This window comes from Oryzias latipes, chromosome 12 (genome assembly GCF_002234675.1).
Source record: "Oryzias latipes chromosome 12, ASM223467v1".
NCBI lineage: Eukaryota > Metazoa > Chordata > Actinopteri > Beloniformes > Adrianichthyidae > Oryzias > Oryzias latipes.
In genome coordinates, this window is record NC_019870.2 from 14,975,828 (window position 1) to 15,101,610 (window position 125,783).

General features: G+C 37.6%; 6 protein-coding genes and 1 long non-coding RNA gene across 9 annotated transcripts; 4 read left to right on the plus strand and 3 right to left on the minus strand.

The window, feature by feature from the left end:
* Positions 1–9,560: 9,560 nt before the first annotated feature.
* LOC101168801 (NAD(P) transhydrogenase, mitochondrial-like) lies at positions 9,561–36,861 on the minus strand. The gene is made up of 22 exons (XM_023960424.1): positions 36,785–36,861; positions 35,114–35,331; positions 31,397–31,626; positions 30,919–31,136; positions 30,363–30,450; positions 30,157–30,245; positions 29,874–30,061; positions 29,412–29,545; positions 29,126–29,317; positions 28,018–28,171; positions 26,874–27,035; positions 23,867–23,977; positions 21,539–21,684; positions 20,783–20,978; positions 19,989–20,222; positions 17,868–18,028; positions 16,903–17,082; positions 16,490–16,649; positions 13,896–13,977; positions 12,891–13,009; positions 12,089–12,204; positions 9,561–11,576 (listed from the first exon to the last, which is right to left on the minus strand). The coding sequence occupies exons 2-22, from the start codon at positions 35,265–35,267 to the stop codon at positions 11,427–11,429; spliced, it is 3,264 nt and encodes a 1,087-aa protein (XP_023816192.1). The 5' UTR covers positions 35,268–35,331; positions 36,785–36,861; the 3' UTR covers positions 9,561–11,426.
* Positions 36,862–39,343: 2,482 nt separating this feature from the next.
* Positions 39,344–45,921, plus strand: LOC101169051 (coiled-coil domain-containing protein 80). Its single transcript, XM_004074953.4, has 12 exons — positions 39,344–39,931; positions 40,020–40,108; positions 40,286–40,459; positions 40,569–40,720; positions 42,195–42,503; positions 42,605–42,836; positions 42,932–43,088; positions 43,447–43,583; positions 44,226–44,377; positions 44,874–44,977; positions 45,212–45,292; positions 45,480–45,921. Exons 1-12 carry the CDS (start codon positions 39,655–39,657, stop codon positions 45,797–45,799), a joined length of 2,184 nt encoding a protein of 727 aa, XP_004075001.2. The 5' UTR covers positions 39,344–39,654; the 3' UTR covers positions 45,800–45,921.
* A 2,415-nt stretch (positions 45,922–48,336) lies between these two features.
* fyb1 (FYN binding protein 1) lies at positions 48,337–60,787 on the plus strand. 3 transcript variants are annotated; one of them, XM_011481867.3, is made up of 19 exons: positions 48,337–48,538; positions 52,177–53,155; positions 55,627–55,750; positions 55,852–55,919; positions 56,173–56,195; positions 56,489–56,538; positions 57,024–57,144; positions 57,232–57,391; positions 57,609–57,729; positions 57,811–57,830; positions 57,920–57,995; positions 58,142–58,228; positions 58,661–58,701; positions 59,044–59,122; positions 59,224–59,323; positions 59,406–59,568; positions 59,669–59,699; positions 59,793–59,827; positions 59,900–60,787. In XM_011481867.3, exons 1-19 carry the CDS (start codon positions 48,536–48,538, stop codon positions 59,920–59,922), a joined length of 2,304 nt encoding a protein of 767 aa, XP_011480169.1. In that variant the 5' UTR covers positions 48,337–48,535; the 3' UTR covers positions 59,923–60,787. The 3 variants fall into 3 exon arrangements, with proteins under 3 accessions (XP_011480169.1, XP_004075002.2, XP_011480170.1); XM_004074954.4 differs by having other exon boundaries at positions 55,855–55,919; XM_011481868.3 differs by lacking the exon at positions 58,142–58,228.
* Positions 60,788–61,916: 1,129 nt separating this feature from the next.
* LOC101155702 lies at positions 61,917–64,210 on the plus strand. The gene is made up of 4 exons (XR_909706.3): positions 61,917–62,026; positions 62,667–62,721; positions 63,890–63,988; positions 64,121–64,210. It is a non-coding gene; the product is annotated as an uncharacterized LOC101155702 (long non-coding RNA).
* Positions 64,211–64,593: 383 nt separating this feature from the next.
* Positions 64,594–76,656, minus strand: LOC101169549 (rod cGMP-specific 3',5'-cyclic phosphodiesterase subunit beta-like). Its single transcript, XM_004074955.3, has 24 exons — positions 76,481–76,656; positions 76,125–76,382; positions 75,698–76,009; positions 74,367–74,519; positions 73,818–73,907; positions 73,587–73,727; positions 73,424–73,498; positions 73,258–73,322; positions 72,211–72,277; positions 72,079–72,126; positions 71,844–71,993; positions 71,606–71,749; positions 71,328–71,393; positions 71,047–71,196; positions 70,855–70,962; positions 70,617–70,726; positions 69,933–70,020; positions 69,742–69,842; positions 69,541–69,648; positions 69,396–69,459; positions 69,248–69,322; positions 68,924–69,007; positions 68,580–68,733; positions 64,594–66,290 (listed from the first exon to the last, which is right to left on the minus strand). Exons 2-24 carry the CDS (start codon positions 76,281–76,283, stop codon positions 66,238–66,240), a joined length of 2,565 nt encoding a protein of 854 aa, XP_004075003.2. The 5' UTR covers positions 76,284–76,382; positions 76,481–76,656; the 3' UTR covers positions 64,594–66,237.
* A 5,603-nt stretch (positions 76,657–82,259) lies between these two features.
* On the plus strand, positions 82,260–84,202 carry LOC101155944 (purpurin-like). The gene is made up of 5 exons (XM_004074824.3): positions 82,260–82,378; positions 82,681–82,810; positions 82,898–83,034; positions 83,526–83,638; positions 83,708–84,202. Exons 2-5 carry the CDS (start codon positions 82,694–82,696, stop codon positions 83,929–83,931), a joined length of 591 nt encoding a protein of 196 aa, XP_004074872.1. The 5' UTR covers positions 82,260–82,378; positions 82,681–82,693; the 3' UTR covers positions 83,932–84,202.
* A 10,382-nt stretch (positions 84,203–94,584) lies between these two features.
* On the minus strand, positions 94,585–104,425 carry LOC101156182 (keratin, type I cytoskeletal 18). The gene is made up of 10 exons (XM_011481869.3): positions 104,108–104,425; positions 102,726–102,998; positions 102,502–102,627; positions 102,135–102,217; positions 101,341–101,497; positions 99,891–100,055; positions 99,645–99,770; positions 98,717–98,934; positions 96,451–96,479; positions 94,585–95,603 (listed from the first exon to the last, which is right to left on the minus strand). The coding sequence occupies exons 2-10, from the start codon at positions 102,987–102,989 to the stop codon at positions 95,488–95,490; spliced, it is 1,284 nt and encodes a 427-aa protein (XP_011480171.1). The 5' UTR covers positions 102,990–102,998; positions 104,108–104,425; the 3' UTR covers positions 94,585–95,487.
* Between the last annotated feature and the right edge of the window lie 21,358 nt (positions 104,426–125,783).

A 125,783-nucleotide genomic window follows, 5' to 3' on the forward strand; every position in this document is an offset into this window, starting at 1 on the left:
AGCCTGTTAGCTTTTTCAGTTCTGTGCCCTAAAAAGATTGTGAGTTAATATTACATAAATAAACTGAATCAAAGGTGTACTGTAGTTGCAGCTGCATTTGAAGAACACAAGGACTAGTACACATCAAAGAATTCCCAGAAGAAAAAAAGTGTCAACCTGCAGGAAAAGTTCTTAATGTTGCAGCTTTGGTGGAGTCATGGAAAACAGGACAGAACGCTTGGTCCATAATTAAAAGAGCAAACACAAAAAGCAAGGAACTGAGAGACAGGTGCTTGTGTGCGTTTGAAACTCTAGATAAAAGGGGGGTTGTGGATTTGTGCGTGTACCGGTAAGTGTGAGTGTGTCTGAAAGCAGAGCGTTTTCAATGGGAGTCAGATTTCAGCTGGTTAAACCTCTTTTATGACAAGAGGGCCTCATCAGCAGGGTTCACAAAAGCGAGACCGACACAATGAAAGAGGGAATGAAAGCAGGCTGAGGTTTCACAGGCTAGCCAGATAAAGGAAAACATAATTTTTTTGCCCTCAACATGATCTATTCGTGTCTCACTTACATTTTGTTGGTTTAGAACCACAAAAGCAAAAACTCTTCAGTGGGCCTGATGGGCAGATTGACATCCCACTTGGGGGGGGGTTACCTGTTGTGATCGCAAAAGTAAGTTGTTGTTGGTGTGTTTGATGAACAGCAGCCGGCATCATTTGCCCTCTTCCATGAGTGTCTTTGAAGACTGTCCAGCTGCATAGAGGCACATTCAGTGATGACTGGCTCACATGAAGTGTTTGATCAGACAGTCTGAGTGGGTATCTGATGAAAATAGTAGACAGGGGAGGGACTTTGTGTTGACCTGCTGATGTTTGGCAACAACTTGGAAGCATGGTATCTCTTGGCATGCTGTATGGCGGCAGCCATACAGCTTTCATAACAGCACGTTTTTATGTTTTTACTGAATTGAGGCCATGGCTTTTTAGGATGTTTTAAAAACTTGAAGGCTTTGTAAAAACCCACTTCAATGAGAATTGTGTTTTTTAAAGTGTTGTTATAACACTTTTCTTATGATAAGTACATATATAAAGGAAATTAAGCTTAAAATGTAATTTATGATTATTTCTTTTATTAAAACTGCTGTGGGTCCGGGGAGCCTTACTGAGGGCTGTCCGGTCTCTGTATGACCGGAGTAGGAGCTTGGTTCGCATAGCCGGCAGTAAGTCAGACCTGTTCCCGGTCCACGTTGGACTCCGGCAGGGCTGCCCTTTATCACCGGTTCTGTTCATAGTTTTTATGGACAGAATTTCTAGGCCCAGCCAGGGGCCGGAAGGGATCTGGTTTGGGGACCACAGGATTTCCTCTCTGCTTTTTGCAGATGATGTTGTCCTGTTGGCTTCATCAAACCGGAGCCTCCAGCGTGCATTGGGGCGGTTTGCGGGCGAGTGTGAAGCGGCTGGGATGAGGGCTCAGCACCGCTAAATCTGAGGCCATGGTCCTTGACCGGAGAAAGGTAGTTTGCCATCTCTCGGTGGGTGGAGTGTCCTTGCCCCAGGTGGAGGAGTTTAAATACCTTGGGGTCTTGTTCACGAGTGAGGGAAGATCGGAGCGTGAGATTGACAGGCGGATCGGAGCGGCGTTCGTAGTTATGCGGTCGCTCTATCGGTCCGTCGTGGTTAAGAGAGAGCTGAGCCGAAAAGCAAAGCTCTCAAAGATCCATCCATCCATCTTCCTACACTTATCCGGGACCGGGTCACGGGGGCAGCAGTCTAAGAAGAGATGCCCAGACTTCCCTCGCCCCAGCCACTTCCTCCAGCTCCTCTGGGGGGACGCAGAGGCGTTCCCAGACCAACCGACAGACATAGTCTCTCCAACGTGTCCTGGGTCTTCCCCGGGGCCTCCGCCCAGTGGGACATGCGCGGAACACCTCTCCAGGGAGGCGTCCAGGAGGCATCCAGACTAGATGCCCGAGCCACCTCAACTGGCTCCTTTGGATGCGGAGGAGAAGCGGTTCTACTCCAAGCTCTCCGCGGGTGACCGAGCTTCTCACCCTATCTCTAAGGGAGCGTCCAGCCACCCTACGGAGGGAGCTCATTTCAGCCGCTTGTATTAGGGACCTCGTTCTTACGGTCATGACCCATAGCTCATGACCATAGGTGAGTATTGGAAGGAAGACAGACCGGTAAATTGAGAGCTTTGCTTTTCGGCTCAGCTCTCTCTTCACCACAACGGACCGGTACAGCGACCACATAACTACGGACGCTGCCCCAATCCGCCTGTCAATCTCACGCTCCGGTCTTCCCTCACTCGTGAGCAAAACCCCCAGATATTTAAACTCCTCCATCCAAACTGACATTTGGCTCAAAACTGTATTGCTAGAAAGCTCCAATATTGTTCACCATTTTTGTTGCACCGGTAATGTTAGGTTGGCAGTGTGAGGGGATGTAAGCTAGCGAGAGAGGGTGTAAACAAAGGAATGAGAAATGGATGCGATCTTACCTCGCACAGTCCCGCCCATAATTCAGAGCTGAAATTCTAATGAACTACTACCGCTCTGCAGAAATTATGTCCCAGAAAATGATACAGGTTTATTTTAGCCAAAACCGACATAATCCCAACAATAAGACCACTGGGAACACTTTTAAAATACAGCAGATCAAAAGATGATCAGAGAGAGATTTCAAGGATGTATCAGGACGTATTAATAAAATTTCAAGTTTTTTGGGAGGGATTCAAATTTATTTAAATTTATTACAAGTAATTAATGTGCTATTTTTTCCCTTACAAGAAAACATTTTAGTAAGAGCCTTAAAAATATGAAAGTGGCCGCTGTAACAAACAAGAAATTAACTAACTGGAGCTGTGCTTGTCAGTAAAGCTGTGAATTACAAACCTAGTAATGCTCACTAGAATCCTTATCATGCGTGAATTCAGAACATTTTTCCTTTAAAAGGCAGTCTTGAATGGTTAAACAGTGACTCAGGTGAACTTGATCTATTAGGGGAATAGCTGGGTATAAGCTGGCTCCACAAAAATAACAATGTTCACCATCACTGCATACAACACTCACAAGTTTTTTTTTTTGGTTTTGAGACAAGTTCAGAAAGGTGATACCTACAGAGCACTGCGATAACAATGGACAAAAGTCGTGACTACACAGATTGTTAATGTTTACAGAGAAGCTTTGAAGCTTTCTTTCAATCACGACAGTATTTGATCACAACACTTTTGCCAGACAGGACTAAATGAAAAATTATCAGAGCACACCAAGTATGAGCTTCATACAGGTGAAGATGGACTATCACCTGTGAGTCAAAAGATCCGGCCACCACTTGAACACAATTTAAAGGGGAACTCTTTAAAAAATGCTTATCAATGATGCATCAATAAACAATTTTTTTAATCAACATCTTTTTTTAAAGAGGGAAATAACTTTGACAGTTGCTAATGCAACAAGCCTCTAGTGGTAACTTGATGAACTGCTCTAGACTCCCATAAGTAGTTTCCAAAACAGCATAAATCCAAATAGTGAAGAGTTGCCACCCGGAAACATCCATTTAACAGAAAATAAAGGTGTTTCAAAAATAATTCCTAAACAAAATAAAATAAAACATTATAGAAGAAAATCTCCAGGAAATATTTCAGTCTAGAATTTGAAGGAGGATTGTTTTTCATTTGAGTTTGCACAAATCCCAAAGGATAACCAAAAGAAAAACTCGGCAGCCATCAGTTGCACAGTCATGGTGACACAGACCCATTCCACAGATCTCCTAATCTTCTACAGCTGCTGTGCGTGCAGAGGCGAAATGATGGATACGGTAGTGCACTTTTCTTCAGGCATAATTCAGTGGCTTAAGACTTTTAGCAACACTGTCCCCATCTGTTATCTAGACCTCCATTAGAGTACAGAGAAAACTTGCATTCCTTCCCACTTGAAGTGACAGAGATGCAGAGCTTATGGGTTGCAGCAGGGTTTATTTGGATCTGCGTCTGTCTGGATGAAATCGATGTAAACAGTTCGAGACATTTGCAATACAATGTTTTACTGTAATCCAAGGTTTTTTTTGTCCAGGTCTTTACCTTTTTATTTTATTTTTTCGTTGAATGGATAGCTCCAAGATTGTTCACCATTTTAGTTGCACCGCTGATGATGGGTTGGGGTTTCGAAGGGCTGTGAGCTAGTGGGAGAGCATGTAAACATATGGATGAGGGTAAGTATGGACCGACTTATTCTGCACCAACAGCATTGCCCACAACTTGGAGGTGAATTTCTGACAAACTCCTGTCTCTCTCCAGAAATGTCCAGAAAACAACACCAGTTTTTTTACTTAACCAAAAACTGCATCATTGTAAGTTAAAGATCACGGGGTACACCTCTACAATGGAGAAAAAGATGATTAGAAATGGAGATAAAATATTAATTTTAATTTTGACCTCCCAAAAGCTTCAAGGAATAACAACAAAATATTAAAAGGGAACAATGATATCATCTGGAAAAGATTAAGCACCTTTTTTTTATATAATCAGAAAGATTTTAAATTCTATTCCGGATTAAATCTGCACTCTAATGCTTCAAAAATATTTGCTGCTTTTTTTTGGGGGGGGGGGGGGGAAGAAATGTTAAAATGATCCACAACCGCCCAGTCTCAATATTCACAAAAACATTCAGATGCACCCGAGGTGTGAAGCTGCATTTGATTTGGCCAACATCTGGTAAACAAGAAGTGTCCAAACAGTGTCTATAAGAGGGCTTTGTTTCAAAATGATAATGTCGTGGAGATCTAAAGTTTTTGCCCAAAGCCATCATTCAATAACAAATGTTACCAAAAATAAAAGGGAAACGTTAAAATTTAAACACAACTGAGGATTCAGCATAATACAATCCCTATGGTGATCTGTTTATCATCTGGACTGCCTTAGTGTTTTATTTTATTTCTTTGTCATTTGAACTTACAAAATATTAAGTGAAGTGAATATAAAGGATGAGATTTTTTTTTTACTTTTACAAAAGATAAATGTTCTAAAAAAAAATGGTTGACTGATGCAGTTCCAGTTTTGAAAATGCATTTAATGAGGATATAGAATCAAGCCCCACCTTAGAACACAGTAAAAAGTTTTAGTTTTAATGTTTTTAGTGTCTTTTTCAAACAGTTTTTAAAAGTTATTTACACAACTCTTCAAATTATGTGTAAAATCCCACTGAAATACCTAAAAGATTATAATATTAAAATACAAAGTTTAAAAAATAAATGAACAAATGGTTCATATTACAATATCCCTGTTTTCTGATGGGTCAATGAAGTTTAAATCATTCACATCAGGCTGGAATTCCTTTGCAATGTTTTTTTTATTAGAAGAAAAGGTGAGATTCACAGAAAAATCTGGTCTTTATGAAAGTCACTCACTGTATTTGTTGAAATAATGTGAAACCCAGACTGTGATGCACCTTTCATTCATGGAGGCAATTCGAAGCACTTTAAGGAATGTCAAGGTTTTGCAGCATGTAGAAAAGAGGACTAAAAATAAGATCATTAGAACAGTTCATGAAATGGTTGGAGGGCATATTTGATGGCAATTGTGTTTTCTGTCTGACCTTAGTGTATGAATCTATTTTCAACCATATCAATCTTGAATTTTATTAAACCACAACATTATTTTCTATTTTCTAAAACAGAAAAAAGGATGCTGAAACTAAAGAACATCTGGCTTCACATCAGTGGTTGGTATTCACCCAGCTCTCTTGCAGTCAAGTGGGTAAAGCAAGCCCAAATCATAACACTCCCTCCACCTGCATGAATATGCTCTCTAAACAATCCAAGTTTTTTTAATTCTAGAAACAAACCAAAAAGAACAGTTTACATGTCCATATTTTTACATTTTTTATATTTATGTGGTACATTTGTCCTTTTTCACTTTTCATTGTATTTTAATTTTCTATTCATATTTTCTTGTCAACATCTACTTCCAAGACAATAACACAATAAACCTTAGCAATTGGAGAAAATGTTTTATTAGGATTCATAATTTCTCAGCATTGTACATGTATATAATTAAAGAACTGGAAAAGTTTGAACACATTCCCTTTTTAACTGTCGTTCAATAATTTTGACATGAAGAAGGTTTACCTCCATTCACTGCACTCTTGTCCCCTCTCCTCTCACCTTTCCATGACAGCCATTTAGATCCAGAGATTCAGAAGCAGCTGGACAATAAAAGCAGCTTAAAAGGACTCACTCCCACATTGTTTATGTTAACCAGGCCTGCACAGCTATCAAAAGAAGACTAAAAAGTCTGTCTGTTTGGTCACTGGCCAGACTTGTGTGTCTACATGGATTTCTGGTTGTCGTAACTGAAACAGCTTCAGTGTAGTCTGAAGTAGACATGCTGCTTGTGTGTGAGCGGATGAGACAATGTAGTCTGGGAGACCTGGTCTTGAGCTTCTCTAAACAAACGGTTGGAATGAGCAGGTTCAGCATTAGGAAAGGGAACATGTCAGGGATAAAGGCTGAAAGACTCCGGACATCTCCACCAATCACACGCAATCAGTTTACCAACAGAACAGAAACAAAATAAGACAAAGCATCCAAATCAATGTAGAAACACACACGCACATGCACACATATCTTTGGTAAGATAAAAAAAAGAAAAAAAGTAATATGGTGACCTCCTGGTTGCAGAGCACAGGATGGAAACAGGGTTCCAGGTAGCAAAGGATTCTGGGTAAGAGGGACATTTCAAAAAATCAATTTGTAATGTTTTTTGGGAACTGTCAAATAATGGTTTTCCCTGTCCATAAACGACTGTAATGTTTGTTATTCTTTCAGTTACCGAGTTAGGTAATATGTTATTTGTGCACCTTGTCTAGATTTGCATTCGACTTATAAAATTGAGTGTTCTGCAGGTGGTTAAAGTTGGGAAAATATGCACAATATGAAAGAAAATTAAAACATTTCCACAATAAATATGTGTTTGTGTATTCAATGACACTTTTAAAACTTTACGAATAAAAATTGATGTGGAAGTAAACCCACATTGGCAGATTTTGACATACCGTACAGATACACCTTCTCATTCACATGAATGCGAAGGTGTGTCCAAACTTTTGGTCTGACTGTATGTCTTTGAACTGGAGCTGGGTACTTGAAAACACAATACAAGAAATTTAAAAAGCGAATCAAATTAATGCAGAGACTTCTAATGATTTGACACTATTTTTTATTCTAGCGTTGAAGTTTTTGGCACACACTTTTGTAAAATAACACAAACAGGAACTATTTTAAAGTGAGACAAACTCCTTTCTTAATTCAAATATGCTAAAACAAAAAATCAAACCGTATTCAAGAATACAAGTATTGCAGCTGTTTGGAACAACTGCCCAGGTGAATAAGCCTATAGAATAGAATAGAATAGAATAGAATAGAATAGAATAGAATAGAATAGAACAGAACTTTATTGATCCCACAAAAGGGAAATTACCTTGTTACCATAGATCTATTAAAAACAGTAGATAGGGAATAAATAACTCTAAAAATATACCTGAAAAATTAATAAGAACAATAATTAGTGTTCAGTGTCAATGAGATGCTGTAGAGCACGTGTCAAACTCCAGGCCCGTGGGCCAAATGTGGCCCTCCATGTCATTTTATGTGGCCCGCGAGAGCAATAAAGTTTGTTATTTTTTGGAATAAAAAATAGTGTATATTTATTGATATCTAGGACTCGGACTTGAAATATGGGATTGGGCAACTATAGACTAGGACTTAAACACTGTCCATATAACCTAACCTGTCAGAATCAAATTTAAAAAAATATATGCTAGAGTAACAAGCAAACATATGTTTTCTATGCAACTGTAATTGTCACTTTGAAGAGTTATAATAAATAAATAATGAGTTATTCAACATGAAGAAGTAGTCACATTTATTTTTTATTACATGTATAAATTAGATCTGGCCCTTTGAGGACAGCCGCTATGCTGATGTGGCGCTCAGTGAAAATGAGTTTGACACCCTGCTGTAGAGTCTAATGGTTGACAGGAAGAAAGATCTGCAAAAGCGCTCCTTCCTGTAGCGAGGCGTTCAAGTCTCTGACTAAAGGAGACCCATAGTCTCATGCAGACGATTATGATGAAGAGGATTCTCCATGATGGATTCCAGTTTTTGTTTTGGCATGTCAAACATCAGTTTTGTCTCGTCAGCTCTAGGGTCCATTTTAAGTTTCTCTCAGTGGTTTAGAAAGTTTTATTGATCTTGGGCCTTCACTTTTACCTGAATTGTTTACCATTTGAACATTAAATAGGCAACAGATCTTTAGCTGCAGGTCTGCTTACAGTTCCAAGAGTCCGAATAAAAATCCAGAGAGAGACCTCTTTCTAGCCTTGAGATCCTGCTTAGTCATCTTACATTTGTTGGAAATTTTGTTTGAAATATTTTTAAGATTTTGATTAATTTTTGTAAAGTCTGACATTTATTTTTTAGTCTTGTGCTTTGTTTGTAGTAATACTTAATAGTTTTATATTCTCAATAATTAGTTTGCTTATACTTTGCCATGTTTACAGTTTTTCTATCATTTTCTCCTGGTTTCTTTTTACCTCCAACTGACAGCTTTAAAAATTAATTTCTTTTCTTATTAAGGCATTACATTTATTTTTAATTATGTGCATGTGGTATTTAAATGTATTTTTATGGGTTGTTAAGAACAAATTGCTGAAAAAAATGCCACAAATCAAATTTTGATTCAATGTTACGGTTTGTTTTTATGCTAGGGATGTTACTTAACATTCCTTAAATAACAATCAAGGATCGGTTGTTTGCTCCATTTTTTCTGCCCTTGTACATCAGATATGGAGGTTTATTGTAATCTTCACTTTTGTGACACGCTTTTCTCTGATCTCCTTAGCTTTTGTGCAGATATCTGGCCGTTTTGAGTGCTACTTGTTGCAGGATGAAACCACCCTCATATTTAGAATTCATGTAATTCCAGTGAGTATAAATCTATCAGCACACTTATCTACTATCGCTTTAGGTGCCACTCCTTTTCCAAGTACCTTCAGCTCCCGGTGAGATGATAAAAAGCAATCAAGTGTTGCTTGTAGGTGAAAATGGAACATAAAATGATCTTTACATTTCACCTATTGTGAGAGCCCTGATCCAAAACTCATGCAACCCTTTTGAGGGAAAGGCTACAATTATGGATTGTGGAATATTTTCACCTCCTACCTACATTTTTTTCATATTTCTTAAACAAACAAACCTGTAATTTCCAGACCTTGTTTTCCTTGATGGGGTTTCAGAACTCAAAACATTTCAAAATGTGTTACAGCTGAGGCTCTTTAAGCTCCTCTTCCAAAGATGTGCAGGGAGGATGAAGGATGTGTGGATGAAATTCCTCATCCAGGTAATTGCAGCAAATATTTAACTTCTTAACCGTGCCACACTAAACTGGCCCGGTAACATTAACCTCAGAGCTGCGGTAGACCTCAAGGGAAACTTTGCACATCAATGTGTTTACTATTGAGGAATTCAATTGCACCTTTCACATTAAAGAGAGAGTCATGGGGAGAAACAACACTCGGGCAAAACCCTGGTGTAAATACAGATTTATTAGGAGGAAAATGTTCCATGATAAACAAAACATTGGGGGGAAAACTAATTCACAGTACATTTCATCTTCCTAACGTGGTGCTTTTACACATTCAGCTTCAAACCCCTGTTGCTGTGAGGCCTTTAAATCAAATTAAGATAAGAATTAACACAAAGGGGGAAATGTTTTTCTATTGTCTTTACATTTGCTTTCATTATTACTTCACAAAAAAAATATTGAGTAAAACAAACTAAATCTCTGACTGCTTACTTGTCTAACTCAAAAATAATTCCGACGCAAGTTCAACTCAAAACTGAATAGACGAATTAAAATGAAGAAAAAAAAGCAAAGTGATTTGATTGGTCCTGATTTTGCAAACTTAAGAGCCGACTGGATGAGGTAAGTGGATGGAAGAACGCCGTCGGATCACACTGCAGATGCAACTAAGCTGACTGGTCGGATGGAGAAAACATATTGGTCTTTCTGGCGTGGTGGTCGCTATGGTCAATGAACCAGATATCACTATGGAAGTGTAATCCCTATCTTCTCAAAGTATTTGTAGAGCCGTCAAACATGCTACCTCATTAGCCATTGTTTCTCTAAGACATGTACAAACACAAGTTTTCACGATTATGTTGAGCTTATTATGAAAAAGCAAACCAAGTTTCAATTATAGCAATATTTGTGCAGGGGTCAAAGTTTGTTTTTGTGCACAGAAAAAGCCTGGCACAACATTTCACCTATAGGAAATGCTAAAGAAAGGAAATTAACCAACAAGTTACTGTCAAACATGTGCTGAGGATTTCTAGATAGCTGCACTTCCATTCGTACATGGTCCTATTTTACAGTGATCCTTCATTTGATTGAGGACACATACTGGAGTGGATGAGTCACATAAAAACAACAACAGAAACTTGTTTTTACCTTTAAGGCAAAAAGCTTTCATCTCACAGTCAACCACTGAGGATGGTGGACCACATCTGCTTTAAAAGTATAAAGTTGGTTCAGTTTTCAGGACAAGGGCCACAGTCATGATCTCAAAGCTCGGCTTAGTTTCTTGAAGCTCAACAGAGCTTGTTTGAATTGGTCTTTTTTTTTTTTTTTTTTTTTACTTTTGGATTTTTGCTGGACGTCAGACATCAGTGGAGGTCATAAGAACCTCCAAGCGGGGAAATAAAGCATATAGCATCACTAAGATATTGGCATTTTCTGTGCTTACAGTAAATTTGAGGTCAAACAAAACTGGAACTGAAGGAACGCTATAAAAGTTCACACTAGTTTGCTTTTTTTTGTTCATGTTAGCAAGGTAAAAACAGGGAGCTGCAATAACACTAGAGACTTAAATGAAACTCTGTAGAAACTGTTTACAGTGAAGACGGATGTGGATGCTTCGACTTAAAGTCAGTTCCTCTGGTGACTGAACGATCACTTTAACAAATCTCCAATTCATCTACTTTTCTACAACATTTTGACTGTGAAATTTAAGATATCTAACAGTCCTAATGCTTTTTACATAAATATACCATATTGAACATTGGAGCAGCACCCCACATCACAACAACCCTTCCTCACTGACCTTAAAATAAAAGAAGTTTGAAGAAGAAAACAACTGTATCTACATGCGTTGCTCCAGTGAGAAATAAATCTACAAACCTGCACAGTTTGGCTCCTACTGCACAAAACTCCTTTTATTTTTAGATCACAGGAAGGGTTCACCTGCAGCCTTTTTGTCTCGCTCATAATCTTCTAATCCGTTCACAAGTGGGCAGAAATGATGTTCACACTGGAGTAGTTTGAGGGGGGGAAAGGTTGTCTCTCTTCGGGGTGCTTTGCTCGCCGCTGACTCATCCCTCTGAGCGCTCGCCCTACTGGCTCTGAGTTTCGCGGACCTTGGCTTGCAGGGCGTCGCACGTCTTCTTGGCATCGCCGAGCAACATGGCGGTGTTGGGCTTGTAGAAAATAGGGTTGTCGACAGCCGCGTATCCAACACCCAGAGACCGTTTCATCACAATCACCTAGATGGGCGAGATTTCAGTCAAACATACAGATCAGATGAGCTCGTAATTATGAGAGAACACAAAAACGGTAACCTTTGGAAAGACTTTTTTGAGAAATAAACTGAAGCTATTTTGCCATTTAAGTTCTTGCCTTGTATACATTTAAAAGCATGTCTGTTTTCTTTATTTGGTTACATAAAGTTATTTTATCTCTTTAGAAAACAGCATGTAGAAAGAACACAACATAAATCCTCATCATCTTAGAGACCGCCAGTGGGATGCTCTGATGTTGTCATTACACATGGACACAGTTCAGAGCTGACCGGATCGGGACGCCACCTGGAGCTCTAACACTCTGCATCTGCAGAATGTGTTAACATCAGCTTGGGCCAACATGTCTGAAGGCTGCGGCGATTCTTCTAATGGATGCGCTACAGCAGGTGTGGACAGTTCAGCAGCCATAAATGCTTTCATTTGTTCTCAGCTCTTCGGGGCAGATCTTATTCTCATGCAGACTCCAGATGTCTCACCTGCTTAGCCTTCCAGACCTCCAACACCGGCATGCCAGCAATGATGGAGTTGGGGTCTTCCTGGGCGGCGGAGTTCACCGTGTCGTTGGCACCGATCACCAGAACCAGATCCGTCTCTGTTAGTGGAAACCCAGAAGTGAACCCAGAATGCCATGTTTTCTATTTTCAGAATGCGAATGGTTTGTTTTTGGTAGTTATTAAAATAGAAATAATCTTTAGTTGCAAATTAAATAAAGATTTTGGAAATAGTGTTACTTATCAATTAATGCAACCAAGTCGAATAAAAAGAACAATATTATCAAACATAAGTGGGGGAAAAAATCTGTTTTCATGGGAATATAGATAAAAAGCATACAGAAAATGTCCTGAGGGAACTCATTTTTATAAGAAGGAATAGCAAACATACGAGCTAAAAAAAATGTTAATTGAATTATAAGATTAGACAAATGTATTTGTCATCATCAAGTCTAAAAAAAAAAATGACTAAAAGTTTGGCAAAAATCATAGGCCAATAGAAAATAAAAATATAAAAACTGTTTCTTTTTCTTTTCGTCTTAATGTATTTTTATTATTATATTTGTTGAGTTAAAAGAAGGTCGAGTAGCATCTATATGTAAATCCAAAAAAAAAAAAATAGATCCAGAGAAACCGGTCTTAGGGCTGCATTTCTCTCTTCCAGTCAAATCTCACCCTCCTCTGTGCCTCCTCTCTTTGAAAAGCATCCATAAAGCAACTCACAAAAGGCCACAAAACCAATTCTAGCAGGTCAGGTCTGCAAAAGACAGAAAGCACCAAGTCTTACCGGGGAAGTCCTCATTAATCTCCTCCATTTCCAGCACAATGTCATAGGGGACGCCTGCTTCAGCCAGAAGCACGTTGAGCTGACCAGGCATGCGGCCGGCCACGGGGTGAATACCAAACCTGAGAGGCGCAAAGGCTGATTTAAGTAAATACTTGCAGCCTTTCCAAACACAAACAGGAAACAGCATAGATGTCATAGGAGTGATCAAAAAAACAGTAAGCTTGGCAGAGGAGGAGTCAATATGATTGAGTTTTTGGACAAATAGAATTGAAAGACTTTTTGCGATAATGGTCTGCTTACTCTGGGCTCCCACTGAGCTCCGCCGGTGGTTTCAGGACCTTGAGCACTTCTGTGTAAAACCATGCTTTTGTGTGCAATTGACTAGGTCATGTAATCAAGTTGAGAAATTAACACCAGCTACTCATTTGTGGTCTTTCTGTCTTTATTTACTGTTTAAACGTTATGGCCACGTGAGCGACCACCAAGTGGAGATCCGTTTTGATGTGTTTGGCAATTTGTGGAGGATGCAGAGAGCCGGGGACAACTGAACTACAGGCCTATGTCACGTGTTTACATGCACAGTAAAGAGCAACACTGCTCTAGAATGGCTGTTTTGGTGCAAACAAGATAAAGGGGACAATCACACAAAAGTTGTTAGGAGGAGGAGGACAAATCTAGAAACAGAACAGAGAAAAAAAACAAAATCTAAGCAAAGGAGTTCCCCTTTCTTTCAGTCCCCCCCTTCGTGATTTCTCTCTGGCCACCCACTTTCCTCTAATCATGCACAAATGCCTTAAGCAGCAGCAGCTGCAGCAGCCGGGATCAAAAAGCAGAGGCAGGGCAATTACACAAGTTTCCTCTGTACCTTTACCTCCCCTCCACTCTTAAGCATTGAACCACACACAACCTGTACCACCACATCTTCTCTTAAGAAAAAACTATTAACTTTCTTATTTTCCGCCTTTTTAAAAAAAATGGATGACATGTTGTTTTTTTTTATCTTACCTGACATGCTTGCCAGCATCTTTGAGCATCTTCACCAGCTCGGCTATGGGGTACTGAGCCTTTGCTGCACAGAGTCCATAACCTGAAAGAGGTTTTCAAACGATATAACTTTAATAACGATACACTTTAATAATTTTCAGCTACATCGCTGTCTTTTTCAAGCGGGACCTTTGCGTTTCAACTGAAGAGTGATCCATGCTAAATGGAAACTTAGCATTTGATGCTAACAGTTGGTGCTTTCCAACATTCAAATACTGCTCATGTGTCCAGATAACTGTCCTAATGGACAGAATGGGTATATCTGCAAACAAAATACTGATTTCTGCAGCACTTTTTGCTATGTCCTGTACTCTCTAACCATGCAGCACCACCAGCTGCTAAAACTCATCTCCTGCAGAGATTCTTTCGTAGTCAAATACTTTAAGTAAAACTGGTAACTAAAAAAAAAATCAAAAAACGTACTAAATGTCTTAAAAACGAACCGACCCAAACTAAGAGGATTCCCCATGATTGAACAAAGCAAACAAAACTGTCTCCTTTCCCGTCAGAGCTCTGTAGGGACGAACTGGTGCAGTCCTGTGGTTTCCTCATGATGTTTCACAAATTGTTAAATGATTGGTGCGCACTGAGCGAACAACTGAAGACATTACTCAGCCTAAATTAGCGTGACTAAAGGCAGAAATGGTGGAGCGCAGCCATTATCTTCAAAGAATAACTGTTGTTGGACACGTTGTACAAAGAAATTCAATCACATTAACTGCTGGTGAAATCTAACTAAACAAATTGGACAGTTGGGCCTGTGGAAGCGTTAAAACATTCAAGAGTGAGTGTCCTCACACCCACTGTGTACAGAAAACTCCAGGTTCTGGGGCTAAACAGCTGTGCAGGCTTAAGAAAAACACCCATCGCAGAGGATGATGGGTAATATGACTTCAACTTTACTTGGTGAACTTAAACGAAATATTTGTTAAATAAAGATGTCTGCCATGTTGCTGATGTATGGGACTTGATTTTATCCCACTGACACAAAAACGCATGGTTTGACCGAGTCGAAATGCTTTGTCAAATCAATCAGAAGCAGACGATCCTACATTCCGGACTCGAGTACCGGTAAGCAAATGTATAGAAAAAACAAAACAAAAAAACACTGTTGTCTGCAAATGTAAGTGAGCAAAAGACTTTCCTTTTGCTTCTCCTCCATCATATATCTTGAAAAAGTTAGTCTGCCAATATTCCCGTGAGTTTCACATGAAGAAAAACAAGTTGACCCTGCAGAGATGGTCCAGATGGAGCCGGTTTATGCAGCAAAGCCTTCACTGTTTTCACTGACGTCAATCAGACAAAGTGACAGTGACGGCTCCAATTAAGAAGGAAGGTTAAAATGGAAACAAGGGCACTTATGAGAGCCAGCCCTAAGTAACAATATTACACAATGACACACTTGTGTTTTAAGGTTCTATACTCATGATGTGGATGATACAACCTTCTATGTTTCTCATTGTATTGTATTAAGTGTGAATTTTAATTTTTACCCAAAGTTTTAGAAAATTCTTCTTTGTTTTTTAGAATAAAATTTCCCAGAAATTAGCTCTGCCTTTTTTATTTGACTTAAACCACAAGAATATCAAGTTTTAGTCTTTTATTCATCCCATTTCACTTGATTTAAAACTAAACTGTGGTGCTCTCCAAACTTGCAGAGAAATGTCTGGTATTTTATTATTCCTCTCGTCTCAGAAGGGGTTTGTTTATGGATCAATTTGGAGAAACGGCAAAGGAAAGTAGGAGTTTCCACTTCCATTATTTCAGTTCAGTTCCAACACTTCTTTTCGTTATGCAGCTCATTTCTGGTATGAGTTGAGATGTGCTGCTCTACGTTTCCCTAAACCTGACCTTTATCGGATCCTTCACTTCTTCTTGATTGCAGCACGTGACAGCCTTAGGTCTCCAATTCTTGTAAATCACAGTGGTTTCCTCTGAAGATTTTGTTTTTTGTAAACAGGCAGTCAGCACTGTGACTGGAATCACCAATTTGCAGGATTTAAGTCTGTGTTTACAAGTACCCAAGTGAGCAAAACAACAATTTTTTGCAAGTGAATGCTTGACAACAATCTGGGGTGTGGGGGGGGCTAAAGTGGAACTAGGTCACACTATCGTGAAGTTAAAGGAGCAGCAACAAAAAAAAAAATCCTGCAAGAAAAGTTAAGACCCTCAAACTTCATCTCTGAATAATTGAGTACAAGCCAACTGGAAAATGGTATTTGAGTTGTCAACATCACCCTGCATACCCTCATTTCATTCAATTTCCCCTTGACCTTCCATATAAACGGTGGAGTACATCTATTCATGTGGGACTGACGACCACACACAAACCATGCAAGAGTGAGTGTGTGTGTGTGTGTGTGTGTGTGTGTGCCACAAATCTCCAATTAGCCTGGCAAAATGATGATGTAACACGGGTCGAAAAAAGGTTAAATAAACACAACACACTTAGCTAACGCTGGAAAGAAAAGTTGACGGGAAAAGTCAAAGTGCTGTGTTTTTCCACTCACAAGCCTGAGTGGCGTGTGTGCGCCAGAATTTTCCGTGTGTTTCACCTGGAGTGATGATTATGTTCTGGGCCTCTTTAATCATGTCGACAGTCTGATCCACGTTGACCTCTGTGTGGGTCCCTGTGATCTCCATGGGCTTTCCTGTGCCGGTGGAGGATGTGCCATAACCTCCCAGGATCACGTTGGCCAGTGAACGATTCATAGCCTGAGGGAGAGGCAAAGGAAAAAAAAAAGAAGACACTCAGCATTTTTTTTTTGTTTCAGTGAAAAAGGCTTTTATCAAGTGTGTTTGCAAAAATATGACAGGGTCAGACTTCACAATCTAACTTAGATGATAGAGTCCCTCCTGGTGGTAGGGAGGGGAACAACAATCTCTCTAAATATTTCATTTACCGGTAGGTATTTGAATTGTTTCCATGTGTGTGGTTTTTTTTTAAGCCAGACTGCATTCCACTTACCACACACATGATGTACGACAGGATGGCTCCCGATGATCCAATCAGAGCCCCGACGATGGTCAGCAGATTGTTATTGAGCAGGAAGCCTTCGGCACACAGGGCCCAGCCAGAGTAGCTGTTCAGAACAGTGATGACCACCGGCATGTCAGCTCCTCCGATAGCTGCCGTCAGGGTTACACCCTGAAAAAGAGAATTTAGGGTAAGCAGAACCTTAAGTCACAGAAACATTAGAGCTCAAATTTATTCTTTCATATTCAGGAGGCAAATCAAAACGTTTCAATAATAAGGAAAAAAAAAAAAGGTTTACAATATGCTTCTAAAACTACTTTTTTGTTTTGTAACCTTGCTCCAGCTGCTGTTTCTCAAGCAACAAATGCAAAAGCATTAAAACAAAATGTCTTGACTTTTCAGGAAAAAATGTATACTTCTGCCCGTTTCTGTCTATTTTAGATTTTTCTGAATTGACACACAACTGAGATAAACGGTTTACTGTGTTTCAAAACTAAACTCCTACAATCACTTCACTTGTTCCTCTATTTGACCAAAAAGTTTGCTTAATTCTGATGTGAATTGTCGGAAAATACATTAACTATACATATTTTTTTGATGAACCAATGAATTGAATGAATAAACTTTTTAATAGGCTTAAATTATCAAATTTTTCTTTTCTTCAGAAAAGCTTTTATGTCATCTATTTGCTTACATTCTACATTCTGGTTTCATCCATCTTTTTTATAGTATTTCTCCTTTAATTAATTAAGAGAGAAAAGTATGAAAATATGAATGTCTGTCTGAGAAAAGTGTATAAAGTGTGTAGTGAGGACTTTTACAGCCTTAAAACATCTGTAATCACGCATTTCATCTATCACACATTACGTGATAAATGAGGAAAAAACTGTAGTGGATTAAGATATCTAAATCTCCATTACATTTAAAAAGACTAACAGAGTTAACTGACAGGATACCATGACAGCAGAAAGAGCAGACACAGATCCCAGACAGGTGATGCCTGTGGTGAAACTTGGATCCAGCATGTATGGAATCATTCCACCAACACTGCCTGCCATGAGGGAGGCGTTGAGGGCATGGCGCCCAGGAAGCATCAGAGGACTGCTGTTCAGAAGACCTATAAGAACATGAGAAGAAAGGTCAGGGGACTGCAGAAAGGTGACAGCAAAAGGAGTATATTTCTATGCTTGAAGATCGATTAGGACACATGTGAGCTGATGGATAACTTCAACCAAAGACATTTTTGGTTAATTTCCTGTCTCTACAAAGAGATGACCTGCTCTCCCAGCTGTATGTGGTTTGTAATAAAAACACAGATAAAGAACTCAGTACAGCAGAAATTTGGCGCCAAGGTTATCAACAATATAATGAATGCCGTTCTTTTCTTTTACAAATAACAGCACCAGCAGCCAGGTCTGTACATCAGCGTGGAAGAAGAATAAATGTTTACATCTGAGGTTAAATTGAGCACACACCACTGAGCCACAGTATTAACACATTTGACAGGTGTAATGAACAAAAGCAATCATCGCGTTACAGTACAATGTTCTGCTGGGACGTCCTAAATCATGTGATTCATACCTTGACAAGTACCATCCACATCAACCTTACTGGCTGTAAGTAGTGACGTCTGAAGGGACAGTCATGACATCAATGAAGTTTCTAAAAGCACCAACATTACCGGAAGGCAGTAATCATTGGACAACGATGTGACTCACATAAAGAATTTCTTTAATCAAGAGTAACATTTTGGTTACAATAAGTCGAATGAATGACGCCAGAACATTCACTCAACTGATTTTTTTTTAAAGAATCTATGGTTGTAAAAATTGAGGCATTTTGTAGACTGAGTGCAGCTTTCCATCCTCAGAACATGAATGTATTAGCATTAAATATAAGCAGTCATTTAGTTAAACTATCTTATGGGAAACTTTGCATTGATTCCTGGAGGTAACATTTAATTAGGCATTATAATTATAATAGTGCTCCCCCACTTTTTCATGTTTCATTATTTGCAGATTTTTTTTCAGTCACGGTTCATCACAAAAAAGATTTTTTGCTTCTGAAGGAGGCGCTGCTGGGGAGAAGGGGAAATAAAGAGTGCGTTATAAAGTATGTTACGCTACAGTCAATTGCTCTGGATAAATAAAAACTCTATGCATTGAGCAATATTCCAACGTTCTTTAATAATTTTTTACAAAGCATCAGAAATGTTTTAAAAGGGTTTTTCCTGAGTAATGATCAGTGACGGACATTCTTTGGCTGCGGGTGTGGTTCGGATTTCCGCGGGCATCTCTGGTCCCTAACCCCTGTGAATAAGGGGGGAATACTGAAAGAAACTTAACAGGCATTCATATTGAGAATGGTTGGTCCAGGCCAGACTTTTTTTCCTCCAAGTCTCTACAGTTTAAAAACTTTGGTGCAGGTATCTAAAACAAACCCTAATCCTAATAAGAGTCTGTTTGCTTGCAGGTGAATCTTGGTGCGGTTCACTACAGTTTAAATATTGATGGACTTGCCACACAAACAAAAGGGAGGAAGCAACACAGGAAATATGTGATATACACATGGTGGATCTGTAATGGAAGGAAAAAAAAAATCCCACAAGGTTTTTCTAAAAAGTACAAAAAGAGCTATAAATGATCTGATGGCACAGATCAGGAACAATGGTAAAATGCAGGTGCTTGCATTGAAGATTGCTTTTGAGATCTGCAAACAACTATATCAAGTTGTCACCAGCTCTTAAAACCTGTCAAATTGTAATTTAAGATCAAAATAAACTAATCAATCTTGACTTTTTTGGTTGTGTCCTTGTCTGAAAGCATCCTTAGAAACAAGAGAAATACAATGTTTAGCCTGAAAGCATCCATGGCACATGCACAGACCCTTAAGAAAAGACATTTTACCAATAAAACTGAGCAGGAACCTCCTGTGGCTAAAGGATCAAAGGTGTTGGTATCAGACAAGTCTGACTCACTAAGTTACTCATCAAACCAATTATATGCGCTTCAACTAAAGAGTCAAACTCAGTACAACAGTATAACATGGTGACTGTGGTGGTTTTACAACGATCTCACCTTGAAGTTTGCCGTAAGCCACCAGAGAGCCACTGAAAGTGATTCCACCGATGTAGGTTCCAAGGTAAGCAACTATTTTGGTTAGGTTGGCTGCTGGGTCAGTGGCAAAGTGGGGGTACTCAATCATATATTCCGCCACACAGGTGAGTACGGCAGCCAGCCCGACCAAGCTGTGAAAAGCAGCCACAAGCTGAGGCAGGTCAGAGATCTGGATCTTCTTAGCAATGGTCAAGCCTTCAAAAAAAACAAAACAAGAACAAGACGGTTAATGAAGTTCTCTTTTAAAGTCTCTGAGACAAATACCCTACAAATCACAAGAACACAAATTGCCAAACTCAAAGGACTGCTGGGAAATGAACATTTAAGGAAGCAGGTGTTGCTGATGAGGCCTGTTAGAAGAAATGCCATTTTTGTGTGTGTGTTTGTGTGCACACATGTTCAGCAGGAATGTTTGCAGCACTGTTCAGGAGAGAGAAAAAAAGAACATCATTATCTGTGTGGATAGTTTAGTCTGGTTTTCAGCCTTGTTACTGGAACAATTAAGATTTACATGATCAAGCCATCTTGCAACAGGGGGAGAGTGAGTAATACTGAACGCTGTCAGACCTCCTGCGTCTGGCAGGAGTTACTCATGTTGTGTTTGATGTAAACATCACAGACTGCGTTCTCCGCACACCTGCTTCTTAATTAGTCTGAGCTTGGACTTAACGCTCACATGCACAAACTCATGTACATCTGCTACAGCTACAATGAAACTGGGACTCTGAAATGAATGGTTTGATGCAAATACTTACCAGCAGTACCGCCCACAGCCATGGCTGCGCTCATCTGAGCCAGGAGCTCAGGGCTGGGCTTCAGGGCCCCCAAAGTGGCAACCAGGCCCCCAGCGACCCCAATAATACCGAGGGCGTTTCCCAGCCGGGCTGTTCTCTGATTGGAAAGGCCGGCCAAGGCACCGACACAGCACAGACCTGAGCCCAAATACATCATCTGGCAAATAAAAAAGGGACAGAGAGTGAGGAAAATGTATGGAGGGACTGCAGGATGGAAATAAAGATTTTAGTTGGAACATTCTGTACAACATCTTGACAAATAAAGGATGTGTTTAGAGGTTTTGGATGACTTTTGTCTTTATCTTCTAAACTCGTTTTTTTCCCTTTTTGGGTCACAGGGCTGCCGGCGGAGCCTAGACCGGCCACTTGTGGGCCAAGGCAGGTGATACCCTGGACAGGTCACCAGTCTGTCGCAGGAACACATCACACACCCATGGATACTCACACCTATAGACAATTTAGAGTAACCAAATAACCTATGAAGCATGTTTTTGGACAGTGCGAGGAGTTGTTGGAGTAAGTTACAGTCAGCTTAGTCAAAAAACATATCAATTCTTTCCCATGTAAACATTTAGCTCATTAAAAAACCATCCAATCAGAGTAATCTTTAAAAAAACAAACACATCAGATGAGAATTTGCAATCTGCGTAACAAGACTTTTTAGGGAACAATACTAAACATTAACAAATAAAAGACGGAGTAAACAACTTGTAGCACCTGTTCAATGTTGTATCCTGACTGCAGAGCACCAGCGTAGCCCCCGATAAAAACACCCGCCGGAAGCAGGTACAGGTAATTGTACTCAGGAGGATCCGTGGGACGCTTGAACATGTCCAGCATTCTCTGGGTCACCAAGAACCCACCTGTGAGAAAGACAACCAACACCAAACAGTTTGTACACTTAGAGTTGTAAAGTTTAAAAGTTATTTTTTAAGAGGAAAGATAATGGCAGAAAAAAAAAGGTGTTTTATGTATGCTTATTAATGAGTGCAAGATGTGGAAAGGGAAAAAAAGGGGCTGTTGAAGCGTGCAGTCAAAGCACCTGAAATAGGTCAAGCAGGTGTTGCAAAGCCAACAGCATGAAATTGTTGCCAATCTCAACAACCAGTGTCAGGAAGGTAATGAGTCTACTTTATGTCAGTGTAAATATTTCAAGAAGAAAACCTCCGAAGTGTCAAACCGGGACCAGACACGGTCTCACTGCTTTACGGGAGAAGATCACATTACTGTGTGGAAGTTTCCCTTCTGGCGTGATGGCGACCACGCACACAGACGTGCATGCAACCCCAACTTATGATGGTGAATCAGAGGCTAGCATCAGTTTCCTTCCAGTACATGTAATCCTAACTATAGAATGCCCTATTTAAAGCAATGACCAGTACATTCAGAACCATTACCGCAAACCTGTCAGAATCAATGTTTTATCAAGAGAAATGTTGGTATATTTAAACAGCATAAAAGCAGGCAGCACTACTTTTTGGATAGTTTGTTTTTATGCCAGAATACCTCATTTTTGTTTTGTTTTATTTTTCTTAAGAATACCTATTACCAGCAACTCATGGAATACAAGGCAGAGGAAGAAGTATTTTAATCATTACAGAGAAGTTATCGAGCACTAATATTAGTTTATTATTAAAGCTTCTTTATATTTTGCATGGTGCTGCGCAAACATCTGCAAAACAGTTGCTTAGAGTAGCCAAAGATACAACAACAAACACATGTAGGACAGTTCATGTGCTGATTTGTCCATCCATTAGCTTTGCTCCTTAATGTCTTTAGCAACTTCCAACCAAGCATTTAACAACGAACATGAATAAAATTACATGTTTTAATCGTCATCACAGTCACTTTCATAAAAGAATCAGGGTTTTCTTCCAAACTGTTTATGATCTTTCCTGAATGTGCACCGAGTACAAAGGTTTGCTCAAAATGTGAGTAGCCTTACTGCGAACGTAAGGACTTTCTGTAACATCCAAAACAGTTTTTATGTTTTTTTCAAAATATATATATATAATCAAGAGTTGATAACTTCATAGGCTGGTTGAGGATGTATTATAGCTAGAAATGTTAAGTTTGAACAACTACTGCTCCTTCAGTTAAATATTAGGAACAGGCAGCATCAATGAAGGTAAGAATGAGTTCTAGGTCCTTATTAGTCCAATGTTTTGAAAATAAAAATGAATTTTCCATAAAGAAAAGAACCATTAATAATGGTTTATCCACTACAGAAAGGAAATCTGGTTGACTTCAGCCTTAGATTGGTCAATATGACACTAACAGCTTTCCCATGTTTGCCAATAAATGAAAAGTAATATTACTAATTATTAGTTACTCTTGATAGGAAATAATATTAAATGTTTACTTTTAAACATGTTAATACACTATGCTGCACCACTCTGATTGTTGAATTCACTTTTTAAGCATTCCATTAGTTGCATTTTTATGTTTTGTCTTGCATTAAATCATTTCATTCAAGCATTATTCATTTGTTTCTCTTCAGTAAATATTTTTTTGTATTATAGCAGAAGACTTCAAATCACCTCTGTGCGTTGAATGCACTTTATAACTTCAGTTGCCTCGTTTATGATCTTTGTTGTTGAATCAGACAAAAAGACTGAAAGCATGAACCTACAGCTGTTAAACAAAATAATCAGTCTTTGGGGCATTTTCCCCCCAAACAAGCTGGTCCATTATGGCAGTCAACCTTCCATTTCCTTGTTTCAGAAGCTCCCCTGATGCCTAAGCGCGAGCTAAATTTAGAAGAAGTTCATGGCTGGAAGAACACAATTTCCCAGGACCATTACAGAGTGATGAGTATCGTAATGACTTAAGAAATACTTTATCATTTTAATGGGAATTATTAACAGTAATAGTGGGCTAAGATGTGTGTGGTCCAACCCAAAGTCGGTGACTCTCATCCTAGCAGATGAGTAAAACAGGGCAGCTGCTGGATCGAGCTGATGTTATTACAATCAATACAAAGCACCGCAATCATCAGAGCTCGGGTTAATTTATGATATGATAGTTGCTGCAACCGCGACTTACCCGCAATGTTGACCGAAGAGATAAATGCGGCGAGCACGGCCAGTGTCTCGGCGGTAGAAGTTGGCAAGTAGCCGCCTCCCATCAAGGACAGACCACCCACAGCGGTCAGACCTGCAGAACACTTTTATGTCAGCCCTGATTGAAGAAATTACATAATCCACAATAACAGGGCAACAACTTTGGAAAGAATGACAAGAACACTCCCAGAACTCAAAACAACAATTAAATAATCATCATTAAATTAATATTTATTAGATATGCCGTCTTAATCAAAGCATCTACAGACTTTCAGCCTACTGTAAAGTTTGGCCGGACAGATTGGAAAAATAAGAAATGAGAAGATATAGCGATACAAGTTTAAAGAAGAAAAAACAAAAGTCTGTCTGTGATTTAACTTAGATGCTAAAAGGAAACGTTGATAACATCAGTTCTGTAATGATTTACAGGCAGTAAAATGCAAAACAAAGCACAGTGAAGGCCTGCATTCACACAGACTTGTGAGCTGACAAACAGGTGTATGTGTACGAGCGTGCATGCGTGTTTATGCTGGAAGTCCACAATGCTAGATTGGACTTTTAATAAAACAGAAAAGCAAAAAAAACAAAAAAAACAAACCTTAATTTGATCTTGTTTTCTTTGCCAAAAGCCAGCTTTAAAATGGTGTGTATACATCAACGCCTATACAAGGGCTCAAATGCTGACAAACACAATTTTTCAACCTCAATATATAACTACGAGCCAATTTAAAATTTGTAGAGAAAGAATTGGGAGGAAAAATGGAAACTAATTGGAAAGATTAAGGCACAATCTCCTAGAACAATGGGTTTCTTAAACATCTTCAGACATGTGGTTTGGGGTAAAAACACCTGAAAGCGTCACATTTCAAAACTGTAATGCTTTCCATTTATGCATAACGTAGCAATTAGGATGGGATTAAAATATAGCTTATTTGAATTAAAGAGAAAGATCAACAAATTCATTAACTAAATGAAAATAATTGGTGTTTAAAGCATTTTTAGTTTTCCTTTACAGTTAAAGGTTTTGTGTATTAACTGCTCTTGGTTTTGATGAGTTGTTGGGTAAAGGACGGATGTCTGGCTGTTTGCAGTATATTAATGAAATACTGGCTAAGCTGGGTTGTTTAACTGGTCTTAACTGGTGTGCTAAATCTACCTTCTAGTTCTATTTTTTTACATTTTGCTTCTTTATTTATTTTTGTGGAGACTGGCATTTGGCATAACTACGACAGAGTTTTAGGGCCACCATAAAAAAATTAAAATAAAAAAGTAAAATTACGAGATTTAAAGTAGTAAATTTCCATTTCGCATCAGAATGGAGCGGAGCAGGGAGACTTTGTTCTGCCCGTTTCAGTTGCTGCGTCACAACTGAGAGCTTTTTCAAAGGTAGTGTTGTCATCTGTTCCTGATTTACTGGACTCAGAAACGCATTTGTAAGCTTAAATTATTTTAAATATGCCCACAATTGTAAGAAAAATGCTACAAGAACATGTTAAAATCATCAAAAACCCAATTTTCATTTGAGTGGGTCTGTAAAGAGCAACCATCTGTCACCACGCTCCTGGATAAGAATTGGATTTTAATGATCTTTGACGAGAGTCAATATGCTGCTTTTAACCTAAGATGAAGAGCACAACTCGGCCTCACCATGACTCTGAATTCTATTTTACTAAAGATGCCTAGCCCATCAACATGATGTCATTGTTTCCATGGCTGCAGTTAATGACACAAAGTAAGGAAGATGCGCCAAAAAAGACTGGAAAGAAACCTGGACATGAGGGAAATATACAGAGGGGAGGAGCTGGGGCAGAAAAAGTGAATCAACTTGATAACTTCAAGCTCCGATTCAGAAAAGAGAAGACAAAAACTAGTGGAGGACAGTATAAGGTCGGTTATGTCAACAGGGCATTGGGTGACACCAAGGAAATTTGAAAGAAAGTAAAAGTCATCTTTCAGTTGTTGTTCTGCAGGACTTCAGGCTTAAATGCTGATGTTCAGCTCTGTACACAAGTACACCAGCAGAAGACTCCAATGACCCTTAAAGTTCACTGACAGTGTGTTACTTCCTAACCCAGTAAGGGGCTTCGACATCATCAAAGGCAAACCATCACAAATATCCTTTTACCCCTTTAACCTCGTAACCCCTCTGGCTTAAAGCTGCAGCCAACAATAAGAACACAAGCTCCCATTTCTGTTCAGACTAAACAGCTTAAGAGCAACGGATACGACAAAGAGCCGACATGTTACAAATTCAGCCAGTCATGGCTAAGGACAAGGGAAGGGTACCGATTGGATTTTATCCACTTCAAAGTAAAATAAACATGCGGATTTTCCCCAAAAACATTTAAGTGGAACAAAGCAGCATCCCATGGTAAAATAGAGCAGATAAATGTGCCCTAGATGCTCCATTTCATTTTTTCTGACAGTCTACACTTCAGCTGTGCATGTCTGTCGTTTTCACACGTTAAATTTCAATGCTTATCGCCAATGAGAGTCTTTTTTTCCAGAGTTATGCTAAATTACAGCTAATCTTTCACTCGCTTCGCCTTCAGCATTTTGACTGAAGCTACAAGCCCTCACAACCTCAATTGTTCTTATTAGAGCCCGCCCACAATAACTGGAAAGGTTTATTGATTGGCTAGAATTGTTCAGCAACACTGAACAGAATAAAAGGGCTTGACATGACCGAAACGGAGCATAGAGATGAAGCATCAAAATCAACGTTTCTATAACGTACCAGTCGTACAGTTTACGTCTGTCCTGATGCCAAGCTGGCACCAAGTTTTAATATCCATCCCTACTTAAGGCAGCATATAGTCAAACTATGCCAATTAAAAAATGTCTAAATGTTGTTGAAACTTCAAGAATGAATCTTTAACTACAGCTGGTTATAATATCAAAATATTAAGATACTATTTAAATTCTTTAAACAAAAAATCCCCATGTTTTCATTTATGAATGTTGTGTGAAAGCTCCAGAATAGAACTAACCTGAGATGGCATTAGTGACAGACATGAGAGGGGAATGCAGGGCAGGAGTGACCCCCCATACTGTGTGGTATCCCACAATGCCAGCAAGACCAAAAGTGGTGACCATCTGAGTGAAGGCAGCATTAGGAGCCGACAGGCCCAACGCCATGATGGTGGCAGCACCTGAAGCAGAGCAAGGAGATGAACAGCTGGTTAACGCAAGAGGAACGTGAATCTGTGAAAAATTAACAAATAACATCCTGATTAATATAAATTAATCTTTTAAACTTCCATTAAAAAACAAAAAACACACAAAATGTGGTTGCAGTAAATTTTTCATTAACTTAAAACAAATTTGCAGCTATTAAATTGTTATGGATGACAACTCAAAACTAAGAACAAAGACATTTACTGGCTCAAAAGTTTATAATAAGGAAAAATTGTAAAATATTAAAATCAAATAAAACCAACACAACTTTTTTTAAACAATAAACCACTTATTCTTTCCTAGAAATTCACCAAACAATATTTTTCCGTCAAATACTTTTTTTTAAATGTATTTAATGTGTAACGTTACTTTAAAAAAACAGTTTAAACAGAAAAAAGTAGCAATGCTGTGAAATTGACCACCCATGATGCCTAGTTTCCTTTTATGGTTCAGCTGAACCAGTTTTTCTACTTTCTAAATAGATGTGCAGAAAATTGGGATTTTTTTCATTAAACGAAAGTTTAACTGAAACCAGAACTAATCAAGTGTTTGGCCGCCTAGCTACCATTAGTGGCTACATTGTGGTATTAGGAAGGAAACTACTTGAACATGTAGACAATGTGTGAGGCGAATTAACTACATGTTACACGGAGAACTGTGCAGCTCCATGGGAACCCCTCACTATAGCCCGACTTCAAACAAATGCCCAGCATGACGATGGTTTTACAATGCACACTTCCTGACACTAACAGGGTGCCTTGTGAATGTGCACGCCTTTGTAATGTGCCTCTGTCACTTCAAGCCTCCCGCTCACATTCCAACAGTGGCATAAAAGGTGGCCTGTTAACCCATCCTATGGTACAAAACTCTTAGTACCATTATTACAAGTGGGCTTATGAGTGCTTCATAACACATCGTTTTATTGATCTTCACATGGATAATTAAGTCACAACTAACCTCCAGTGTACATGCCAGCAGTGTTAAGTGTAGCTCTGAAGGGAGAGATTTGTGCAGCCTTTTCCGCCTGCAGTTCCTGAACGGACTTGGGTTTTGGAGGAGCTGCTGACGGCACGTTGTTGGGCTGAGGAGCGGGGAACAGGTTCTTCCCATGCTGGAAAGAAAAGGGTGAGACGGATTAGAAGGGTCGGTTGAAGGAAAAGATGCATGTTTCAGAGCAGGCATCATTTAAAAAAAAAAAAAAAAGAATGTGTAACATCCTATTCCCAAGTCATCAATAACCTCTGTTGTATTTAGAGGTACTGTATAAGGCACATTACACTACATTGTCTAGATCAAGTAACCCACTAGGGATTAGTCAAAGCAGCAAGATTTATCTACATCAGTTTTAAGATCATTAGAGAGATCAAATGCTGGTCAAGTTACACAACAGAATCTGTTCTCTTATGGTTCTGATTATCAGGTTCATTTATCTTAACACAAAACATGTGTGCCAGTGACATACGGGTGTATTTATCTTCTTATTTCACTGCAAATATTGCATTTCAGAGCAACTAGAAACTTTTTTCCCCTTGACCAGTTTCCCTACTCTAAATTTTTTGAATATCCTTAAAACTAAGATAGTGAATTTGAATTTTGGTGCTTACAAACCTCAGATAATATATAAACTCAATTGAATATGATTATTTTAATTATTTAGCAAAGCTAAACTGATTACCTTTAAAATACTTTCTTTCTTAAATGATCCCCACTTTATTTTACTACAATAACAAAGTGTGAAAACATTGAAAAGCGATTTTAAAAAAGCAAATCAAAAAATGAAGTTTTTGGTTTCTTTTGTCAAAATCCACCACAGTGAAAAGTGTATTGATGGGCCTGTGATGTAGTTGCAAAACCATATTTGTATAAAATGAAACAAGGGCGACATCTAGTGGCTAAAGGAACTACCTACAACTTTTCCAATAACTCAAAATACAGTATTAAGTACAGTTTTTTTAAGCAAATTTGACCTCTGGTGTAAAGGTATATATGATTAATATTTGATATAATAGAGGAAAGAATGTGTGCCTCTTAAGACATCACTATGAATTGAGATATTCTAGCCTACCTGCATGACAGTGGATCCTCTGACAACATGATCCATGGTTCCATAATCAAACACATCTTTGACATCCAAGTAAAAGTTGTCCTTGTCGGGGCTGATCGCACGCAGCAGTTTGGTAATGTTGTTAGAATACAGCGTGCTGGACTGCGTTGGCAAACGGCTGGGCAGGTCTGTGTAACCAATGTGGGTCACCCCCTGCAGATGCAGCATCGGAAGGGAAAAATAGGAAAAACTTTTTTAAGAAACTGAAGCCTTTTTTGTTCTGAGCTTAAACCAAATGAGCACAAACCTTGTGTACTGATAGTTCTCCAGGGATGGTGGTCTCTATGTTTCCACCAGCCTCAGCAGCCAAGTCCACAACAACTGAGCCGTCCTTCATGCTCTCCACCATCGGTTTAGTGATCAGAATGGGAGCCCTCCTACCTACAATATTTAAGTCAAAGAGGATGGCTGAATGGAATCACTGGTAAACTACAACACTAAACTAAACCTGCCTTTTGTTGCAATAAAAGTAAGCGATGCCTTAAATTACAGTCATGCCTAAATTAAATTAAAAATATCACAAATATTTATTTAAAAATGAAAACAACAAAAAAAGCATTTGCATTGTGTCATAGTCTAATATATTGCTGTGTTTCTATTTATGCATCAACATTTTCCTAAAGAAAAAATACTATCAAAAAGGAACGAACCCTGCTGCATAAGTGTGAATGAAATCTGGGAAATCTCCAAGTGTGTGCGATGAACATACCTGGGATCAGAGCAGTGCTGATAACAATGTCCACATCCTGACACTGCCTGGCAAACAGCTTCATTTCTTCCTCTATAAACTCCTTTGACATTTCCTTGGCATACCCTCCCTGGCCTTCCCCAGACTCCTTGATGTTCACCTCCAGCGGCTCTGCACCCAAAGATTTAAACTGCTCCAAAGCTGCAGCTCTGGATAAGAGGGTGGAGGAAAAACACAAAGTTACAGTTTTTTCATTTCTGTTTCAATCAGAGGAATTTAAACGCGCCTGATTTGAAAAGCAAACCTTGTGTCAAATCCTCTGACAATGGCCCCCATGGCTCTGGCAGTACCAGCTGCCGCCAACCCAGCCACACCTCCTCCAATAATCAACACCTGTCACAAACACACAAACAATACGTACATATATAACGAAACTAGCATATGCTGGGTTACATTAGAACTAAATTAAAGTAATATCAGTTACAGAAACACATAAACAATGATAAACACCTTGGCGGGTGGGACTTTTCCAGCTGCGGTGATCTGACCCGTGAAAAAACGCCCAAAGTTGTTAGCCGCCAGTAAAACTGCCTTGTACCTAAAATGACAAACATCGCAGTGTTTACAGATAATAGTTATTGTGCAAAGAAAAACCTGAAATCAATCAAATGCACTGAAGATAAAGAGTATATTTCTTCTCTAAGCTTTATTAACAATAATGTAGAACACCCTAAATATCCCTTGTGCTATCTTGTGGGGTCCAGATGACCCCATAAGATAGCACAAGGCACTTTAACATTGGGAGTTGGGTCATCTAGACCCACTAGACAGTGCGCAGAACCTTTTTTCTTCAATGATTTGTGATCTTCACTGGTGTCCATGGATTACATGAAATCTCTCCCACCTTTATCCACCTTTGTCATGGTAAGGATAACACGTCAATGTAAGGGTGGGGTCATCTGGACCCCATAAGATAGCACAAGGGATAAATGTATGCTGCTGTCTGAGTGTGGTATCTGGAAGGCGTTTTAACATCTGCCTAAAGTGTTTTTATTTACATACACACCCTGCAATGTTAGCCATGGAGCTCAGTGCATCATAGCCCTGTGCGATGGTCACCCTGGGCACCTGGTCCATGGCTACAACGGTGGCTTGCTTCTGGGACAACATGTTCATCAGTTCTGGGTTTTGGGCCGGATAGACGAAGCTGACCAAAGTGGCTGCATCCTTCATCATCTCCACCTCGTGAAGGCCCAGCACAGGGTTAAACGTTGGAGCGCGGACCTGGAATGAAAAATATAATAATAAATGCCTGCACAGCGTCTACAGTCATGCCTTTCTCCATAGACATTAAAGCCTCATTTTCTATTGTTTAGCAATCTCATATCATCAATAAATCGTCTTAAAACTTCCTCCAAAACAAGGCGGTTTTTTTTAACCATTTTTACATGCTTACAGAATTTTAATCTAGCTTCCTTCTGTATCTCCTACTTCCCCTTTCTTCTCTAAGCACTTCTAAACTTCTCCTCTTTCTTCAAACCTACCTTAACCAATAAATCAGAGGACAGGACATCTTTTACGTCTTTAATTGTTGCTCCGGCCTGAGTGTACAGTTCATCTGGGAATTTGGAAGGCTCTCCAGCTCCAGATTCCACCACCACATTGAAGCCCTGCTTGATGAGAGCCTGGACGCCAGCGGGAGACAGCGCCACACGGCGCTCATTCTGGAAGATTTCTTTGGGAACGCCAACTGTCAGCTGTTTGTATGGAATACCTTAGGACAGAAAGAAAGAGAATCAGTGAGGGAAAAAAATTCAATTGTTATGTAGGAGTAATAAAAGTGAACTTTGACTTTTTTTGTTTTTTTTATTAATTTACCGGCAGGTCTTTGTCATCTTAAGTACAATGACTTAGAAAAGGCAGACAGTGGTTAGACCACATTGGATATTAAATTAAAAATAAATCTGTAAGTTTTGATTCTATGAAAGATTAATGTAGCAGAGGATTTCATATCCTGCTTCAAGACAAAATGACATTCCAGATGTGGAGAAACTGCTGCACAAAACAGAGCAACTTCAAGAATCACTGCTAAAATGATAAAAGCATGTTAAAAAATCGACCCTTTATCAAAAATCAAATCCCTCCAGTATCAAATTTATTAACTTTACTACAATTCATACTGGTAAAAAATTAGAAGTTAACAAATATATATATATAAAAATTATCATTATGAAAAAGATAACAATCTTGCTGAAAATAGTAAGACTTATAAATCTTTCTAGCATTTCTTTTCAGGTCTACTAAAGACAAACAGGTCACATGAATGGAAAATTCCACTGCCCTTCCTTTATTAAGTTACACATAAACACATAAAGCTGGGTCGTGTCCTTCAGCTTGATCTGCTGCAGTGACCTGTCCTCTAAAACGGTGCCTTTCACAACTAAATGCAGCAAGAATTCTGTTGACCTGAGTAGTATCTCCAGACCTAAGATCAGTCAGCATCACTGCTGGTGGTCCTATAGTCTAACCCCCATGACTTTACCAAAACTTTAGCACTTAGCACACAAGGAAACAATTCATTTACTGTTTGCAGGGATTTTCCTTTGTTGTAACAACGGTGGTTCCTGTTTTTAGTTTAAGTGATTCAGTGGTTGCAACGATGACCTTGAATGCACCACAGGCTTTCCTTTGCACTTGTATTTCCTGCAGGTTTCCCAAACTCCTTGTAAACATATTTGGCGTAAAGATAATTCAGTTAAATGAGCCGATTCTGGAAACTTCACTGAATGCATTCAGACCTGTAGACCAGGGGGTTGTGGCAATACTAGATCCAGGAGCTGACAACAACAGAACACATAAAAGACTACTTTTTTTTTTTTATCTTTAAAGTCAACCAACAAGTCATTTTGTAATTAACCGGCAGGAGTCACGTCTTAGTTACAGCAGTTTACCAGTTAACCCGTATTTTTTAAGTCAAAAAACATGAATCTGTCTTTTTCAGATTTAGGCCAGCTTCATCAGGCTTTAATCATTCATATCTATTCTCAATGCAGCAAATAAGTGTTAAAGCCTTGAAAACAAGAAAAAAACTGTTTTGCCATGAATGTCACACTTTTCTTGTTGTACTTGCATTTCCAGGCTTATTGTGATAATAAACTTTTCAGCAGAAATGAGGTAGCTTTAACAGTGTAACAATTCATCTCAACAATTCAAATTGATATCATAATTTGTGGCTGCTGATCCGATTCATAGCTGATATTTGTTCATTTTGAATGATCTGATTGACTGATCTCACATCAATCCAGCACATTTTTAGTCAAAAATTCAACCAGAGTGACTCAGATGTAAATACCTGGTTACTGAACAGTGCTTATGCTTATTTCTACTATAACTACATCTTTTACGAACGTAATATCAACGAATGAGATCTAAATTCTGTTATAGTGGATTTGAAGCCATACAAACAAAGAAAATTCAGCTTGTAAAGAGGAACATTTAGGAATGCCACCACATCACTGTTCATTAAGAACAAATTCATATCCGTTCTGGGTTTTTTTTTTTATTCCATCTATACTGTAATTCCACAACCTCCTCTCCAAGTTCAGAGCTTTCTCACAACACAAGACAGATGCTGTTCAGAGTAGACGTTCCTGACAGCTGGCAGGAATCCCGACTTCTGTTATCCTGAACCAGAAAGACGGACTAAAGCTCCTGCAACCAGCTGGTACCGGCTGCACAGCACACACAAACTCAGCCCTGCAGACTCATCACTGTATTTAGATTTAAAGGTCACAGAGCTTCTGTACCTCTAATGTGGCTTTGAAGCGCCTCAGATAATGCAGGTAGAAACACTGGAAACCATTTCAATAAACTTGCTGAGTGAAGTTAAAGAAAAGTCCTCTATTTTGTTTCAGAACAACAGAAGGTTATTATAACAAAAATATTCTCGACCTTACAGCTCTACAGACAGATAATTACTGAGCAACAGTTTACAGTATAATCACACCACAGCAATGCATTCAGGGGAGTATAATGCATGAGTGCCATTGCGATGTCTTCTGTCATTATTCTTCTGTTTTTATGCCACGTTAACGCTAAAGGGTTTTGCATCTGATGCAAAAAGTTCATGAGAAACAAACAGAGACGCAGCAGGTGGTGCTGCTTTCATGTGGTTATCAGCAGTTAAAATATCTATAAACCTCAGCAGATGTGCAGAAAAATGAGTTACACTACAGAGAAATACCACCTCACGATCCAAGACTGAAGCTTAACTTTTATGATCTAATTCACTTTAGGACTACGACTTCTCCTTTAAACCACGTTGTAAAGCCTGACGGCATAATTAGGCGCTCCACAGAACTAACTTGGAGATGTCTCAATCTTGTAATAATGTTCCATCTTGGAACTGGCACATGTTAGCTTTATAGATTTTATAAAGTCAGCCAAAACGTCTGTAGGAGTCTGTAACTTTATTTTAGGGAAATTCCACACTGAAACTCTTATTTGCTCAAAGCAGCAAGTGAGCCACACATGGTGCATAAATGCTCTTAAATGCAATGAGGTTTAGTCACGGCTAAACAATCTGCAAATAAACACAAAAACAAACTACATTTTGCAGTGAACTCTGGATAGTTCATTAAAAAGGAAGAATCATGTCCCATAAACTTTGAAATAATGCTCATGACTCTCTCATTTTGTTACAGAACTATTTTAATTTAAAAAGATTCTAAGAAATTACATTTTTGGGCAGGGCATCTTGACCTAAATACAAAATAAATTCAGTTTCTCTGCAAAAATCCAAAGTTCAATTAGATGACTTTACATAACTAGTGATGTAAACCAAAAAGAGCACAAAAACAGAAAGCAGTTTATGTTTTTTTTTTAAATATATATACCGGTATACATATTTTAAAGGTAAATAATTCAAAGATACGATAAATGAATTTTTATTTTCTATATAAAGTTGATATACCGGTAGTAATTATTAGATTTTTAAACATTTTCTGACAGTTGTCAGACTTGTGAAGCAGCAAAGACGATGTAATCTATAGCAATCAATATAAAAAAAGAAAAAAAAAAGTAGTTGTTTTTTACTCTACATTTCACAACATGGAAAAACTGCTTTATTTATAGGGAGAGAAAAAAAGAAAAAGAAAGAAAAACTGCTTTATTCTTTTAAAAATTTACTTGGATTTAGTATTTGTTTTGGCAGCAGAGTCTGTTTTGAAATATGTCCATGCACAATTTCTAAAGCATCTTACCTGGAGTAGCACTTCGCCAGAGAGACTGGTGGGTCCTAAAACCGCGCACGGAGGACGGTTTGATAAGACGGCCGCCCTGCACCTTCACACAGGAAACTCCACTGAACACAGAGCCCGAGCAGCTGACCGCCACAACACGCAGGAGGCTCGCCATGGTGCCCACACACACCTGACACTTCCACTGCAGGAGGAGCTCAACAGGACAGACAGCTGCCCTCCTGAGGAAAAGTGTTGGAGATGTTCCAATAAATCAGAGAATGAGGTGATAAAGTAGGGGAGAAAAAGGCCAATATGTTTTTGAAAGATTATCAGCTGTCTGCAGACTTGTTAAGGAATAGAAACATGTGTCCCTCTTAAAACAAACACGTCGGACCTTGGATTATGCAACAGGTTACATTCCCACCAGCTGTCATATGCCTGTGTTACTATCTTTTTTTAAACAAAATGTTTTAAGGTTTTGGAAAGGAAATAAGCACGCTACAGGTGTTTTCATTTAAGCAAAACTGAACATTTCCCATAAAGCTCAGCTCTACAACAGACTATGAAACTTCAGGATAAACAGGTTTACTTCAAATCCTAAAAGTGAAACTGGAACAAACAAGGATTGGTGACTGGTGTAGAAATGTTTGAACTAGAACTGGCTGGCTATAAGCTCCTCTGACAATGTGCGGCCAAGTTAAAGAGAAGAGTTAATGATAAGGTCAAAAATACACACCAGTTTCTCTGCTAATCATTACAATTAATAGTAATTAAAGAGCATGGCAGATCAGGTTCATACCCCATTGTATAGTCAGATGTTTTCTAATATTCTAGTGTTAAACGTAAAAAGGAAAACTTCAACCAAAAAAAAAATAAAAATGAAAACCTAAAGATTATTTTGAATTTTCACAACACAAGAGATCAACATTGTTATGACTTTATTGAGCACTAGAGTCTAGAGTTGTTTTTTTTTCACATTGATTACGCTTCTAAAATATATTAAACTTTTCTTTTTCTTCTTGTACCTTCTATATAAATGTTGCAAATAATGTTCTGTTTGGATTCACATCCGTGATAAAATGAACTATCTCCTTATATAAACGTTGGATGGATGAAGTTTTGGCAAACACATTAGCTTTGGATGGACCAGACAGGCTAAGCAGTGGGGATAGTGAAGTTGTGAGTTAAGCTTTTGCTGCCACGTGATCAAAACCATGACTGTCTCAGTGAGAGCTAACGGTCGTCTCGCTGTATTCATGGCAGCGTCGTGCTGAATGGGCTAAAATCATGACGTGGGGTCAAGAATTTCACAAACAAAGCCTCGGCTAACGCTTCTGCATAACAGAAAAAACAACAAATTAGCACTTGTCTGTGAAAGAGTTTATACTCGAAGAGTCTGAGTATTTTATGTGTTTCTGACGGCGCCGCAATCGTTTCTTTGCGATAAAGATGTTCTCTCATTCAAAGTTCTTTTTTGTCACCCGCTCTCTGCAGCCTAAGCCGAGGATGAGGCTGGAAGCTAGCATTAGCTAGCTAGCTGCCGCGCATTAAAACGCTTCGCTGCAATGTCATTGACACGGGCCATGTTTGAGCCGGGGGAAAAAAACCTGCACTGTAACAAAATTGCAGACCGAAACAAAAATGTGACAGAAAACGCTACTAGTTGGGTGGATGACGAATAACTCGACTGACCTTTGCAGACAGTTTGGGCTCTGTGCGGCACAGGCGAACTTTCCGCTGACCCGGAAGTTGTTCACTGCAGCCGTAAATTACGGCCCGTAATGCACATTATTCATTTAGAATTGCCCCTTCAATCCTTTCGTCAAATTTAATTTCTGTAGTTTATTTTGTCAAAGTTTGCTTTATCTACTTTGAAATATCTTGAAATGTATCATTTTCTTCCATCAGTGTACAAATATGCCATAAATGTTAATAACTTTATACATTTTACTTGCTAAATTAAACATCCACAAGTGCAAATTTTCTAACAAAATTCCAAAGTTTTCTTTTTTTTTTCCGGTTGAGGTCAAACTAAATATTGACTCAATTATTTTTTTAAAAACTGTAAAATGTCATGGAAATCGTGGAAATCCACTTTATTCCCCAAATACCTCACGAAACGTTTGAATTGTTTTAAAGATTTACTTACTTATTTAACTTATTATGTTAACTTATTATGTTATGTTACTATGTTTATTACCCGCTAAAACACAATTGAGACGAAATTCTTTTCTTTTTCTACCAATATTTTTCTGTCTAAAAATTACTAGGTCATGCAGATTCACAGATAATTATTGTTAAACAAAAATTGAATTTATTTATATCCACTGCGTATCTTCAAAAATAGGTTAACAATAATGGCATTCTGAACGGGAAGATTTATTTGTCTATTGATTTGTTTTTATGTCTCCACAAGAGGGCGCTCAAACACACCCTGTAAATAGATTATAATAGAATACTTAAATAAATAAATAATTCTACGATATAATAATTCACTACATCATCGCTATGTTTTCCTGCATCCTAAAAAGTCCAAATATAAGGGGAAAATATAGAGAAAGCACTACGAATGGCAGAAAAAAAGAGAAAATACACTGAGAATAAGCCATGACACCTATAACGATTATTAATTAGGTTTGATGTTGAAATTGAACATTTAAATGATACTACTCTAATGCAGCCGTTAAAACTCACCCATAAAAATAATTTCTGAAGATCAAAATATCAGTCAGATACATTTTTTAACATCACAAACCAAAATAGGAGTTTTTTATTTGTTCAGTCACTTATTTAAAGAGTATAGCAGTGTTCTCGTGTTGACAGTGGGAATTATTGTTGTCTTAGCTTTAATTAAAATATGCTATTCTTTTCAGAACTCTGTGTGGAATGTTTTGTAACTACATCTGGCTCTCTCTGCAACTTTTAAGCCACAGGCAGCTCTTCTGTGTGGCTGCTGTTGTTTTTTACCTGTCATTGGGTTTATTTCATGCTCGTTTAACTTTTGAAATAATGTCACAAAAAACATCCCTGAAAAAATACATTACATTACATACATACATGACATACCAAAAAAAGAAATACAGTGAATAAAAAAATATATCCATATGCAATACAGAACTGCCATTCACACCTTAAGCTATCTAATCACTAAACAGCTCACAAAATGACTATAAACAAAGTACCATTCTGCAAGAGAGTTCACACACTTACTGTACTTACATAGAGTAAACCTTTTTTTCCCTATTTTGTTTTATTGTGTGGGTGTATCTGTGACCTGTGTGTGTATTACCCGGATGTGTCTGTAGCCTGAGTGGGAGTGCATGTGTGTGGGCATGTGTTTGTGTACATGATGGTGCATGTGTGTGTTGTGTGTCTGTCTGTAACGTAAGTGTGTATGTGTGTTACCTGAGTATGTGGATATATTTGTGCTTTTTCACATGAAATTGGATGCTTTTAAAATTCTTTGCAGTCTTTGTCACGTCATTTCATCAACTTTTCATCTTGATTACTTGTGAACATACATATTCACATGGTGAGGTTTTAAATCCTTGTAATTACAGGAAAAACGTTTTAAGCAGTTGTTTGCATCTGAACAGGAATTGTTGATCTCATGCTATGGGCTTTTAGTTTTTTGTTCCCCAGGTTTACAACTTTGACCTTGTTTGAACTTTCCAGGACCTTTGCGTGCACTGCCCACTGAGTGTTATTTACGGATTTTCTGATGCTGAACTTCCTGCTCCCACACTGAACAAAAGAACTCCCTTACATTTTTAAATACGAACTCATCCGTTTTCCATTTGCACGTGTTTTGCAGAAGTTTCAGTTCTCTTTTACATTCATTTCGTAATTTATCTGTGTAAATTCAAGCTTTACAGCTGCGACTTAGGTTAATAAACATTTTACTGACCCCTACAGGAGGATTCTTTGTACAGAAACTCACTTCTGAAAAACAGTTACCCTGACACTGACATGCTGATAACGTTGCGCAACAATGAGCACGTTTTGACATGTGGATGAGCACGAATGTAATCATTAGTTTGGACTCAGTTGCCTTTGCCGGTGTGTTGCATATGCATGACTTATTATTGTTTGGTTGATAATGGAAAAAGCTGCATCTCATACTTGATCTCTGTGTTTCTGTGTGTGTTTGAGAGAGAACGCCAGAGAGGGGAGAAAAAAAAGTGCTTTGAAGCTGCAGAAAAATCCAGGAGTTTCCTGTGAACAAGCCCAGGCTATAATGTGACCCAGGAATGTGCATGTGTTAGTGAGGAGAAGAGCGTCTCTGCAGTCAGTCTCTCTGCTGCTGAGAAGGTTTTTAACATTGCAGCGGCTGCTTTACATTTCTGATTTCCAGATTTGATCTTTTTTTTTATTACTATTTGAGAAAAAATCTGAAACTACAAAAGATACTTTCATTTGAAAAATGAAAACTTCATCTTGTGTTCTCTCAGATAGCTTTTAAACATCGAGCTACTCTGCTGTAGAAGAGCAAGTAGTAGTAAAAAAAAAGTCCAGACGTGTATTTTGTCAGTTAGAGGAGTTCTTCTGCTGCATCAATAAGGATGGTTCATTTTTGTACTTCACACTATCTGATGTTGTTTACCGCTCTGTGGAGCCTTGCCTGCCTTGGATCACTGAGTGCATGGACAGGCGTCATTGGAAGCAAGCCAAAGGACCAGTTGGACCCCAATGTAAGAGACTGGGGGGACTATTCAGACCTCCCTCCAGGAGTTGAGCATGGACTACGATTGGAGGAAGACAGAGAAGAGGGAGACAGCAGGGGAGCTGCAGGGTCAACAAACTTGGCTCAAGAGCTGGATTTTCTGGCTGACTTTGCAGGCAAGAAGACTCAAACTCATTCAGCCAGTGGATTGTGTTTATGAGCCCATATGTTTACATTTAGTGCAACTCCGCTGTGTCATGGCAGGTAAAAAGAGGCTGTGGGTGATAACAGCTCCATCACACAACGACCACTACCTCCGAATGATGGAAAAACAGTTAGAAGATATGGACCAGGTCATGTCCTAAAATTTATTACTCAGTTGTTGCGTCTATGCTTTTTTTTATAGATAAGTAAACAAGTTTTTTCAGCAATGGAAATTTCAATAGTTCACCTCTTATAGGGGTGGAAAAAAGAATGCAAGTCTCACTCTGTTTTCCTTTATCTGTTGATTCTCCACTCATCTCTCTCAGAAAGGGCTGAACTGCCGTCTAGCAGAAAGAGATACTTTCATCATAACCATCATCCAGAATGCCATGATGGAAGGACGCATCCAAAAAACCACTCTTCAGGGGGATGCCACAGTGGAGAACCTGGACCCTGACACAGTTTCCAGACTGCTGCACTACCTGGAGCTTGCCAACCAAGTAAACATTTTGCCTAGATCAACATTCTTTATACTGATTTTTAGGTGTAAAAATGTTTTATTGGATTCTGTTGTTGATTCTGACTTCTACTAAACATCAACCATTTCAGGATCAGACTTTTACCATGTTGGTCATCAAGAAGAATCTCCGAGTTAGTGAACGTTTTCCCTACCCGGTCCGCGTTGAGGCAGTTTTGGAACTCATCGATCATTTTCCATTGAGGAAACTGGAAAAGATTACCAGAAAAGGATCTAACTTAAGGTTAAGCACTGCAAAACTTTACTTTTGTGCATATTCATTCTTGTTAAAGGTCATCATGTTTTCCCTATTACGACCAGATTTGACATTTACTCTTTTCAAATGAGGAAGTATAGCTTCTAGTTTATGTCCGAATTGCCTCACCACTTTCCTAACCCCTAAAAGACTTTATAGTGCGGGACTTTCCAGTGCCCTGGATTTTAATGTAATTCAGACACAAGCTTGCAACTTACTTTTTAAATTCCATATACCAAATATGACTTCGCCTGTTTGCTGAAGTAAAAACCTGACAAATATCAATATTTTAGGAAGACTATGAACCCACCAAGTTTTGATAATGAAACCTTTGATGATTTATAAAAAGAAACAGATTTAAATAATTTGTTTTTCCAATGAAAAACTCTTAAAACACAATGCATTGAGGTCTATGTTCACCAATCTAGCGAGCCCAGTTTTTTCCAGTGACTTCTAAGATTCTGGATTTTAGAATTGTAGATTCAGACACCCCTACAACTTGGCAAATGCCCTGCATAGTGCACCAAGTAATGAGTAGCAAGGACATTTGGACACAACCATAACCTTGTCTTAAGGTTAAGTTTAAGGTATTTAAATAGGATTACACAGCTTTACTTATAACAATGAGTAAATGAGGATAGAAAACATAATGGGCCAAACCGCACATCTTTCCTTAAACAAACAACATATTAATGATTAATGAGGATTAACTATATCTTTTTGCATAGAGGACCAGATTTGGAGCGGTAAAAATGTGTGCAGGACTAACATTTGGTCGAATTGTTACATAGCACAGAATCCAAGTGACTTATTTAATTAAATTTCTTTTTTTGCAAATTCAATTTCTTCTCCTGGAACAGAAATATATCTAAAGACATTCAAACCAAAATTACAGTGTATTTCTGATTTGAGGACCAGAAATAAAATAAAGAAAATGTCTGTCTGAAAATGAAAAACTTTTGTCAACATTAAATCTGAGTTTATATGAAATTTTATATTTTCAAGAAAGTGTACACACAGTTCTTAGAAATGGCTGGGGGCTGCATATTATTGATTTTATGCGGGCCGGTAGAAATTTGAATGCAGGCCACATTTGGCCCATCGCTGGACTTTGGCTAAACCATTCAATTGACATGTTTGTTATACCTTTTCAATAAAATAGATGATTACATAATGACTTAAATATTTGATTAAACTTTCAATCATCAGCATTAAGGATTTTGAGTTACATTTAGCGATGATAAATAGTTTGCATGGAGATCTAAATCCTGGCCAGTGAATATTTAATATCTACGTATGGGCAAAATAATTTCTTTTACTTTTTTTCTTTGCTGAATTTTAATATTTGAAAAAAGTTTTTAGGTCTCTTATAAGAACATAACTCCAAACTTTACTTTCAATGACTTTTCTGTATCAAAGACACAGTGTGGAGAAAATATTTAAATTTTTTTGTCTGTTTTAGGTGCAAAAGTATAAAGAAGAAACTTGTGGTGAAAAGGAAAAAGATGAGGAAAAAGATTGTAATGTTACCTCATACACGAGGTAACATTACGTCTGTGGTGACGTTGCAAAGGAAAGGCCCTGTGGACAAAAAAGCCGCTCTGAAGCATAAGATCCAGGACATACTGAACGGTCGTTCCAGGTTTGTTATTAGGAAGGAGCCTGACGAATCTACAAAAGGAAAAGAATCGAGCAACAATGACTGGCCCACTTCTCAAGTGCTTAGTCCCACAGCAGGTCCAAGGAGAAGCAAGGAGGTGGTAAAAGACAGGTGCCTTCTTTGAGTTTTCCTTAAAAATCGAGTGGTGTTAATGTTCTGATAGAAATGAAGGTTTCATGTCAGAGCTGGATAAGCATCTGTCATTTCTTTAGGCCCCCCTCCACTGTGGAAAACATGAAGAAAAATCGAAACACACAAGAAAAAGTCGAGCCAGGGGTGAAGGCTGACATTCAGGACAAACAAATCTCAAAGAAAAAAAACAAAAAGAAGAAAGGAAAGAAAGGGAAAGGAAGAGGAAAGAAGTCCAGCAAGGAGGCAAGTGAGGAAGACAAAGCAGCTCTGAAAAAGCTTCTGGAGAGTCTAAGAGGGTCCAGACGCCTGTTGGTGAGTGTGTCTGTACCTTTTATCTCCATCTGAGGATCTCCTTTCTTAGATGCACAAACCTCATAAATGAACACGCTTTTGTTTTTATCTATAAGCTGATCTCAACACCTAGCAAAGATGCGACGCTGTATGTACAGCAGAGTGAAGAAAACGAGAGGCAAAAGTGTGAACTTGCTATCAGGAAGATCACCGTGGCAACTGTAGTGGGCGAAGGACGTGAAGCCACCCTCACACTGCAGCACCATCAGCTCAGTGAGTATTGAATGTGTAAAGTTTTGTATTTGAACATTTCTATCTGTGATGTTTACAGTGATGATAGATATTTAAAAGATTTGTGGAGAACTTGAAAAGAAGACAGGATTTTTTTTCTTTGTCATCAAGCATTACTACAAAGAAATGTGCCATTTCCATGCATCACAGAATCAATTAAAACATAATCTACAAAAGTAACATGATGAACAATCACTGATGAAACCAAGATATAAAGTATAAGCCCCTTAATGACTGTTTAAGGGTTCAGATGTGGGTTCAAGTGTTTTGCCCTGCTGTCGGGGCCAACTATTGATCACGTTCCTGGCTCAAATCCATGAAATGTTCTGTTTTCTTTCAGAGTCTGAGCCCCCCCTTAGTTACCAACCGAAGGAGCTTTCCGATGCAGGTCTGGTCTCTTTGTTGAGACAGGAGCTCGGCATGTCGTCTGCTGATCTCTTTTCAATGACCGTCACTGATTATGACATCAAGCCCAAAGTAAGAGAGTGTCTGAACTTCCTTAGTATTTGGATGTCTTCTGTTTGCATTTCAGGCATTTTTTCTCAAGTATAGTTCCACAGTTTTGGTCAGAAAAGGAAATTCAATTTCAGATCTTCACTCTGTTTGAGCAAAATCATTTGGAAGCATCACACAGTTACAGAACTTTTTGCTTGGTGACAAAAAAAAAGCCTACCTATGAGACAATTTGGAGTCTTTTCTGGCTAGCACTTCTTCAGATTTAAACTATGTTCTATTTTTTTTTTAAGTTTATGCTCCTTACGTTTTGGCTTATTTTGGTCCTTTGGGTTATCAAGTGTAACTTTCAAGTTATTTTGGGCACATTCATTTGTAGGTTTAGTCCAATGTGGGTTCTTTTTCCTTGATCATCTACATCATCTGTCAAGTGCGAAAGCTCACTTAAGCCTTGTAAACCCTGCTCCACTTGAAAGGGAGAATGTCTGAGTTCAGATGAACTTTCACACTGACCAAACTAAGCTTATGTGCAAAGGAGACAGACTCTCACCAGACCAAACAAACGGATGTGGAAGTGCTCTTCAATGATCCAGTCTGAAAAAAAAAACTTTCTGCCTTTTGTGTTGTTTTCTTTTCTTTTAATCTAATATCTACTCTTTCCTGCAGACTGTCTTTGAGGCTCCTCCATCAAGCTTAGCGTTGTTTGAGTACATAGACAACTTTCCTTCAAGACACTCTGAGAAAGAGAAAGAAAAAACAAGTCATCCTGTCTGTTCTGAAGACGTGCCAGCACCTGCTGTTCAGAATTCACTTCTCAGGTAGAGTTCACCTCTAAACACTGAAGCGTAATTTTACAAAGAAAAAATTCTAAATAAATACATAAAAATTCTGCTTCTGGATAACAATTTGCAAAACAATGCATCCATATTTCCTTTAAGCACATAAATTCCATCCAACATTTTTTTCATTGTGTATCCTATTTTAATTTATATTCTTTGTTTCAAATGTTTCCTAGCAAAAAAATTAATTATGATATTTTCTGCATTTCGTACTTGGAGTCTAACAGTAAAATTGTATTAAGCTTGGCGCAAATGTTTACTTCAGTGTCATCTGCATGCGTGTGCTTTTTCATCTTTTGTTTTTTTTAAAGGGAATATTACAACGAATATGTTTTTCAAATGTAAAGCATTTGAATTTGGAAGGCAGTAGGCTTATTAAAACTAAAAAACAACGAAGGAGGATGCTGAGTACCTGCAACTGCTACTGATGGATGTTGCTAAAAAATAAATATATATATTTTTTTGGACCTTTAAGGTTTATGTCCAAGAGAAGACTTCTGCTGATCTCAGCTCCCTCTGAAGATGACTATTCTTTCCAGCAACAGCGCTCCGCTTTCATTGGACAGGAGTGTCACCTTGGTGAGTAGCTTCACAATCCTTGCAATGTGCCTTTTGCAGGCATCAGTGTTAAAAATGGAAACACATCTTATTATTGTCTTATTATTACTACTGCAGAATTATGAAAACACATAACTAAGTAGTCATAAAAATCTATTGTGATGTCAACCCGTGCTTAAAAAGCCTCTAAACGAGGAAGAATACCCACAACAGCCTCTGCAGCTCCTCCTGATGAAGCACTGCTTCTTTCCATAGGTATTCGCCACTTTGCCCTGCTAAAGCTTTTTGGAAATGGAGAAAAAGCTACAGGAACTGTGGAGCTATTTCCCCTGAATGGTAATTAAATTTAAAAAAAATTCTTACAATTTAATTTAGACTTCAGCTTTATAAATATTACTTTAATTAAAAACTTTAGTTCAGACTGTTACTGTGATAAAAAAAAAAAAACTTCTTGACAGATTAAAACTCTGTATTTTCACAGTAATGTTTTCAGTGCAGCACTGACCTTTCGCTGCATTTATAGGTCACAGTCAGAGCGAAGTCGAGCCCCTTTCCTCCGACACGGTTAAAAATCTGAGGGAGCAGCTGAAAATAAGCAAAGACTATTTCAGTATGCTGGTTGTGGGGAAAGATGGCGATGTTAAAGCCTGGTTCACGTCGCCAATGTGGTCCCTGGACAGCATCTACGACCTGGTGGACTCTATGGAGCTTCGTCTTCAAGAGGAGAAGCTCCAGAGGAGTCTGGGGATCCACTGCACTGAGGAAGGAGGTACTAGAGGCAGCGAAAGGGGGCGCTACCCTGGATATAGTGAAGAGGAGGAGACACACTTATACCAGAAATGAAAGTATCACGAAAACAACACAATGAACTTAAGCAAGTATACTAATTGTGTAATAAATAAATAAAAAGGTGCAAATGTTGGAAAGCACAACAAGGAGTTGCTTGTTTGTGTATGTGTGCAAAAGAGAAGAAAAACATTTTTACTTCAGAGTTTTAGTTAAATGTTTGAAATTTTAATTTTCTCATTTGGCTGAAGGCTGCAGACTCATCAGTAATGAAAACAACATTCATTAAAGTGAGGTAAAGACTTTTTGACTTTGGAACGTAGGAGTTTATCCTAATAGTTGTTATTGTTCACCTTTCGGCTCAGCCCTTCAGGGGTCGCAACAGCGAATCAGCTTTCACTGATCTACACAGGTGGTTTGAGAGAGATTTTTACACCTGATACCCTTCCTGATACAATTCAATTTTACGGCCCAATATTACATCAGTATATCTCAATGCATGGGCATGCAGTAGTTGTACAAGAACAGGAAATTAGTCATAAAATTCAATATATAATTTCTAAACGAAACTAAATACTTAGCTTAACTGGGTGTCCCTGCCCTTTGACCCTCCTTTTATATTTTATCCGGGCTGGGGACCTGCACAGGGAGACCTACACTGCAGGGCCTAATGCTCAATTCCGATTTTTTGAAAAAAATCTGAATTTTTTGCAAGGCCGTCCACATTTTCAATTAAATGTGAACTTTTGTGATCTCCGGTGTGAGCGTGAAATGACCCAGAATTGACCCGCATGCGCAGAAGAGTATTCAACAGTGAACGACGTCACTCGTTGTTTGCAGAAGTAGCTAACGTGAACAATGGATGTCAACAACAGTGTTGTCAACAGCAGAGCTCTTTTTTCTTTATTAAATTCATTTTCACAAAGGAGCCAGCACAATTACAATCTTCTCATTTTAAAAAGGCATTGGAGCCAGGATCGTCTATACCCACTGTAGTGGAATGGGGATGTGAATGTGCTGGGGCCCCGCGCGCGTGTGTGTTGAGAGATGTTTGAGCACGTGCAGCGCTGGGGGGAGTGGGGGGAGGGGGCAGCGGAAGTGTGTCGGGTGCACGCATTCGTGTTGTGTGTTACAGTGGAAGGAGATAAATAATAAAAGAAGGCTTCCCCCAGAATAAATGCTGTTGACTCTTTATTAACCCGCCTTGGAGAATCTGAGGGTCCGAACGGGGAAGTGAACCCCCAAGGAGGATCCGCCTTCCGCCCTGGAGAAGGTCTCCCCCACGCTTCTGACCACAGTCGGAAAGGGGAAAAAAAAGTAATCCCTGGAAAGGTTTTAACATCACGCTCGGCCATTTCGCTGGAAATGTTTTCAAAAACCACCCGGTTGCGATAAGAGCCCTCGAGTTTGGCCTGAATAGAGCTGTCACCACAAATACGAATCCAATCGGTGACCTCGCTTCCCTTCCACTGACTGGTCTCAGCAGCATCGTCCGCATTGGTTGATGTTTATGACATACGGGTCAGATCCATGTGGCCTGGCCTTTCAGACGGCGGTCGCACTTCAAAAGATCGGATACGTATCAGATTCAGGACAACATACCCAAGTGGCCTGGGTCATATTTAAAAAAGATCAGATCTGTGTCACTCAGACTGTCATGAAAAGATCAGACACAGGTCGCATAGGGGCAAAAAAATCGGAATTGGGTCGTTTTAGCCTGCAGTGTGAACGCAGCCCTAGTTGATCCAACTAGGGCTAGTTGATCCAAAAAAGATAAGACTCATCTTAAAAATTAACGTTTTTAAGATTGAAATTGGTTTCATGTTTATAAAATATCTACAGATTTTTCATTGAATCCGTTTCAGGAAATCATTTTTTCAATAATGCAATTCAGTTTAAAACAATGGTTCTGTTAGTCTTAAATGTTTTATTATTTGGGGAAAAACATATGAAATAAAATTGTGATTTTGTGAGTCTGAAATATTTTCGAATTACAAATAAAAAGGATTCATGTTATTGTGAGGTTTTGAACACCCTACCAATGCACTGCTGAACAATCTAACAAGTGCTGCAGGAAATGATGAGTAAAAGGGAAAAAAGAATTAGAAAAGGAGAAAAAAGGGAAGCACCAAGTAAAAGTTTTATTCTTTAAGTGTGGTCTTTCTTATGCAATAAATTGTTTTTTTCTTTTGAGGCTAGCCTTATCATACCTGACCAAATTTTGTGGCTTTTTAGACTTCCGACTCTCTATTGCTTTACACTTAAAAGGCTTCGAAGATTATGTAGAATCCTGCATATTTTCTTCACGTTTCATAATGAAAGAAACATATTTTCCTTTCAGTGTACACTGTCGTTACCAGGAATATAATGTCACTGTGTTTTGTTTTTGTTTTTTCTTGACCAACCACTAACTGAATGATCTTCAGTTATGAAAGGGGAAACTAGCTGGGAGTTTGCCTGGGATAGGCAAATGTGGGAGATCAGAACTCACAGATAACATACACGGTGGCACCTACATCCAGAAAAAAACGCACACACCGGCAAGAGAGGAAGTGGTCATTTGTAGACATATGCTAATGTCACAGCTCGAGCTGAAGTTGACATCCCCTCCAGGGTAGCACACGCAGACTGACACACTCAGGGTTTTCTCTGTCGCCCAGTTCTCTCTCTCAGTCTGTCAGTGCTTCACTCGCCGTGACATCAACAGAAACTCACACAGAGGGACTGAACAAACAGTCCACCACTTCATCAATCAACCATTGAGGCTCAACAGAGGTATTTTGTTTCCCAAAGATGGTGAGTACATCTTCACAATACACGGAAAGTGTGTTGAGTCTCTGATGAAGCTCGTGGGATAATGTTTGAATTTCTCTTCTGATCTCATTTGTTTAAAAAAAATCCAATCTTTGGTGTTAACAACAGGGACATGGCATGTGTTTTATAAATAATGTTGATTCTAGCATTTACTTAGGTCACAGTAGGTTTAGTTAGAGTGATAATGGCGTTTTTGTTTTTAGTTACTGATGGTTAATCTAAAAATTGTAGTTTTTCTTTTAAAGTAGATTTCTAATGAGGGTGTTGGTGGATCACTTTTTTATGTCAACATGATTTTTTTATATATATATGTATATATATATATATATATATATATATATATATATATATATATATATATATATATATATATATATATATATACATATCTTGATTCGCAGAATGTTTAAGGATTTTAGAGGTCTTCGTTGACTTCTTTTATAATCACCAGAAGAAAAAAAAACAACAGGGACGTTTCTGTTGGCCAGCGCCGTCATTCTTCTCAGTTGTTTCAACATTGATGTGGTTTGAACTGCTTCCTGTAAGCTTTCATGTTTGTATTTGCAGCAAAAAGTCACCAGTTTTGCTGCAGATTTAAACTTGAACCCATGCATCAAACTCGCCTGAGCTTCACTTAGTCAAAACTGAGCAGGTCATATAAGTATATGCGTATATGTAAATTTGGCTGGTGGTAAAGCAGTTTCTACACTGTTTTGCCTTTGGAAATTATTTTCCATAAACGACTTTGTTGGTTATTCAAAAATTTCAAAAACTTTTGTGCCTGCATATTTGGAGAAGTAGAAGCTGCAAACCCAGAAAACCGGTTAAGTAATTTATAGTGCACTGTGATGAAGAAACAGGTGTTTAATGTAAGAATTTATTGTTGTGTAATCTTAAACAAAAAAAAATCCCTGGAATAATTAGTGTGGAGTTGTACATAGTTAAAAAACCTCATACTCAGGAAAAAACTGACAATATCTAGTACTTTCAAAGTCACAACTTGAAGTTTTCTGAAGATCTCAGGGAAAAGTCATCTATAATTAGCTAAATAGTTCATCCAGTACAGTCCAGGGAGGAGTAGCCAAAAAAGGCTTTTACTTTGTGAAATTATTTGTTACAGTTTTTATTTCAGTTTTTTGTTAAGTATCTACTGTGTCACAAATAGAGGGTACATTTAAGACCAACATCAACTAAGATTGGATCTAAAATGCATAATGACCCTTTTCTTCTCAATATTTAAATTCAATCTTTTCCAACAATCTTTAGCCTCAACATGACACAGTCTGAAGAACTGCCAAAACGTGAGAATGATCTAAAAGCAGAACACTTCCTCTGAAACAAAGTAAAAGCTATTTAATGAATACCGGTATACGGGTTCTGCAACCTCCAATACCAAAAGCCCCTTTTGGTCCAGTTTCTCACTGACCAAAACCACACAGTCACTGTTCAGAAAATTACACTTTTTGTATATTTTTGAGACCATTGGGCCATTTATTTTATAAAATATACCCTTTCAATATTATTGAATTATTAAAAATTTCTTTTTTTTACGTTTTGACAGCATAACGTTTCCTTCAAAATAAAATACTCCAAGTCAAATTAAAATCCTCGTGTTGGAATTGATTTACTTCAGTCAAAAATCTAATCATACATGGCATTTTCTATCTTTACGATTTTGATGTGCCGTCAACCTTTTTCTTTTTTTGCATTCAAAAAATAAAACTGACAACACTGATGGAGAGCCCAATTTTTTAAATTAATCTATACTTTAAGATTATTTTAATTTATAAACCACTCGTACCATTATTATTTTCTGTTATCTGACATTTTAAAATTCTTGATATAAATGACAAAAAAGAAAGTAACTAAAAGAAAGTAACTACAAATCCTTTAATCCACTGAAGCATTTTTCTGCCAAAGAGCCACAATAGAGGGATGAATGAGCCATATGTTGCCATATTGCAAATCCCTGATGTAAAATCATGGAAGAGGTTTAGTCAAGCACATCTCCAACTGGATATTTGACTTACTCTGATTGGAAAACCTGAAAATGTTGCGTCGAAATGCAAACTCTTGAGTTGTACATTAACATCTTTACCTTATTGGTAACTGAGTGACTTTCTTTTAATGTTGACTGTCTAAATATGTCAGGCTTTAGTTTACATGTAAGCCTTTCCATTCTACCAAAAGCTTCACATTTGCATTTGAAATGTTGTAGTGTTCCCTCACTTTTACTTCTGGGCTGTGGAGAGACAACAACTGTCTTATCTCCACTTCCTGGTTTGCTGACTGACTCTAACCAGTCAAACCAGTCTGATTAAAATAGGTGTGGCTGCTGCTCAGTTTATCCATTGGGAAATTTTGTGAAGGCTTCAGCACTGAGACAGTCGAAATTTTCCCTCTGTTTCAATAATTCCAGCTGTCAATGCTACATTTTTACATGGAAATGATTGGATTTTAGAATATTTAAAAAATAATTTCCCAGCCCTCCTTTGTTTTCCAAATGGTTCCATCACTTTTGTTTCCTTTTTTTATGTTTAAAGACTGACAAAGTACTGTACATAAGAGTTTAAATAAAAAAAAAAGATGAAGGCATCCATCCTTTTTTTAAATCAGGCAAGTTTTACGTATCACTAAAAGACGTTTAAAATACCTGCAATATGTAAATGCGGTTTAAACAACACTGGAATATTTTTGTCAACTGAAAAAGACTAGCCAGGAAGTTGGTCCTTACACGTTAGAGAAGTGTTTGTGTGAGGTAAGCTATAGCATGATATGTGTATTTGTCAGTGCAAACAAGTCTGCAGTGAACACTTCCATATTTTGATGTGACACTATATAAAAAGCCTTATTTGATCTCCCCTCTGAGGGGAACTGCACAACCCTGTAGTTTGCAAAGAACAGGGTGAAAATTTACTGACACAACTCTGAAAACAACTTCCCCTGCAAAGCATTATTGATTTGTGCGAGCTGACTATTAATCTTTCTGCTGTTTTCAGCTCAAAGAATGTGAGACTAATAAAATAGTATGAGATAATTCAAAAAGAGTTGGTTTTAAAATCTAAACCTGCCATATGTTTTGTTTTATTCAACTCATCAAAACGTGATGTCATTCATTGGTATCACCAAAAGAATCTCGTTTATTGATTTTATTTTCTTGTTTATATGAGCACTGAAAACATTTTCACTGATAGATTTTCTCTAAGGCATTATACTGTACAGTGAAGAGAGGGGTCCTAGTTTAAATCCTGGATGCCTGGGTCTCTTTGAGCAAAGTTTGCGTCACTATTTTAAGATCAACCTTTGGAAGTGCAGTTACAAGTTGGCTGCAGGGGTGAGTGTTACAGACTGATGAGACTCTACATTGGAAAAAGAGAGTAAAAATAATTTTAGTTTATAAAATAAATAAAAAATATCCCAATCTGTGTTTTTTAAACTACCAAAAAAAAGAATAATAAGACTCGTTTAAAACTGAAAGTCAGTTTGGTTCTGTTTCCTCACATTACAATTTAGTTTACATTTCTCATATACATTGAATGAATGAATGAGTAATTCTTTATACAATAATGCTTTCTGGGCTTTTTGTCTTTTCAATAGTCCCTTTTTTTTCGTTCTTTCAGAATCAAAAGGCTGATGTCAAGGCCATCATGGCTCGCTTTCAAGGAGGGACAAGCTTTGACGATACGTCTTCCACATCAGCTGGAACTAGCAAACAGCCTCTGCACTCCACCCCCTCCTCTGGTCCACTTGTGCAGAAGAAATCACTTTTTGAGACCCCCTCAAACACTGGTTCTTCCAAACCCCCTTTTCTGAGAAACACTGCACCCAGTGAAAATGATTCTGATACACGTGACACGAGCAGACCCAAAACTACCTTAAGCAAGTTTTCCAACACCCAGGATGAAACCTCACCCACCAGCAAGCCTTTAACTGTTCTCAAACCCACATTTGGGAAGCCAGCTGCTGTAAATTCTGCTGAAATGAAAAGTCCTACACAGAAGGTTCCCTTCTCCAAGCCCCCTGTCATCTCCGTGCTGTCTGAACCCAAACTTTCTTTTCCAAAACCCTCTGTGTTAGCTACCTCCAAGCCTAGCTGGGTGAAAGAAGATAGCGTTGAGAGTACACCAACAAACACAAGCCCCACAGCACACAAGTTACCCGGTGTGCAGCAAAAACCCTTGAGCAGCATTGGAAAATTACGGCAGCAGAATGAGGATTCAACAGGAACAAACACAGAAACTGCAAATAAACCCTCTCCCGCTCTAAGCACGACTCCGAAACCCATGACCAACTTCAAGGCTGCCCACAGCCTCTTCAACAAGGAGAAAGATGCATCTGAGCAGACAGACAATGGGGCAGCAAACAAATCCCTGGGTACCGGCACTAACTCCAATCTTCAACCAAAACTTCCCACCACAAAAAAGCCTAGCTTTAAGAGGTCATTGAACCCCTCCCAGGTCAACGGAGATGGTACAACAGGCCCCAAAATAAACCCCCTCCCAAACTCTTTAGCTTTGGGTGCAGCCCCTGCCAAACCTAACCGACCTCCCAAAGTCAACTTGGAGCCATTTGAACAGGGTGCTAAAAGTTCTGAAAAAGGTAAGTGAGCGAATAAGAAGCACAAACCCTTTTCACCCAGATATATCGACGGTTAAAACCACTGACTTTAGAGGGGTTTTTGTCTGTTATAGTTTTTTTTCCACCTTTCTTTTAAAAATACTCAAATGTGTGATCACAGGTTCACACCCATGTTTGGCTGAAGTTACTTCTGAAAGCAAAGACTTGAGAAAGTGCAGCTGGTCCTTTTTATATCTTAATGTCGAGACATTTAAGACTTTCTGACAGAAATTTCTTTCTTTCATTATAACAGGCTAAATTTCAACAGACTTTTTATTCTTATTTTTTTACAGCAATTCAACTTAATAGACAATAGAAAGCATGATATCCAATCAACTTCAGTATATTCTTGCAATTAAGAAAGGAAAAGGCAAGTTTATATATAAAATGTCATTTATTTTGAAAAATGAACAAATGAGAGAACTGATATTGTGATTCAGCTTTGCTTGCACCAGAAAAGAAATTGAAAAGTATTCAGTTTCATTGAAAAACTGTAACTCAAGTGCAAAAAAAAAAAGTCTAAAAATGTGCCTTTTTTTGCAAGGATAATGGTACCTTTCCCCTTGTGATTTTAAAAGCAAGATGTCAGAACTCAGAATACGGTAACCATATTAACCCACAAAGAAATATATGCAGGGAGCACAATTATCAACTGAAATACATGTATGTAAAAGCATTTTTTTTTCAATTATTTGCCTTTCTGCATTACTTTCCTCCTGGCTGTATTAATGAGAAAGTTCTGGACAAAAGATTTACTCCCTAAAAGGCAAAGCAGCTGGAAAACAAAGGGTTAGAGAGGATTCCTCAAGTCAGAGTTCTGGCAGCCACCTGGGAGACACATGAGGTCGCAGAGGCAGGAATATCTCAGCTTTCGGTCCAGATTTTGCACAGTTTTTGAGGTCTAACTTTAGCTACTTTTTTGTAGAGCTGATTAAAAAAGGACTTGAGTTTCCTGACTCTCAATGAGGAACATGCTCCTCTAAATGTGCTGTCTCAAGGTTAGTTCCTCTGATGCTGCACAGACTTGTACTGTGCAGTTGGTGCATTTGAGAAGCGACAACAGTGTTTAGTGCTGTTCAGTCTAAGTTTAGTGGCAACCCCTAATCATAGTTTAGATGTTCAGATCAAGCAAGAATGCAGCATTAAGTTTTAGTGTTGGTGCTGTGAGTTTAGAGTGCGTCTGTTTGAGACTCATCAGAGACACAGCTAGTCAGGGAATCAGATAAAACACAGAAGTGGCAGAGACACGCTTGCTTCCTCTATTTGCTTTGACTAAGTTCCCCGTCCAGCTTTTTTAACCTCATAGGGAAGTGAGTTCCAGCAAACAGAAACCATTTTAGATTAAAAAACACATTTTTTTTTCCAAATAAAACAGATGCATATTTCAGATGGCTGACATGGCAGCACTTTTGATGTTTTTGCCCACTTATCAACGTTTAATTTTTTTTTTTTTCAAATTTGCAATGTTGTTTTTCCACTTTAGCCGGCAGGAAATGCAGAAGTGTAGCAACAACAGCTAAATACTTGAGACAGAGTCCATGTGCTGCTTCTTATGCTAGCTTGGGCCTACAGAAGTACCTAAAAGGAAGTTAGTCATTGCCGATGAACCTGACCTGTGAAAGGAAAAATTTGATCTCCAATGTTCCAAACTTTTATTCACCTGAGAAAGAAGTTTTCTATCATACTTCCTCTCATCTTTATTACAAGATGCTGAGATATGACCCAACTTCTCATGCTGATCATGCTGCTGGAGACATCTTCCTCTAGCCAAATGGAATGAGGTGCATTGAGGCATATAAAAAACAAAAAAACACAAGTACCACAATTTAACAATTAAACCAAACACTCGCTTTCCATAATTATATTTGAATTAGTAAGAAAATCCTTTGAATTGTCTCGAAATGGCAGACAGAAGTGACGCCATATGCATCTCTTCATATGGCGTGCTTAAATCTTGTGTCAGAAACATTACTGTAGTCAAGCGTTGTCTCACCCACCCTGCCACAATGTGGGTAATAGGAAGCACTCTTTTTTTTATTTGAGGGAACTTTGCGCAGAAAGTGCATTGCTATGTATATTAAAAGCAAATGGTTGGTGCAATAAAGGGATGTGGATGTTCCCTCTTTCTTTATCTTACTCAACAGGTCTTAGCAACAAATCTTCCTCTACTGCAATTTTGGCTCCTCCCCTTTATTCCACCCAAAAGAAGTAATTTCTGCTGTGTTCTCACCTTTCAAATGCTTATATAAAATGTTCTGGTCAGAAAGGACAGCTGTTTTTGTTCTCATGTATGCGATAAAAACCTAATTCAGCAGAGTATGAATCTGTCTTTATTCCCAGTTTTGGAGCAGGATTTTACTATCTCCTAAAAACCTTTACATACAGAAGTCAGTGGAACAAATGGACAGCAATTTAAAACCAGTGCTTTTTGTGTTTTTTTTTTTTTTTTTCAGTCTCTGATTTTAAGAAACCTGTCGTGCCACCTCCTGTGCCATCTCCTCTCACAAACCCAATCAGCCCTGCAGTTCTACCTCCACCTCCATTGCCCAATCTGCCCCCGAGACCTCCTGAACCCACGTGAGCTGCACACAAGCACAAGCATACCATTAACTCCTGTTTGTACTGATTTTATTTAAACAAAACTACAGTAAAAAGAAGTTAAATGTAATTTTTTTCAGTAGGATCCAGCAAGATGACATCTATGATGATGTTGATGGCGGTCCTCCACCTCTGCCACCATCAACAGGTTTTTCTAATATTTATGATTTACCTCCACATGATGATGAGATATTTACATATGAAGACGAAGGCTGCCACCATGTTTCAATTTTAAAGTCAGTTCTTGAAAATTAGAGTTAATTAATAATAATTCATTAAAATTAATTGTGTTCACCATTCCATGTATGTAAAAACACATTTGCCATACATCCAGGCAATATGAATGTTCTTCAATTATGGTTATTGTCTTGTAATTTCACTGTCTTGTTTTCGCTCCTCAGATCACCCAAGTCTGAGGGCAAAGGTGAGACATGCAGCAACAACAATAGAAAGCATTCAATTTCAGTAACGCACACATAAAAAGCACAAAGTCGGCCTTCAAATATTTTTTAGTTATTGAAATGATTATTATAGTGCCACAAAATAGTAGGAAATATATAAGATGTTTAAAAACTGTCAAAGATTATAAGTTAATATTATGTTTCTGTGATAATCATTAGCATCAATCTATAATCTGTTTTTTATGTAAGAAAAAATGAAAGTTTTTTATGCTAAGGTTTTTATTTATTTACCTAATTTTGCATCATTTGTGCCCAGGAGAGTGACGACGAGGAAGGAGAAATGTATGAAGATCTGGATCAACGATGGTCAGTAAACCATCAGACAGTTTATGTCAAGATCATTAAGTACTGAAACTCTGTGTTTAGTTTTTCATCATAAATGCACTCGATTCATTTATACTTTTGTGTGTGGGTTCAAAGAAGTGTAATGTTTATATTAAGAAATGTTTTACCTTACTGCACCCTGGTGGTAGGTTTACAGCACTACACCAACTGAATCCCTTTATCTTTAAACTTTAATCCTTTGTTGTTGTTGTTTTTTTCTTTTTTGAAAATAATTTAAAAACAAATAAGTAAAATTAGTTTTAAAATTTTGATTCGTATTTTATCTAATAGACCTCTTACCTCGTTACTAATTCACCTATAAACAAATTTATAAATTTGTATCCAGTCTTTTTCAGTAAAAAAAACATTTATTTTTAAATGGCTTACCCCTTCGACTTAAAACAAACTATATAGAGAGCTTACTGGTACATATGTGAAGCTGGAATTAACATATTTTAATCTTATAGGGATGAAAACAGTCAAGACAAGAAAAAAGATGACAAGGAAGAAAAAAAGAAATTGGAGGCAGAGAAGAAGGAGAAGAAGGAGCGTCAGAAGAAGGAACAAGATGCCAGGAAGAAGTTCAAGGTAAAAAAAAATGTTTAAAAAAGAGTGTGACAGAAAGAGTTTGACATATGGTTCTTGTGTTTTGATGCCTTGTACTGTGTACGTCAGATTTCGGGAGACATAGAGGTCATCCATGAAGGAAACGCACTTGTGGACTGCAAAGGCAGTAAGACCGACCTGGCCCTGAAGAAGGACCAGCATCTGGACATTATTCGTGTCATGGGAAACCCAGAGGGAAAATGGTTGGGGCGGACATCGGATGGGTCAAGTATGCTCAAAGCACACTTTTGCCTTCTCTTTCCTCATTTCTTCTGAGGTAGCCATAATATTCAGCGAGTAGCTTTTAAGTACATCACAAACTGAGGTTTTGATTGAAAAAAAGTTCAGGTACTGTTCATTGTTAGTTAACAGGTCCTTTACACAGCAGCAGTCAGTGAGAGGAAGTTCACAGAAGACACAAGCTGAACTTTATCTTCTTTTTTCAGTTGGTTATGTAAAGACCACCTCGGTTAAAATAGACTTTGACGTCCTGAAGAATATTCAAGCTCCACCAGGGTTTGATCCAGAAGTCTATGATGACATTGATGTGATTTCACCTGAAACTGGGTAATCCCACATACTAAGTTTATAAATTATTGTCAAATTTTACACATTTTTATTCATCATGTTTATCCTGTTTTTATCCAGAGGGAACAAAAAAGCAGGAGGTAAAAGTAACATTTTAATAGCTTCATCAGCTTTTAATTTCATCATTCATAAAAATATTGAATCTTCAATCATCTTTTTTAATTTGTAGTTGTCTTACCTCCACTACCGGGAGACGAAGGAGGAGAAATATACGATGATGTGGCCGATCCAAACCTGGACATTAGGTAGGAACTGTGACAACATTTCACAGGAAAATTCATTTTGGACTACATTTACTTTAACTCTGTTAAGTGCTCATCCTTGGAAGATCGACCTCAAGGAGTCAAACTTAATCCAAAAATGAAACGCTCATGCTCGGTTGGCTTTCCAGTTCAATCGATTCCAAGGCTGCTGCCCTGAAGCTACAAGGTTTTCTGCGGATGTTTGACCGAAACAGACGATTTTCCAGCATGAAAGTGTAAAAACAAAACCTCTGTTGTAAGACTGACAGCAAATCCTCTGTCCCTCCTTTGTTCATCCCTAATCATCTGGCCCTTATTCTTTATTTGAAGGCTCACATTATAAAACCTTTGGATTTGTGTTCATCGGGTGATTTCTCCAACTCTTTATCTAAACCACGCAGAAAAATCAAAAATTGCTGCAAAAACTAACTCTTTTGGTCTCTGTTTGAATGTATGATTTCACTAATCTTCACAGGATCATTTCTGCAAACACAAAGGGATTAACAGTTGTCTAACAAATAAAAAAACTACAATAAAAAGCATGATCAGATTTGGAAATTTAGATTATAACTCTGGCTCCTTCAAAATCAAAGATTTTCGGAACATTTTCTTAATTGCTGTTACAACCGTAACTCTAAAACGTCGTTCTTTTCCTTCTGTCCTACCAGACTGCCTCCACCCAGCCAGTTTTTAACAGAGCGGAATTCAGGTAACTGTCTTATTCATGATTCAGTATTTTGGAGGTTCAGTTCCTGGCTTAACCGCCCGCCCCACGTGTCAAGGGGCAAGACACTGAACCCCACGTTGCTCCTGGTGGTTGTGAGCTGGCGCCAGTGTTAGGCAGCACAGCTGCCATCAGTGTGTGTACGTGTGCATGAGTCAATGACAGTGACTGCAAAGTGCTTTAGGCCTTCAAAAAAGGTTGCTATATAAGTACATTCCATTTACCACAAATGTTTGCTAACCCTTTTTGTTGAATTTGACTTCAAATGCAACAAAACTGGATGTAAGTCATGTTGCAAACTTATGTTTGTTACCCCTTGTAACACAGAAAAACCAGGGGCAATTGATGAAGAGATATATGATGATGTGGACTCTCATACTGCACCAGCGCCTCCTCCCCTTGTCAGGTAAATACGGACATTTCCAGTTAAGTAGTTGAGAATCTGCTCAATTTCAGTAAATCTGAGTATTTTTATTTTTTTTCATGTATGTCTGTTCACCTATCTAGCCTTCCAGGTCTCAAAGGAAGAGGCAAAATTGAAGACGTGGATCCAAAGAAACAGAAAAAATTCGAGAAAGAGGAGAAGGAGTTCAGGAAAAAGTTCAAAGTTTGTTGTTTTAACCCTTTTAACCAAACATTTCACTTTAAATGAAGCTGGAGTGAAAATGCTGTCTTCAATGTTTTCTCAGTATGAGGGCGAGATAAACGTGCTGTACCAGGTGAGTGTGGCGGCCACACTTACAAACAAGAAGTGGGGAGGAAAAGAGTTATCATTAAAGCCCGGGGAGAAACTGGACGTCATTGTCAAAGCGGTGGATGACAAACTGATCTGTCGGAATGAAGATGGGAAATGTGAGCATCCATGAAAGTCACAATTGATGAGCATATATACAATGATTTCAAATCCTTTGCGCTTCTGAATAATTTCAAGTCTTAAATCTGTATTTTACAGTTGGTTACGTTTCAACCGCTCACATTATGGAGTAAGTGCCACAATCACACACGCCTTGAAAGAAACACACACATCAGTATCCAATGTATGTATGTCTAAACTAACGGGTTTCATTTGTCAACAGTGATGGAGAAATATATGACGACATTGGAGGAGAGGGTATGTTCATGTAACCTTTAAAGAAATAGTCGAACTAGTATGTTTTTTTTATTTGTTGCATTTATTTTTCAGATTGCATCTATGACAACGACTGAGAGGCATTCTGCTCTGGCACATTTTTTTCAAAACAGTTCATTCATGTGTTATTTATTGTGTGTAATTAAAATGTGTACACTAGGAATTACGGTACTGTATATTAGCCTGATGATCACAGTCAATCAGTTACCATTTCAAAGACATATATCAACCTGAGATTGTAGACAGCCTAACAAATTCCTTGGAACAACAGATTTTGAGTTTGTTTACATAAAGAAATGAATTAAATTGGATACATGCAGCATCTTAACCAAGGGAAAACACTTGTTGGGGCAACAGTATTTAAATATTTCTTTATTTTCTTTATCTTTCAAGTTTATTACAATTGCTAACATTTAAACTTTCAACATTTTTCCCCTATTTGAGTTTGTCAAGTTTTCAAAATAAGAGCACATCTAAGAGTGGGACAATGAAATGCTAATTTTCGATCCAAATTTAGTAGGAAGAAGATTTAAAAGAGACTTCTGCTTTTGCATTATGGAACCTTTTTATTAAATGCTTTTCGTTGTTTGTATTTTTAAATCTTTGTCAAGCTTAAAAGCATACAAGACACACCTGAGACATAAGAAAATATGCAAAGATGAAGATTATTGACACTTTCAACACTCCAGTAAGAGTCCACACCATCGCAGAATACTATTCACATCATTACTTTCCAAACAGATAATATATACTCAGAACATAATTTCAAAACTGAAATAATCATGGAAAAAGGAAGAGTTTATGTCAGATTTAATCGAACCAGTTTGTAAGTAAAGTTTTAAGATTGTGAAGAAGTGCTTTTGTAAAAATATCACAATTTTTATTTGTATTTTGTAACATTGCTAAATGTATAAATAACTGCCATTAAAGCTGTCCTATTCATTTTTCATGTGATTTTTTCCTCTTTTAGTGATAGCATTCTTAGTGATTGACAGTAAAAACTATTGTAAAAAAAATTCCTAACTAAACTGGCTCACAGTTTTAAGTATCTAATATATACGTAGTCTAAAAAGTTTGTTATACTTTCAGTTGGAAATTGTAATCCTATCATTTCATTGTAGCATTTTTGAATTTTCAGAGAAAAATATGTGGACTGAAACTTTAATGCTTTAAATGAAAGTTATCATTTTTTCCATTGCGTTTTCCAAAAAAAATGTGAATGCATGGATTAGAAAAAAGCAAAAGAAGCTATTAATACATAAAGTGCAAAAAATAAATGTAAGCAGTAAATGTATTATCACTGAAATAGTTCCTGGTAGTGTGGAGTAGTGTGTGCGTTAGCATGGTGAGTCTGAAAGCCACTGGGATGAAACATTTAAGATCCATGAGTACATCAAGCACAAAACACCTACCTTAATGAATGCCCCATGATGGAAGTGGTTGATATCAAAAATTTCTTCCAATGCCAAGAAAAGGCTGGCCTACAGGACACCACATAAGCACTTATTCTGACTGCACAGGAGTGGTAGGTCCAGATCTACCACACCAGACAACACCGTAGGCTGTGCATTCTGGTCCCCTGAGAGAGCAAAGACCCTGTGGGGACTTTCAGATACAGACTGACAGGATGGTAAGAGTGAGCCAACCTAACACCAACATGGTGGATAAAGAACAGAGGAAAGTTGTGTTAAATAATAATTTCTAGAGGAAATAATATGAGAAACTAAAAATATTGCCATAAAGACTGTATGAGCATATTTATTTGAGAAAACACTAGCACAAGGATTTTCAACGTTCAACACTTAAGAGAGACATTTAGGTTGATTTCTCATTGACCACAAAATCTGATTTCACCCCTTAGAAAAATAAGACACTGAACTATGTTGCTGTTACTATTATGATCAATGTAAATAAAATGTTTTTTGTTTGTTTGTTTTTTTGTTGTTTTTATAGCATAAACAAAACATAAACATAAAGATACCCCCCTTCCCCCGAAACATTAAATGGTTGATAACTTTTGACAGAGGTTTACAAGGCTTCCTTTCAAAATAAAAGTCAGTAGGATTTTGAAGGAAAAAAAATCCCACATAATTTACGTACTTCCGCTCCTACCGGAAGTATTGATCAGGCAAGAAATCTTCCATCATGGTTCCTCCTGTTGCAGTGTCACCGCTTATAAAGGTATTAACGCGTGTTATTGTTGTTATTAGAAAGTATGTTGATAGAGAATTGAACGGTGAAGAAGTTTAAATAAACTCGATTATGTCTCTGCACATACAAATGTTACGAACTTTCTGTTCCACCGCAATTATTCTATTAGCAGCAAGCTAGTGCTGGATGTGCGCTAGCAATGACATTGAGACACAGATTAGACGTTTTCCCCCTCAAATAAGAACAATTTAAGATTTATATTAAAGGTGTCAACATTTTCTTTCATCTTTCTTATCCTTTTACTGTGACGTAATTTATTTTTTCAATAACTAGTAAATGTTAATATATAGTCTATCTACGAACGAACGAAAGGTCATGATAACTAACTGGACAGATTCGTTGCCTCTTCTTTTTCTATGTCTTTCTTCATTAATTGTCGACCCATCTGAGTTACCTTATAAATCGGAATAAGGAGAAACGTTGTAATCTAGTTCTATGACCTTTTGTTGTTTAGAAAACGCATTACTGTTGATGAATTGCAGCTTTCTACGTACGTCCGGGCCAGTTTTGTTGCATGTTAAAACCGCATATAGCCTTATAAGTAAAATGTTTGTTTATTTTTTTAGTTTTACAAGTCTGGGTATATTAAGTTGTTTTGTTTTATTTCTAGACGGCCAGGTGGTCCGCTCTGCTGATTGGGGTGATCTATGGAAAGCAGAGGTTTAGTAAGTGTGCGCATGCGTCTGGGATTGTTCATGCCACTGACTGATCACAGTCGAAGTACCGTACAGTAGGGCTGCAGGATTTGAGGAAAACTCACGATTTGCGATATTAGTGATCAATATTGAGATGACAACATAACTTACGATACATGGACAAAAAGCAAAACAACCAAAAACATAATTTCCATTTGCCTGGAACAGTTTAATTTAAATAAGAGTCAACATAACTTGGACTCCAAATGACCCTCGTCTACTTATGAGGCGAACATCTAACATATAAGATCTCCATCCGATTGGTCAAAATACATACATTGATTTTTTATCTTTTTTTTTTATTTGCCTGACCTAAAATAGGGGTGTAATATTCAAAACTAAAATATTTTCCAATGTTTTTTTAAGTTTACTTTTTTTTGTCCAACCAGCCATTCAGTCATTCATTCAATCATTAATTCGTTCACATAAAAAACAAATCTGTAGAATTAGGCTTTTTTATGCTGTGAAAACAGTGTGTGACATTAGTTGCCTGCCTCAGATCTTTATATTATATCACAAGAATTCCAGTAAAAATGTTGAAAGGCCTAAATATGCATACTTTTTTTTTGTCGAGTTAAGCTCATAATAAATGAGTTTCTGACTCCTCATCAACTGCAGCATCTTCTCTCAGCAGAGCAAAACAGGTAGTGAGTAGCATCTTAGTAGACGTTTTAGTGTGCAATGACCAGCTGTGCAGGGGAAACAGTCACTGTTTTTCCTTAAAGTTGTGAAGAACATCAGTTCTTGGATTGAAATTACTTCAGAATAAAGTCCTCCTTTATTGAAGAGTTGCTGTCATTGCTTATGAGCACTCTGTTATGAAATGTATCATTTAAGTCTGTTAAGTACAAGTATTTATTTAGTTTAACATATTCTATCCTATTGGAAAAGTCCTATAAGATTATGTTTATATAGATAATTTCTAATAGTTATGACTTTGAAAAATAGAATGTTTGAATTGAGTTGCTTATTTAGTTAAATTTTTAATTGATGTTCAAATATTTGTATTTCTATAAACATAAAATGTCCAAAATGTTTACAAACAAGGTGAATTTAAAAAAAAAATGTTTATTTAGCAATCAAAATACATTTGCCAGTAGATTAAAAATTTGGAACTGGTTGTGTTTTTCTTGTTTAGATTACCTGAAGCCGATCGCTGAAGAAGAGCGAAAGGTTGAGGAAGCCGAGAAGAAGGCCAGAGAGGAGCAGGAACGCATCAACAAACAGCTAGCAGAAGGTGCCACAGGAACACACACATTTGCACAGTTTGTCTGTTTCTTTATAAGGTTTTTCACCACTAAAACCACATTTTCTGACCAAACAATAAGCTTTAACACAACCGGTTTTTTTCTTTTCTGCTTTTTCACAGCAAATTCTGACACCATCCTGAAATGAAGCAAATCTGTAACCTGTGCTGAGATGTTCTCAGATGAATAAAAACTTCAACATTTTTCATTTACAAATGTGTGCCTGTGAGTTCATTTGGTACCACAACATTTACACTGAAACTTTTTGCGTCTAGAGTGGGAGAGAGTGTGTGTTTTTTTTTTTTACACCTGTCCTTCAGTTGGAGATGAGCCCGGAGAACAGCATTGTTGTAATCCCAGCCTAGTATAGCAGTAATCCTAGGATTAGGGTCAGGGACCAGTAGTAGAAAGTGCAGTGTGGACAGAAGTTATCCTTCCATGTGTGTTGTGTAATATTTTACCCTTCATAATGGACCCCGCTTTGTAGACGACATCAAAATAGCTGGGTGTTGTTATTGGAAGTTTTTTGTATTTATACAAGTGTGTAAAACCAGAATCAACGGCATCACAGAAATTAATTCAGAGAAAAACCTTATTAAAAATAACACTTGCTTTATTTGAATCAGTGTGTACACGTAAGCTTCAAGCACTGAAGTCTAAACCCGATTTTGTCCACAGTGCATTCAAGTTAATTCCAAATATTAAACTTGTTTCTCCTCATTATTTCCATTAGTGGTATATTTTTTTTCAATCTGTACACTAAGGCAAGCTCATTAAGTGCAGATACACCACTACATGAAAAATAAGCATCTCTAATCCAACTTGAAAAATGTTTGATATGTACAGGAAGTGAGGAAGTATGTACAAAGTTCTCCTCTCTGCTGTCTCAAACAGCTCAACACCTCAGGGTTTGTTTGTTTTTGTTTTTTTTCTTCCTATCTGTGGTATGAGCTGCCGCCACGCAGAAGCACAGTCTTGGGTTCAAGTCTCTGACTTGATCCTCTGAATGTAGAACTAGACTGTTCTTTAAAAAGTATCCTCTCACATTAAATTTCTTTTGTAGAACATAATTTCATGGGTTTTTTTAAGTTGACCCCTGGGATCAAAATAATGTCATTTTTGGTCCCAATTGGAAAACGTACGTTCAAGTCTGTCCCTCAGTTCAAAAATCAGGGTGATTGAATAAAGTTGACCTATGTCCAAAGCTGAACCAGAAAGTGCCTGGTTTCCTGGATCTTATACCTGCAGACGTGTCAGAAAACGCTCTGTGTGTCCGCTTCTTACTCTGACAAACAGTATAAATAGAATAAAGGCGTCACCAGTTAGCATCTACAGACTTTCTGGTATTAAAAATCTATGACATTGTATAAACACTTCAAATAAGACGTCACTGGTATGTTCATAAGCTAACCGCTTTGCTGTCAAGGTAAACAAACTCAACGGAAAAATGGTGAGTTACTGGAAAAAGTAAACCTTTAGCGAGAGAAAGTTCATCTTACATAACACGACTACATGTTTTTTCTGTGGGTTCTAATAGAATTTTCCCATGAATGTAATGTTTGTGGCGAAGCAGAACTCCACAAACATTTCATATAGACAAAAATAAAGTAACTAAGCAGTCACTCCTGGCACAAACTGTACAAGAGGATCTTTGGCTACGTTAAATATTTACAGTTTTGACCTATCGATGGAATTTAATTACAAGCTTTACAAAGCAGAAAATGAACCAGGAGAATTCAACAGAAATGATTGTGTACTTTCTTTTTACAGTCAGAGAATACATACATCCAGTTTAATAAACTTTAGTCTCCAAAAGGAAAATATATATTTAAATATTTGTTCATGTAAACTTCGATCCAGGGAAAGACAAATGTGCCTCTTTTGTGATCCTGTGGTTTTCTCACCTTCTTCTGTTCTTCAGTGTTGTCAAACCAGCATGTGGGATTTCCTTTGTTGGTCCAAATGCAGTATATAATCTCAGTTCATCTGTCTTTTTTTTTTTTTACATAAAACTGAAACGTATAAACTATGATATGATCTCACTTTCTCTGGGTTTTATCTTTTCTGACCTGAACCACATGGCTCTGATGTCCCAGATCCGTCTTTCCAACATGATCACTTGTATCTCTGGGCATTGACTTGGTGTGTTGGTTGACGTTGTCCGGGTAATTTTCGGTTTATATTATTGTGAAGGTTTGCTTCCAATCACATAGCATGCCCAGGTTTCTTTGGGCTTTATTTAGCACACGGAGCATGTCTTGGAACCTCCACCACTGGAATTGTTTTGAGCAGCTGTAGGACAAATGATATGTTAAAAAAAAAAATCAGCAAAAATCAAAGTAAAATATTGGGCATTTGAACGCATCACTTTAAAAAAGTGTCTTCATATCCTGTTTAATGAACACTTGTCATTTACACGTTTACTAAACATGTTTGGTTTCCATAAAGAAGCTTCAGGAATGGCTTTTGATCAATTATTTTTTTTCCTGAAAATCTAAGGCGTTGGTTACAAAAGCAAAGCCACAGTTTTTGTAAGGATCTGAGTTTAGGGCTTTATGGCATCTTTCCCAAACCTCTATGTTAATCTATTCCATAACCAGCTTTAATTATCGTTTTGACTAAATATAGTTTTGGAATACTTAAAGATACAGTTTATAGCTTTTTTATTTTTATTTTGGATGTTTCATATACTTCTGAAACCTACAGTCAGGACCATAAATATTTGGACAGAGACACATTCTTTACTAATTTAGTTTCTGTACATTACCACAGTGAATTTTAAATAAAACAACTCAGATGCCATTGAAGTGCAGACTTTCAGCTTTTATTCCATGGGTTGAACAAAAAGATTGCATAAAAATGTAAAAAACTAAAGCATTTTTTAAACACAATCCCTTCATTTCATGGGCTGGTAAGTAATTGGACAAATGTAATAACTGAAAACAAAATGGTCATTACTAATATTTGGTTGAAAACTCTTTGTTGGCAATGACAGCCTGAAGTCTTGAACTCATGGACATCACCAGATGCTGGGTTTTCTTCTTCTGAATGCTCTGCCAGGCCTTCACTGCAGCGGCTTTCAGTTGCTGTTTGTTTGTGGGCCTTTCTGTCGGAAGTTTAGTCTTCAACAAGTGAAATGCTGCTCAATTGAGTTTAGATCAGGTGACTGACTTGGCCATTCAAGAATATTCCACTTCTTTGCTTTAATAAACTCCTGAGTTGCTTTGGCTTTATGTTTTGGGTTGTTGTCCATCTGTATTATGAAACGCCGCCTAATCAGTTTGGCTGCATTCACCTGGATCTGTGCAGACAGTATGTATCTGAACACCTCAGGATTCATTGGGCTGCTTCTGTCCTGTGTCACGTCATCAATAAACACTAGTGTCCCAGTGCCACTAGCAACCATGCACGCCCAGACCATCACACTGCCTCCACCGTGTTTTACTGATGATGTAGTGTGCTTTGGATCATGAGCTTCTCCACGCCTTCTCCATACTTTTCTCTTGCCATCATTCTGGTAGAGGTTGATTTTGGTTTCATCTGTCCAAAGAATGTTTTTCCAGAACTGTGCTGCTTTTTTAGATGCTTTTTAGCAAAGTCCAACCTAGCCTTCCTATTCTTGAGGCTTATGAGTGGCTTGCATCTTGCAGTGTACCCTCTGTGTCTACTTTCTTTTTATGGTAGACTTGGATATTGATACGCCTACCTCCTGGAGAGTGTTGTTCACTTGGTTGGCTGTTGTGAACGGGTTCCTATTCACCACTGTTGTCTTCTGTGGACGTCCAGGTCTTTTTGCGTTGCCGAGTTCACCAGTGCTTTCTTTCTTTCTCAGGATGTACCACACTGTTGATTTTGCCACTCCTAATACTGTAGCAATTTCTGGCATGTTTTTTTTTCTGCTTCTCAGTTTAACGATGGCTCCTTTCATGGAGAGCTTCTTTGACCGCATGTTGTCTGTTCACAGCAAAATCTTCAAAATGCAAGCACGAGTCCTCTGATCAACTCCAGGCCTTTTATCTGCTTCACTCAAAATGACATAACAAGGGAATTGCCCACACCTGCCCATGCAATAGCATGGAAGTTAATTGTCCAATTACTTACCAGCCTATGAAATGAAGGGATTGTGTTTAAGAAATGCTTTAGTTTTTCACATTTTTATGCAATCTTTTTGTTCATCCCATGGAATAAAAGCTGAAAGTCTGCACTTCAATGGCATCTGAGCTGTTTTTTTTTTAAATTCACTGTGGTAATGTACAGAAACAAAATTAGAAAGAATGTGTCTCTGTCCAAATATTTATGGTCCTGACTGAAATCCTTCAACTTGTGTTTTTTGTCTTGTATCATTTGTTAGATTTTGTTTACTTGTAAATTCATTTGCAAATTTCAGACTAGTGGTAATATACAGCAGAAGCCTAATTTAAAAAAAAAAAAAACACTTAAAAAAAGTCTTTACCAGATTGGAGAAGTCCTCTTTTACATGTCTGCTTTAAGCAGAATTTTTTTTGTCCTTTTTTTCCTTTAAAATTATATTAAAAAAAATACTGTAATAACAAGTTGTGTCAATATTACAGAAACACTAACCTTTGGCTGCTTTAGCTGCCTCCTTTGCAGCCATCTCCTCTTCTATAGCTTTGAGTTTCGCCTCATACTCTTCTTTTCTGGCGTTCCACTCCTTCCTGTTGTTGAGGATGCCGTCAAGCATCGGCTGGATTTGTGGATGAAAGCGAGAAAACTCCTGAGGACAGAAGAAAGCCCGAAAGCTAAAATTAGAGCAGAGAGTCACACCAGATGATGCTGCAGGGAAGAGGATCAAAACAAGTGAAAAGTAGAGTCCAACAGGTGGTTTTGAAGTTGGATTTTACACTAAAAGCTTCATAAACAATAACAAGCCGTAAACAGGTTATGAGTGGGAAACTATTAATTACCTTGTAGACAAATGTACAGACAAAGTCGATGAAACCACACTGGAGTTTTGGAAGCTCTGCTGCTTTGTTCCTGTCCATCATGGGCTGGTGGGGAAAACAAAACATCAATATGTCCTTAAAATTGAGCAAGATTAGGTTGTCTTCCTGATAGGTGGATTCCCCAAACCAAACTGGCCCTTTTTTCTGGTGCTTTATTGTCCTGAGAACTGCCAATTATTGGAACATTTCCGCCATTTCTGTCAATAAGAAATCTCCTGGAGTCGACATGAGAAATTTGTTGGCAAACATGATCCTCGGGCACTGACATAGAGGCCTCAAACTCACAATGGGTTGTTGTTCCAGCACTGTCCTCTCCAAGTCACCCTGCTCCCAAAACTCTGCCGCCACAGATAAAGCAACCTGACAGACACACAGAGTGAGAGGACGCAAGACAGGAAATCTTTGCTCATCTGTCTGGTTTTGTGCTACTCACCTTGCTTTGTACTTCCCAGGGCTTTGTGATGGCTGACAAGTCACATGCAGTCATCATCATTGCCCTGAAATGACAGCTTTGTAGATTTAGAGAATTGTTTCAGGATTTCCAGGAAAAAACCACAGAGTGCTCCTTCTGTTCTCACATGACAATCTCTTTTCGTGTCGTTTCCAGAGACATAAAGTCCACCCACTTCTTCTCTTCCTCATATGTTTTTGAAAGGTCCACAATCTTTTGGAACATGGTTCTCTTCCTGGGAGGATGCAAAAATAAACCTTTGATTGTTTATTTCTAACATTTTCAAGTATATAATTAGGAGGAAAAACAAACAAGAGACTGCACCAACTTGAAATAAAGAGCCAGGTCGGTGGCAATGATAGCTATGTCTGTGAGATGAATCACATGATCGACTTGTCGCCTGTTCAGGTTTTGGTAGATATTTAAAGACTGCAGAGAAGATGAAGCATTGTTATGTCATTTGACTGTTACTGTGTGTTATAATTTGGATGTTTTTATATACATATTCCTTTTTTTCACCTCGTCCGATAGAAGGAACTTTCCAAACTCTAGGTGGTGTCGCTCTAGGATGGAGGAGCCATGCAGCTTGGCCAGAGGGTTGCCAGATCTGAAAGAGAACAACAGGTCATGATCTCAGTTGGCGTGAGCATGACTGAAGCATCACCGCTTAGCCAATGATGGCTAATTATTACTTGCAAGTCTTGGTCCTGCAGTCTTTCACACAGTGTTAAAAGAAAGTGAGTTTTTTCCCTTTTGATCAGTCTTCTGTGAGACATTTTTTGTTATAAATGTAGGAGTTAACCCACAAGACTGTCCTTTTAAATAAACGAGATTTGGGCCTAAAAAGATGGATGCTATGATAAAAATCTATGTTTAGCATGAAAACAATTAAAATATGTTCAGACTTTGTTTAGGCGTGTTTTGTAGTAAATGGTTTAATTCTTATAACAATTTAATTTTTGCTAAAAAAGGCAGAAACTATAATTAGTTATTCCTATGAAGAATACATTTCATTACTTTGGGCAAATGTAAATGAAGATTTTTGTCTGTTTCTTTCTTTAAAAGAAATTAAATACAATTAAAAATCAAGCTAAAATCTAATTTAAAGGTGCCTTAAAAGAAGAATGACTTTCCCAGCATGCCTTTTTAGCTTGCACTTTTCCTTTGTTTGATCAGAAATGCAGAAGTTCTCATGACACTTACTTGACCTGATATAAGTTGTTTGTCCCTCTGTGGTCAATATCATGCAGGAATCCTGCAGTAATCATGGCCATCACCTCCAGGTCAGTATAATATCGCTTTAGGGCCCCCGTCTGAGCACAAAAAAAACATGCCATAACTTAACAAGCTCAGAAATGTTAAGATAATCGCCCACATTTCATTTTTCCACTAAATACTGGCACTACATTATTTCAATTTTTTTATTTTTGGTTGTGACTACCGTCAGTAGAGTAAACATGGTCTGTCCCACGTTGAAGCCGTGTCGCCAGTTGTGGTAGGTGATTTTTCTGTATCCCTTACTGACTGAGTACATGAAGCGAACCAGCACCTGAGAGCACACCAGACCAAGAATTGTCTCATACAGAGTTGTGAATGAAACTTCCAATTGTTTATGGATCTGTGTCCACGTCACCTCTTGAGGGATCTGGAACTTTTTCACCACCCCCACTTCATAGTACATCTGGATCCCGCACTTCACCAGATCCAGTTCTGTGCAGTTAAAATCCGAAAACCGAAACTCATAGATTTCAAACTTCTTGATCAGAGGAGGAAGCTCTTTTTTCTAAGCAGAAAAATGGAAAACAGTCAGTTTGTGGTACTGGCTCGTTATGAATTTTTAGGTCAAATGTTCTTGTCCCTCTGGGTATAACTGACATGTGAGTAGTCAAAGTGTTTAGGTACTTTGAGTATTACCAGAATATCTAAAAGATCCTCTTCTTCACACTCAGCAGGTTCACAGCCGTAGACTTCTCTGGTGTTCTGGAAGAGGTCAGAAAACCATAAAGTCATGCATTCAAAACAGAAGCAAATATTGTTCAAAGGAAAAGTAATTTTTAAATATTTTTTAATAGTATTTGAGGTTCATAAATGGAAATTATTTCATCCACACGTAGACTCCTTTGAGAGGTGAAAGGGAGCTTCTTTTTAACAGATAGATTCAACCAAATCTTTCTGTGTTTAAAGTGACTGACCAGGACATTCTGGATCTCATCATTACGGCATTTGACGTGGTAGAGCACCATGTCCTGAGCGATGTCTTTCCGGTTCTCCAGTTTATTCATCTTGTCATAAGTGTCCGTGTTCAGAGCTGACCAGCCCAGGAACTGAGTCAAAGCCTTGGGAAATTGAGACATTCATATTGCAGAACTTCCATTTGAACATAAAAGGGCATATTTGGATGTCAACTCTGAGCGGTTAGGTTGGTTTTACCTCCATAAGCTGCTCATCATGATCGTCAAAAGGCTTTCCATCTTTTCTGTTGTAAAACGTTGCCACGCCAACAATCTCTTCCTTCTTGTTGACAATTGGAAGCGAGAGGACATTTTTAATGGTCCAGCCACTGTCGTCCAGCGCCTCAGTCTGCCACAACAAGGGAGCAAAAGTTATTCTAAAAACAGCCTCCACAACATTTCTTTAATGATGGGATCTTATAAAAGTTTCTCACTTGAAATTTAAAAGTCTCGTCAGCTCCAGCGTTCATGATATTACAGATCTGAGAAGAATGACAATAAAACCTGATCAGTTTTGTTCTGAAGTCAGTAATTAGTTTATTGTGATGCATTTCAGGAAAACTCACAAAACCACTCTCTGCCACATAGGTGGGAAGGCCACTTTGCAAGGCCCAGTGGTCTGGAGTTGGATTGCTGTGGGAGAGATGAGCCAGTTAGCAGAGCTCCTCAAAACAATCTCCGAACTATACTCTGACGCTATGTTTTTTTTTTTAAAACTAGTGCAAATACCTTATTAAAGTAAATTAAAAATTTGAATTTATAAAATAACCCATTTCTGTGTCCTTAAGATTTGCTGTATTTTTGAATACTGCTTTGATATTAATAAAAAACACTTTTAACAAGAAATTGGAACAATTTTTAAATAAATGTAGCAGTTCCAACACTGCAAAAACAGTGACTATCTTAAGAAAGTAAAAAGACTCTTGTTTCAAGAAATAATGTTTTTCTTTTGTATTGCAAGAAAAATAATTTTATCACACAGTCTTTCAATAGCAAAATAGTTTGAGTAATAATGTCTTAGCAACTATACATTTTTTTTAAATAAAAGTTTTTGGTAGAACTATTTTTTCTTATCTCACTGGCAGATTGTTTTTGCTTATTTAAATCAAATCTGCCAATTGGGTAAGAATTTTGACTTATTTCCAAAGGGGCTGTTTTTGCGTTGCTCTTGTTTGTGATCGTATTGCATATTGTGATCACCAGTTCTGCATTCATCTGATCAAATTATGACATTGCAAAAAAACATGAGCAATTGTTGGAATTATTGTTGGAATTCACCCATAAGCTGTTCTTTGACTAAATATTTGATTCTGTCATTTTGACCATTCCTCCAGGGGAGCTTTAACTCTGAAAATACACTAAGACAATAAAATAACCCAGAATGAATGTCTTAGATAAATGAAAAAGTAACCACAGAATCAAACAAAGTTGTGTAGCTAGACTTTTAAGTATATTTATTTATTTTGAAGCAACTTGCACGGCTCCAGTTACTTTTGTTTTTTAAACTAGTCTCAAACAGGAATTGGAAGTGTCGCCCATTGTTCCTTAATTTTTAAGGGGTAGCTCTTTAAAATAAAGTCAAACCAACATTGCAAACGAAAGGTCACGCTTACGGTATGACTTTGATGTCTTCTTTTCCATGCAAGATATAATCAATCACCTTGTAGAATATTACTTCCTACAAGAAGATTAAAGAATAGATTAGAAAAGGTTAAAAGCTGGATCCAAGTATAGCAGAAGATGGTGGTTATGGTAGAAAAACTAAATGAAAGAATCCACCCTTCCATCCGGAGTCACAGGGCCAGCGTATGGTGCTTGCTCCCCCATCAACACAGGCCAGATGTCAAAGAATTCCTGAAAAGACAAGAAGACAACACTATGAAGTAGTGTACTGTAAAACAACAGGAAAGAATTGTGGCCAAAATGTCAGGAAAGGCTCTACCTTTTCCTTTGTCATGTCTAACAAGCCAACAGAGTAGCGGTCGCAGTTGAGGTAGGCTCGGACCGTGTACAAGGCTTTGTGAAACTGTCGCTCGATGTCAGTCAGCTCCTCAAACACTTTGTTGGCAGACCACAGCAGAAGCTAACAAATATGATGCAAAAAAGGGATCCCAGCTTTATAAACATTTACTTTTTTCATATACATGGAATGAACAGTCAGTCAGCCTAGTACCTGGCCTTTACGCGTCTCACAGTTGTGAAGGTAACTCAGGTGGAAGATCTTTAGGTTCAACGAAGCAATTTTCAGGTACTTCAAAAAGAGCTGCACAAGACATGAGAAATAAAACATGATCACACGGTATGGGGTGTCAGGTATCTACTATATAGAATTGAATGTGAACAAATGAACTTTGCTCTACTTTATATGTGCTTTGGTTTTTGTCTTTTATCCTGCACATTGCTCACTGCAGCATATGGTTTTAGTCCTGCTGAAGGAGAATTTCTCTCCAGTTTATGACAAATGTATGCTTTTATTACAAACAGTGTTTCTAAAATAGCTCATTTCCTTTTGTTATACATTTAGAGATGAATTGTCAATGAGTTGCAACAAAAAATAGTTTCAAAAACCACTCAAACAAGACAATAATTAGCTCTGTGGTGTGATTTAGTCGTTGTAGCAGCTGTTCAGTCAGCTGTTCAGTTTCTTAGCTCACAGACAGGAAAAGATTTTCTGTTAGCTGGTTTGTGCGTGTGTATTGTTGTGTGTCTGCTCAGGCCTCACGTCCTCATCCTCAGCAGTGAAATGCGGTCCCGTGGTCTTGTTCAGAGCCATGATCACTGCCACCATGTCTTTGCCGTTGAGGATGGGCGCAGCAAGAACGTTCCTGGTCTCGTAGTCTGTGAGTTCATCTACAAATGAGCTGAAGTGCTGGCTCTGAATAAGGAGAAAATCATGCCAGAAAAAATGTGCTGTCACAGGAAAGCATTTTTATACACAAAAGGCTTTTATTTTGTGAAGTAAAGTGAGGATTCTTGTTTCCTTTTTAACAAAATGTTTGATTTTGGTTTATTATATTGTTTATTTTAGTTTTTAGGTATTTCTTTTATAGATAAAGATGCATAGGGGAATTCACTCAAATGAATGAAAAACCCAAGCGCGTAATATGCAATTCCAAATACGTTATTCTCCATGTCATCTATCCAAACAACACTTATGTGCTTGCTGTACAAAACTAAAGCAAGCTCAATATGATCGGTTTCATGTTATTGCTGACGTGCAACTAAATGTCGGAGGCCTGCTGTAATCCACAGCTAGAGCGAGGGCTGCAGGAATCTGAATCTAAATGGATTATGTCTGATAAGGGGATTTGCACCTTCCTTTGTTAATGCAGCGTCTATGAGAGACTGACCCTTATTTTCTGTCTGCCTACAACCAAAAGGCTTTGGTCAAGATATGAAATCATAAAGTGACTTTTGAAAGCAGGAATGGAAGATTTGATTTGGGATTTTGAAGCTGAAATATAGATTGCAAGCTACTATTTTAACTAGACTTTTATTCATAGTTAGTCAAACCAATATTTTAACCAAATTGTTTGACCATTTGCAGTTCATGTAATTATTGTAACTTTTGTGGAAGAATATAACAAGATGTGGTTTTGATGTGAAATGTTTGAAAAACTGTTCATAGATTACTTGAGATAGGTGATGGTTTGTCTTCATTAGATGGTCAGAAATGTAATTTTTATTTAATTAGTGTGGCAGTAAACACTTCTAGAGTGACAATATACTAATGTTTTTAAATGTATCACTACTATTCATTTTGGTTTCATGCAGTTTTAAGTCTTGATCAGCTCATTGATCGTTTCATTAGTTAGAGAAAAAATATATTTCTAGAAATACATCCTCATAATTATGCTTTATATTTAATAACACAATGAATAGTGATAAAGATCCTAAACTAAAGTTTAAAGGTAGTACTTGGAGTCCCTTAAGTAGTTGTTCCAGCTGAATTGATTACCAGGAATGACAGAAAGTCTGCAGCTCCATCAAGTATCTATCATCTAAACCTGACAGCTCCATTCACTGGTACGACGTGCACACACACATTTTTACCTCTTTGACATTTTTCACATTGACGTTCTTCTTTGTCAGCGCCACATTGCCAACAATTCCCAAGTCCAGTGGGTAGACGATCTCAGAGTCTGGCTGCACCACACAGTCCTCCAGCACAGAATCCATGCTGACGTTGAAGAGCCTGGTGGCCAGCTCTCCAATGCCATTGCGCTGCCTGTACATGAAAAGGCTGCAGCGGTCTGCATGGATCAGAGAGCTGATTCTCTTCAGGATCTTGAAGACTACTTTTTCCATGTTGACATTTTCCTGCATGTCTTTGATCACGTCATACATCAGTCGGCTTTCCTCAATCTTGGATTCAAGAGAAAAATAAACAGGTCTTAAGCAGGTTATTAAAGAATTGTATCTGGAAGTCTCAAAGAAAGTGTGTAGTCATTTGGTTTCTATTTGAACGTTTGTAATTTACCTGACTGAGCTCCTGAAACTGGCTGAAGTCAATTTGTTTCTCTGGGAGTCCTGACACCTTGGATATGGACGAAGGGCTCAGTTTCTTGGCAAAATAGGTTTTTGCAAATGCAGGGTTCTCCAGAAGAAATTTTTCCACATCTTCCTTTCCCACACCCATGATTTCTGCTTTCCTTCTTTTCTCCTCGTTGTAAGTGTCTTCTCCCTCTGTAGCTCAGTGATGTTGCTCCTCCTGGGCCCAAAGTTCCAATACGTCCAACTTTTCCAACATAAAAAATAAGAGGGACAAATATAAGCAGAGGGCAAATTTTCATCCACATATACCCATAAAAAGAAAAAAAAAAGAAAATGTCTTACCCAGATATCACAAAAGGGGGGAATTATAGATGGACACATTCAAATTCTGGTTAAATTACTTCAAAAAATAATCCCCCTGTTAGTAGGATGAGTCGACTGCAAGAGGGAGAACCCTGAGAAGGCAGAGGGCTGAATCCAAACAATCCCTCTGTCATCAGCAGATAGTGCTGAAGGTTAGCAGGGATCTGCCCATGCTAAACTAATCAGCTGATCTAGTAGCAATTCATATATGGGCTAAAGGATCCTCACATAGCATCAGTGCGCTGAGTGACCACTCGAGACACTCGTTTTCTTTTGGTTGGATCTTAATGTTATCGTTAAAATAATGTGTGAAAATTATGAACACAAGAAAAAGCCACACCAAAAACAACGTCATGCTGTAATAAGAAGTCCAGCTAAATTTCAAATTTAAAACTAATCCTAACAATCATCAAAAGTTAAAATAAATAAATACAGATGTTTGAAAAATAGAGAAAAGTGGCAAAGCGATGTGGACTTAGTGTTTTATTCGACAAGAATGGAATCGAGTTCCTCATCATGTACTTACACTACATGTTTAAAAAATGAAATTCAATTAAAATTGCTTGGAAATTAACAAAACACACAGAAACACTGTAAAATTTAAAAAATGGATAACTTTAGTTAATATTTTCCTAACCTGTGTAGTCCTTAAAAATTTGACAAAAAATACAATTCCTGGATCAATTCTGGTGTAAGACAAATGTATTCAAATGCCAGTAGTTTATAATCTCTGCACTGGTCTTGCTGTCTGATTGTATGGTTAAAAAAGGTGTGTTTTGCCTTTGTAAAGGAGAATTAATCCTTTCATTCAGAGCATGGAGGCCCTGTCTATTATAAGGCTCCATAAACACCTTAAACAAAAGGTCAGATAGATAATCTGCTTCCACTATAATAGATTACAGCCGCTTCCAGACATGTGCCAGAGTTAGGCCCAACTGTAATACATGATGTGGACACATCATTTCCCTCTGACATTCTATAAAAATGGCAATTTCATGACTATATCCTTGAATGATAATCTGTCCATATTTTATTCAGATTGCCTATTTAGTTTAGAAATTTGTAGTTATGTTTTACCTCCGTATATTAGCAAATAAGACAAACATTGGTTTGTTCTTTCTTTTTAACCTTTTTTTCTGAAATAACCCTTTTAAAGTTCGGCTCAAGTAGCTGCAGATGATGAGATCAGACACTCTTCACCTTTGTTTGGACTTTTTGTGTGTGTGTCTTCAGGGATTGTATTGGTAACACTTTTTACCACCCTTCTTTTCAATGTCCATCCATCTGAACGTGTTTTATCCATAACAGGGTCACGGGGTTGCCAGAGCGTAACCCAGCCACTGTTGGGCGAAGGCGGGGTACACCCTGGACAGGAAGCCCGTCTGTTGCAGGGGTCTCTTCAATGTGTCCTCAGTTTTCTTCTTACAGCCCAAAACTTGGAATAATGTATGCAGGTGAAGTCAGAGGACATCAAACCTTTTGGACTCTTTCCTTTAACATTCTTGACTATTGTTTTAGTTTTAATATCCAGGGAAACACTCCCATTATCTTCCTGTTGTTCACGTTCAGTTATAAACAAATTCAAATAGGAGCTGCCACTTGTAACACTTCAAATAGACAGACTGAATGATTACACATCATTTGTGATGCTAATTTAAAAAAAATATCTTAGATTAATGCTGTATGTCTTCATGGTCAAAATGAATTTAATATAAAAATAATAAAATACATTTTCTATGGGTATCTGATTTTTTTCAAGGCATGTTTCTCTTTTTTATGAGCAAACACTAAACAATAAGGAGAAATGTTACTAGTTGATTCATCTTCTTCCGTTTGTTCCCTTTCGGGTTCACGGGGCTGCTGGAGCCTATCCCGGCCACTTGTGGGCACCCTGGACCGGTCACCAGTCTGTTGCAGGGTAGAGTGTCCACAATCACACACCCTCTCACATTCACACCTAGGGACAATTTTAGATTGACAAGTTAACCTATGAAGCATGTTTTTGGACAGTGGAAGGAAGCTGGATAATAAAACCCACACATGCACGGGGAGAACATGCAAACTCCTCACAGAAAGGTCTCCCAGTGATATTCTGGTTCAGGTCCCTCAGCTGGGACTTGTACCATAGGGCCTTCTTGCTGTGAGGCAAGAGCGCTAACCACTGCGCCACCTTTTACTTATTGATTTTATTTTTTTTGTTCCTTATTGATTTACAGATAAAATATGATTCTTTTTATTAGTTTTAGTGTTTAGTTTTAGTTATTTAGTAAGTAAATTGGATTATTTGAGTGAACAATGTTTTTGTTTTTTTCTAAACTGAACAAATTTGTCCACAACTGATGTTCCACAGACAGGAAGCTTTGCCAAAACAAAGTCCCTCTGTACTAAATATAACACAATCAAGACCCTGATGTCTTTTTTAGTGCTAGAAATGTGTTGTATCATTTGAGACCTAACTGTGTTTGTGTTTTCTCATATGTAGAATTCAGTGACAAAAATATATCAGTGGTAAGAAATAATAATAAAAATCTCAAAGGTCATTAATTGAATTTGTACTAAAATTTCAACTGTGGCTCCATATTTTTGCAACATTAGTTTTCCAAATTCTTTTGCCATTTATCAAGGTTTTTCTTCATTGGTGTCATATTAATACTGCCCAGCAGGGGGCAGAAGAACCAAAATTGACGTTGTTTAGGGACCAACATTGACTGCATTATGCAGTCAATGTTAGTCTCCAAACAACGTCACTGGTAACACTGGATGACTTTTAGAAGTAGACAGATAGATACAGAATTAACAGATGATGGCAAATATTCCATAATAATAGATTACTTGAGACAGGTGATTGCTGGTCTTCATTAGATGGCCAAAACTGTTATCTTTATCTTATTAGTGTGGCTGTATACACTGCTACGATGACAATATGCATTCATGTCAGCATGACACATCATAGACAATTATGATTTTATATGATCTAACAATTTGCTATGATCTTAATAAATTTTATCCTAAGTTGACATCTAATATTTGCAATGTTTGGTTTGATAGAAGTTCAATGTTTTTTTTATTGTTTTTTTATTATTATTTTTATTTGCATGAACATGTGTTAAATCTTTTTTTTTTCTTTTTTTAAAAATATAAAAATAATTATTCAATTTCAATTTCATCAAAAATGAATCCTTCTTTCAGTTTTATGGTTTTTCTTATGGTCTCAGTAAATTTATGCGTAGCATTTTACAGCAGCCAAAACATAAATGTATGTTTGATGATCTTTTCTAGTTGTGGAAATTCTTTTTAAATAAGGAAGAGGTTACATTTTTCTCTCTATTTTGCCATTGATCTAATTTGGGTCTTACAAGCAGCTTAAAGTCCCACAGTATCCTCAGTGGGAAAAAAAATAGATCAGTTGCTTCACCTGAGATGCCTCCTCCTGCCCTCACAGACCAGACTGTTTACAATCTGTGTGAGCTAAGCCTACTGCACATGGCGTCTTTGGACAAGAAAATACAAAACCAGAAACAGGAATAGTTAGAAGTCTAAAAAGAGGATGGCTCATTTTGTTAATTACATCATGTAGTATTTTAGTAAAAATACCAAATTGATCAAAGAAACCCCAAAATAAAAGATCTTACATATGTGCTGTAGAGTAAAGACATTTTTACTCACTCAGTACTCATCAGAAATAGTTTCATCAACCTAATTATCTAACTGCATTATTTGGATGTGTTTAAAGACTTCTTCTTAGAGGATTACACTGCAGTTGCTCAATCAAAGGACAGGATTAATATGTGATCTAATTGTATTTACTCTTCTAACTGATAGGGATGTACGCATATCCTCAAACTGAACTCTGCTCTTACATCTCTGTATTATGAGTTAGTTCGGTAACTGACCCCAACTTGTCCTCATAGAAGTAATCATTCAAAATCAAATTGAGAGGTGTCAACATTCTTGAAATGCTACAAACTACAGTCTAAATGGGGAAAATACCTATTTTTTTGGAAATTAATATACAGTCAGATTTTTTTAAGGATCTGAGTTCAAATGAGAGGGCTCAGTAAGTACCAACTGTAAAATGCAGTTATGTGAGAATTAAAGTCAAGCTTTTTAGTGTTGTGGATTCCCGATGTAACGTTTTCTTTCTAGCTCTTGCTTTATGTATTAACACATTTATAAGCCTATTTAAGCATTTTGTTTTTTTTTATTTCTTGTTTTCTTTTTGATGAGATCTCATAAACTGTGTTTTATTGTGAAAAGATCTTGTAATGCAATGAGCGATCCATTGTGTTTAAAGCTACTGTTAAAGTGAAGTAAAATTCTATCTGATAGATTCATGGCTAGAGGTTTAGACATTTTATTAATAGAAACCAAGGCAAGAGGGAATTTAGCCAACCACTCAGAAGCATTTCACAAGCGAAAAGGAAAAAAAACAGTTTATGATTTTTTTTTCCTGGTCATATGTTAAATTAAGAAAATTGAATTGCATAACTAAGGCGTTTTTTGCCCACAAAAGTAAAAATGAACATGGCACACTGATAAATGCAAACTAAATGTGATAATTGTATTAGATTAGGAGATTAGGAATAGGAATAGGTTTTGTTGTTATTGTAACATGTTACATGTGCAACATTTTAGTAAGCACACACCGTAAAGGAAGAAAAAACTCAATTCGTCCCTCTAGAACAATGACTTTCATGTGCTGAACGCACCTTCTCTTCCTCTTTACACTTCAACAACAAATGAGACATTTTCACACCTCTGTATTTTTTCCTTTTTTTGGAGTTTTACTGTGAGCTCTGTCTTTGGTCTAGCCTACGAGAAAATCCATTTGCATTCACTCTAGTGAACCACGCCAGAGTTCACTTAAAAGGGTACTGAGGCCTTCATTAGGTAATTTGGTTTTTGAACTAATTTTGTGGCTTTAAACTGGAAAATAGGGAATATTTTAAAACCCAAATTATAGAATGAATGCAGCTGTAGTTTAATGTTTTTTTTAGATTGCATACTTTCCTGCTGAAAAACAGACGTAATGACATTTGGCTTGTTGCTAAATGCATCATAGATGTGATGAATGTCCAACTTTTAAAGGTGATTCAGGCCGTGACAAATGTTAAATTCTGGGCTTCAAAAAGGTTTGTTTTCTACATCTTAATACTGAAAATAATAACATATGATCTGTTTAATTTTGATTTTGTTTCAGTAAATAAGTAACTTTTTATGTCTATGTTTAAAAAAAAAAGCTGCCAGTGTGTGGTTTGAATTGAAATGTGTATGCAGTGGTGTTCACACTTTTCACCACACAGAGCTGTTTCTGAGACCAAATCAGACGAAAAATACATTTATAGAGACTTTGAACTTTTCTGGATCAGTTAGTTCATGATAGGCCTTCATTGTACACAGAATGTTAGATACTTCAAAATATATCGTTGCAGACTCTGGTAGTAGGTTTGGATCACCTTTTGTGTTGTTGCTTTTTTATCTTTGCTTAATTTGGCAGTCTTTTGATTATATCATCACCAGCAACTAAACAAGAAAAAAAAGCAACTAAAAAAGCAAGTTAATAAAGCCAAGAAAGTGTTGACTGTGCAAATGTTATGCATGTTCTTGTTTGAATAGTCTTCCAGTTAGTTACATAAAGTGCTAATTGTTTTATAGTAAGTCCTGTCTGGGTTTGAACATAGAAGCCAGATTACGGTAAGGATTTCAGCCCAACAGGATTACCTCTAGATTTAAGGACCTTATTTAGTTCCAAGCAATGAAAATCAGCCATAAGCTTGTCTGTTGGGCTGATATATAAAGGCAGCAAGTGACACAGGAACCACTCTGGAGAATAACTGCAACCTGAACTTTGATTTTAAGCACTTTGAAAAGAAACAGGTGAGAATTTTACTTTGAAATTCAAGTAACTAGTTGATAAATAATTTAAATTTTAGGTGTTATTACACAGCTTTAAAGCTTTTACCAGTGATATTTTCTCTATTTTTTAAACATGAAGTGGCGTGAAGTGCAACTTTGTGTCAGATTTTCTATATGTATTTTGCTCACTTGATGTTTAATTTTTACTGGGCTTCATTTAATATTAAAAAGATGCGTCTGTTTGTGTTTTCTTAGCATGTCTGAGTAAAAAGTTTTAGGCGCTTTTATGAAATGTAGGCCCTAACGCATACTTTATCCAACAGTTGCAGACACAGGATGGAATCCTCCAAACTCGCCCTGCTGCTGGTCATTTTGTACTGTGTGGAGCGTGGTCTGTGTGGGTCTTGTGTCGTTGACAGCTTCTCAGTCAAGGAAGACTTTGACCCTAAGAGGGTGAGTAAATTCAAAATACCCAGGTGCAACATGCTGGAGAGAAAATATCCAGCTACCTCTGAGTTACTTTTTTTTTCTTCCTTCTAGTATGCAGGAAAGTGGTACGCTCTGCAGAAGAAGGACCCGGAGGGGCTGTTCCTGCAGGACAACATCTCGGCTGAGTACACCATTGACGATGATGGCTCCATGACTGCCTCCTCCAAGGGACGTGTCACTCTTTTTGGGTAAGTGATGCCTGCCAGTCTCCAACAACAGGTGCAATTATAGTGCTGGCTTGCAAGCCCTGTGAATGGATGAGAGTCTCTTCAGACAAAACAGAGTTGATTAGACTCACAGATGAGAGGAGCTGGAAGGATCTCTCTGTTCTGGGACAGAATGTTAGAGTGGTGCTTAGGATCTGTTTGTGATCCACTTAGAGATTTGAGAACAGGCTTAATTGTTATGTTGTGAACATTCTGAGCAGTTTTTACTCAGGTTATCCTGGATCATAAAGGATTGGCAAGAAAGAAAAGTTATACTTTGTAATAGTGGCTTGATGTGCAATTTTGCAAATGATCAGGAAATTTTCATCTGAATTCAGTTATTGTGAATTTCTGTGTTGCAACATTTAAAAGGACAGATTTCTATTTCATTTTCTAAAAAAATGTGTTATATTTGTTTCATTTTTTTCCAAGGGATTTTGATAAAACTGTATGTTTGTGTCTTTGTTTTCCAGCTTCTGGGTTGTGTGCGCTGACATGGCTGCTCAGTACTCTGTTCCCGACCCTGGCACCCCTGGAAAAATGTTCATGAACTACCAGGGTCTGGCCAGCTACCTCTCCAGCGGAGGTTGGTTGTTGTTCAAATATCAAACACATCTGTGGCAATTTTCGGACGCTTACTTTTCCTTCTTACCAGGTGACAACTACTGGGTCATTGACACCGACTATGACAACTATGCCATCACCTATGCCTGCCGCACCCAAAAGGATGATGGGAGCTGTGAGGACGGTTATTCCCTTGTCTTCTCCAGGAACCCCCGTGGCCTCCCTCCCGCCATCCAGCGCATCGTCCGTCAGAAGCAGGATGATATCTGCATGGCCGGGCAGTTCCAGCCTGTGCTGCAGTCTGGAGCCTGCTAACAAGCAAAGGAGAGGGAACTTAAAAGTGGAAGTGTGTGCCTGAAAGCTACAGCATGGGTGACTTTGTAATATAAAGGAGAGAGTGAATGTGAAAGTTGAGATGGTGCAAACACAAGATGGATATTAGTAAAGTAAACAAAACCAAATTATTGAAATACCCTCGTGTTTCATTCAGCTGTGTGATTTATCTCAAAGAAAATTGTTGCTGTTGCAGTGGAACTTTGGTTGAATGTGAAAAATTGAAATAAACTTGTTTTTTTCTAAACACACACACCTGACGTCATGTCATTTCTGCTGCTTTTCATCCGTCGTGTATTTTACCTCCAAATAAGCAAATTTGTTGAAATTAGGTCAAATCTCTGTGCTTATAAGAGCTGTTCAAGTTTTTACAGTTCTCTCCTCATAGAATTTGCGTGCTGAACATCTTAGGGATGTCCTAAACTCACCATAGCCTTGATAAACCAAACCAAATCGTGTTCCCATTCACTGGTCTGGTGTCTGTGAGGTTAATAACAAACAGTAAACTAAGGATGCAGTCAGAATTTCTCTCCAATTATGCTTACCCATTACTCAGGGCCTACACCCTGAGCAATGGGTCTTGTAGGGCCTGTAGGGCCTACACCTCCATAGGTGTAGGCCCTACAGGTTTTTTTAAACTGGATTTAAGGAAAGACAATCACATTTAAAACACACAAGTAAAGGGTAAATTACATCTACTTAGTAATTAAATTTAGCCTTCTTTAAGGCCCAAAGCACTTTATGGTCACAACAAGTCACACATATATTCATGCAGGGTTGCTACCCTCTGATGTTTTAAAACAAATACTTGAATTATGTTGCGTTAATAAAAAAGCCCATATCTCTCTTGACTGTGGAATCTATGACTTTCTGTCATGTTTTACCCTGGATGTAGTGTTTGAAGCGTTAGCCAGAGGAGACTTAACATTTTTTGATAATATCACTGGTTTTGGGGCTTCCATTGGGTAGCATTTCTCATCAGCTCCACCACTTTGGTCAGTCATAAGAGGATAGTGAGCCCAAAATGCAAGAGTCTGGGCTTGATGGCAAAAACATCAACTTTAATGGATAACATAAATGTAACACAACTATCATACAAGGGGAGAAACAAAAATGACGCCAATAGATGAGATAAACTAACTGAGATAAGCAGAAAAGAAAACAATACTGAGGATGACAGCTGTGGATGGTTAGCACTAACAGGGTGAGAGAAAAGTAAGACATAAGTTGAATTTAGAAAAACTGACTAAAACAAAGCAAGCTAAACTTATAGGCACCACAAGGTTGCAAGAAACCTCAAACTCCAGAAAAAAGTTCTGTTTTCATCTTTGCCAAGTATCTACTTCACTTCTCCTAACTCAAAGCTATTACAAAAGATATTCTATAAGAAATGTCCCAGTGACTGTGAGAACTGTAAGCTAACTAAATAGATTACTATTCAAAACAGGCCGGCACGGTAGCGCAGTGGTAAGCGCTCTTGCCTCACAGCAAGAAGGCCACCCGAAACAGAACAGCGATGGGGGCTTTTCTGAGTGGAGTTGCATGTTCTCTCTCTGTGTGGAGGTGGGATCTTCAGAGGTTAATTAGCTGTGAATGTGAGTGTGCATGGGTGTTTGAATTGTGGCCCCACGACAGACTGGCGACTTGTAAATGGTGTCCCATGCCCTCACCAACAAGTGGCCAGGATAGGCTCCGGCAGCCCCGTGACCCCGTGACCCCGAAAGGGACAAAACGAGGTTAGAAGATAAACGAAAACCATTCAAAACAACTTGTTTTTATACATTAGACAAAAGCTTTTTTATATTTCAATGTCTAAAAGTATGAGTTATTGATTATTTTAACAGGGGTAGACTGAAAGTTTAACAAAGCAATTTTTTATTTTTCCAATGAAATAGATTTCCCCTCGGTTAACTAAGATACACAGAGTGTAAAAGGTTTTATTTTTGCAAAACCAAACCTCACAGCACACATACTCAGTCAAAAACCTCATCAATTTCAAACAAGTGTAATTTGTTAAAATATGCTTTAATCTAGATTTGCTTCTTCTTTTTTTTACATAAAAAAGCTAATTATGTAACTATTGTGACAAAAAATCTAAAGACTAATTTGAAATCTTACTGCTTTAGTTTGTTTGATATAAATCTGTTATGTTCGACTTATTCACAATTTTTTTCATATTTGGTTACAGTAAATGCTGTATTTTTCAATGTTTTTAAAAAATCACCTGTAAAAGAAAAGAAAAAGTAGTGGGCCACAACAATGTCCATGAGGAATGCCTTTTTAACGTGAAGGATGCAAAATTGGTTTCACTCCAAATTCATTTAGATGCATTTTTTTTTTAATTTGTTGGTATGTTAAGCTAAACAAATTGCTAGAAATAAACAAAGGGTACATGTTCAAAGCTCACACTGGAAATCTTGCTAACTGCTGTACTTTGACCGTTCAAGTCTGTTATCCGTTCTTAGCTCAAGGAAATGAAGCCAGTACAAACACAGCAGTAATGGGCTTATTGGTGTTCTGAGGTTTAGCAGTTCTTAGTCGAATTATACAGTACCAACTCTGCTGGAAGGTCATTAAGGTTGCAAAGGGTTTGAATCAGATGAGAATTTTTCTATGTTTGGACAGCAAACCAGAAGAAAAAAAAACTAAACCTTGCTTCACTACTAAGTTTTTTTTTAGTACACATGTTAAGGGTGTTTGAAACCATGGGGGATTTTACCATCGTATTTAGTTAAAGGGTGGAAAGTTGACAGATTTTCTGGTCCATACAGCTTTAGCTGAGGTTAAGCAACACATTTTAAAGAGAATATTTTGAAAACGAATGAATTCTCACTTTGTTGCTTTGAAATTTGAAAAAATCAGGAATAAGACAGTGTATGAAAGGCATCTAAAAATAGGTTGGAAGCAACATCAGCAAGCTTGTAAACAAACACAACTTCTTTAGGATCAGTTGTTTGACTTAAAACTAAACCAGGTCATTTGTAATTCTTATGAAGACAAACCGCAACAGCGTTTTGTGCAGTGTCGCACTGCCCCCGCAATCTGCTCCAATGTGCCCAGGTAGAACAGATTGTGTAATAATAAAAAGGGTAATCTTACTTCTTTCTATTTGACAAGCCACTGTATAGTTCTGTGGTTAAATCAATGATGAACACAGTTCCGTCGTTTCACCTCCTTAATACAATCTAGGTTTTCTGAATGGTGTTTTTCACATAAAAAGTCTGCTTGTTGCTGATTGTCGCTTAATCCCAGGATTTCCATGTTTTATTTCTTCTTGTATGTCACATTTTTCCTATATAGAGTTTTGTCCTTGAAGCCTGTAGAGGACAAAAAGAGTAAAGAAATGACCACAGCCATTTGTCTACTCCAGCTGTCATCACAATAAAGAGAAAGCCACGTAAGGAGGCCATAGTTGCTATCATAAATTTGAAAAACATAAACACACGATGGCAGTGCTTTTTGTTAAAGGGGGTGGGACCTGCAGGCACTGACATGTGTAAAGAACAAGAGGCGACAGCTCATCATGTAGGTCAACACATTTGTTAACTGTTTTCTTCAGGTAAATTGACATTCAACCGTGAATTCTTCTGTTAGTGCACAGTTGCATCACATAATGACTGTTATGCCTGCAGTACTCTAAATAGTAGATTTGTATGTATACTTAGGTTACCAAATATGGCTCAGTCAATTCTCACTTTTATTGCCCTCTAAAGAAACACACAAATAGAAGCTAGGTGTTAGCTTCATGTAAAACTGATCTGTTTCTGAACACAAGGGATTAGCATTTTTTATCTAAGATGTCATATGATTTGTAAGACTGTAACAAAAAGGATTTTTTTGAAAGTCCAAAAGTGAATGCTGTCAAACAAAGTGTTAGTTAAACCACACATGCCCTATCAAATGATCTTTTTTTTTTTAGTCAAGGTTTATAGTAGACTGTCAGGGGTATTTCCATTTGCCGTCAAAATATATTAGTTATCAGTGACTTACAATGTGTGACAGGTTTGCAGGGACACATGATGTTAGTATTGATTGAACATCAGGTGGCACCAGTCTGTGAAACGCCTGTCTGCCTTTATCACATCTTTGATTTGAGGTGAGATCTTCGGCACTGGAAGTACTGATCTCAGTAAATCTTTACAACTTTGCTGGAGCTTTTGTGACGCAATATTTTTGCTTTTAACATGGAAGTTTATTAGTCCTAAAATATAGTCTATCATTTAAAGTCTATATGATTTTTATTGTACTAAAAGCTAAAAGTACTAAAATAATTTTTTTTCAAGGTTTGTGCAAAAATTCATCCATCCATCCATTTTCTTAACCTGCTTTATTCCTTTTGGGGTGACAGGGCTGCCAAAACCTGTTCTGGCTACTGTTGGGTGGACAGTGTTGGCCAGTCTGTCGCAGGGCAACGCAATCACTCACATTCACACCGGGGGGTAATTTAGAGTCCCCCCAATCAACCCATGAAACATATTTTTGGACTAAGGGAGGAAGCCGTCCAGAGGAAACCCATACATAACCCAAATGGGGAGAACATACAAACTCCACATGGAAGAGTCTCATCCAGATTTGAGCCAGGGCCTTCAATAGTGGAAAATACATAGATTCAAAAATAAAGTCAGTAAAAATACTGCAGATCATTTAAGGTTATATTTCCTGGACGTCTTCTTTCATTGCAATAACTGTTACAGTGGACTTAAGAGGTCTTAACCCACATGAAGACATTGAGTTGGTTGATCAATAAGTCACGGGGAGGTTATGTTATAGAAATTGCAGACAAAGCCAGTCTTTATCAGTTTATAGTTTCTTTACATCATTGAGTTCGATCCTGTTACCTGCCTTCCATTTGCCACTGTCTCTGATCCTTCTATCATAAAACTGTGTAGAAACTCTACACTTGTTTGCCTGTTCTTTAAGTAAAACAGTAATATGACCACAGTATTTTTTAACAGCATTCCAAGATTTTCTGTTTTGTTTGCCAGACATGCTCAGTCTCCTAAGAAGGTCAGAGTCTCTTCTTCCACAATTCTCAAAAAAATTTAGAAAAAGTATTCAATGATAAATTGATTACATTTATTGAGAAATATAAAATTATAAATGAAAACCAATATGGTTTTAGAGAAAACAGATCAACCTCATTGGCTATCATTGATGCTGTGGAGGAAATCACAAATGCTCTGGACAAAAAGAAAAATCCAGCTGGGATTTTCATTGACTTAAAAAAGCATTTGACACTCTCAATCATGACATCCTACTTGACAAACTGGAAGTGTATGGGATAAGAGTATTAGCGCTAACTTGGGTCAAAAGCTTTTTAACAGGAAGAAAACCATTTGTCAAGATTGATTAATTTACATGAGAGAACCAAAGAGACAAGTTGTGGTGTCCCACAAGGATCAATCCTGGGCCCGCTACTATTCAATATTTACATAAATGATATATTCAATGTTTCAAAGCTTATGAAACTCATATTATTTGCTGATGACTCAAACATATTCTATTGTACAGATAATCATAGGGAACTTATCAATGTGGTAAACACAGAGTTAAACAAAATAAAATTATGGATAGATTATAACAAATTATCTTTGAACCTAGATAAAACCAAACTGATGTTTTTTGGTAACTACAACACCAATAAAGAGCTCTTAATTGAAATAAATAATATCCTAATTGAAAGTGTTACAGAAATCAAATTCTTGGGGGTTTTTATCGATGACAAACTAAGTTGGAAGCCACACATCAGACACATACAAACTAAAGTCTCAAAAAGTATTTCAATAAAACTAAACATATATTAGAATATAACGGTAGATATTTACTGTATACTGTTCTTTAATACTACCATATTTCACCTACTGTATAGAAATTTGGGCTAATAATTATAAGAGCTCACCACATCCTATCTTTTTACTTCAAAAACGAATTATAGAATTGTACATAAAACTAGCTATCTTGTGGATTATTACACTGCGCAACTTTTATACAGAGCTAGTGGGAAATCTTTACCATTCAATATCCAAAAACAGTTCTTAGAAAATGAAGGCGGCTACAAACTGGGGGGATGTAGGAACTTCAAGATCAAATTGATAAGAACCAAAAAGAAAAGTTTCTGTGTGTCGGTGTGTGGCATTAAACTTTGGAACGGGTTAAGTAATGAGCTCAAACAATGTTCAAATATGCAAATATTCAAGAAGATGTATAAAGACACCCTGATTTCAGGATATGAAGATGAGAGGATTTAAGGATTAACAGATGTTTGAATAATTCCAAATGCATGTGTGAACTTTATTGTGGTGAAATAATCTAAGCCCTTTTAATTACAACCAATGATTACATAGTAATGTCCATTAATTATTACTGAAAGGTTTGAATCACAATCAATAAGCTATCAATTTTGTTTACTTGATCTGCAATGTGTAGCAATAATTAATGGTTTAATGTGATCATGTGTTCTAATGATAATCAATGATTATTTCATATCGGTACCGTTACTGTTTACTGAAATTGTAAAAGAATGTTTTCTGAAGATAATCAATCATCAATAACCACTGGATTTAGTTACTTGAAGAGAATCTTATTTGATCAGAACCAGATTTCAAAAACTGTAAAACTATCAAATGAATGAACTCAGTACGGGTGGGATTATATAAACTTGCTTCTTCCCACTCCTTTTCAAGCAAGAATTTAAGCTCTACTTAACTTTAGTTAATTATCTCTGTATTTAATTAAGCAAATGTGATTTAAGTGACTTTTTTGTTTTGTTTTATTTTTTTGTCTTTTTAAACTATGCATTTCAACATTTCTGTAATGAGTTTGATAAATATGTGTTATTTCTTTATTGCTTTGACTCCAATGCTTGAAATAAATCAAATCAAATAAAAAAAAAAGTCTTTGGCTAAGTGTCTTTTCTGTTCAGCTGGGATTATAGGTATTTCTCCAGTAATTGACTAAATTGAATACATTTACACTGGCTCCAAATCAGTGTTTACGTCTCTTTTTATTTTCTCTTAGAACTAAACTGAAAATAATTGGCACATGGAAAAAAACATTAGCTTGACCTAATTCAACAAGTTGGCACTATTCTAGAATTTGGAACATAACTTACAAAGTGTGGTTTTGCCAACTGGCTTCTGTGTGAATTAATTGTTGTTCAAATTCATCCTATCTGTAAATCCATTCACTTACTTTCATTTTTCTGGACTTACTAAATAGGTTTTAAAATGATAAATGCTATGTAACATATGGTACTATCATGGTGCCTCTGTCAGCTCTCCTCCCCCCTCCCATCTCTGCTTGGTTACTAATTCGACTCAGCTGTGACCATTCACCTCATCACCTGCCAGCCTTCAAAAGGAGATCCAGTTCCAGTATTCATCGCCAGTTTGTTGCCCCTAATGGTGCTTAGCCTGGTCACCAAGTTATTCTTGTCCACGTGTTTTTCTCTCGCCTAACATAGTTTTATGCCTTGTCATCAGGACTTACTACCCAGGAGTGGTCACCTGAGTTTCCCAGCTTCCTCAGCAAAAGCTTCATCCTGTCTCGCCACGAGCCATTGCCAGACCTCCAGTCTCGCCATGAACCATTGCTGAACCTCCAGTCACGCCACGAACCATTGCCAGACCTCCAGTCACGCCACGAGCCATCATCCAGCTTCCTCCTCCGCCACAACTCCAAGCCAAGTCGGATAAAAATAAACTTTATTACTCACCACATAACTAACCTGTGTTTTCCTTCCGAGTTCCAGCATCTGGGTCTGCCTCGCCTAGCTTGCCATGACAGGTACACTGTTGAGATTTACAGTTGCAGAGAATACGATTAAATATTGTACAAAAATAAACTCACTGACAGCTTTACAAATATAACGACAAAATAATAATTAAATGTCTCTAAAGCTATAGTCAGGATATTTTTTGTGCTTAATTTTTATTTTATTTAAACCAATAACTATAAGAAATTTGCCTTGTTTAAAAAAAAATTATTCAGGTACAGTAGCTTTAACATTGATTATGAGACACTGTCAACCACTATACAGTTGTAACAACACTAAAAATAAAAAATAAAGTTAATTAGGTGACTGTGAATAATTTGTTTTGGAGTTTCTGTGGTAACCTGCAGAATAAATGGTCAGTGTGTTCATGTGACCAAAACAGTTCATTCTAAAAACTGTTTGGTATCCCAGAGATCCATTTGCAGGGACTGACTCAGATTTAGGAATAAAAATAATCAGATCTTTTTAATAATAAAAGGATGAAACACATCACTACAGAGTGGGAGAATTGCAACTAACACAAACATTTACAAGTGAAAATTACACAAACTTGAAAAAACTTGAAAACTAAGAACCAAGCAAACACAGGAGACAAAAGCAAATACTTTCAGGACTTGAATGCAGCACGAAAAAGCAAACAGAACACCTGGAGAGCTCGCAGAACACACCAACACTGAAGACTCAGACAGGGCTACTAAAATAGGCTACTAATCCTTTGAATGCAGGCAGCTGCTGGCCTACTGAAAACTTAAGGTGAGTGGGTGAGGTCATCTGGGAGGAGCCGCAGACCGAACTCTGCAGAAAAAAAAAGAAAAAAACAAATACGAAACACATAAAAACAAATAGCCGACGGGGAAAGAAACTCAGTATGTTTGCCGTAGGGTTTAATGAAGTTACAGGTATAGATATTGCAATACAGGTGTTGGAAACAGGAATTAAAACCAACGTTTATGTCTTAATCTAATCAACGATAAAACAGCTGAATTAAACATTGGATTTCTTCCTTCCCAATGGGCCACATTTCAATGCGCAATTGTCTGATTGTGCTAAAGTTGCATTCAATTTTAATGCACTAATTATTTATTTTGCATGAATTAAAATAAGAGAATAAACACCTATTATGAATCCAAATTTTTCTTTGCACAGAAACACACGCATGGACAAGTACATCATCAGCTGTCAAAAAAGCCAAAAAGCATATATATATATATTTATATATTTATATAGAAAATTAAGCTTAAAATTTCAATTCAGACAAATAAATTCATGTACATCTTCATGTTCCTCGTCTAAACTGGCTCAAAACTGTAGGGCTGTATAGCTCTAGTTCTGCTCGCCATTTTTGTTGCACCAGTAATGTTGAGTTGGGGTTCTGAGGGGCTATAAGCTAGTGGGAGAGCGTGTAAACAAAGGGAGGATGGGAATTAGGGGTGGGCTTACTCCACACCAACAGCCCGACAACTCAGAGGCCGCAGAATCTATGACCTAGAAAACACCACAATTTATTTTTTACTTTGGCTAAAAACAGCATATTGAAAATATCTCTGGAAACACTTTTGCAATAGATCAAAAGATGATTGAAGTGGGACTTTAAAGACTATGCAAGCCATATATTAGTGGGATTTTTATATGTAAACAATAAAGCATTAAAGCTTGTGGCTACTTCTAGCAATGTATCCACAATATGCGAAAATCACAGCTAGTTGAAACAAGATTGCCAATCTGATTTCCCACAAGCATTTTTTTAAAGTCATATGTCACAATTAAACAAAGATAAAAGCAATATTTTCACTTCAAATCATTGAAACAATGAAATAGTTAGTAGATTTTACTTTTCTGTGTTCTTTTGCATTTTATGAAGTGCAGTCAATTGGAAACTACAAGTAACATTAAAGTAATTCTGTGGAAAGTGTTCTAAATCTTAGTGTAAATTAACACTGATTGTTTTTAACCCTTGTGCTATCTTAGATGACCCCACCCTTACATTGACGTGTTCTCCCTACCATGACAAAAGTGGATAAAGGTGAAAAGATTGTGTATGTAATCCATGGACACCAGTGAAGATCAGAAATCATTGAAGAAAAAAGGTTCAGCGCACTGTCTAGTGGGTCTAGATGACCCAACTCCCAATGGTGAAGTGCCTAGGATAGCACAAGGGTTAAGCAATTGCATCAAATAAACAAAAAGCAGTGGATGGATGTTTCATGTTCTGTGATATCGTTATGTGAAAAATGGGTCACTTTGGGAAAGCTATGAGTTAGCTGGTAAAAAGGCATTTCAAAATACTCTCTAAACAGTCAGTGCAGGCCCATTAGTGAGATGTTAGCACACAACAGAAAGTACCACTGTTAATCCACAAATAAGGCAGGAATCCACTAAACCCTTTCATGTGAGAGTGTTAGTGGGACCTTCAAAGAATATACAGGACTACCTGGAGAATGGTTTTCTGTAAATGTGAACTGTAGGTAAGAATGCTGAAGTGATGCAACAACTCTGCAGTAGTTTGCAGATAAGTCATCGTCTTGTTGTAATTATTACAATGAAGAAACTTACCTCTGGACTTCCCCTATAGGCCATCCTGTTGCAATGTGCTTTTTTAATAGAATGTTGAAATGTTGTAAGTGGGGAATACTTACAAAAGTACGTTTTGTGTTTATAACAATTTACCACAGACCTAATTCCACCATTTGCAAATATTACAGACAGATTTCAGTAGTCTGAAGGAGTGTCAAGACCAATCTATTTTGACCAAAGGTGTTTTGTAAGGTACAATTACTCACTATTCCTGAGTTCTTCCTTTGACATGTCTGGACGTTTTTTATGAATGCCACACGGTTTCCAATATTAAACAAAGACACATAGTGGGAAATAAAAGGTTTTATATAGTGAAGACAAAATTACAGGAATAAGGATTCTAAATGTTCTACACACACAGGTATTTATCAGTACACTCTGTTCACTCCTACTAGAGACCTACATCCAACCAAAACAAACACATGCACGGCTACAAAAGCGTCAGTGATAATGACAAACTACTGTATTTATTGGAGAATAAGCTGTGGATTTTTGCATAGTTTGGCTGAGGGTGCGACTTATATGTGTGTAAAAAAGAAAAGTCTCATGTGTTCATTAGTTTCCCAACAACAACCTCTACAGGGCATTGTAGGTGCGTGTCATTTTTTTGCATTGCTGAAGAAGCGCCGGCCTAAGTGGAGTTGGTCCAAAACAACACAAATGATGAAGAATTCAATTAACTTAGTAATTTAAAGTGATATAAAGAGTTTGGTTGATTTGTTATATGTTCTTCATTCTTATCTTAATAATTGTTTATATATTACGCGACTAGAGACTTATTCAGTTCCTTCTGTGTTTCATAAACTACATAGAGTTTCGGTAGTAAAGCGTGCATATATTCAGTCTATTATTGTTATCTATTTGTCTTTCAAGATGAAATGTCCGTTCTTGTTCCCATGTTTTGTCAAATAAATTTTTCCCAAAAGTGCGTCATATGATTTTTTTCTTCTTTACTATGCATTTTTTGCCATCTGTGACTTATACTCCAGAGGAACTTATAGTCTGAAAAATACAGCAACACATCAACAGACCCAGGTGAAAGACAGTTTTCAATAGAATGGAATGCTAATGCTCCATGTATATTTCTGTCAACATTTTTTTCCTTTACCCTTGAGCTCCTAAAATACATTGCCTTTTATTGCTATGTAAAAAGAAGAACATCTCTTTCAGCCTCAGTTGTGTCTCCACTTCTATTTCTTTGACTCTTCAATTTGCTCCACCTCGCTGGACTCATCCACCACTTTGCCATTCACCATAGTCTGAGTCACCACTTTCACAATCTTCCTGGTGCGGACATCAGGTTCTCCTGCAAACCCAAGACAGACAGGAGGATTAAAAGTGGAAAGATGCAAACACATCTGAAGGCAACTGATAAAGTTACAGATCAGAGAAAAATGTCACCTTGCTGCCCTGAAATCTCAACAGCAAACCTACAATATACAGTAAATCTCCCCTCAAAACACAGCTAAAGTAAGACTTCATAAAGTTCAACCATATATGGTGGTATAGGATGAGCTGAAAGATAAGTGAAATTGTAAAGAAAGCAAGACAAAATAAAGGATAACAAAGGATGTAATTTAGACACAGATCATTTAAAACATGGCACATTAGTCAGAGTTAATGAGACGTTTCTGATCTGAATGTTTGAAGAGTGGAGCGAGTGGCTTAAAGAAAGAAGAAGAAGCTGTTGTCAAAGGGACATGAATAGAAACACTGAAATGAATGACTCTGGGGTTTGATTAAAAGCTCTACATATTTAACTTTCTTTGCAGACAATGCTGCTCTCTTTCTCTGTTTTTCTTGTGATTCAAAAGCTGAACATTTTCAAAGCAGCCTCCTGTTTGCTAACTCGTCACCACGAGTCACGTGGGTTCAAACACAGTTACTACGTAGGGATAACAGCTGTCACACCTGCGGTCTTAGTCACAGGAGCGCAGGTGTGACAGCAGTCATCCCTATGTAGTGAGTGCTGTCACACCTGCGGTCGTTGCCATAGGAACTGAGCTGTGATTATTGCTGGATGTTTTGGACGTGTCACAGCATTTAGGATGATTCTGTCTGTCTGGCTAACAAAAATACAGACGAATGAAAGAAAATGGAAAAAGATGACAATTCTGGTATCTTTATCAAAAAGACTGTTAAAAAAAACGTACTTTTAGGTGGGGGAGGAACCTCTTTGGCTCTGAAAAGAAAGAAAGGCAGAAAGAAAACCAGTTAGAATGGTATTCATAATAAACAACCACATAAATATGAAATTTTATATCTAATTTCTTCCAGTATACCAATCTGCTAGTGCAAAACAAAGATTCAAACTCCTCCACTTGTTCTAAATAAACACAACAGATCTCTGTATTGTTCATTTTTTCTGACTTTACCACTTTATTTTTTTATCCAAACAAAAGTAAATTGTACCTTTATCCTCTAAATTGGTTTATTTGCAAAAAAAGTTAGATTTTTGAAATCCCTTTTTACAGTAACTGAACCTCCTCTAGGCTGATTAAAAATGATGGTCATTATACTTTAAGTTGTAACTCTTTCATGCTTTTTCTCCTCAAAATTGACAAAAATATAATTAAAAAAATATATAAATTCATTTTTAAACCATAAATGTTAAGATGCAATGTATGACATAATGATTCTTGTATAATGTGTATTACTCATTTTTTTAGTTTTTTCTCTTAAACATAAAATAGGTGGTAGATGGATGGTAGTTTAGATTTGAAACTGCCTAAACTTCATATTAGGGAATGTTGCTAAGCGGTGGTTTGGGGTTCAATCCATAGCATTTTCGCTTTCGGTGAGTTTTCCCATTTGGATCAACAAATAGGCTAATCTTTATACAAGGTGGCCCAAGCCACTTCAGCCAGTTGAGGTGGCTTGGGTGCCTGGTCCAGATGCCTCCAGGACGCCTCCCTGGGGAGGTGTTCCGGGCATGTCCCACTTGGCAGAGGCCCCAGGGAAGACATTTGGAGAGACTACATGTCTTGGCAGGCCTGGGATCGCTCAGGGTTCCCCCAGAGTAGCTGAGGGAAGTGGCCACGGAGAAGGAATCTGGGCATCTTTGCATGAGCTGCTGCCCTCATGCAACCTGGTCCCGAGTGGAAGAAGATTGATAGATGGATATCTTTAAATTTTCCTTTTGTGTCTTACAGAAGAAGCCTCATTTGCGTTCATGTAACTAAAAAATTGTGAAAAATGTTGAAAGACTTAATTTGATACCCATACTTTGATATATAAATCCAATCGTGTTCTGGTATATTTCTACTTTTTTACACCAATATTGTTCAAAGTACTTTGGCCCAATGATATCTCAACAGACGTGCTTCATAATCAGAGAATTCTACATTCAGAATCCTTAGTTATATATAATAAAAATATTGTATAAAGCGTGCGCATCAGGAATTGATAAATAGTAAATGCTTTAACATGTGGAAATAAAAAATATCTTGGAGCCAAAGAATCTAAGCAACTACCAACTTGGAGGGGACTCATTATGGAACTTTTTCTGATTGTAATTCTTCTTTCATAATATTTAGAAATTAATACATTTCTCAGACAATAAAAACAATAGAAGAGATACTTATACGCTAATAAAGATATTATTAGTGTAGGGGCAAAGTTGCTAGTAGCTGCAAGCTGACTCCTTTAGGAAGAGTCAGAATGACCAAAAGCATTACTATAAACGCCACTATAGCAACAACCGGAATTTTTTTTTCTTGTCCATTTTTTGTTTATATAAAGTTTATATAGCTTAACTAAAAGAATCATACACCTGAGCTAGATGGCCTTTTCAAAGACAAACTGTTTTTACTGCCAACATCATGTTTGCTTTTGTGGACACACTGAGTCATACGGTGTCATTTTTAATCAGGTTGCACAGTTTTTTTGTTTCGTTGTTCCAAACAGGGGTTTTAAATGTGTTCTTTAGTTTTTAACCAAAGAATACATGTTGATCAGTTAAAACATGGTACAATGTGTTAGCAATGTAATAATATCTTTAACTCGCCTAAAAAAGATTTTGAAAAAGTTCAAATTTTAATGCAGACAACCAAGCAAAATAATGTTTCCAGAAGAGAATTCCCACAAATGGAGCTCTATGTTGATGAAGGTGTGATGGGATTATTTTGTCATGCCGTTTGGCTTTCTACAAACCTCTTCATGCTGTTGAACTTACATGTTAACTTACAAAAGTGTTTGTACGGATGAGTTTAGTTAGTCCCATCCCTGAAAGCGTTTAATCAACAAAGTTTGATGACTTGTTTACTTTTGTGACTTTTTGTGATCTTTAAGATAAGGCCCTTTTTTTATGTCTTCTTAATTTTGTTGTAATAAATAGACAGGTAAAGATGCCACAACTCCTGATGTCCTGAACCATAGAAATGTAAACATAAGACTTTAAAAACAAACACCAACACTCACGCTTCTTCTCCTTCTAGCAGGCGCCTGTACGTGGCGATCTCCATCTCCAGGTTCTGTTTGATGCGGAGAAGCTGCTCATAGTCAGTTTTGGTGCGCTGCATGTCCAGCCTGAGCTGGGAGAGGTCATCCTCCAGCTGGCTCAGGGTGACCTGCAGGCGCTCCATTTCAGTAGAATATTTCTGGCCGGTCTCGGCCAGATTTCCTTCCAGAGCTGCTATCTGAGAGGGACAACACCACAGTTTTACAAACAAAAGTCTACTAAATGAATTCAATTTGCAATGTTTTTTTTTTAAATATTGAAGTTAAAGTTTGTCTGTAATAACTCAAAGCCAATCATAGACAGAGACTATGGTCAGATTCTGTTATTGTCCTCATTACAGTGTCTGCCGATCAGGCAACCAACGAAAATAGCACCCAGAGAAAACACCCACATCCTTCTACTAAGCCACCCCATGCTACAAAGCACCTGAATCCCCTACGCCCTTGCACGTCTTAACAATGTGGGAGAACATGCTCACTGTCAACAAAGGATTTGCAAAAAAAAAGCAAAAAGAAATTCCCAGACTTAACAAACTGGGGAAATGTACAGAAAAGCATGAAACTGTTATTGAAAACTATTTAAAGGATTTTCTATGTCTGTCTGTCTTTCATAAAATAACATAAATGAGTTGGGCTTTCTCAAAAGTGAATACTTTGAACTATTTTTGAAGCACAACCGCAGTGTTTGCTCAGCTTAAAGTGTATAATTTATACATTGTGCAGCTCTAAGAGTGGAGCTCAGCATGTCAGGTTTCAGCATTCAGAAAGGGGAACCGCACAGACGTGGATTACAACTTTTTCTGTGAAAAGGGACACTTCATTAAACCCTTTAATGATATCTTAGCATGCAACTTCACCTAATGTCTGCGTTTCAGTTGCATCAGCTCACCTGCTTGTGAAGGCTGTCCAGCTCCACTTCCAGGGTCTGCAGGAAGCGCTGCCTCTCAGTCAGCTCTCCCTGAGCTCCTCTTAGTGCTTCATTGCTCTCTCTTACCTCATTCTGCACTGTCTCCAACTAAAGACAAAACCAAAATTACCATAAAATATGTTATTTTGCTTTTTATTTATATTTTTTTGGGGGGGGGGGCATAACTCCACAGAAAAATGATTGCAAAACACTGGAGCAATCCCACACCTTCTTGCGATACCACTGCTCGGTCTGCTCCTTGTTCTTCCTGACAATCCCTTCATACTGGGAGCGCAGCTCTGACAGAATGGTGCCCAGTTCTGGCCCAGTGGCCGAGTCCACCTCCACGTTCACTTCATCCCTGGCGATGCGAGACCTTACCTGCTCAAGTTCCTGAAAAGCAGACAAATGTTAGTTTTCATAGATGAAAAATCTTTTTATCAAACCTTTTTCTTTAGCAGCTGCTTTGTGTCTCCAAAGTCTGTTTTATTTTATTTTTTACCACATCAAGAGTGCTGCCCAAAATTATTTTTCAAATGTAAAAAAAAGTTGGGAACTTGCTTTTCCTCTTGTACAACCTCCTGTTACTTTCCGGTCACTTCCAATCATGAAGATTATTTCTAAATGAAAGTCAACATTTGCCAGAGGTATCAATAATGTCAGGTAACACGAAAACATCGGCTCAAACAAGCCACTAAAGGAACCAAAAGGAAGGAGCAGTTTTGTGAAACATACACCACACTACTACATAAAGGATGTGGCAGCATTTTCATTATTTAGGCAGGCTTTATACATCTTTGATGGGACCTAGCTCACCTTACATATGGCCTTTTAGCTCTAACCCACCCACTGCTGCCAAGGTCTACAACTGATCCCTTTCACTGCCTCACAACGGTGATATTGCATTTTTGCCTCATTCTTAAACAGCATTATATTGTCTATAATAGCTGCTACAACTCATACTTTAAAAAAAAAAGAGTTCATCTTTGTTAGAAAATTGATTGTACCTAAACTTTGAGTACAACAGAAATGGAGGGAAAAAAAGCAATCTAATGAAAAAGATGCATAGAAAAGTCACACATAGGTAAAGAAAAGGTCACTGCTTTCTGCACAGCTGTTAAAAACATCCCACAATAGTCAAATAGGAGAAAATGTTGCAGGGTTGGAGTGGTTGACATTCTGCAGGGTCAATGGAATGGGAAGGGATCACTTAGAGAACATCACAGAGCTCAAACATTGCATCATTGTCATTTACTGCAATGATCACCTGATTGGATCTGTTTGATTACTTCATTGAGAGAGAAAAGTACATCATTAACTGCAACATGATAAGTTCATCTTTATTTATCTTTCACTCAGGGGCCACTCTGAATTAGCGGATTGTGTGTGAAGTGCATTTTTTAAGCAACCAGATCTACCTGCCTTTTAGGTCTGTAAACAAAGTTTCACTTTTCTGCACAAGAAAATGGCCTTTATACTGTTATTTTGGGGCACTAGTGTCAAACAACGTGCTGTTTGTGGAAAGGAAGTGAGCCAAAGGGAAAGCGAGACGGCACAAATGCCTGCCTGGGACTGAGTGCTGTTAAACACAGAGGTGAAAGAGCTTCAGATCATGTAATCGAGGGGGTATGTGGAAAGAAAAGGGATCAACCTGGAGGGAGATGATAAACAGACCCACCTCCTCATGGTTTTTCTTGAGGAAATAAAGCTCCTCTTTGAGGCTGTCCAAGTCTCCCCTCAGAGAGGCAATGATCTGTTCGTGGTCAGTCTTGGCCTTTTTCAGGGCAATGCAGTCTCGCTCCACAGACTGACACATCACCATCTCCGTCTCCCACCTTATGAAGTTCAGAAATGAGATAATGAAACAAGCTTTAATGCAAAGTGATGTTTATTAATAGCAGCATTTGAGCCTTTTTTACTACTTTACAATTTGCTCCATTAACTTATCTTTTTGGTTTTTTGTGACTATGCTTGATATCAATCTTAATAGTACAACCCTAGCTTATTTTTACAAATATATTTTCAATTGTAATACACAATAATTCAACAATCAACCTGAAACTGTCCAAATACTCAATTTTGAGTGGAGACTTACAAAAATTGAGATCAAATTGTTTTTAAAATTTTATAGCAAAAGATCACACATGTAGAAACAAAATAAAGATGCATAAATCCACAAACAAAGCAAAAACTAGGTTGAAACCATGTGAAAAATATCTAAAAAGCAGGCAAAGCTCCACTCAAAGTTCTAAGGATTTATTCCAATGGATGAGACAATTATGTGTCATAATGTGTCAACATTGCTGCTCCAGACTGCAGTCCTGTGTTGGTCCTAAAAACCTGCTTGTTCAGATTTGATAAATGGGCCAAAAAGGGTTAAAGTCCCACTTCTCATCAAAATAAATGGCATTTGCCAGTTTTATCACACAAGGACAGTGTTTGATAGTTTTACTGTAATCATTAAGTACTCACTTTATTCTGAAGTCATCAGCAGCCAACTTAGCATTATCGATCTCCAGCATGAGACGAGCATTTTCCAAGGTCCTCTTCCTCACCTGGAGAAACATTAACATTTGTGATAGGCGTGTCTGCAAACTCAAGCTTCTTTCTGCATGTGATGCTTCAGGGATGATTGCCTCATTGCTCAACCTTGACATTTATAGAGTTTGTGTATACATGTAGTAAGATAATACTGCATGGAGGAGCTGGTGATGGCAACAGAAGACTTTTAAAACGTTGTTTTAAAAGGGTGAAATAATGATTAACATTATCTTGGCTTGGGCATTTGTTAATTAAAAGACTGTGGACAGGTCAGATTCACTCAGGCTCTCCGTCCCACCTCCTGCTCCACAGCATGGGCTTGGGCCATCATGGAGTCGAGATCATGGCCTTTGGGAATGCGCTCGATCATCAGCTGCTTAATTTTCGCTTCCAGGTCAGCGTTGGAACGTTCCAGTGAGCGCACCTGAAGGAAGCAAAGAGTAAGGAATTGCTTCAGGTTACAGCCTTTTGTGATACTTTATTTTGTACTGTTGATCTTTAGTAAGAGTCTTGCAGCCTGACCTTATCCAGGTAGTTGGCCAAACGGGTATTCAGACTCTGCATGGCCTCCTTTTCGTTGGTGCTGTTGCCATGCAGTCCATTAAGTTGGAGGCTGTTTGGCCCGTTGAGATCCTGGCCGATGGAGGCTGAACGACTCAGCGGGCTGGCGGTGGCGAAGGATACTGAGGCGCGCGAGCGGCTTCGGTTGGTGTCCATTAGGGAACGAGTGGAAAAAGAGGGCTGTCGGTTCACAGAGTAGCTTCTCACTGAGATGCTGGATGCCATGATGGGTGCCTGTTAGAAGAGATGGAGAACAAAACACAGGCAATTTCAGATGATCAGCTACAAAAAAAGAAAACTTTCACAAAATTTTTTTTAAAAACAATAAACCTAAAATGACAGGGCTTTTATAGACATTAAATAACAAGAGTACAGCTTTCCTGTGGCTCTCATGCAAATAGGTTTCCTTCTTGAATTTCCTCAGCCTCATGAAACAGGCTTAACTTAAGTTTCTGCTTCCTCTCCGCCAGCACAAGTACAGTCAGCAAGTGGACATTCAAATCATTCTCCGCTTCATAGATAGGACCAGTGTGTGTCATTCTTTGCAAATTAAACTTCAGCCCACATGAAAATGTAAATGAGGAGAGTTGCAGCTAAGAAGAGAGCCTCTCAGTGAAAATGGAAACACTTTTATCATCTTTTACCTCCATCTTCTACCACTATCATGAAGATGCCATTAAATTTAATCACTCCCAAAATATAGGAGGGGAAAAAACCGGACTCCTTAATTTTTATTATTTTACCATGCTCATTATTTCACTGCAATCCAGTTTATGTGAACACATTTCATCCTCAAACTGTTTCTTTCACAATCCTAGACGGCAAGCAGAATTATTGCTTGTTTGGAGGTCAGACACAATGTGAGTCAGTTTGTGCTTTGTTTGTGAGTCTGTGTGTTGCGTGCAAGTGTGTCTTGGTGTGCAGCCTTTCAGTGGCAGATTAGGAGTCAAGGGAACCTCTCTGTGTCGCTGTCACTTGATCCTCCCAACACTGTTTCCCACAACACTACAAAGACGGAGTCAGCAGCAGACAGGCAGTCCTTGTTCACATGAAAGATAGAGCTTGGGAAAATGATCTAGAAAATATTCTGAGGGAATTTCAGAGGCACAAGGAGTCACTTTGTTCAGCAGGAAATGGGCTGTCATTTTACTTTTTTCTTTATCTTTTCTTGCTGTAACAGGTGAAAAATGACTCAAAGCAGGGTAAAACAGGATTAAATATAAGAAAGTTTAGGTAACTTCAGTTTTCAATCATAATTTAGATTTACATCTATTTGTTACTATTAGTCAATAACCAGATGTGTTCTAGCTGAAAAGATTTTGAAAAAAGTGAGATTTTCTTACCAGGGGATTCTTTAGGTCGAGTCAAACTGAGATCCAGAAGAAGGGAAGTAACTGGCTACTGATGCTGCAGGTGTGCTTATATTCAGGTGAGCCGGAAGTGGGAGGAGCCACTCTCTGTGAGGTGTTCTGCTCTGTTTAAATGAGGAAAAACAAGACTGCTCATGAAAATAACACACCTTTCCACTTAACCTGTGCCACTGTGAGGAAATATGATGCACTGCTGGCTTAAGGATTCCTCAGTGGTTCCTAAATGGGGGTGCTTGCCTAACCACTGTTACAATGAAGGATCCATCTCTGTTACCGTGTGAAATTCTTTTCGTTGCGACTTCTTTTTTGCTTTGCTTAATTTTTGCATAAGAATCGAGAGTTAAATATGACTTTAGCTGAGTTAGGTCTTGTGACTAAATTGTGATCTAAAAAAATGGGAAAAAAAGATGATGTTGCAGTTATGTGAGCAACAGAATGAATGAAAAATGGGATTTTAAGGTTTTTGTCGGATACGTTTGTTTACCTGCTCCTATACTCATTCATTCATTTTTAAAAAAAATTTTTTGCTCCTATATAGATCGAAATAAGTAGAACATTTTTCAAAGACGGGAGTTAGTGTTGGTTAACACCAAACTGCAACTGCTGGCTTTTGATTGTGGAAAGCATTTGTAAGTTTTAAGTAATGGATCACAGGTGCCTCAATCTAGTCTCAAAACTGTCCTAAAGTCTTATTTACTCACTTTCTATGACTCAGAAAGAGCACAAAATGAATAAAAGGATCAAAGATGAGAACTTTTAGTTCTGACCTAAAAGGAAAGTTGTTCATGAGTTTGAGTTTAAGTGTATGCAAACATTTACATGGAAATAAATTTGAATTATTTGATCCCAAACCTGTCAGACCAAAAACAGTTAAGTCTGAACTCATTTCAACAAAACCTGTCAAACGTTTTACTTTTTAATGACAAATAGAAAGACAAAATAGCGATCAATTTGCTGTTCAACACAAAAATAATGACCATAGAGAAAATAAAATGGCCCCACCAAAGTTGGAAATCCAAAGAGAGAAAATGACTTGTTAAACATTTGACTTAACTACAAAATCCCAATGATCGTTCTCTCATAGTATTCTTTTTCTATCCCAATATGTAATAATCTGGTTTCCTTTTAAATCTAATGTTTTTAATTTATTGAATGCTTCTGTTGCTCTGTAAAAATGAACATTTGAAGACAATTTAGCGCTCAGACTTGCTTCAATTTAGTTAATTCCAGCTCTAGAAATCCACAAACATTTTCTGCCAACCCAAGAAAAAAGTAGAGCATCTCTGTCTATCATTTTTAAGTTCAATTGAATTAATTGGGTGATATGTTACATGTCACATTGTGCTCATTACTAATAGATAATTATTGTGTGTCGCTCACTGATTAAGTAAATGAAAGCATTGAAATTCTATTCATTTTACTGTCATTTCCCTTAAAAATAGAAAACCTTAATGCCCTTCTATGTCAATTTTGATGTCTTTTTTTTAAATCAGGGTGTTTCAAGCTTGATGTTCTCTGGAGCCCCCCTGTTCTGCAGTGTCTCAGCGTGTCTGTAAGCTGAACCTCCTGATAAAAAATTAACAGGAGGAAAGTTATCCTGCTGGTCTAAGCTGCTCTGTTCCAACAAGCAATGACAAAATTATCACTCCCATTCACAGAAGTTAAACAGTAATTTAGATTCTTTTGATCACATCACATGGACAAACTCTGTTGGTGTGCTCTCATGTTCACGATCACGTCACAGTTCCTGCAGAGGAGCAGAGATAGAACGGCTGGAGTGAACTTTGTTCATGCAAAATGTCACAGAAGGGCCTGTCGTGTCAGAAATGTTCAGCTGCTGCTTGCAGTCAACAGATAAGGTTACATTTAAACAAAGCCAAGAAGTGCCTCTATTTACATTTTTTGCACTATTCCTCACTTTATTCCAGGAAATTCTACATAAACAAGAGGTAAAGGGAAAATTGGTTCTTTTTTTACTTTCATCGGAAGACTTTGATGTTCTGTGCAGCATTCACATCAATACCACATTGTTTTTTATTGAATTTCTATTTTCTTTTTCCATTGTTATTACAACTTTAATATTTTACGTGCATATATGCTACTTTCTGATGGGGGTTATATGAAGGATTTAAATGCTTTCTTACCTGCACATCATAAAACTATAATATATTAAACTATGATTAATTCATGTACAGGAGGTGTCCAGCCATTTCCTTAACCTGCTGTATTCCTCTCAGAGTCACTGGATCCTTTTCTGACTTGGGCGAAGACAGGATACACCCTGGACATTCTGTTGCAGGGCCACACAATAATACACACTCACAGTCAGACCTAGGGACAATTAGAGTCACCAAATAACCTGTGAAGCACGTTTTTGGACTGTGGGAAGCCGGAGTAGCAGGAAAGAAAATGCAAACTCCACATAGATAAATCCCATTTGGAATTTTAGCCACAGCTGTGAGGTAAGAGCACTAACCCCTAAACCTAACTTAACTTAAATTGCTTGAGTTAATGTGTTGCATTTTAGACGAGTACATTTCTTAAGGTTTTTGTTGCCCTAAAAACCTGCATGTTCGAGAACATTGCCTAAGGACGTAAGAGGCATAAAAATAGACATAACCGCATCAGCAGAGCAAAATTAGGAAACAGGCAGGTCAAAGTTTAATAATATGACTGATCAAATATAAATATAAATTATTAAAAATATTCGACTCTAGTCAGGATTGAACTCACTGCTTTGTCGTGCAATCTCAGCACACCACTGTGTGGTGAGCTTTAGTAAACACAAGCATCATGTTCACAAAAACTAAACTTCTCCAAAAGAGGGCAGCAACAAGCTGCAACTGTGTTGGATCCCAACCAAATGTCTTTTGTGCAACTGAAAGATAAAATGTTTAGTTTCCAGTTTCTGAGTTTAACGTCTTAAAATTATCTCAAATCTGACATACATTTTCGTGGTACAATTTTAGGTCTCTATTCATCATTACCTTGAGAGAAAGTGTTTCTCAGACCTGTTTGTATGTTTTTTATGCTTTATACGTCCCAAACACTAAGTCAAAGATGTATAGATATCAGATACTCATTGCAATCAAGGTCAAGCTGAACCTTTAATCAATCCCTCCTCTGCTTACACTTTCACTTTGTCTCTCCTTCACTCGGCGTGGAGCTAAGCTTCACCGCTAAACAAATAAACAGGTGATTAGAGCGGCAGGATGTCAGGATACTACTTATGACCCCACTTGATCCTTCTGACCCCTGTCACATGTGATCATGTGACCAAAGGGTCGCATATAAAAAGCACCAATACATTATGACAATAACTTCCACAAACAGGACTACAAAATTAGAATTCCTCCAAATTGAGTGTCATAGTTAAAAGTGTTTGCAGAGATAAGGGGATTGAGGTATTTATAGATTTCACTGGGCAGGAATTCAGCATATCTTTTGATTGGTTGAGCTGATACAATGGCACCTTCTCTTTGTGAAGAAGTGGGCGTACATCTTTTTTTCTGCCATTTTAGCTACTGTTGTGTGCAAAACGGCTGAAGGAGCATGTCTATCTGCGTCCGTAGGTGGTGATCAAAAGGTAACAACAATTCTAACGTGTGTTAACGATGAGGGACAGAAAGTCAGTAATGTGATCCCACAAGGGTGATCCGTCTGTAGACTAAGAATCTTTTCATTTTTATATTTTAACCTCTTTATTGCTTTTTTATGTTTCTCAAACACTGACGTCACATTGGATATTTCAACCCCTCAAGGACATCAAAGCACTGCTTTCTTACTTTTTCCAGATTTATGCATTCTGTGCCCTGAACCCATGTTAGGAAGGCGGACTTGTGTCCAGCAGTCCCCCAACGATAAGAAGATAGGGATCAGGAGCAAAGAAACTACATGCAGATAACCACATATGTGAGCAGCTCTGGAGGTCAGCACCTGCACATGCTTTCTTTCTGTTCTCTAACTCTGTTTTTTCCCCTCCACCAGCACCTCTTCCTAAGTGCAGGTTCCTTTTGTCTGATGGAAACACGTCAGACCACTCAGCTTTTTGTGGAGATCACTATCAGTGGGGTTGGTAATATTTAAGATACAGATCTATTTACGGAGCTGAAGACTACATGAAAACTTGAAAGGGAACCAAGAGTGTGTTTGCTTGTGTGTTATTCTGGAAGGGAAACTTGGCTAAAAGCACAGCATTATCCTGGATATGTGGACATGACCTAAGGGGGTAGCATAAGGTGGGTGTGGGGGCAACACCCATGAGAGAGTCTTGGTGTTACAGATGCAGATGCAGCCTCTTTTTCCCGCCTGTTTACTGATATATTTCAGCTGTTCTATGTTCCTGGATGCTCGAAGCAGTCATCCATTCTATCTGTAGAAACAAGCATGGCAGCCGAATCATTGAAGTTACACAAATCGAGCTTGCTGGGAGGCACAAAGACCTTTTCTCAAAGCCCACTGCCATGTTTTTGAGGCCAGAAATTACTGTACTCTAACATGCTACTATTACACGTCATCTACCAAGCATGTTGCTCAAGAAACATAAAAAGGGGTCAAATAATGAAATCGAACATTAGTCAGTGTGCAGCTGGGCTTGGATCGCAACCAGGAACAAGAAAATTGTTTGTTTCAGACATTTGACAAGCTTTATTTCCAAGGATTGTTTTTTATATAAAGTGCCAAGATTAAAGCAAAATGAAATAATTTTCACGACCTGGCTTATTAAATCAAAATCAAATGTACCAGTTTTGGTAGGTTAACTTCAGAAAACATTTGTTTATCAGTTTCTATCATTTTTTTCTTTACACATTAAAATTCTGTGTAAATATAATTTTAGCGCTAAAAGAGCCATTTGGTCCAGTTACTTATCAACCAAAACCCAGCGAGAACTATAAAGTCTTACCTCAGCGTTTAGAAAAACACACTAATAGGTTTTTATGGCCATGAAGCCATTCATTTATGAAGTTTTAAATATTTACAATAATTGAATCATAAAAGTGTTGTATTTTTCCATAAATAACTTTAACTTCTTTACTTTTAACACCAGAACATTCGAGTTCCTTTCAAAATAAAGTACAACAAATAAGATCCTCCTGTTGCAGTCGGTTTACTTGAATTAAAAATGCAAGAAAGTCAAACATGGTATTTTCCATCATTGTGACTTTGATTTTTCTTCATTCTTTTTCCTTTTTTACCATCAAAAATAAACAGGACAACATTTGAGTAGAATCCAGATTTCTCTTAAATCCATACATGTAAATGCAATCATACACTCAAAGAACTTTGGCTGTGAGCAACAACTAGACACTATTGTGCAGCAGAACATGAGAATATGTACTTAACTAATTATATTTATTCAAATTGGTAGAACTTTTCTTTAAAGCCAAAGAACCCTAAGGGAGGGATAGAAAAGTTGGCTCTGGAGCCTCAGGATGCAGACCCCTGTTGTAGTTTAATTGTTAATTGTGTGGTTAACCTGAACATACACACAGTGATGTAATAAACACAAGGAAGACAGAACAATGATTCACCTCAATTTTGACAAGACATCTAAATTTCACATGAGAAAAATCTCAGTGCCAAAGAAACATTTTGCTTGGGAGCTTCATTTGCGCTCATGCAATTCTTTTTGGTGATATGATCAGTGTAGCTCCAGTTTGATTGAAATGTGCTAAGACAACCGCTTTGTCTTTTCGTGTCTCTTTCAGTTTTTGTTTTTGTGTTTATCGTGAAGGTATGTTTTTTTAGTTTCTGTTTTAGTTTGTTGTCGGTGCACAGCGCCATAACAGTGTTGTCAGGACACGATGCCACTTGCAGCACTTTTTTTCCACCTTTAGGTGTGAGAAAAAAACAATGTGGAGATCTTTGTAAGTTTTGTGAAGAACACATTTCTCGTTGTTGACATGAAAACACACTGACGGATGAAGAATCCCCCAAAAAATCTAAAATTGCATGTCTTTAAAAAAAAAGAAGCCCAATAAGAAAAAAATCCTGCACTACTTTACACGCATGCAAAAAAAAAGATACTGCAACACCTGCAAGTGATATCAGCTCAAACTTTCCCAAATTTCTTTTTTTTTTTAGGACTGAAAATAATTGAGCTCCAGGCTCGCCCGGTCCACAAGACAGTAATGACATCTCAATGTTATCCATCGCTAATGCGATCATTGGATGTTTGTTTTGAGGGAGGGAGCTCTAAAGCCCATGTTGCTCAGCTTTCCTTCATTTGGTCCCATTAACTGCTGGCAGAACTCATGTTTTTCCGATGTTGAAAGAATCCCTTTCATATTCATGTGGCATGTTTTGAAGCCTGTGCTCTGCTTGCACGTGGTCCTATCCAAATTATTTCATAAAAAAGTATTTTTTGGGACAAAGTAGATGGCTTAGAATCCAATTGTAAAAAAAAAAAGATCAATTCTGTCTGTAAAAAATTGTAGATATAATTACATGAAATATGATGTGACTATAATGATACGATGGTGTTTGTTGAGGTGGAAGCTAACTCTCTCTTTTTGGGTGGAAATTGGTTCAAACAAGGTTAATTAGTTAAAGAAAAAAGCTCAAATAAATACTAAAATCACTCAAATTAAATAATTTACCTTTTTTAAATTGGTTAAAAATAACTAAATCTATAAACAATTAGCACATTTCTGAGTCTAATGAAAACAGACCCTTCTTCACGTTTAAAGGGCTTATCCTACTACTGTCAGTTTTGACAACAAAAAAAAGTATAGAGTGTTTCTTTTAGCACTGACACGATACAGTTCACTGTCTCTTTCTTGAAGTAAGTTGTTGATCAATATGCCCAGCGGGTGCGATGAATATGCACAAGGCGTCTGCCACCGCGGCCCAGTAATTGCCGGTCGTCAGGGGTGGCGGGCATAGTAATTTGCATCTTGGGGATCCTGCAATCAGCCGTCTATTCATTACAGCGCCAGCCGCTTCATCTGCTGGCCACTCAGAACTGCCAATCTTACCCTAGCAGCCAAAGCATTTGAAAAAAAATAAACAGGATGGAAAAGTTTCAATTATAAGCCATAGCTGCGTGCAGCAGTGTAACAAGTCCTAAACCTTGTATTAAAGGCTGTTCAATGCAGGTGACTGATTGTTGTTGCTTTGTGAGAGAGGAGCTGGAGAAGGAGCTGAATGAAAGGAGGATGATCCGCTGTGTTTTTTCTGTCACCTTTATCACTGCAAGGCCGCTTGGATTCACAATGACTTTTTTTTATCTTTCCTGTCTGCAGGGAAGGATCACATGAACGCTAACATTTACAGAAGTTTTCTTGTTCACAGAGTGGACTCTGAACTATGAATAAAAGATATTTACATTAAATGTGTCTAGATGAAGAATTTGCCCCCACAAATTCATGACATTTTTCATGTGACACACAAGGACACCCCTCACTTAAACCTCATCCTGTCCTGTCGCCTGATTCACGACTCGAGGATCAAAGGGGAAGAACGTTTCTCACAGCAGCAGGAAGCCAGTCCATTTTGGAAGTTGCGGAGGATAAGTAAGTGACAAAACACTGGACGTGTGTCCGCAGTACTACGGTGAATCTTCTATTGTTTTACAGTGACACAGATGCTACTTCCGGCATAATAAATCTACAACTCACAAAAACCTATAGAAAACCTATGCTTCTTTCTCGTGAAATCTCCACCCAGGAATGCACAGATGTGAAAGCATATCCTTAAAATTTGCAGTTTGAAGATGTTCGTTGTCTTGTAGAGTTTGACAGGAATTTGTGCTTAGCCGGACAGCATGGGAGACGACCAGAATCACTAGATTTTTTAAAAGAAGGAACAAATAACCAAAAAAGAAGGGAAAAAAATAACAAAAAAAAGCAGGTATAACTATTGCTGCAGAACAACAACAACAACAAAAAACAGGGTATGGCAACAGGTTAAAGCAGGGGACCTTCACTGGGAGTGAATTTGTGGGATCTGGCGAGAAATTAGCTGAAATCTATCTAAAAGAGGCAACAATAAATCAGTCCGTTAAAATACTACCAAAGTTTATATAGGACTTGAAAGCTCTCTGCTAAAAATAAAAGCAGAATCCTCACAGATAATTCTGAAAAAAACCTTAGAACTCTGCAGTCTGTCTTTCAAACACATGCTGTAGATATCACATAAAGTGTGCACGATTCTGATGGCATTATAATAGTGTCTGCTTAACAGCGCTGGCGTAGAGCCACTCAACTGATTAAAGCCACCACATCAATCTTTCAGTGTAAACCTAAAAAAGATTGATATATGAATTATATCGACATAAAGAGCTAAGAGTTACCATACATGATGGTTGCTGTCTGATAAAAGAAACACTGGTTTAATTCAAAGAATAATATATGCTTTTAGAGCACTTTAATTCATTATGGAGGGAAAAAACATGATTATGTTTATCCCTCTTTGTTTATTTCAGTCACTGGTTAGTTTGTTGATTTTTGTGCATCAATTTAATTTCTACATCTATGCAGAAATGTTTTCTTTCCACCCCTATGTATTCTTGTTTTCTACACAAACCTGCAAAGCAGTAACTGGTCAAAAACAAGAAAAGTGGCTCAAGAGCTCAGCGAGAAGGTTAGTCTTAGTCAGAAACATAAGAAAAGAATGACCCCCTTAACCTTCATGGAACAAAAACATAATTCTAGCTTTAATCTAGTTTTTTTTTAATGGTCACTTGAAATCATCTCTTATATTTACTTGAACAATGGCATTTGAACTGATAAATCTAAATTTGTCTGATGGATAATCAATATTCTTTCAATGTTTGAGCTTAAGGTGAGCACTCACATGTATATTTTTATTTTTTATTTTTTTATTTTTAATGATCCTTGCTTTTTTTTACACTACTTAATTCAAGTTTTGGGTTTTCTTTAGTTCAAGAAAAAGTGAGCTGGTAGTCATTGCTTGACTGCATGTGTGTCTTGGCACTATTTAAAACGTTTTATAAATGCTAAAATGTTACAAAAACTCAACATGGCACATATAAAAGCATCTTGCATTTTAATTACAGTTGTTTGAATAACGTAAAATATTGATTTATTTACATTAATTTAAATTTTCGTCTGTAACATTAGCTAACTCTCATTGAAGAAAGTAAAAAGGCTCGTCTGTATACTTTGTAAAAATAGTCTCTAAATATTTAGAATACACTTAATTCATGTAAATAATTAGTTTATTAGTGTTTGTGTTTTGATCAATAGGCTAACTTCAACCTTTTGGATTATTTTGTGAGTCACTTGACAAAATGTCACACACAAGCACAAAAACATCCTGTCACACCTTTTCAGCACCACCATCATTTTCAAATACTTTATGGTCCCAGCAATTCATGCTCTATAGTCATAACAATGTTCTGAATATTTTTTTTATCTCTATATCTAACCGCTGGGCTAAACCGAAAGCAGCTATTCTTTTTTTCCTCTGCATTCAGTGAAACAACACAAGGGATTTGACAAGTCTCTGTCAGATGATCATGTAGCACCTCTCCCATTTCTGCTTCACTGATTTTGCAACTGGACGCTGCACTCATGGTTAACTCCCTCCATCCAAATGACTAGAATAACACTATTACTCTTGCCATTCTCATGTCAAAAGCTCATTTTTGTGTCATTCTATTGCAAACAGCATGGATGACCAAATTTGCAGCTGTCAAAATTACCCAAAAAATGCAAACAGTGGAGTTGGTCACAGAAAAGGCTCCTCTGGACACTGTTCTAGAGGAGTGATGAAAAAGTAAACTGAATTCCAGGGTAGATGCATGCTGGGATTATATATTTCAAAACCTCATTGTCCAGTTTAGAACAACAAATTCCTTGTTTTGTTTTTATTTAATTCTTGAGAGGTGTGAGTGGTGTGCCAACACTGTCGCGCCTCCGTGATCCTGAAAAGAAGGAGGGTTTGGGCAGGTCTGTGAAACTATAGCAACCTCAAGGTCCTGCGTTTGGAGACACCTTGACACGCACCTGCCCGAGAGGCAAACAATGTCTGCACGTGCACGAGACGCAGACAGGCTGATGAGGAAGGCAAAGCAGCAGAGAGTGTGCTGCAGCTCCGTGGGTGGCAAAGGAGAGGGATCACTGGATCTGACAGGAGCTATTTGACTAATCCAAAACAACAGCTGTAAGGTAAGGGTGAGAGGAAGGGGGGGGGGGGGGGGGTGGAACACAGAGGTGGAAGGAGGTACTCAGTTTAGAAGGATTTGGGAGAAGGGAAGTGGAATACTAAAATTAATTCCGCATGTAAGCCCTGGGGTGGAAGGAAACCTGAACTCCAAATAGAAAATGTTGGACAAAATCAAAAAGAAGGAGGAGATCTGCTGACTAGAAGAAAGAAAGATGTATGGGGACACTGGGAGACGCATGGCGACGTCTTGCTCTCAGCCAGCATGGTGCCCTTGGGTTGCATCTTTTGACCCCTGCAAAGGCAGATGAGAATGATTACATGGAAATACATACACACACATTGCTCACGCCGGCCTTCATTACACATCTGGTTGAATTTTGTTGGGGGAAGCGACAGTTGGGTGGTCCTTACTGCTCTAACACGTCTGTCCTGTTAACACGCAGGCCATAGCCTGCAAGAAAGCACCTTGAAGTCTTAACATCTCACCACACATCCCAAACTGCAGTGGCAAAAAAAGGCAACAAAAAATAGACCTAAAACAAGTAGAAAAGTCAGGTTATCTATTTAAAAGAAAGAAGTTATTATGAGCCACAGTTCCCATTAAAGAAGTGGATAACGTCAATCACTGTTTTTATAGTAGATGAGCCGAAATGAACAAAGAGACAAACACATTAATTAAAGGGTTTCCTTAAAAAAAAACATTAAGGTAAACTTGTAATATTTTGAAAGAGAAAATCCTCAAATTAGTAATGTTATTGTTTTTGCTCTGAGGAGTTTCGGCTTTCAGATGGATTTCCTTAGTACAAACAAGCACTTTCTTGTAAATATGATCATTTTTGAGCCGAACACTCTTTCCCAGAGTTTAGTGAATATGCAGTCCATGCATTTTTCAGGGCTGTTCGCCCATATTGTGGTCAGATTTCAGGTTTCGGTGAGTTCAGACTTCTCTTGTGACAACTAAATATCAATTTATATGCTTTGAACTAATAATAAAGAATATTTATAACATTTTTCATTAAAATAATCATTTTTGAATAAATAATTTCATTATATACTGTTTGATTTACTTTAAAAAATGAAGTTCATGGACTGTGGATGCCCAATTAAAGAATTAAATGACTGAGTTACTATCTTTGTCAAATGTATGGTACCCTCCTCATTTCTTAATCAAGCTAACAGTTCTCTTTCTTCCGCTCTGCATTCATTTATTTCAACATTTGTTTCTTTTAAGTCTCTTTTTAGTCTCATCTTCCTCCTCCTTTTCCTCTAAACTGTGAAATTACATGTTTCCTGAGTTCATCTTGCTAGTACCCTCAAATTAACCCCAATCGATTGGAGACACAAGCAAGTAGATCCTCTTTTTATTACAGCAAATTCTCAATGTAAGACAGTCTAAAACCATATTTTTGTTTTTCACATTTCCAGCTTTTATTAATTTGGTTAAATTATGAATAATTAACTAATGAAATCACTGAGGGTTTGGGGAAAAGCAGGGGGGGAGGACACCATGCACAATTACAGGGTGACAAATTCTACAATTATTTTAAGTGTCAGTTTCATTCAGGCATGGTGACATTTTAGAGCCACAATGATGCATTTTCATTTAATTCATGATTGTCTCTCTGGTTTTGTTTTGCTTTTTATAACATTCTAAGAACAAACATAAGGTGTGTTGCAACATGTAGAGACAATTTAAGCCTTTTCTAAATTGCAAAAGACTAATTAAAATGCAAAACATGTAGAAGTGCAATGTTTCTCTTGATCTAATTGTAACCAAAGAAACACCTCAAAAAAATCCTCATCATAATCAGATTTCCGTGAATGATTTAATTAATATATTGTTTTATTTACTTACAAGCAATGTATTACGTATTTTGTCAATTAATTACTTAGTTAAATGACTTTATACATACAAATTACAATTACTATTTTTTGTCCTACTTTTTTCTTTTTTTTCTTATATTTCATTGAGGGTTTTTTTTTTTTTTTTTTTTTTTTTAGGCACAACAAAATTTTCCTTATTCTGTTTTATTTTTCTAATTGTCTTTAAGTCTTAAATGTGAAAAAGACACAGCGGGCTCGAGGGAACTCCAGAACACTCTGAGTCAGAGATCTGTGAGCTGCAGCTCTGGCTTTTTTATAAGAGGGTTTTGTTGGTTTTGCTCTGAGAACTGGCTGTGAAGCCTGGTTCTTATGGGTTTAGACCAAACCAAACCCCAGCAACTACTTTCCTCACCAAGATATTCTCAATGTCTGGCTTCTCTCGTTGCAGTCACACATCTCCTTCCAGAATCAAAATGTTAGAGTGGGTCAGTTTATGAGTAGCTGTGCTGATGGGGCCATGTTTGGTCATGAAAGTGGCTTTGAGCAGAGAGATTCACAGGACTGAGAATAGAAAGTGACGGGATTAAAAATATAAAAGTGGAGTGGTCAACTTTGACCAAAATAACTGTGTGTCTGCTTTCGTGTATTACTGTCTGCAATGTTTTAATCTGGTAGTTACATTATGGAATATGACAAGCAAAGCAAGAGTGCATTTTCAGTTGCAGTTAAATTGATTTTGATTTTGTTTTTTTGTCTATATATAAACTGTTTTTTTTTTAACATGCACTGATGTATTTTTGAGTCCTCTTAAGTTGTGCAAAAAAGAATAATTAAGGTATCACGAACAAAAGTAACATGTGCTGTGCTGACCTCACAGACTTCCTGGAATCACAGATTCGTCACAATTAAAAGTGGAAGGGTGAGACAGCAGCAGTTTAGGTGAATGTTACTATATATATATATATATAGGGAGACACTTGCAAACTCACACATGCAAGAAGAACACAATCATGCATGCTCCTTTTCTCACACAGGGCACACAGCACTTGCTTGTTTGCATGAACGAATAACTGCAAATAGATACACAGCATCAACAATTAAATTAAACTAAGTTGGAATGTTTGATTAGTGTTTCATGAAATGCAATGCATATTTTTTATATGGATTTTTTATGAATTATGAGTTTATAACAATAACAGGACTACCTGTTTCTTCAAGAATATATGGAAAAGAAAGCAAAAGCAGGAGCAATTTTAAATTTTAAACAACAAAGAAGAAGATGATCAAGAAACAAAGATAACCAGGAAAAACTGAAAGGAAATACATCTTGCAGGTTTTTTTTTTCTCTTTTACGTAAAGGCCATTATCTAAGATGACTAGTTTAGCTTTTGATAAAAGACTAATTCCTGAAACACAGACCCAAAACCAATCATGGTCCTGACTGTGGCTTCACTCCAAGAAGAATTCTATTTTTTCTTGTGTGTGATCGCAGGCTTTTGAGCAATTATGCCACATGATTTGGTGTGTGATTTACTGCCGCAGTTCCTTACTGAGAACTTCTTTGCCCCCTCATCCATCTCTCCTTTCCTTTTCTCCAGGACCGGAAGCAATCATGCTATCTTGGTGAAGAACAAGCAGCCTGACCGCATGATATCACCTCTTTAGAAAACAAGACGGAACACGTGCCGCACGCTCTCACATGCGATCAATTATTTTACGGCAAAATGGGGTTTGGGGCGAAAATGTTCAGCCATTAGCCCTTTAGTGCAGGGATCATACTGAGGGTAATAGTGACTAAACACTGAATAAACACATTTGGCTAATAGGTCATTCAAACCTGAAGCTGGGAAGCTGGGCCTGTTGATTGGCAACAAGCTTGCTTTAAGTGCTTTCATTCAGAAAAAATCAAATGCATTCTCAAGCACATTTTCTTTTATGAACCAACGACTTGGGGTATTTGTTGTTTTGTTTATGGTCACCGTGACAACAACCGAACCGATGAGGGCAGCAAGCAATGCGTTGCAAGTGCAATTAGCAAGGTTACCCTCAAAATTAGAGTTACAGGTATCACAATTACTCTAAAATCATTGTTTACCATTATTCAACCCCTTTTTGTAATTACCGTAAAGTTTAAAAAGTGTAACACTGTAAAGGGAGTAGGACTCTAAGATGGAGACAAACAAACAAAACAACCACCTTTCAGTTACAATATAGTTTTTTACTAATTCGTGGAAATAAATATTGGAAGATGCATCCTAAACTAGTTATTGTTTGACATAGTTTTTACTCAGATATAATATTTCCTTAATGATTTTTTCTTCTACTTACGTGCCATTTAAAACATATTGTTGCAAATTAGAACATTAAAATGTTAAACACATTTTTTTTATTAAAAAAAAAACAATTTATTAAAAAAAACATAATCCATCAAAACGTGTAAGACATGTTATTATAGATAACATACTTGGTGGTTATATTTTTTCGCTTAGCATTAACATTTTTATCCAAAACATGTACTTCCAGGTAAATAAAGTATTCATTTGTGGATAAAATCCATGTTAATCTCTGATCTGAAACCTTTTTTGCAGTGCAGCATTATGGGATTGTGAAGGCTTTTTTTGTTTTTCAAGTCTGCTCATATGCATAAGCACACAGCTTCAGGCAGTGAAAGGGCAGGGTGAAACATAAGTACTCACTTTTAACACAGGCTGAACGTTTCCCCTCTAATTTCAGCACCTTTAACCTCAGAGTAAAAGTGTGCTGCTCACCAGAAAACCACTGCTTCAAGTTCACTGTTTATCAAATTCAGTCTCTGTTCTTCTCTATGTCGACTGTCTCTGCTTTTTCCATTCAATAACTCGTGTCAGAAATGTTCTTTGTCACTCTTTGACCACTTTGTCCATACATTTTTATGAACATGCCTTTTTTGCTTCAGATTTTTCTGCATTGGTCCATGTTCCTCTCAGTCTCTTCCCATCCTGTTGTGTGTTTTTGCCACCCCCCCCCTGTCTTCTCCTCCCTCTGTTTATCCTTTTGGTGGTGTGGAAAAAGGCCCCAGAGCCCAAAGGCCGGTCATGTTCTCAGGGAAACTGCAGCTCTCCACAGAAATGATATCAAAATAGTTTAAAATATGAAATGGATGATAGTTCCCAGTGAGTGAAGAACAGGCAACACAACTCCAGACCCCACAACCAGCTGAGAGACTGTCAGAAGAGCAAATGAACTAGTTTTCTTCTTTTACACAAAAGAGCACTAGTCTGCTTTGCTTGTTTTTGTTTTTGTTGTTTCAGTTTTTGTCTTTTTTTAGGGGGGGGGGGGATCAAATTTTCCTTCTTTTTTTTCAGAAGTTTTTTTTTTTAAACATAGAAAAGGTGTAAAGCCCACAACACCAAAGATTTGTTTTTAATTCTTTAAAACACATTTGCAATATCAATTTTTTATGAGATGTACCATTGATAGTATCAATCCGGTTATGTTGGGTGATTTATTGAGTCTTTTCTCACAACAACGTTAGTTTAAGGTGCAAAAAATATTAGCGCAAGTGTTCAGGGAAAAAAAGCATAAACCCACTGTCTCAAATTTGATCCCCTTATTTTTTAACATGGTTTAACTGTATTATAAAGAATTAGTTTTCAATAAAATTTCCACTCAATACAAAAAGTAGTAATTTAAAACATTTATAACAATAGATGAGGTATTCTCACCATAGGAATAATGAACTACAGGGGAGAAAACACGTATCAAAATATATGCGATGGGTTACTAAGGAAAGTTTGGATTATGTTATTACAGTGGGGCTCTCAGAAATGTCTGTATCAAATAAATGCTTGAAAAGGGTCAATAAGGAAGTGTTTTGTCATAACTTACCTTGTAACACGTGACAGGTTTCAGTTAATTTTTATTTTGTGTCTGTTATTTTTTCATGTTTAAAATACGAAATGCCAAGATTCTAGGGTTGCATGTTCCTTTAAGAGAAGCAACTTTTTTATTAGTCTGGTATCAATAAAGAATGTAAATAGCAAGCCAGATAATATCTGAATTTCAGTCAATTCTTTCTAAACCAAAAATGTTGAAATTTATGGTGGAAGTTCACCTTTGCACCTTTATTTGTAATGCACATCAGAACACAGCTTAAAACATGTCTTACAACAACAAAGAATAGAAACCAATCATTGAAATATTAAACGTTTAACCTTCACAGTTCATAACATCTTACATTAAGTTTGTTTTGCTTTAATACAAATGAAATATGTGAAGCACAGTAAGCACATTACAATAATTTAAAGGTAATCATGACAAAGTAGGAAAGTTATTTACTTTAGATTAGGTGGTAGCCATTTTTGTTATGACAGAAAATTAATAAAATGTGCCAAATCAAGAATTGGCATGATTGAGTGCTTTTTAATCAACATGAAAAAGAACATTTATTTTTCTTTAGATGGAAACTTTAATTTTTATGCATAAAGTTTAATTGATATCCAAGCTCTTAATTTTAAAATTAAGTAATTAAGGGTAACTAAAAAATGTCTTAATTAAAAGGTTTTGTTAATATTTAGTAAAGACAAATATAACAACATTGAAATGAAGAAATTCCAAAGTAATTTGGAATTCTACTTTGGAAAAATGTAATTTAGTCTCATTACAAGCACAGCAGGGATTACTGTAGCAAAGCTAAAAGGGCAAAGAAGCAATTTTATTCTTTATCTGCAACATTTCAGTCTGTGTACCAAACAGATATACATCTATACAGTATACTGTATTATAAAGAGGGTAATACTCACTGTAAACTGGCCAAAGGATAATTTCTGGTGGAGATTTCTTCTACCATCCACGTCTCCCAGAGGAGCATATTAAAGCTATTGGAAATGATTGCAGGTCGTAAAAGGTGCACTGAGCAGCTTATGGAACAGAACTGGAAACTTTAGTGACACGATCATTCCAAAAATACAATTAAATCTTTTGTACATACAAATTTTAGTGTTGTTTCTCAAATAAAACGTTCAAAGTCTGCTTCACACCAACCCAGTCACCTTTACACGGAAAATGTAATCATCTTCAGTTGTTAAAAAAAAACGTGAAATCTTTTTTTTCCTTGTGTATAAACTGGTGTTTTGGTTGAGGTGCTTGAAAATTTAGTATTTTTATGTGTTTTTTTAACACATTTGCACAACTCAGAGAACAGATTCTCTGTGACGCCTAATTTCTTTGCCTGTGTGTTTGTTTTTTTAGTAAAATGATTGTGTTTGCCAAGTAGCATCAGATTCAAGCAGATTACGTTTAAAGATTAGTGATCTCACTCCAGAGGAGACTTTGTAATTCCTTTATTTTTGTTGGAGTGCAGTTAAACATAGACACTTTAAAATGTTTGCATTTCCTTAATGCATAAAAGCACCAAGCGATGCTACTAATAATAATGCTGGATTTGCAATCCAAAGAAAAAAGGAACAAAAGGAACTGATGAAATGTTTGCAGGGTTCTTTGTCTGAATAAGCTTTAAAACTTTTCAGAATTTTCTTTCTCTTATTACTTATTTATTTTTGTCTGTGTTGTTTTCTCAGGATCGCAATGCATCACTTGACATTACCCAAGCAAGTTGGAGCTGCAGCGCATCAGCTGAAAGCAATTTGGGTCCGGAGCGCAGCTGCCAGGCGGATAAGACTTTCCTTCTTTCGTTTACTTTGAAACGGTTCTCTTTTTTTCAACATCCAAAATACACAAGGCGGCCAAATTGCTGACATGTGTGAGCGGGGCAGTGAGACTCCTGCATTCTTTCATGCCCCACTATGCAAAACTCCACATTGTTTATTTAAAGAACACTGAACACTTTAGCACTATTAAGAAACATGTCATATAGTAAACTGAAGGCTTCCTCTCAGGAAAGATCCCTGTCAGTTTATTTTCCTTTTGCATAACGTTATTTTAGTTTTGACTCACAAACTGCCTGCATTCACAATTAGGCAACAGCGTATTAACTGCTTGTTTAGCTTGGGATGCTTTTTGCATCCTACACCAAAGACAGTGATGCAAGTTTAAAAAAATGGAGTATCTGGGAGTTTTCTTTGGCAAAGTTTTGATTCAAATGTGCAGAAATCTTAAGAAGGATGAGATCCATAAGGCGAATAGGATGATGGCAGCTCTCAATACGGCTTTTCCCAGACAATCAGGGAGCACCAAGAATGCTCAAATTAAAGGTGACGCATGAGTAGTGTTTGGTGACACAATGAGAGCTGAGGGAAAAACTGAGAGCAAGAATGAAGTGCTGTCAGGTCGAAAAAGGAGCCTGAAGTGGGAGAGGGTAAAAACCTGACATAGACATGGGGTTGGTGGCCAGAAGATGGCCCGTGCGTCACAGACACGAACATGGAGCTGGGTTACAAAGCACTGTGAGTGAAAGCCCACCAGGGTCTCAGGGCAAGCCGCGCTCGGAACAGCTAACTTACCCTGACACAAGCTGGAAACCCAAAACTTTCTGCGCCCTGTGTCACACAGGAACCACCCAGAGGAGCCCCTCCACAGGCCGCTGTGTGTCCTCTTTAACTAGCTCTGTTTATATGAACACACCGTGGAGGAATGCTGCCGTATACCTTGCAGAAACCGCAAGCACAACAGAATTAGGGCCACGTCAACCTCCCAGGGAATTCCATGGGAATAAAACAAGTCTGGCTTCAAGCTGAAATAAAAGCGGCTGATGTGTATCTCTGACTGTCTGAGTACACTGGCTTTGATGCCATGATACTGTCAGCAAACACTCAATAACCAGATTTGACAAGGAAAACTGTCCCCAGGGAGGTTTCAGTCCATGTTGTGTTTGAGTGTGTGGCAGAAGACATGCTGAAATATGAAATTAGGGAAAGTTCATGCGACAACCCATCAGGATTTGATCAACTGTTGTACTCCATCAAATCAAAGCTGATCATGCCTCTTCTGAGATGAATGTAAAGGTCATTAAAGAAATAGATTTGGATCATGCCATAGTCAAGAAAGGTAAACCGAAGACTTTAGCCTTGATTTGGATCTCACTGCAAACAGACTTTACTGACTCTGTGACTTAAAGCACATACTTTTTAGAATGTAAAAGATAAAGTAGACTTTACACTATGACAACGTTAAACTGATTATTTATCAGATCAGCTGTCATAGATCACAACAAATGTTTTAACAAATTCACTGCCGTATGAATGTATTGTTTACGATCATGCAGAAAAATTCAAATTATCCTAATACCAATTAAATTAAAATATGCAAGAATAATTTACAGACAAAAACATTATTATTTCAACCTGAGAGACAACATTGCAACACCATGGAGTTCTGTTTGAGCAATTCCCACCTTTGCAATACAGCCAGTTTGTAGCAAAAGTTTTGACGTCTAAATGTTTTCTGATGTTTCTTACATCTTTTCTTACCTTTGGTTTTAGTATTGATACCTTTCAATCGTTTTTTCTGTTGTCTCTCAAAACTGAAGTGGTATTTCGCTGTTTCACAATCACAGATGTTTGTTTGAATATAATACTTAATTGAGCCCAATTAAGTATTTTAGGCCAGATTCCACAAAAGTACAATCGACATTCAAACAAATAAATAGAGTTTACAGCTATGTGTAAAAAAGAAAAGCTGAAAAGTGTCACCTTTAGTGTTTGTGCAGTATAACAACCCATCTCTGTTGTGTCAGAGCTGCTTCATGGCTCTTCTTGATGACTCGAATTGGAAATGAACAAGCCTAAAAAGATGCCAAAGATGTTCTCTCCTACAAAAAATTGCAAAATAATGTAAACCTTATGACCTGTCCTGGCTGTACCCCGCCTTAGGCTCAGGCAGCCCCATGACCCCAATAGGGATACAGCGGGTAAAAAATAAAAGAATGGATGGATGAAAACCCTATTATATGGCAGTAATAAAACGGAGCAAAAGGCGATAAAAGTGTGAGATGTTAGATTTCTTTGTTAGCATCACCGGAGCCACACTGGAGGGAAGGATGGTGAAGTGTCTTGCCCCCAGTTGACTGGTGGTGGTGGTGGGGGGGGGTCGAATCGCTGACCCTTCGATCATTGGACAACCTGCTCAACCACCTGAGCCACCGCCGCCCACATTTAAAAATGTGGGAGCTAAGGTTGATCAGTTAAAATATTGACAGTTTTCATAAAGATGTCAATTTAACTGCAGTCAGCTGAAATAGGAAAGTAAAATACTCTAACATTCCATAATCACAATTCTTTTTAAATACAAATAGCTCTTCCGTTTAACTTTTAAACATTTGCAAATGGCAACAAATGTAAAACGTACAAAATTAAGTTCTTCAGGCAGGGTAATAAGCAATAAATAAAAATGCAACAAATAAAAACTCACAATTAAAAACAGTTAATCATTACTTAAAAAGTTTACTAGTATTTACTAGAAAAAAAAATAGAAAAAAGGCTCCTTCTTCACTGCTAAAAAGCAAGTCATTTATGGATGTTTATTTTTATTTTTATTTTTTACCTTTATTTTATCAGGAAGTGACTTGAGATAAAATCTCAAGTCCAAGGGGCATTGGCACATACACACACACACACACACACAAAAACAAGTAAACATAAAAACATGAAAATAAAACACATTTAAAATCAGCTCAAGATTAAAATATACCTGTACACTCTTCGGTCACACACTCAGAAAGCTTTTTTTTTAAAGCAACTTAGGGAAACGTGTTCCTGCACTCGCAGAGAGTTCTGAGTGCTATTCCACGAGAGAAGAGCAGTATGTAATGCTGTCGACAAACAATAATGCGCCTAAATAAAGGGCTTTAATTCAATGCGAAAACATTTTACTACAATGCCTGATTCAGCTCAACAAAGTCAAACAACTAAGCAGCTAAACAGATCACAGGAAACTATTAATTTCTGAATATAGGTTATACATAAAAAAACATCAAAGGACAGTCGTAGAAGCACAGGGAAAAAGAGTTCTGATTCAGTGTAGGAACTTTGAGATCAATGCGTTCACTGAGACAAAACCTGCAAGAACATATTCATAAAACATTTTTCTGCACATTCACTTATTTAAAATTTAAACCAGTACTTCTTTCCTTTATGGCAAAATATTTGTTACCAAAAAAAAATAACATAAAATACGTGAATAATTGAAGAGAAACATAAAGGTCTTTTACTCTGTCCCAACAGCAGGCTCGGAATGCTGGCAGAGCAGTAACATTAGTAAAAATGTATTCTGAATTTAAAAAGCTTTGCATGTCGAACATCAAGGATACCAGATAAACAATAGTTTTTTGTTTTTTTTGATCATAACTAGTTAGATGGGGACATTTGTCTCACTTCTTCATTTGAATTGTCCTCTTGTCCTCTTATCTACCTCTAGAAACAAGACGTCAAGTGTAAAAAGTGTTGTCCCTTTGGCAAATGTAACCGGTTAATTTCATTCCTCCCGTTTAACTTTAGATTCTTTCATCCATCTTCCTGGATTGTTTCTTGTCCTGAGAGGAGGTGGACAGCTGACAAGGACTTTCCCTCTGTAATTGAGTCTTTTGCAGTATTTTAGTTGTTATTTTAGTTTGTGCAAAAACTGCTCAAACTTTACTTCCACATGTTGAAATTAGCAACAGTTTTTTAGATGACAAACATGTTCGAGGGTCTTGGAAAATCTGTCTTGAACTCAATTTGTGTGAAAGCTACGCAGAATCTGTTTATGTCTTTGTCCACAC

Excerpts from the sequence above, each read along its gene's own strand:
- LOC101168801 (XM_023960424.1), bottom strand. The coding sequence starts at position 35,267 with ATGGCGAGCCTCCTGCGTGTTGTGGCGGTCAGCTGCTCGGGCTCTGTG. Across the intron at positions 27,036-28,017 it reads TGCTGGCATGTACACTGGAG|GTGCTGCCACCATCATGGCG; the intron begins GTTAGTTGTGAC and ends GCTCTGCTTCAG. Across the intron at positions 11,577-12,088 it reads AGGTCTGGAAGGCTAAGCAG|GTGATTGTGATGAAACGGTC; the intron begins GTGAGACATCTG and ends TCGCCCATCTAG.
- LOC101169051 (XM_004074953.4), top strand. The coding sequence starts at position 39,655 with ATGGTTCATTTTTGTACTTCACACTATCTGATGTTGTTTACCGCTCTG. Across the intron at positions 42,837-42,931 it reads GAGGGTCCAGACGCCTGTTG|CTGATCTCAACACCTAGCAA; the intron begins GTGAGTGTGTCT and ends TTTATCTATAAG. Across the intron at positions 45,293-45,479 it reads GGAGCTATTTCCCCTGAATG|GTCACAGTCAGAGCGAAGTC; the intron begins GTAATTAAATTT and ends CTGCATTTATAG.
- fyb1 (XM_011481867.3), top strand. Across the intron at positions 56,196-56,488 it reads ACCCAAGTCTGAGGGCAAAG|GAGAGTGACGACGAGGAAGG; the intron begins GTGAGACATGCA and ends ATTTGTGCCCAG. Across the intron at positions 58,229-58,660 it reads CGATTTTCCAGCATGAAAGT|ACTGCCTCCACCCAGCCAGT; the intron begins GTAAAAACAAAA and ends CTGTCCTACCAG.
- LOC101169549 (XM_004074955.3), bottom strand. The coding sequence starts at position 76,283 with ATGGGTGTGGGAAAGGAAGATGTGGAAAAATTTCTTCTGGAGAACCCT. Across the intron at positions 69,843-69,932 it reads AGTTCCTTCTATCGGACGAG|TCTTTAAATATCTACCAAAA; the intron begins GTGAAAAAAAGG and ends TCTTCTCTGCAG. Across the intron at positions 68,734-68,923 it reads TCTGTACATTTGTCTACAAG|GAGTTTTCTCGCTTTCATCC; the intron begins GTAATTAATAGT and ends TTCTGTCCTCAG.
- LOC101155944 (XM_004074824.3), top strand. The coding sequence starts at position 82,694 with ATGGAATCCTCCAAACTCGCCCTGCTGCTGGTCATTTTGTACTGTGTG. Across the intron at positions 82,811-82,897 it reads AAGACTTTGACCCTAAGAGG|TATGCAGGAAAGTGGTACGC; the intron begins GTGAGTAAATTC and ends TCTTCCTTCTAG. Across the intron at positions 83,639-83,707 it reads CAGCTACCTCTCCAGCGGAG|GTGACAACTACTGGGTCATT; the intron begins GTTGGTTGTTGT and ends CCTTCTTACCAG.
- LOC101156182 (XM_011481869.3), bottom strand. The coding sequence starts at position 102,989 with ATGGCATCCAGCATCTCAGTGAGAAGCTACTCTGTGAACCGACAGCCC. Across the intron at positions 102,628-102,725 it reads TGGCCAACTACCTGGATAAG|GTGCGCTCACTGGAACGTTC; the intron begins GTCAGGCTGCAA and ends TGCTTCCTTCAG. Across the intron at positions 100,056-101,340 it reads TCAAGAAAAACCATGAGGAG|GAACTTGAGCAGGTAAGGTC; the intron begins GTGGGTCTGTTT and ends TCTGCTTTTCAG.